General features: G+C 39.1%; 1 protein-coding gene and 1 long non-coding RNA gene across 13 annotated transcripts; one reads left to right on the top strand and one right to left on the bottom strand.

The window, feature by feature from the left end:
* Positions 1 to 15,442: 15,442 nt before the first annotated feature.
* On the top strand, positions 15,443 to 104,360 carry DISP1 (dispatched RND transporter family member 1). Of its 12 annotated transcripts, none has more exons than XM_040551807.1 (11): positions 15,484 to 15,583; positions 19,693 to 19,783; positions 21,244 to 21,403; positions 28,997 to 29,133; positions 69,507 to 70,043; positions 88,807 to 88,836; positions 92,588 to 92,711; positions 94,026 to 94,153; positions 94,504 to 94,601; positions 96,609 to 96,706; positions 100,424 to 104,124. In XM_040551807.1, exons 5-11 carry the CDS (start codon positions 69,538 to 69,540, stop codon positions 104,066 to 104,068), a joined length of 4,629 nt encoding a protein of 1,542 aa, XP_040407741.1. In that variant the 5' UTR covers positions 15,484 to 15,583; positions 19,693 to 19,783; positions 21,244 to 21,403; positions 28,997 to 29,133; positions 69,507 to 69,537; the 3' UTR covers positions 104,069 to 104,124. The 12 variants fall into 12 exon arrangements, with proteins under 12 accessions (XP_040407738.1, XP_040407739.1, XP_040407741.1 ...); XM_040551808.1 differs by lacking the exon at positions 15,484 to 15,583 and adding an exon at positions 15,672 to 16,042; XM_040551809.1 differs by lacking the exon at positions 19,693 to 19,783 and having other exon boundaries at positions 15,491 to 15,583.
* LOC121067384 lies at positions 16,872 to 40,518 on the bottom strand. The gene is made up of 3 exons (XR_005818273.1): positions 40,002 to 40,518; positions 18,098 to 18,329; positions 16,872 to 17,309 (listed from the first exon to the last, which is right to left on the bottom strand). It is a non-coding gene; the product is annotated as an uncharacterized LOC121067384 (long non-coding RNA).
* Positions 104,361 to 130,848: the final 26,488 nt, after the last annotated feature.

Genomic DNA, 130,848 nt, shown 5'->3' with positions numbered 1-130,848 from the left:
AAATGCTTCTTAAACTCCAACAGGCTTGAGGCTGTGACTACTTCCTGGGGGAGCCTGCCCTACTGCCTGGCCGCCTTCTTGGTGCAGAACCATTCCCTAACATCCAGCCTGACCCTCCCGTGTCCCAGCTTCACGCTGTTCCCTGTCGCTTTCCGCAGAGAGAAGAGATCCTGTACCTGTACCAACAAGTTATCATTGAGGTGTTTTAGGAATCTCCTGGATCTGTTTGTGTCATCTGTGTGGAATTTCCAGTTCATGTCTGGCAACTTGAAGCCACCTCTAAGGACAAGGATGGATGATCCCTTGAAATATTTCATCAATGTCATCATCCCGGCTGGATGGCCTATAGCAGGCTCCCATGACAACATCCCCTTTATTTGCTTGTCCCTTAATCCTTACCCAGAGGCTCTCAGCTGTGTCATTGCACACTGCCAGCTCCATGCATTCCAACCCTGCTGAAGAGCCTGTAGCCACCCGTCATGACACCACCCCAGGACTCTTCCCACCAGGTTTCGCTTATGCCAATGGTGTCACAGCTCTGGGACTGAGTCAAGGCTTCGAGCTCCTCTCGCTTGTTCCTGGTGCTGCATGCACTGGTGTTAGAAACATTTTAAATGTGCTTTGTTGCACTTCATGGAGCAGACTGAAGGACCTCACTAGCACACAATCCCTCAGATTTCTGCGTGCTGTCCCATAGCTTATCACTGGTGGGCCTCGCTTTATCCCTTTCCTCCTTTAAAAAAGCTGTACCGATCAGCCTTGCTAACTCCTACGCAGAAATCCTTTTTCCCCTCTGAGAAAGGTGCAACCCATCTGGTACCAGCAGGCCTGGTGTTGTGTAAACCATCCCATGACTGATAACCTGAAATTCGATGGTGGCACCAGCCCTGCAGGCCGCGTGTTTGATCAGCTGGGCTGCTCGTGCCTTTCAAAATTGTTGCCTGCTACCGGGACAGAGGCAAACACTACCTGTGCCTTTAACCAATTGCCCCAAAGCCCTGAAGTCCCTCTTGATTGCCCTTGCTCAAGTCCCTAGACAACCAAAATAAGTAAAAATGTATAAAAAATAGACCAAAAGAAGCATGTTCTTAAACAAATTAATGGTAAGATCTTGTGACACCTGTCATGTGTTTGTCACTCTTTCTCTGCCCTTTTGAAGGGCAGTGAAATTACATTTTCTGAGATTCTGACTTGTCTCTATGATGCAGAATTTGGTCTTTTTGATTTTTTTAGAACGTTCTTATTTTGAAATTCATCTTACTGAATCACCTTCAATGCAAAAAAAAAAAAAAAAAAAAAAAGCTGTCTCTCTCAAGCAATACAGGAGCCCGTAGCTGATGTAGATCATCACAGCTACTCAAAAGCAGCTGTGCTCAAGATTGTTTCTGCCTGTCTAATGCTAGTCTTGAGCTCTTTGAGTCCTCATTTTCAAGACTGTTTTGCCTGGGATGCTGTGTAATTTAGAGGGAAGGTGGCATCGAAAAGAGACCTGTACCTTCAGTATCTACTGTACTAGAACTGCGCTCGTGATGGCTATCTTGATGAGCAGAGGAGGATACTACCTTACAAAAGAATGAGGGGAACAATAAAGGTGGAGACAATTAAGACCTCAAAGAAGCAAAATCTCCAAGGAGGATCATTTATTTTGCAAATGGTGATACCATGGAAGTATACAGCACAGAAGAGGAAGAGGAAGAGGAGGAGCAGCAGCAAGCCTGTTGATACGGTGAGCTCCGGTTATTTTTTCTGGGGCTCCAGCAGGAAAAACAGGAAGAAGGCAATGCAGCTTGGATGAACAGTTTCCAAAGCCTCACCAACTATCTATCTATATCTATGTCTATATCTATATCTATGTCTATGTCTATATCTATATCTATATCTTCAGAACTTTCACATTTTGTCCTAGTCTTGGAAGTGAATCAAGCAGCTTTACTCCCAGAAGTGCCTCCAAGTGATGCACCTCTGAGACACATCTTTCCAAACTCAGACCTCCAGATAACTGTTGCATATCTTGACTATCCTAGCAAAATCTACTGTTCATGGTGGAATTCTGTGAAGCAAATAATTTATTAGCTGAATCTAGCCATGGACAATGGTTAGTGAGGCTTTTTCAAATCAATTAACACATTAACAGGCTTTCTTCTTTCCAAAGTGGCAGATCACTTCATATTAAAAGCTGTGTGGTACAAGACAATGTTTAGTGCAACTTCATGGATGAGCTTGTCTTTAGGTTTAAAATTAAAGATTTCTTCTTGTTTCTGTTCTGTATCCCATGCTCTCCTGGAGGCTGTATCTCCAGTTTTGGGCAGTTCGAATTGCAACTGCTTCATTCTTAGTAAGTTAAAGTTTCTCCTCCCCCCCTCCCCTCCCCTCCCCTCCCTCTTTCTCTTCTCATCACTTTGCTTACATTAATGACGGATTAATTGGAATGCAGTCACTACTCAAATAACAGAGTGAGATTTTGCTGTTTTTTTCTCCTCCTTTTAATATTTATTGGTATTATCTCAAGGGATTATCACCAGGGTTTTAAATGCTTGAAGGCTTTTAAAATTAAGTATTTTGTTCAGTCAGATGATATATACTATCAGCAATGAAATATTCAGACCAGATTGCTTGGTATCAATATATTGGTCTTTTCAGAAGGGCACATTTTACAATAGCTAGAAAGGAGCTGTCCCTGTTTTTGGGTACCTACAGGCAGCCTTAATGCAAGTAAAAGAGCAATTTGAAAATAATGGCAGAAACTGATTATCACACAAATAGGTAAGAACCGAAATACAGTACATTAGTATGCTGTGAATTTTGTGCCAATTAGAACAATGTGGCAGAAAGCACTTGCAGAAGAACCAGAACGGGTTGATTCTAATTAAAGATGGACCATTTTGTCTGGCTCTTGCCCCAAAACAGATGGAGTCATTCTTGACAGGCTTGTCAAATTTATTCTCAGAGACTTCTAGTCATGGTTACTGCATCAGCTTCCTAGGTAATTGATTCTAGTGGTTTTTAAATTATTTCACTAAAATTCTTTCCTTATGCAATGTAGACCATGCCATCTGCATTTCAAGTTTCTCTCTTGTCCTATCAACAAATTATCCTTTTGTCTTTCATGATCTTTTCCCGTATTTGACTGTTACCATGCCTCCTTTTCGATCTGTAGACTAAACAACACCATGCCTTTGCATCTTTCTGCCTTGGTTTTATTTCCTGAGATATTTACTCATTCTTACTCCTGTCCTCTGGACTTTCTCTAATTTGTCCACGTGCTTTTCAAATGTTGTCATGCCCAAAACAGAACAGAAGCCTCCAGCTGGGGCTCACCAAGACGGAGTAGTACATAACTGCTACCTAAGCAGCTGTTTCCCATCTTGTCTGAGTGCAGAACCCTGAAATTATTCCTTACATCCTGTGATGTTTTTTTTCCAGAATATTTTGCAGAGATTCTTTTGAATTGTATTCCTATTTCCACAATGCTTTCAACTGTTTGCAAAAATATATTCATATATTCATAGATATATCTATTGCATCAAGCCATCCACTAATGAATGTACTAAGTATAGTCAGAGCCTGCTGTCTGTCCCCTCTGTGCTGACAGCAAAATATTGGTAATTAATCCCTGTATGCTCTTCACTGCAAAGCAACTTTTCTAAGAAAAATCAGACCCATGGCTGACCCTTTTTATCTGAAGCAACATGAAGCTACTTACTGCCATTCCTTCCTCTAACGTTCAATACACTTTGTGCTATAGTGATTTTTTAAATAAGCACCGCATTGCTAATATAGCATTATGGAAGCTGCTTAGATAAATTATTGTTTATTACTATATAAGACATTAATTATAAATTAAAATGATTACATTACAATTAAACAGCAAAAAGCAGCTTAAGATGGTAAATAAGTTACGCAAAAAAGTATGAATAGCTGTTTGGAATCTGAATTCAGTCCTCTGGCCTTATGCAACGTAACAGGCTTAGTTACAAGATCATGCTCCACTTTTTTTTCCAGAGGACCACTGCCTGAACTTTTGCAGAGGATAGTTACTCACTCAAGAGAGCATGGTCTATTTTAAGTGTCTTTTACACATCTGTGCAGTCCTCTTTTATTTACTGTGTAACATTGAAATGCTGTACAGAATAGGGACCTGTCCATCTTCCCCTTGGGTTCTCAAGGAGCAATGGCACTTAAGTCTCTGAATTCTATGAAAATATAAATTTTTACAATACAAACACAAGAGTCAAAATTGTCTGTAGTCAGCTACCTCAGAGTACCCAGCTACAAATGTCATGGGACAGTTAGTATTTTAACACCGTGGATTATGTTCCTATTGTGTGCTTCTGTAGTGGCTAAGGAAGGGTCAACACTTCTGCCAAAGGACTGCAAGTATGTCAAGCCGGAGCCTGGCAGGCACACATCAAGCAAATTATGAACTGTCAAAAATTCACATGGGGATTAAATGGGAGCTCTGGGACAGAGGCTGCCATAGTGTCTAACTCACTGTGTCACCCGCAAGCTGCCTGCTGTTATAAAAACATCTTTTCTTCCCCCTTGCTCCTCTGTCTTCTGTTTCATTCACGTCTTCTAGGCTCTCCGTGACCAAGGTGGGTTCCTATGGACAGCATCATTACTCACCCACAGTCCTTACCAGCTCCAAAGGCAGATTCTGTTAAGTCCAACTGATAAGGAGGCGTGACTCATGGGGGAAAATGATGCAGACACAGGATATACAGCCCCTTTTCATTAGTCACATAAGTAGGGGATTTAATGAAAAATGCAATGAAAAGAAACTCTGAAACTTGTCCTAAATTTGAACTCTGCCACTCATCTTTCTTTTAACTAAGTTCACTCTAAAGTTGTATTTTCAATAGTTTAAGTATACTGAAAAATAAAAGAAGAAGAAGAAGAAGAAGAAGAAGAAGAAGAAGAAGAAAAGAAAAAAGGAAAAAAAAGAAAAGAAAAAAAGAAAAATAAAAAGGGGAAAAAAGAAAGAAAAAAGAAGAAAAAGAAAAAGAAATTAAAAAAAAAAAAAAGAAAAAGAAAAGGAAAAAGAAAAGTATTTTTGTGGATTGTCCTATGTCCCTTCCACACATGAATCTTCTCTACAGCTTGTGTGTTTGGATCCTGGGCAAACATTCCCAGGGACAGCAAAAGCTGGATCTATGGCCCTCTCTGTTCAGTCTCAAGACTGAAACACTCTAGTTCCTCTGTGGTTTATAGCAGTGAAACAAACAAGAATTGTTTTAACATGGACTATAGAAAAACCATTATTTCTCTCCTACCCATGTTTTCAAACATTTGAAGTCCCTTTCTTCTCCATGTGGCACAAAATACTTCAGCACTAACAACAGATTATCAGCGACTGAAAATAAGTTTCTGATAAATACGTGACATTAATTACCGTATTGCAATCAGTGTGACTTATAGGGTATATTAATTAGGAGGTAGTGAGTCGTTGGGTTTGAGCTAACTCTATTGCCGGTTTACGAAAAGCAGTTGAGCATTTGAGACTGGACTGAGATAACTGGATGGAGAACAGGGTTGCAAATACAAAAAAGGTGTAAGGAGCAGTGAAACAGGAGAAACTGGCCCAGGGCCAGGAACCAAGGACATAAAGAAAAAGAAAATGGTTCATTAAAACAACTGCTGCCAAGAACATTGTCTCAGGAAAGCTGGCACCCAGACAACGCAGCAGTGCTGCCAGAGGTTTATTCCAGGCTGTGTTTGTCAGCTCGCTGCAGGCAGGGCAGCGCTGCGCCTGACAAGGTGGGGCCTGGAAGCAGTTGCAAGGAGTTCATTTTCTTTGGAGATCAGCAGCTTCCAACAATATTAAAGATGTTCAGTTCAATTTTTTATCCCCTCCACAGAGGAAGGCGGATGTATGTAAGGAGGTGGAAGTGGTTAATTGCTCTGAGGTTGTAACAAGGTCCTGTAATGAATTAAACTGAGATGAGTTTAATTGAAACATGGTGTGGAAGAAATTTTTTAGACGGCAAATGGAGTAAGTGAGATATGGCTATCCCAGAAACGCTGGCCAGCCATTTGGAAAAAAAAAACTTTAAGGGCTGGTTTATGAAGGAGATAAGTAAGGAGCAGACTCTCAAGCAAGAAGGGGGTTTTCACTAAGTAAATCAACTGTGCCCTTGTCTGCTGATCCTTTAGGTTCACATGGATGATCACTCTGTATCATTAACTGCCATCAGATAAAATGCCCATTGCCAAAAGCCCTTGAGTATAAAGATGATGTTCCAGTTGTTATTTCTTTTCTGTGTGTTTTCAGCTTATGGTTTCCTTGGATGGGAAGCTTGCCATGCTGTTTGGACTCAATGAACCTAAATACAAATATGCAACAATAGTGGAACACTACAGGGCCAGAAGGAGGTAAATAAGACCTGTACCTCAGGAGCATGGAGAGGATGCACTTTACTTAACTCTACTCCTGTCATTTTTGCCACATGAGATATTAAAAAGTGGTTTCAGCCCTGAACAATTTACTGTTGGAGCAAATTTGGTTTGGTAATACTTTCACTGTTTCACTTAAAGCTATTTGAAAGCTTTAGGAGAGTCTTGAGTATGATCATTAGCTTGTGTCCTATGACATGCACTGATCCTCTTGTATGGTGTGATCTGCAGTTACTGTATTTAAGCTTCATTTGATTGTAAATGATACATGAAATTGAACAAGTAAGAAGTCACACAGCCTTAGGGGTTTTATTCCCCAAATCGATGAGGTGGGGGTGCATGGCAAAGGTGATGCAGGTGTAGTCAGATTGTTCATTTTAGTGTCACTTTCTTGTACCAGAATCGAAAATCAACACTAGTCTGGAAAAATTTTTGGGAAAAATATTGGCCCTATTTTTGTGGCCAGAGTCAGGGTATTGTGTTAATAGTATCTCATGAGGAAAATCTCAAGAAATAGAGAAGCACCTTAGAAAACTTGTCTACGCAGAAAGGTCTCTTGGGAACGTGGGTGATACAAAAACTTTCCCCTAAAAAGTAAATTATAAAATGTTTTTCTTTTGCTGTCACCAACTCACTGAAAGCCTCTGTGAGTGTGATAGCTCTGTTGTAACACTCCAACACTCCTGGTTTGTTAGTGCTGTTGGCTCTTGGGTAATCCAGCTGAATAAAGTACCACAACTCTAATTATCCCTTCACTAATTCTTGCCAGGAACAAAATAACCTGCCCTGCTTCCTTATGCTGAGAGACTGGTTATTGACTGCAGTGATAATGGTAATATTACTGCACATTTAGTTCATCAAAGGCCTGTCCCAGTGTTTCTTAAGGAAACACTGTACAGTTAATCATCCAGGTGAAAATTTTGTCACTAAGGATGGATGAAATCGTGTTGGAGCTGAGTTTTTCCAACAGTAACATTCTATACAAGAGACAGGTTTGTTTTAACATGGGGGAACAGAAGCTTATGGCTTTGTCATTTTAAGTTTGTTTTGCATTGTTGAGGCCTGGATTTTAATTTTGGAAATGAATTAGGCATGAGCTCTTGCACTTTAGGTGCAACACAGCTTCCCCTGAGGCCTGAAATGCCAGCTTGTGCCAGTTTGTTCTTTTAAAATGAATGTCTGTTTGAAAAAGGGAATCTATAAAATAAAAAGGCTATGTGTTTTTCCAAATTTTGGGTGTGATATAACAGAATTTTCAAAGGAGATCTTCAGCTCCACTGATGTTTCCTGTGATCTTCTGCTTGAGTTGGTTCTCATTAATCACTAAGTTCTCTGTGACTGTCCTAAATTTGAATATTTGACACACAAACCTATAAAATTACCTTTTATCAGGCTTGGATAGGGAAGGAAGTAACCTGACAGCAGCAAGGTAACAGAGAAGGCTTTGCAGAAACCTCCAGCCTGAGAGAAACCTGAGCCAGAGGAGAATCCAGGTCTCCATAGGAGACTCCACCTCTGCCACTGATTTCTTGCAATTTTTTGCTGCCAAAGAGAAAAAAAAAAAAAAAAAGGTCCATTTCTAAAACATAATAGCAGATTAGCAGTTGGTGTTTGCATATTGTTGCTTTTCAAGATTTGTTTTAAATATGTTTTGCAGCTTCTGGCATTGCAAATGTCTTGGTGTTACTTCACCATGTGAGCTACAGGCTTAAATCAGCTGTAGTATGTATGTATGTAGTGGAGCCTCTGTTCTCAAAGTAACTGGAAGCACTGCGACAGCTAGCATCAGTCAGTGCTCCAAATATGAGATACCAAAGCTAGTTACCTTTTATCTAATGAATGCTTTATAATTTTATCTTCAGGAACACAGATATGGTGGAGGGACTTGTGAGAGAAACGACACGGACTCCTTGGGTGAAAAAAGCCACCTTGGGGTGCAGGGTGTTGAATATGGGTCAGTTAAGGATACAGTGGATTTTGCTCAAAGTGCTTTTGCAAATGTTGATGAGGTTTCAGAACATGACCTGTGAAGTTTCTTGACTAGGAAGCACTGAATGTTGCCATTCCAACATGTCTCTGATTAAAAAAATTTACAGGCTATTAATGACTAGTTAGCAGGCCATGGCAAAACACATCTCCTCCCTTGACCATTTGCTTCCTATTAACTGATCTTGGACCTGTCATTAGTTGATACTTGTGAATATGGAAAACTTACTGCGTGGGACAGCACAGTGCATTTCAATACTGTGGTACACCTAAATCAGCCTGCAAAGTCCATCCTGCTTGGTTCTGGACCGCTGAAGATTTTTCCCATTCATCAGAGTAACAGAATGCAAAACAAAACAACAAAACCTTTAGCTGACTGAAAACATGTAAAATTTACCTTTTAAAACATTCAGTAAAGGAAGTGGTTAAACAGTGACGATCATGATTTCATGAATTCTTGCTTCTGTATTTTCTCTAGAAACTAAAACCTCAGTCAGTATTCATAAGGAATTGGCTTTATAGACCAACCAACCTAATAAAAGAATATACTTATTCTAGTTGATGTGCTGCTTCACTCAGCTCCTTATGAGATACGGAGTATTGTCCTGAGCTACTTTTTGGTTACTTGCATGTGTTAAGAAAGTGAGAAGCACATCTGGAAGAGTGAATTATGTAAAGCGCTATGCAGGATGAGTTTTCTGGACAATACTTGGAGTAGATTTCTAAATTATGTTTTTCCCTGACATATTCATGGCATTTGAGACAAAGCATGTACAAAGTTTGGTTCTGCATGGGCCTGTGTGGTTTCTGGCTGGCCACACAATAAAAATTCACCAGTTGCTGCGTTGTCAGTTGAAAATGAAAGTCAGTGCTGCTCTGTTGTACCTGCCAACCTTTTAATTATAATTTTTTTTTAAAGGGTTAGACTGAGTGCAATGGTTTACAGCATGAAGGTTTTTACAAGTATAACATTCCCCCCCACGGAAGCTGTTTTCTTTCTGAGCTAGTCAAAACTAAGTTTCGGAAACACAGTCACTGAAAGCAGAGGTTTAATTCATCTGCATGCAAATTGCCATGATAACCATGCTTGAGTCGCACAGGGAAGATTGGAAGTGACACAGCCTCCGAGCAAAACTGAAGAGTTCAGCTTATTTCTGCATAACAAGTGCCACAAGTGACTGAAAGCGATGAATTTTCCATTACTTTCTCACAGGCTGATGAGTATCTCGTTTCCTTGGCATTTCTGTTTCTTTCCAGTCTCAGAATTGGAGAGCTGAATTCTTCACCTTTCAATTCCTGCCGTATAAACCAGTGGCCAGCCTCAATAAACATCTTGGGTAAAATGGCACACTCCACAGGCTTGTCTGTGCAACTGGAGGAAATATTGAAATTTAAACGATTTCCATTACACATCTCTGTTGTTTTGTGATAACTTTACTGCATATCAGATCCCAGGATTTTATATTGTAATATAAAGGTCAAATCAGTAGAATTTATTCCTACCAGTCATTCTCTCATCCATTGTTTTGTTTCTTTGTTTTGTTTTGTTTTTGAGGGGTGGAGGTTTTTGCTTCTAATACAGCAAGCCTTGAAAGTGACAGAGGAACCTGTTCATGAAGGATTTTTTTTCCTTTTTACAAAACTTCAGATATAGCCAATTCTGCTAATGAAGTTAATCTGTTCCCATGGCTTTGCTGAGCCCGATGCAAGAGCAAGGGATATCCCTTCAGTCCTATATCCTGTGCCTTAGCCTTGGACTTGTGGGAATGCCTGACCACAGACCAGGATGGCTGGGAGGGTTCCTGCCCCCAGCTGCAGGTCCACCCTCCTCCGGGTGATCTTGTCCTTGCTGCACAGCGGTTCAGCAACCGAGCTGCAAAAGCTACCCACAAAAGACAGCCAGCCTTATTAAAATATACCAGCATACATCACACCATGAGCTCCAGCAGTCACAAAGCAGCTGAAAAAAACTCTGGTATCAAATGTAGAACTTTTAGAGGGAAGAGTGGGATAAAACACTGCCAGACAAAATCCAGGCAGGCATCTGTAAGTGACTTGTCCCCAGTACTCGTCAGAGCATCTCTGGAAAACAGGTGAAACAAATATGGGAATAACTGAACACAGAAAGAGCTAAAAGGTACCCTCTCTATTTCTGGGGAGAACTGAGGAAGGATTAGGTGGGTTATGAATTTACATTTCCCATTCAGCATCTGCAAAGAGCTTTGTGCCTTAAGTAACTCCTCTATACACCATTTATTTATTTTAATACAAACCATAGAATATCGCTCTGGACCGCAGGCAGGCATTGACAAACTGGTACAGGAGATTCCTCTTAGGTGAATGTCTGCTTCCCTGCACAGCTCTGGGAAGTGTAGTAATGGTTTGGCAACGATTAGAGGCTCTCTCTAGAGGATTTTTGCTTTGTTTTCAGTGCAGATATAGCAAAGCATGACTCCCATATAGAAGATAAAAGGGATAATCTTCAAGGATTTGAGTCAATACTCAGTAAATTGAATTTATACTTGTGTCTCAGTCTAAACTGAATGTATTTAACTTCTTTTCAGAATCATATGCTCACTGGAGAGAAAATATATAGCTCTGCTGTTCCTCGTTCAAGTTCTGAGTTACCTTTTTAAATTAGGCATTCTGATTTTTTTTTTTCTTTTTTTTTTTTTTCTTTCAGCTGGTGCCAATGCCTATAACACTGTCTAGGGGAGACTAGTCCTCTGCCTGTAGCACAATAACCCTTTGGGAAGGAACAGCCATTTCCACCATCAGTTCTGATGTTTCACTGTAAGGCAGAAGATGCCCACACCATACCTTTGCTTGGAGAGCAAAGGCTTTCTCGTGATTTCATGAGTAAGGGAAGCATAACAAAGGAAGCTGTTGCAGTCAGCCATTTCTGCCTGGATAATACACACAGGAGGCTCCATTTCCACCCTTTCTGGCTTTTGGCAGGTTAACTCTTTTTGCTTCTTCTAGTTTGTACCTGATGGTATTTATGTTGGCAACGTGGGCGTAAGGGTGAGAAAGAGGAAACTGGTGGCTGAGATCTGGAGGGAATCTTTAGGAGAGGGGAACACCTGTGAAATTGGGACATCAACTAAATTGGTTTCCACTTGTTGAAAAATAGAGTTGTTTGCTTTACTACTTTTATGAAAGCAATTGAAAGGTGCTTCTTCTTTTGTGGCATCATTTTCTTGTATTTTCTTGGCAATCCGGGAGCAATTATGACTATGGGCAAGTCATACTGCTGATAATTGTAGAATAAAATCACGGGCCCCCAACATAACTACTTGTCTTTGTTGCTCAGGGGTTGAGGTTGAAGTGTAGGCAGCAGATCAATGTTGTTGATGTGTCTGGCGTCTTGTCTGATGTGGTGACAATTCTGTACATGCCTCCAGAAAAGGCAGCAGAGCTATGATGCATCCACCTTGTTCCTATGTTCTAGAAGCTCTAATTGGGGATCAAGTCTTGTTTTGTGAGGTGCTTCACAAATATCAAATAAAAGATAGTTTGCCAGTAGGAACCTACCTATAGCTCACAGGAGATAATAAAAGGTCAGGCCCTGTAAGTGGTGTGGCAGCATTCACGCCTCCAGATGAGCTGGTAAGGACACAGCAGCCATGAAACAGAGAGCTGAGTCTTGTGTACCACACAACTTCCAATGATACCCCATGTTCAAAACCCTAGTGACCTGGCTAGCTTTACACTTAAGCAGTGAGAGATCATTTCTGGCATTCCCCCCCAACATTGCTAAAAGAGTGAGATTTTCTAGTTGCTGACAAAAAATAAAGAAACTCTGGATCCCAGTCTACATCCTTGTTCTTTTGCTAGCCATTTAAAATACCTGTTCATGAAAACAGCTTGCTGCTCTTTCATCTTTCTACAAAGGTGGGTTCCAATGCGATGTTATAAGGAGCCTATGCTAAGTGCTTTGACAAAAAAAAACATGCAGAGTATGAAATGAAATCTTATTTACTGTGGTGTTATTAAAGTGCTAAATAAACAGACAAGCTCAGAAGGGCTGGTAGGATGTAGGCGGGTGAATAAATGAGCTTTGATGCTGATGTCAGCCAATGCTAATTCCTATCCTTTGAAGAAAATGTGATAAACACAGCTGCCAGGAATGTGATCTGAAATTGCTCTAATTAAATTAAATTTTCACTGGAATGAAAGTAGCTAAGCACCTTGCTTTGTTTCCTTTCTAACTAGACTAATTCAGATAATAATTAGTTTTGGATTCTTTGATGAGTAGGTAGGAGAGTAGGGTTTTCTTAAACTCTGCAAGAAACTATTGTATGAAATTCTGTATTCATATTCCTTTTATTGTATTTTCCACCTAGAATTTGTATCTTAATTTAGAATCTTTGATTTTCAAGGGGGAATTATCTGTACTGCCTGATAAACACTTACTTCATTGAAACATGGTCAGACTTTTTAATATCCTCACGTTCTTCTCCTAAGTTTATGCATTTAATAGTAAAGAGGGATCAAGGGTGCTTTCAATGGTTATGAACTATTTAACTACTGATCATGGATGGAGGTTGAAGATAAGAACCAAATGTCAGTATTGAGAAAAATATCAAGGGAGGAATGATAAGAAAATAAAGACAGACGATCTCTGGATAATCCCTCATTTTTTGTCTCCTTGTTTCAAAAAAGCACCTCACTCCCTTTTGCAGATGCATTAAATGATCAGTCAGTCCAAGCTTTGCAATTTTACTTTGTAAGTAAATTTTTTACTGGATTTTGATGGATGGCTACTCCTTTTTGGGTGGGATCTGAAAATGAAGTAGGGTTATCTCAGTTCTCCTTTCTTTTCCTTTCTTCTCTTTTGCAACCGTTGTTTGATGAAGTGATTTAATTAGTTACCAAGAACAGAATAACCAGAAGTAAATAACTGCTATATATATACATATACACGTAGATATGATTCGTGAGTGTTATTGATTTTAAATTATATAAAAGTTGTGTTCGAATGTAATGCTATAAAATAAATACATGAACAGATACATTTATAAAATTGATATATATGTATATGTTATTAATTTATAATGATACTTTCTATCAGAGCCATCTTTCAGCTTCCAAAATATGTTAGTTACGGCAAATTGATCTGACGAGGAGGAATCCCATTAGTCACTTCTTTTCCAAAGTTGAACACTAGATGGCACTGGAAGACAGGAGCTGAGAACTGTAAATTTTATTTTATTTTTTAAATTTCTCGAGGTTCCTGTACTTCAATGGAGGATCACTGCGGCATAAATAATATTCTGTAGATATATTTTGTGAGTAAAAAAAAAAAAAAAGGAAGGTGTCACATGAATTACAGAATTATACCAGATGACTGAGTAGTCACTTGAGCCTAGAGAAGAAATCAGCACAATTAGAGATTAAGTACCAGAATGTAGTATTAAGTGACAAGACCTGGCAGCAGGGTCCCTCTGGAGCAGGAGGGGCTGAGCTCTACTCTTCCACTTGTTCTTGCTGCTTCACAGGAAGATCTCTTCTTAAATTCACTTGCTCTTTCCCATTTACTGTTGCATTCCTGGCATGCTGCTTCAAGCCTGAGTCTTGACAGAGTTAAATATGTCAACTTTCACAGCATTTTTTGTCTGATCAAGCACAAGTTATTGGGCTGATACAGCAGATGTTGCTGGCATTTAGGATGAAATCTGAGCCAGAATGCAGAATTATAATGAGCCTTTAATAAAAACCATGTTGAGTGAAGAGGGAGAGGGAGGGAATCGGTGTCTCTGACTCAGGCTGCCAACCCTGACTCCCAAACCCTGGGTGTTTCACATGCTTCAGAGTGACCTTTAAAGAACCAATTATTCTCACAAAGGGATTAAAACCTAGCAGCCCGTCGTGTGCAAGGGATCACTGCAGGTTTTCTAGTATTTTATTCTGGTCTTAAAAATCATGAATATGTAGTTTTACATAAACTGCAATAGTAAGCCCTCAAAGGTTAGGCAATACCATGTCTGCGAGTAACAATGGAACTGTATTTTGGCCCATTCTGTGTGCTAAATGAGGCAAAGATGCTTTTGGACAAAACGGGGCATGATCATGCAATTAAAAACTAACACACGTGCAAGGCAGCACAATTATGACTGTGGCAAGCTTTTCCTGGGATTTCAGCACTTGATTTGTTTATCCAGATGCTCCTTGCTATGTGTAATTTCATACTAGGTGGTGTTTGTGTGTGTGTTTTTGTTGTTTGTTGGTTTGTTTGTTTGTTTGTTTGTTTTTGTTGTTGTTGCTTTTGAAAGAGTACGTACAGTGTGACACTTCAGGCCCCGTTGTGGTGGGCAGAAAAGGGATTTGTGAAGATGAGTTATATCTGGAAGGAAACAGCCCTGGGATTGTTGGGGATTTGGCTGCTGGATCCATGACCAAGGGTTGCCCAAGCTAACCAAGGGGCCTCATCACAGCTTATTTATTTCTGCTCTTCCCAACATCTCTGACATGTTCCCTGTCTCACCATGGTGTGAAGGTCCCTCTGAGACCAACCCCAGTCTGAGAGACTTGGTCTCATTTCTTTACTTGAAATTCCTCAGGAAAATCTCATGTCTTCAGATGGTAAATTACATTCTTTTCCTCGTGGTAATTTTCTTACTGAAAAAGCATTCTTTTAACCCCTGGTATGACTTTCCATCTGTTTAGATCTCTGCTTAAAACTGTGAATGTTACAGCACACTGAAATACCCTTTCTTGGGAGAATATTAGAAAACAACCATTTACGCGCACCTTGTGGCACACTGTTCCTATTTGGGGCTTTACGCTTGCCGCTCTGACAGGAAAACTCGTGTCAGGCTTTTGCTTCAGAACCATGTTCCTTCATTTTCATAGGTATTGGGTAAGTACTTGAGGGCAGCCCATGAACTGATCGACTCGCGGCCTATTTTTTTTTAATTATTTTTTATTTTTCCTTGCGTCGCCGCGAACCCCAAACTGTCGAGGGCGGCAGCTCCGTGCCCTCAGCGCGCCCCGCGCCGCACTCAAGATGGCGACCGGCAACCGCCGCGCTCAACATGGCTCCCCGCCCCCTGCCCGCCCCGCTGGCGGTGACTTCCGTCCGTCCCATGGTAACTGCGCCACGGCGGAGACGCCGCGGATCCCCCTCGCTTCCTGCCGCGACACCGGGTTCAGGCGGGGCGGCCGCGGCCGCCTCGGGGACCCCGCCGCGGGCAGCCCACAGGTAGGCGCCGCCGCCCTCTCCCCTCAGCGCGGAGGGAGGGGAGCCCGCCGGGGCGGTGCCGGTAACGGCCGCGTCAGCTCAGCCGGCTCCGGGGGCACCGGCGGCTCCTCCCGCCCTCGGTCTGTCCTCGGGCAGCCGGTAAAGCCGATTCTCTTCAGGAGCGGGAGGAAGAGTTAGCTGTAGTTACTTGAGGCGTGTGTCTGTAGGGCGTGCGTGTTTTAAGTGAACAAAGGCTATCTGATCAGAATTTCCAGTAGCCTGTTGAACAGCTGTAGAACTGCCGGCTTTGACAAATGAACAAAAGAGCTCCTGTTACAAACCTGTAAAACAGTAACGAGGCGTTTAGGATCCTAATGCATCCAAATTGTCAATGGGCTTGTTATTAAACGTGCTCGGATTTAAATGTGTCGACTGGTAGAACTGCAGGAGAAGAAGGGGGCAAGCAAAAAGTTGGGACAGGTGAGGACATGGGATCTTTTTGAGAGAGAATTCCTAACTGGCCAAAGGGACAAGAGCCAGAAGCAGCCAGCCTGCAGTTGTGGAAGAGATCAAGTGTGAAACGGCCAAGGGGGATAACTTGTCTTTGCAGTGGGGAAATGTTTATTAGAAAAATATAGATACTTTAAATATTAGCATTTATAGGCTTTTGCTGCGACTACTTAAGTTTGTGGTAACTAAATTGTTGTCTGTAACAAATAATGTTTATAAACGTTTACTCAAAGGAAAATATATAATAAATATAACTTGTGTTACTTTAGTTTTCCAGCAGCTCCTAGCAGCTGCAGCTAGTATTTAGAAGCCGCTGTGCTGATTGCTGAAGGTACATATGAACTGAGATACAAATTAATAAGTTTAACCACCACCACCAAAAAAAAAAAAACAGCTTGATGCTTTAGTTAACATTAAACTGGAAGCTTACCCAACACAGCAGCCTTTGCCCCAAGCATTCTATTTAGGGACAAAAATGTATGCCGTGGCAGTTGTATTTAATATTTTAGAAATTATTAAATAAAAGACAAACCTGAATTGTACAGGAAGATATCCTGCTTTACAGTGAAGTGAGCAATATCCTGTAGTAATATAATAGCCTAATTTGAGAATACTGTTATTTTGAGGCTAAAAGCTTAAACATGTTGCATCAGTTAAAAGCAGGTGGACGTTGAAATTAGGGCCTGATACTGTTGTGGTGCAAAATATGGAAGACCACATTAGGGTCTGAGACTCTATAGCATGAACCAGGAAGCTTTTTTCCCTTTTGGGGCCGTTGTCTGTACGTAGGAAATAAAATGCGGCCGTTGGGGTTTTCTTTTTTTTTAATCTGCTTTTGAAAATCACTAGAGCAGATTTAAGGCTGTTTCTGCATTATAATTTGATAAACCACCAGTGGTTGTTCACCTGCTCTGAGCCTGGAGGAGAGTCGTGCTGGTTTGGGCTTTCCTGCGTGTACACCAGTGACTTTGCCTTTTCTGACTAATTAGTTGATGAGACATGACTTCAGGAGGAAGCTTGCTTGTTCTTAATTTTAAAACATTGCTGAGAAAGTAGTTTTTTTTTTTTTCCTTTAACTGACTTTTCTTTCCCCCTTACCTCTTCTTTCTGAATCTGCTACTGTTACCAATTCCTCATTCTGTTGGAGGAAGCCACTTGAAGCTGTTTTTGACTGATCAGAGCATTACTGTAGCAGGAACAAAAGATGTTGATAGGGGGAGAGCAGTCCCAAAGGGCCCTGAGAAGAAAGAGATGGAATTCAGCTTAGTAGCCTCCAAAAAAATCTTCTCATAGAAGAGGTGAAAAATAAGACTATAAAAGAACAAAGGTAAAAAGAACATGTGAAAACACTTAGTTCTCATAATGTTACCCTTTCCCATGAGGAGACTTTTTGAATGGCTTTCATAGTAATGTTTGTCATATGTTAACCATAGATTTGAGCAGTAAGCTTTACTTTTCCTCTAAGCCTTTAACAGAGATGACTGATTTATTAGCTTTGGTAGAAGTATAGAATTACTTTCAAACTTTGAAATACATAATAAGCACCTCAGATAATTAGCAAGCATGCTGCTATCTCTCTTCAAAGTGATCAATGGAATTAATTTGGTTTTGTAACCATGGCTATTTTCTTGTTCAGTGACCATATGGTATTTCTGAGTTTAGTGTGGCTTCCTGTGAGCAGCTTTTACAGAGTCAGCTGTGCCTTGGTGTGAAGTGCAACAAAAATTAAACACTCTTGGAAGGTGTGAAAATGCTCTTTCTGATTTAAGGAGGGGAAAAAAGGGATTTTTCTTCTGTCCTAAAAAAGCAGGTTGCTTTTACTGCTTGGTGTGAGAGAGTGGACTGTAGCCTCTAAATCATATGCTTGGTGAGACCATAATGCTAAAATAGCCAAAACTTTCAACTCCTGCTTGCCTGACACAGAGGTTTTTAATAAAAATAGCTATTGACGGATTGATGTCTTGTTATAAACAAAATATTTTTTAGCTTTACTGTAAAAATGAAAGCTCTGTTACAGTAACTTACCTTTCTACGGGGATCTCTTTTTAATAAGGTTTAATACACTGATGCTGCTGTTGCATGTCTTGATGCTGGTAGAACAGCAAATGAAATTTCCATCCGAATTTTGAGTATTGCAGTAGTCAAAGGTGTGCATTTATCTATCAAGTAACTTTTGAAACACCAAATTTGACAAATCAAGAGTTTTTGAGAAATGTTCTAGGCATCAAAGAATGCGATCCATCTGACTTGGTGAAAACTGGAATGACAGGGAAGATGCCCTGGTTAGGAAAACACGAGCTATGTGTGAAGAAACTTTATAACAGTAAAAGGTGTGTTTTGTTTTTTTTTAGGGTATCCTCTGCTATCTGTGTGGCTTCTCTTTCTCTGTGAGAGATTCTCTAGTGTGCAATATTAACACAAATCACAGAATCATTAGGGTTGGAAAAGACCTCCAAGATCATCTGGTCCAATCTGGCTGAGAGGTTGTGGGAAGGAGAGCCTGTGTCAGGTGGTGGACTGGGAGGGATAAGATGTAAAAGCAGAAGCAATCAGACTGGATGAGTTGGGCAGAGGAAAGCAAGGAAAGGTGCTGGGAATGGAGGGGGTGGAATCAAAAGAGATTAAAAGTTGCTGCTGGTGATATGGGATAGCATAGACCTCACAGGAATAAAGGTCTATGGGGAGGGAAGGTGGCGTTGACGAGAGAGACAAGGAGTAACCAATTGGCAGCAAAGTTGAAATTAGGTAGAAATAGATCTGAAAGGATCTATGGGGAAGGTGGTGGAGGTGTGAACAGGGGCATGCAGAGTCTGGTGCTGTGAGGAGAAACTGGAGTGCTGAGGTGCAGACCTGGGGGCCTTGTGGCATAGAGACAGCACACAACGTGTGGCCCAGGGTGAGAGGAACTGTGTGGGTACCCTTGGAGCGGGGTGTCCTTGGTGGTGTGGAGCCTGAAGTGGTAGCTGCAGTGTGCTCAGCTTCCAAAAGTTGAGAATTATATGCTTTCTGGCCCCCCTTTTCTTATTCCTCCCTCCACATCTTTCTTTGGTAAAGGTGGAAAAACTTGGGATCTGGTAGACTGGTGGACTCAGCCTACATCTGGAAATTATGTTAGCCTTCTGTTTTCGAGTCTCTGAAGAAAGGTCTTGCTGTGTATCTTAATCTATAGCACCAACTTGTTTTTGTAGAAACAGGCAAACACAGCATGATAAAACCATTCTTGTGCTGTCTCTAGCACAACATAATTCTGGTGCTTTGTAGCACAAATTAATAAAAATGACTGAATTAAGCCATAACTATTAGCAGATGGATACTGTGTTTTATTCTTCTGTAGTCTCTCCTTGTTAATGATCTTGACATGCAGATAAATGGTAATGAGCTGGTCCTTGCTTTAATAGGAGGAAATGTATTCCTTGTCATCTGAAAACATTTACGTTCCAAGATCAAGCGTGCGTTCTAAGCAATAGTGCCTTCTTGTGCAGAGCCACGGCATTCAGGAATTGAACTACTGTTATTTCTGCATTGTTACAGAATTAAAGCTTTAGAGGGCCAGAGATTCTTATCTGTTACCTTTATGTGACTAAGGTTGGTCAAGGGCTGTAAACAGTCATCTGTTCTAGACTTCCTGATATTTCTCTATGTCGCTGCCATCCTTATGAAAGCATAAAGCGTGCCTGTTGGAGCTGTAGCAAGGAGTAAATCTCAAAGGCAGTAAGTCGTATTGCTACAACTAATACTGTGCTTGTTGCTTGCTTTTCAAAATTGTTGTTTGCTATTTTTCTGAGCATTTGAAGAGAATTGATGAGCATGACTTCAAGTTTGAACGTTCAAGTGCAATATAATCATCTTCTGACTTGTACTTGTTTAATCAATTAGTGTTCTTTAAAAATATTTTGGAAATAATGACTAATGTAAGAAATTGATTCTTTCCATGCATATCTCTTTAAGGCTTCTGAACCAGTGTCGTGTTTAACTGTATGTGTAACATACACATTTTTCTACATTTTTAACTTAGGGAAGATGCATTTTCCACTGTTATGTGTTCAAGCTGCCTTTCGTGAAGTGCCTGTCTGTGACTAAATATTTATATACAGGATGGAGCATCAGTAGTGAGATTAGAGAAGATGTATTTTGTAAACATAAAATCTATTCTACCTGGAATGTGAGTGGAATGATGCAGCTCAGATTTCAGTTGTGCTGCAGGGAGTGCTGGAACTGAAGCATTTTTTTGTGGGGCCTCATCTGTGCTCTTCTGAGTTACACACATTGCTGTTAACTGTAAGATATTGTGGGTGCTTGTTGCCTACAGATGGGAATGAAGATAATTTCTCTCTGAAGATAGTGAAGACTTAAAGTGAGCCCAAAAGTCTTAAGATTCTTTTCACATTTCTGTTGTCTGAAAGTAGTTACTTTGCTCAGCGATGTGGCTGATGGGAGCCATTTCTGAAGGTAGAAATAGTTAATATTGAAACACCCACATTGGGCAACAGTTCTTAGACTTGAACAAGAACTTGATGAAGTGCAGTTACCTTTAGGTGGAAGGAAGGAGGGGGATTTTGAGAACTAAGAGTAATTAAAGATTCTAGTGGTTATGATGTTTTGAGCTTAGAAAATTTCATAGTGCTGTGTCACATAGTTTGAATACATAAGTTAAAATATTTTAATATGTATGCTGTTTTAAATAATTATATAAAGCTGAAGGGAGTTTTTCCTCTTGGAATAAACTTTACCCTAGTCTGAAACATGTGTTCTCACTTATTGTCGATAGTTTCTTTAATACCATAAAAAAAACCTCCAGCAGGTATTGCAAGAATTCAGTAACTTAATCTTAACTCTTTGAAGTTAAATCATGTGAAATGTATGTCATGCTGATACCCTTATAAAAACATAATAGAATTAAGAGCAATTAAAACTAGAATTATTAACGTAGGTTTGAAATTACTTTTGTAAAAGTAAAGTCTGAGGCCCTAAAAATTCAAGTTTTGTAGGCCTGAATTAGTCGTCGTGTAAGTTTTTGATAGTGAAAGTTTACAGTGGGGGGGAGAAAAAAGGAGAACTTGCATTAAGAACAATATAGTATTAGCAAATATATCATTGGGTGATGTTTATACATAAGGGCTGGTGAAGAAGGCAGTGTAGTGGCTGGCCAGGCCCTGTAACTCTCTTTCCAGGACATCTGCTGACCGGCTGCATCAGTGAGCTGTCTTTCTATGCTTAATCTTCTGTGAGGCCAAGCCAGTTTAAGATCCCTGTGAACGCAGGACTTTGGCAACTTGTTCTCTGTCTGAAAGTGGTAGAGATGGCATCAGTGGGAAAACAATTACTCGCTTTGTAAGTAGTGCTGTTGAGTTATGACTAAGTATATTGATTTGCCTAGCCAACACAAACTCCAGGCAGATTTTTTTTTTCCGTGGCCTTTCCACAAAAGGTCACATGGCTGTTTGTTATTGCCTTGAATGCTAAGCTGTACAAACCCAAGTGCTTTATGGTGAAACAGAGGGGTTTTAAAACAGTTTTTTGGAAACAGATTTTCATTACCGAAGTGTAAAGAAGGTGGATGGTTGTGGGGACTTGGTCCTCCTTAGCTTTGCAGAAGCTCTACCTTCTGTCTCAGCTTTACTGATGATATATGCATACAGAGATTATTGACTTTCAGAAATAAATTAACTTTTTTCTTTATCTGCGCAGGAGAGGCTAGCTTCTGTTTGCTTGCGCCAAACATGTTTTTTTATTAAATTGGCATCTTTTCCTCTAACACCCAAAGGCTATTTGAATATACTGTTCCAAGTTCCTTGCTGCATTTATAACTTAGGCTGCTAAATCTGTGAAGAACATAACTTGAAGCTGTAATAATGGGCTTATGAGATACTGAGGCTTCTTCCTATTTTTGAGGCCCGCCAAAAATTGAGCTCCAGCTTGTCTACCCTACCTTTCAGTATTGCCCTCTCCCTTTGAGAGAAGCGGTAGGCAGGCAGTCGCTACCTTAGTGTCAGAGGTTCTGAGTTGAAATGTAGCAAATTGGTAATAGTGGGTCTGAATGATAGCCCAAAACGAATATGCTGCTTTGCGCTTCAAGGCTTAATGCAAGCTGTTTCTGTGAATGCTGTTAAGAGAATATTCTGTGGTATCTCCTTTACCTTCACTGGGAATATGTATTCATATTTTTGTTACAAACTTTCTGCGTTGTATTACAGTTCTAACTAATTAGAATGACCAGGGCAGAGTAGAAAACAATTAATAGTAAGCAAAAAGACTGAACAAAGTAAATATTTATGTTGGTAGTTCTTAATAAGTATTCATTTATGTATGAGCTGCTACTGGATAGTCTCTGGCAATTGCCTCTTTAGTGTGATAAAACATGGGCAGAAGGCAGCACCTGTGTCTATTAGAGGGGGCAGGACAGGTTAGGTGGTGGGAACTGATTCAGCCACTTTGTTCCATTGTGTAAGTTCTTCTTTCTCCTTGCTATCTTGTATTTCAGTGAATTTAAGACTTGTATAGACTAGCTTGCTGTGACTCTTATCTATAATTTGAAAGTCAGGTAGTTGTAGATATGGTTGCCATGTGCAACAGCTGTGCTCTTACTGTGGGTGATGCTCTAGGTTGTGATGACAGCGTTTGTCGGGAAGTACAAATCAGAAATTTCTGCCATAGCATGCATCCCAGAAATGTGGTTTTGCTTCCTTCTTTGCAGATTCTTGATGCTGATAGGCTCATGGCCGAAGACCACACAATTTGCTAAGATGGCAAAAAATTACTTGCTTTGGTTATCTTTATGGTTCGCAAGTTGAATGAGCTCTACACGTGGTCCGATGTACACAAGAGCAATCAGTGCAGCTTAACCAGAACAGGAGGCAAAAATATGTCATTTAGCGTTTGCGAACTACTTAGTGACCAGTTAGATCACTTCCATCTGACATACGGCTTTGTTTTCCCAGTTTACCTGACTGGACTATTGATAACTTGAATATAAGATGGTGCTGCATGTTTACTAAATTAAGGTGCAGACAACTAATAGCAGAGCTGAGTGGTGAAAGTATTTGAAGAAATCGTTTGTTTGCAACCTTTTTGGAAAAGGTTAGCTTGGGTGAACTTCTTTTCCTCCAGAAAAATATATTTATTGTGTTCTCATGCTGTAATGGAAGTACAGATTTTTCACTATAAACTTGGTTAAGAGCACATGTTGGCTGAGGTCATAGCTCTGACACAGAGGTAAAGGCATGTTAATTTTAAAATAAAGATTAAAAGGTCAATGTGGTTAAATTACAGAGAAGCATGATACAAAGGCATTGTTCTGTACAACACCTAAAACTAAGCTGTTTACACTAGGGTGTTCCTGTCTTCAGAAAGTGTTCTTCTATGGGCTGTCTGTCTGTTTGCCATATTTGATACTCAGGACATCATCAGTTTACTGCAGTTCAAGGGCACGGGGTAGTGTACTTCTAGAACAGTTTATTTGATGACAAGAGTAATAAGGAAGTGGCCTGCTACAAGCTTACCACGGATAAACTGCAATTATACCTTTCTCCAGAAACAGAAGTATGAACTTTCCTCAGATAAGCAGTTTTGTGTTTTCCATTATTTTTCTTATCTGAACAAGGGGAGAAATTCAGCCAAGGTTATTTTGCTTCATCTGGTTTCTGGCTGCAGAGGTGTATTAGTTTCCATATAAACAGGTGGAATTCCTTCAAGAGGGGTGGGTTTAAAAAAAAAAAAGCAAAGAAAAGAAAGTACCTGCATCTAAGGAGATGGCCCAGAACTACCAGGGAACTGCAGGCTATTTGCGAAAACACAGGAATAAATATGAACTATTTTATAAGTTGTTTTTTTTTTTTGGGGGGGGGGGGGGGGGTGGAGTACAAAGGTGGTAAATGAACATAAATGTGGATTTCCTCAAAACCAAATTGTCAAGCAGTCAAATCTCCTTCCCTAATATGCTATCAGTTCTTGTGGCTTTGGGAGACATTAATGTGTTTTTAGTTTAATGAGGCTATTCTAATGATATTACCTATATGAAAAAGCAGGGAGGTGCTTCCCTAAGTACCATAAAGTTGGTGAAAAACTTTAAATAGTTCCATGGATCAATGTCAGACCAGAAGGTTGTCTAGACTGAATGGTCTCTGCAGGGTTCTCTCACTAATTTTGACTTAAGTGAAAAGTTAAGGCTGTATAGATTTAGCAGCAGATGATACCAAGCTGGGGGTCACTGCCTGTGTATTGGAAAACATTTAGGGTTCAGAATAGTTTGAAGAAGCTTGAAAAGTAGTCTGGGGAAGAATATGCCTTTCAGATTAAACAGAGAACCTTGGATCTTGTCCTTATTGATGATCTCTGTACAACTAGACAGTGGAAGAATGAGTTCTATGCAAAGGGTATGGGGAATATTGCAGTTAAACTGGATGTGCTTCTGTTAACATAAATGTTTCAAGTAAAGCCAGATATACTGAAAAACACAAACAGGATAACTCTATAAATGATGTGACAGTCCTTTACTTAAGGTTTAGGCATTTTACCTCAGGAAAAGCTAGATTACTTCTAGAGTATAGAAGCAAATAAAGAGAAGAGTCTTGAAAAATATTTTTAATTAAAAAAAATTAGAACACTTTTTCTATAACAGAACGGTATAGGGATAAGGAAGAGTTGTGTTCAACTCAGATATCAAAAAAAAGAAAAGGGAAGTACTCACTGTAGTCATTCTAAAGATTGAACCATCAGTAATGGGTTTAAGCTGCAACAAAGATGTATAAATGGATACTAGGAAAAAAAGTGAATCATTGGAACAGATTGGTACAGGAGGCTATGGTATTTCCATTTGTAGAGTGCCTTTTGAGGCATGGATTAACTATGTCTAGACCATGCTTTTCTAATCCAGTTTTGAGAGCATGGATTAGCTGATTTATTGAACTTTTTTCCAACCTTTATTTTATAGCACTAGAAAATCCTGGCTAGCTTCTAGGAAGCTAGGCCATACAAATTAAAAAGGTATCCAAGCAGTTAATAGCATTGGGTCCATATTAATCATTTTCTTATTTTGTGCTAATGCGTCTTGCTATCAAAATAGCACATCTGTACTCCCTCATTTCTACTCCCTACCCTTCAAGGAAAAGTAATATTGCATAATGGGGAAAATACTTTTATGTATCTTCTGGCTCAGTTCCACTTCATGACTGTAAATATTGAATTGATATGCTAAGTGCATATACCAGTGGCTAAAAACTTCCAGAAAAATGTTTTCAACTTCACACAGAATTTTGGGGATAAGGCAGAAATTACACTCATCAAACCCCATGGTAAGTTTGATCCCAAACTCAGATTTCAGACTGCATTACTCAGTTAAAATTGAGCTATAAAACAAAACATTCCCTCATTAGCAGATGCCAGCCTCTATCTTGCATGCACTTCTTCTTGGAACTAGCAATTATGATGCACAAATAAGGGGCAGTGCAGCCTGGCACCAGGAATTGGGGCATAGGAGACAGAACTGTCAGCATCAGCATCTTCATCTTAGATACGGCATTAAATTATGATTTGCTGAAGGGCACGTTTAATTCTTGGCCTTGCTTTCCACGCAAAGAATGTAATGCTCTAAGGATTAATTTTTCTCTGTAACTACAGGTATGAAAATTCTTCAGATACGTATCTCTTTGCATTAAAAGCTTGTATGTAAGCTCAAGGTTTTTTTTCATTCTTGGATTCTTAAGTTGTTTGAATTCATCTGTTATGGTGTCTTCGGGTTAAAGAAGAACTGGTTAAAATTCCAGTAGCTTAAAAATATCCATCACAGTAGAGTTACTGTTCATATTTCCCGTAATCTTTGTATATGGAAAATGCTGCCTGTTTTCTTCTTTTGCTCTGTTCTTCCCCACTACTGCTAAAGATGAGTCCTTCGTCAAAGAGTTCAACTGTATGGCACAGTTGCTTGATTTCATTCAAGATTGATAAGGGTACAGAAAGCTTACAGAATTTAAGTCTTATTGGAATCCAAGTTCTATTATATTGCCTAGCCTTCTTTGGTGAGGAGGTTGTATCTGTATAAACTGATGCAACTTGTAGCAATAAAAACCTTCCTATGGATTTTTTTAAAATTTGAACGCTCTTAAGAGACTTGGGGGCATGCTGGTACGACTTAATGCTACTTAGACAAATCAGTAGTGTTGAAGAATGAGAGGGTGGGTGGGGTCTTTAGGGCAATGAAATAGCTTTTTTAAACTGGTAGCATCAGACTGAAATCCCTGTGGGCTTCTTTCTGCAGGTGTGGATTTTAAGTTAGGTCTCCGCTGACATTTACATTCAAATTTATTATTACAGTGTCACCCTACGGGGTTTATAATTCCTTCGGTGTATTGTGTGTGAAAGAACTGGCATCATTTTTTTAAAAGGTTATGTTGAAGTCTGGTTTCCACAGCACAAGTTGCCATGGATATGTCAGGATCTTAATGTTTGTTTACAGAGGAATGAAGGAGAGAAGGTTCATGCTAGCTGTTCTCAAATTAGTGTTCTGTGTCCAAATGATGCTGTTCTCGTTGGGAGTTAACTGGATGGTGAACGTAAGTTCTGTCTACTTGAAAAATGGATTAAGGGAATGAGTTAATGCAGAGACGTCCACGTGTGTATCTTCATTTTGTACTAGCTTTTTAGTTGTCCAGGTGTGTGTCTAGGTTGCTGCTTTGCTCTGCAGTAAAATAAGTGTAGTTGTGTGCCCTGTGGTACTTTGGAGGCATGTCAATTAGTATTTAAATATATAGACGATATACGTGCAGAGCCCAGGAACCAAGGAATGCAGCATTGCCACTGTAAAACCTGCTGGGTTTTATGCATCTTCATGAAGCAAGGGAAGGTCTAAGTTTTCCTGTGATCTGGGAAAAGGGGGTGGTGACTTCTGCCTGGCTAACAGCTGGCATAACAAGAAAATTAAACCATAAATCTGCTGCATGCGTAGATTAAATGCCTGGGAGAGCCTTCTTGCATAACACAACACTCAAAGTATGTTTCGGGTCTATTCTTTGCTTTTTAAACCATCTGCTTAGCTTCTTCCTAACTCCCACTTTACTTTTCTCCTCTTCCAAAATAAGTATGACAAAGATGAATGTGTTCATGCAAGCACTCAAATCTTGATTCAGAGAATGGTGTGCTGACTTTCAAGCCCATGCAAACTACCTGCACAGCCTGCCAGACCCTGCTATTACGTACCCACTAAGAAAAGTGCACGTTTAACAAAGGAGTCAAATGGTAACTTGCTCATCTCCCAGGTCACGCTGGACGAGACATAAGGAGATATGTTTGAAAGCTGAAGGAATTAAACCTCATCTTTGTTATAGTGAAGATACAAGTAGACTAAATACTGCTGTCTTACTCTAAGCTGTACAGTCCTTAAGGACAAGGCTAACAACTCCTACAGGACACATGGTTAGTTTCCTTGTCAGAAGAAGCTGAAAGAGAAGCCAAAAGTCAAGAGGTAACATAGTGGAAAAGGTGAATGTCCTTATGTGAAAAGTGAAAGAAGAATAAGGAAGAAAAACACATTAAAGAAGCAGCCCCATAAAAGATCGTTGACTATGTTAATGAGGCAAATAATTAACTGCAGTTTTCTTGGTAAAATTGAGCCCTGTGTGCATGTCAAGATAAACATATCATTCTGGAACTCCACTGTTGTGATGGCTTTGTCCCATCCCTCTTCATAGGCAAAGGGAAGTTTCTCTACAGGGAGAAGCTTGGGCATGATCTCTCGTCACAAGTGTAGCACAGTGCTGGGTACCAATTGCTTCCCATGACTAGTACAGTTCCTCTCTTAGCCAAACATCCAGTCACTAGTGCGTGGGGAAAACTTTATTTCACAGAGCAGTGAGGCAAAATGTAGTCCAGTTTGCTTGGACAAAGTTCTACTTCTTTGGGAAGAAAGTGAATATGAATTGGAAGAGCCATTATTACATGTATAGGATTAAATGAAGGTACTAGAGTAATAATTGGAATTACTGAGAAATGCGGCTTCCCAGTTTTGCATTTTCATTCAAATTCATTCAATTCAGCAAGATGTTTTAAAATAGGAGATTTTTCCTTTGTGCAGTCCATGCTTATTTCATGATGCTAAGTTGTAGCTCAGCAATACCAACTATCTGCTGCTAATCATCAGTGACCAAATGCTCTTGGGTTAGCCTGCTTCTTTGGCAGTTCAATTTCAAGCCTCTTTTCCAAGTAGATTTCTAGATAAGTGTCTTTTTATATTTTTTTGGATCATCCCATATGTCTGTCTTCGATACTTGGAAATAGTGCTATAGTGAGAAAAGCCACTTGAGCTAGCGACAGGGGAAGAAAACCCAAAGAGCTACATACGTCTGTTGGATTACCTCATTTTGCATCAGTCCTCTTGGCCAGACCCAACAGCTGGCTAGCTTCCAGAGCTAATGCTACTAGCCATCAAGATCTTTTTCAGCCTTGAGAAGAGAAGACTGAGAGGGGATCTTATTAATGTTTACAAATACCTGAAGTGTGGGAGGCAGAGGGATTTGGCCAACCTCTTTTCAGTGGCTTGTGGGGACAGGACAAGGGGCAATGGCCACAAAATGGAGCACAGGAAGTTCCGCACCAACATGTGAAAGAACTTCTTCACGGTGAGGGTGACGGAGCACTGGAACAGGCTGCCCAGGGAGGTTGTGGAGTCTCCTTCTCTGGAGATATTCAAGACCTGTCTGGACGCCTACCTGGGCAGCCTGCTCTAGGGAACCTGCTTTGGTGGGGGGTTGGACCCGATGATCTCATGAGGTCCCTTCCAACCCCTATGATTCTGTCATTCTGTGATCCTGAATATTCATGGAGCAATGTCTATTAAATGTTTTCAGATTTCCTTTAATGTGTGGTGAGAAGCCTCAGATGCACAGTCGGGAAAAATATGAAATACTAACTCAATGTTCCTTTCTTATTGCAAAGGGATGCCAGCTCCTGTGACGGTGTCGATATGAAGGAAGTTGAGCAGCCACCTTGTTCCTAAGCTGGACTGCTCTTCATATTACCGTTGTGGAGCAGCTCAAGTGGTACGACATACTTTGAACCAACTACTGAAGGAGGTAAAGAGGTAAAATGAGAATGCCAAATCTGTGGAAAGTATTGAGTTCTGCTTCACTTGGGAGGGCTTAATTGTTACCCTTTTTTCCCTTCTCACATAGTGTTTACAAATGATTTTTCATGTGAAAAATAGGCTTTTTCTGTGAGGCATAAAATTCAGTGTTACTATTCTGAATTTGAGACTCAATTCTTCAGTATTGCTGGTGCTCTATAATCTGCCTTTGATGTGATTATTTTACTACAGAAGGGGATGAACGTGGATTGATGTTTAGTAGATTGGTTTTTGAGAAGTTGGTCCCAAAGAATAGGCTAGGATTAAAACTTTGAACTAAAGTTCCCTGTCTGTAGAGACAGGATGTGGCAGCCTTCTGGAAGCTTGGGTAGGGTGCCGGGAGGCAGGTATTCTTTCTAGGGATGTATTGTAATGCCTCATATTTAGCAAGAGACTCTGTCTTACCTCAATTCAGCCTTGCTGTTAAACTTTCATTTCTTTTCCCTGATGTTTTGGGCTTTTTAGCAGCTGTCGCTAATTGTGTGGTTGAATGGTTTGAATGCTAGTTGCAAACCAGTGGCACATCTAAATATCTTGAGATGCTGATGATGGTCGATAGTGTTGTCATTGAAAACTTTTTTCTGCGTTTTCAGACCTTTTGAAAAATACTTGTCAGCGTATGTTGGTTTTGTTTTAACGGAACTCTGATATTGTTTGCTTTGGAGAGAATTATGTACCAAGTATTCTAAAGTGAATTTGCGGCGAAAACGTTGCCGAAGCATCAGTTTGTTATTGGTTGTGAAGCCTGTATTAAAACAACGTAACTTGTTGGCCTGACTATAGAAGGTAGAGATTAAACCAGCAGCAGAATGTCATGACTCATAGGTGAAAGGTTTGTACAAAGCATTTCGTTTTGTATTCTCCATTTCCCACCCAGAATATTCCTGCTTGTTCAATGTGTCATGTATATCAATATACAGATACACTTAGCAAAAGACTTCACTGCATTGAGTTTTACAGGCAAAGACTTTGGGAAAGCTTAAATTTCAGGCAGAATCTGTTATCGTGTACCCAATTTGGACAGATAAATCCATGCAGTTTGCAAGAGCTTATGCTGTAGAGTAACATTAACATTGGGTCTTGAATCTGTTTGCAAATGGAACCTTGTAAACCTGCAGCTAAAATGCACAGTTTGAGATGCACTGTAATTGAAGACTTTAGAGAAGAATCAAATTGAGACAATTAATTGGGTCGTCTTAATTAAATCTGTGGCTGAAACACTTAATTAAATCTTTTAAAAGTATTATCCATATCGCTGTACGATGTTGTGACCAATCTATTCAGTTGGGTAAATGAGGGTTGATTCTCTTGAGCCAAGTCCCTAGACCGTTAAGCTAGCTAAAATAAACGTAGACATTTGGTTTTCATTAGCATTGTAACTGAAACAAAAACATTTTAATGACTGATCCCAGAGTATTTTGAAGTTTATGCAACTTTGCTGGGAAGGTATTTAAACTGTGGTATCAGTTGCAAGTTGGCCATGTGCCAGTTTGTCAAAGCTCTTTCACAGCAAGAGGTTGAATTTCCATAGTGTTATGGAACGGGAAAACTTGGAGAGGGGAGAAAGAGTTACAGTAAAACTTGCCCTGGTGAAATGAAACCATTTACTAAAAGGGGACAGTGACACTATTCATACTGTAATACAGGTTGTTGCTTTGTTAAAAAGGTGTCTCAGTTCTTTGGAATAGATGTATAAATCTAAGCTTTGATACTTTTAATTAATAAAAAACAAAGAGTTTGTGTGCTTTTTGGATGGGTTTTTAGTATCTTAAATGTACAAAATGGGATTCCCTGGTTTTTAAGGGAAATAAGATCTTGTAAGCAGCTTAAGTTCTGTCAAAAATTTTTTTGGGAAGAATATTTGAGTAGGTCTTGGGACAGGATGGCAATAGTCTGATTTAAAAATTAGCATACAGACTTAGTCTTTGACAAGTGAAATATTAATCTGTGGTTTCCCATTCATGGGAGAAGCTGGAGGTGATTGAAAGCATTGTAAGACTGATTATTCTGTGTTGTGTTGTCGATACAATATCCTGTGAAAATCTGTTGGAGTTGTTGATCACCCCCGGTGTTTCAGGAGTCAGTCACGGGTGTCCAGGGACTGCTTCATCAGTTCAGAATGAGATCCCTGTGGTTGGCACAGGGTGCCAGTCGTGGTGTTTGCTGGAGTAATCTCAGGTTTTGTTGCTTGTGTGTTTTTCATTCTATGTTACTTGGGGTTAAGTGGCAATTAGAATAAGACCAGCTGACTTCATGTAGGCCATGAGAAAGTGATAGCTAAGGTAAACTAGTGCTTCTGGTGGCAACAACAAAAATTAATTGGGTGGAATTACTGAGCTGTCTGAACAGATGCACATTCTGATGGGTTCATCTACACAATGTAACCTTAGTGAAATGATTTAGCTGTAACTACGTTTTTCTGACAAAAATCCACCTATCATAAGCAGTGATTTGAGAGTGGCTGAAACTTGGGATTTTCTTCCAGATTTTGCAAATGATGTGTTACTACTTGATTTTTATACATTCACCTCTTAGTTTTAATGTTTCTACGTAGAATGGGTATAGCCAAGCTGAACTTAAATCAGCTTATTGTAGGGTCTCTTGCAACTATTATTGGGTTTCATGTTCTATTTCAACTCAGAGTATTAGAAATACAATACATATATTCAGTACATTGTGTACATGCAGTATACAGAATCCTTAGAAAGCCAGTGTAACTTCTAGTAAGTTTTGAACAGAAGTATAGCATTTTACAACAAACTTCACACAGTAGTAAAGTGGCCCCCTGTTTTAGAGCAGATTGTTGGAAACGTGTCATGGAAGTCGTGAATGCCTGAAGTAAAGATTTTTACAAATGTGAAATGATGCAGAGTTTCTGCTCTTCTGGCAAGAGTCAGATAGTCAGTATGCTCTTTCTTTTCTCCCATATTCTGTCTCTGGGATGCATGTTTGTCTTGTGGCTTTACTATTGGGATGCTCTAGCTGAATTATCTGCTCTGTTAAAGCTTATAAGGAATAGCCGCAATTCTGAAATTAAATTAAATGAATGGCCTGTTTCTTGTATGTGCAGTACTAAAAATATTGTGTACTTCCACCTTCACATTCTGTGCATGGAAACAATGGAACAGATGCAAACGCACGTATATTTAGTACCGTTAGCTACAGGTTAGAAAACCAATAGCATATGCATATTTATTTCAGTTATTTTAGCTAGGCCACGTAGTAATAAAAATCTTGACCTATGTTATGATCTTGTGCTCAGGTTACCTAGTGAGGCTAAATTGCTTTGCCTGGGCAAAAGTAATAGATATAGTAGTACTGCTACTACCTTTTTGGTAGTACTAGTTGTTCAGCACATGAGGAGAATTTCAATACCGAAGGATTAGATAGGTTTTCATAATTCAGGGTGAGGAAAAACTTTACCTTGTGATTATGAAATGCAAGAAAGTTGTATGTGATATGTAACTTTGAAACTGCTTCAGCCAGATTTCACTTTTCATAGCTTCTCCCACTCTAATAGTCATTAGAAGATTTTGAAGAATTATTATTTTTAAGAGATGAAGTTTAGAAGTTAATTTCTTGAGAAGAGTTAGTTGATATTTATCACTGTTTTGGCAGCACCATAATTTTGCTAGTAAAAAATATGGACTAGGTGTCGGTACTAGCATGAAAAGAGACATGAAATCTACTCTAGGATATGAAGAGGTTTATTAATAAAGGGGAGAGGTGTCTCCCTTCGCTATACCACTTTATTCACTTCTTTGTTCTAATGCTGTGGTAGTTTGAGTAGAGTTAGCAGAGGAGTGAGCATTAATAGTGGTAGGTAGGCAGAAAGGAAATTCTGATTTTAGAAAGGCCTGTTGAAATATCAAGTATGTTTAGGAGGAACAATGCTCTTGAAAGCACAGAGGAGCAGAATGAATTGGAAGAGTGCAAAATTGAAAAGCTGAAGAGCGAGCAAGTTTAGGAAGAACAAAGGAAGTATATGGATGTCTGAGGAGAAGCAGAGAGAAAATAAGATATATCCTCAATAGAGAGGCACTTAACAGATACAGAAATGGCTGTGTTGAGTTCAACTTGTCCTGCCTGGCTGTTGCCAGAAGCTTCAGCTGCTGCAGGAGGTTCTGTGCTGGGTGCCTGGGGGAATCTGTTTGCTGGGGCAGTTTCCTCCTAATGGCTTGGGAGGACGTTCATCCTGGATAAATCTAGCTGTTTGAAAGGTTAAGTACGTAGTCAGTGCTAGTCATCCAGGCACCCTTTATAATAAATGGAGGACTTAGACCTTTAAAATGTCCTGTTCAAAGGCTGTGTTAAGACAAATGTTTCAGCAGGCAGTTAAACTCTTACCGTTCTGGGGGCGAAGTAGTACATTGCAGCAAAGTCAATGTATGACAGCCTCATCTCTGCACCAACGCTGGGATGCGTCATATCCACCTTTGATTCAGTTCAATCTTGCCAACCAGGAAGAAATATAACCTAGGACTTACATGTGAAGGGCAAAATCTTTTGTGATCTTTGCCAATAGAAGCAGCTCAATTTGGGGGCAGAAGCCGCTAGGGCTGGTGGAGCAGGAATGAGGTTGGAATCTTATCACTAGGAATCTGATCACTTTAGGAATCTGATCACTTTAGAGAGGGTGAAGTTATTTGTTATGAGTTGAGCCAGAGACATAAAAAGCTTAACATCTTAAACATCAGATTGCCTCTCCTCCGGTAGTCTCTCTGGCATTAACAGTATGAGCAGCTAAATGTTCTTGTGAACCATAAAAATTTGCAGCGCACTAAATCTTGCTGTAGTCCATGTTTATTATTGTGTAGCAGTGAATTCTAAAAGTTGATTGATTTCAAAGGTATCAAGGTGCCAAATATAGATTTTTGAATGTTCTCTTGTTTTTAGCAGACAACTTGCTTTACTTCTGTTATATTTTTCTCCACTGTTAGGCTGCAACTGGGAGCAATATTTTCTATTGACATTTTAGCATGGAGTTCCACTAAGAGCAATGATGTCTGGCTGTAATAAGGTGTTGAACTCTTTCTCCTGCTTTGTGACTTCCACATGCTGAGTGTAGCTTGGTGGCTTCATCTAACTGCCCATAGGATCGTGAGGTATGGGGAAGAAAACAAAGGCCATGTATGCAAACACAGGAGATGCAGGCAACCGAGGGGGGGAAATGATATAAGGTGGGAATATAACATGTGATCTCATGAATGTGTGAGCTTTAATTCTTTGAGACAATGAGTACTGAAATTCCCCACTTTGAGTAGTTTCTTTTTGCACTTGTTCTCATCTAGTTTTTATCGTGGCAAGTTCCATTTCTTTTCACAGTAAATTTTCTGTAGCTTCAGTGTCTTATGATATAGATTTGTTTTTTTCCTCTTGTCTTCTGGGGAAGTATCTTAATCAGAAGGCAAAAGTGTGGTTTTACTAGGGAGGGTTGGGATGGAGGTTAGATGGAAATTCTGTGATTTGGAAGAAGCTTGTTGATTGTCAGAGAATAGTAGAAGCAGAGATTTGGAAAGTGAAGCTGCAACACTGATGAGAACTTTGCTTTGAGATGAAGGAGCTGAGAAATCAGTTAAGAAAGATGAAGAGGTCTCAGGTAGTGGTTACTTTTTTACCAGCACAATTATCGCATCTCTAAGAGCTGTTCAAATGAGACGTTTCAGTATCTGAAGAACTGAGCGTGGAGAAGTTGGTTGAAGCAGATTTAAAAGGCAATTATGTAAATAGTGTTACTTTTTAGGGCTACTGCTTCTTTTATTTCCATTGCTTTTAATTATTGCCATATCTGGTCAGGTAATGACTTAGTTACAAAACAGAACAAATAAAATTTTTGATTATAGTGCATCCTCCTGCAGAGGTGAAAACTCAGTGAATATCATTTTCCCTTGGTGGATGGGATGGAAGTTTAGTGGGAGCTGTGGCCCATGAGGTTCTATAACAGGGCAGGGTGTGCCTTTAAGGTTGCACCAGTGCTTAACTTAAACATTGATCTTGCCCTTGAAAGCAAATTAATATACATGACTTATGGATTTGTTTTCTTTTTTCCCTGTTTGCTTCATTGCCTGTATGTGTAGCAGTTTCCATTTGTGGCTCTCCTGCTGCTTTCATCCCAGCCCAGTGAAAGGACAAGAGGCAACAAGCACAAATTGAAATACAGGAAATTCCATTTAAATGAAAGAGAAAATGTTATTACTGTGCATGTGATTGAACACTGGAACAGGTTGCTCAGAGAGGTCATGTAGTCTTCACCCTAGGAGATGTCACTTCCCTGTCATGTGTTGGCTCTGAGCAGCATGCTCGAGTTGACCCTGCTGGGGTGATTCTGATAGATACTCAGCCAGGGGTCCCTCAACAACTTCATAATTCTGCAGTTCTGTGAAGTGAGTTCTTCCCCTACAGACGGTGGACGTGCACAGCAATGTGGAGCTTCAAAATGGCATGTTTTGCTTGGAAATGTAGGAGGGAAGTATTTCAGGACTGTTATTGAAGTGTTATCCCCTTAATGATGTCTTCTCTTCACTTACACCAATTATTTCTACAAATGTACTTGCTTTATAATGCAGAAATTGCAGTTTTTGGAAGTATGGGGTTATAAGCAGTACGATTTATTTGGACATCAGAAAACTTGGCTGTATGGCTGCGAAGTTGATGTTGCAGAAATAGGGTCTCTGCTATATTGGAGACTAAAATACAAATCAGTCATGGACTCCAAATGTGAAACTTTTCTCAAACAGTCAAAAAAAATAAACCTTGCATCATAGTTAGGTGCTGATGGCTCAAATAACTTAAAAAGGATGGAGAAACAATTTCCCATAGGGAAACTGTCCATCCTGTGGCAGTTGTATGCTTTTCTCTGAAGAACAATCTATTTTGTCATCGCTGAGGATTGCGAGGAAATCCATTATCTTGTGGGCTGATTCAGCACAATCGTTCCTGTATTTCAATCACAAAAAAGGAAATGCCTATGGCTGTACATACAACTGTATATAATACTGTAGTTTCATTGCTTCATGAGCTGCAATAATTTTTATAATCCATGCGAGCAAGCTATACTTTTTATAATTCATAAATAAGTATGCTTTAGTACAATTGCTGATGGTTTCTCATTATTGATAGATGTTGGAGAGAAGTATGTAATCTGTGTACTGATTTGTAATTTCTCTGAATATACATGCGCATGTATAAAACATGCAAAGCTAATCTGTCTCAAATGCTCAAGAAAAAGACTTCTGGCTCATCTTCTGAAGCAAGGAGATTTTTAGTTTTCTGTTTCTTACTGAACGTTCACTTTAAGAGGTCCACTACTGCCATTGATGACATTGGATTCCAGAAACAATTCCTTAACATGATTAACCTGAGACATTAAACAGAGATTAAGCTTAAAACTTCTTAAGCATTCTTGGTTCATGGAAAGTAGAGCAAATCATCAGACTGTGAAATAGCAATTGGTCTGCCTCCTAGTTTTAAACTGGGAGTGGGAGTGTTGGAATGCCAGACTTCATCCCACCCACCCCCCAACTTTTCTGTTGCTTCTTGACGCTTTGTACTGCACTTTTTTCAAAGAAAGGTCATGAGTAGGAACATAGTCTTCTACTGTTCCTGTGTGCTCAGATTAAAGTCCCTCTACAAGGGAAGGGGGGAGAGAGGAGTGATAAACTGCTTTCCCTATTTCCATTACCTCATCCTTCCACCTCCTTGTTCTTTCAATATTAGCCAGTGCTGCAGACGGGACTCTTTTCAACTACTCTTTTAGTGACCTGGTTGGCAAATTGCATTGTTCATTGGTTCCTTGCATGGAACATTTTTTTGTGTGCTGTAAAGCAAAACATGCACTTATAATGTTGCATTATTTCCCAATTATGGGACAAAGTGGTATTTGCATAAATCTTAATTTCTTAAAGTTGGGGGGCAACAAAACATCTCACTACTTGCATTTACTTTCTACCTTGCCTGAGTTTGCTGAAGTCTGTAAGAGAATATCCAGCCTAGAGAACAGAGCAGAGTTTCTCAAATATTTCAGCTCTGTGATATTAGTGGCAGCAGCTGCTTTGCTTCCATCTGTACTTAAGTGCAGGAAGATACTCGATTGAACAGGCAGCATTCTCTTTTTTTGTGGTGTGCATAACGCTAGCATGCGTTCTAAGTTTGGAAGTCTGCAGAGTATGGCATACTTTGTCTGAAGCTCATTGAACAAAATACAACTGAAATGTATTAAGAATAAGCAAAAAAGCCAAATAAACACCTCCCTGAATCTTGTTGATGTATATTGGAGACATGACCTATTTGATCATCCATCAAAGACTTTGTTGTAGAAGATGGGTATATTTTCTGTGTATTTGATCCTACAAATGAAATATTGCCTTATGTCTAGATCTCTCGAGATGGAGCCAGACATTTTGGCTTGTACTTCCAGTTCTGACATTGCACCTAGAATTGTTTTGCAACTGGCTGACATCATCTTAGGCAAAGGCTCAATTCACTGAGCCTTCACACCTCAGTCCCAAAATATATTTTCACGCGAGTCTATAAGAGTGGATGTTGGGATGTAGTTGCTATAAATTCAGAGCTGCACATTAGTTTAAACAAGCAAAAAAAATTCCTTTTTGGGATTAAGATAAGTGAACTTCTGTTTTTCCTTCTAAAATTCCAGACCCTATGTAAACAACTGGAACCCCTGTTTGCCAAAATAGTGGTCAGTTGCCCTACTTCTTAGGTTAGTTAATAGTTCGCAGCATCAGCTAACTTCAGCTTCTCTAATATTGTCATTTCTCTGATACTGCCATTTAAACACTTCTCATTTGTGCTTGCAGATTGAGGACAAACAATGGTGCAAGCCTACCTTCTGCACCAGACAAGCTGGGTAAAATCATCTTGATGGCTTAGCTTTTGTGGAGAGAAGTTGACTTGCAAATCTTTAGTGGGGAGGCAGTGAGCATGAAGGAGGACTTTGTTAGGAATAATCAATGTTCAGGGTAGTATATGTACTGCACAGAAAAGTGTTTTCTCTTGGTTGTCTAAAGAAGCTTGGGGTTTTAGAGTAGAAAATTAGCAAACAAAGAAAGAAGCCAGGATGTTAGCATGCGTGATACATCAACAAAAGTAGTTTGTATGATGTGAGCTGGAGACACTAGACAAATGCTTGTGAATTTGCATGGGACTAGTTCAGGTGTGGTACTACCTAAGGTAACCTAGAGAGAAGACAATCTGAGTTTGCTGTGCCCTGCAGTCTGCACAGAAAAAGATTACGAACCATGGCATAACTAATTTTTAAAACCATTCTAATTATGCTTAGGTATTTGGAGCTAACAGCTAAGTTCTGCTGTCTGTATAAAAATATTTCTACATAGGCATAAATAATGTTAACTGAAAAATGAAAAGCAGGCCTGCTAGAATATTCTGTCAGTGCCTTTTCATGTAGAGTACAGTTTTTTAAAATCATATTTTACTCAAATGCTGTTTGAAGTACTGACTTCCCCTTCTGCAGTACTGCATGTTACAGTGATCGGTGTAGACACATCTCCCTTTGAAGTGGTCTATACTTAATTACCTTGATGAAATTCCAAGCAGAGTTCCACTGAGAAACTCCCTTGGGATTCCTCCCTGCCATTGCGAGGCTAACAAAACGGGCTCTGTTTATTGTCAAGCCAGGTAAAAACTACTGCTCTTCCAAAGTTTTAAGAAAATTGGATTTTATAAGAAAAAAGTTACAACACGTTAGGAGGCATGATACTCTGATACTGCTGATGAGAAGCTTTGTTCCGAATGTCTCTTGTTGCCCTAAGTATCCATTACAGAGACGTGGTCTTGACAAATGCTCACAAACAGTTCATACTAGATTTTCCATCTCAAGAACATATAAACACGAGACATATCCCTGACATAAATTAGTCTTAACCCTATTAGAAATTTGTCATCGGCTTATACACAAATATTTATCTTTTGATTATTTAAATTATAGTTTGGATTACATTTTGGGTGCTGAGTAGGGAACTTTATATTCATGTGATAGGTGAGATGAGTGTGACAGTTGCAGGTTCCTCATACTTCCAATTCGTGTGGCTTTCTATACCCAGTGCAAAATGCATCAAGTGGCTTTGACTGGAGTATGCTTGGGAGCCTTCTCACCTAGGGTTTATCTTCAGAGTATGCTGAAGTAACTTCAGGCTGTCTTGAGAGCAAGTCTACTCCTTTCCCATCACTTCTGAGGTTTTTACGGAGTAAAAGCTTTACTGCGCAAAAGCGAGGTTACTAATCTATAGATAGGTTTCTAACCATATATACAAACACACACACACACATATATATGGTTAACTGCAGTAGAAATGGCCTCCTGGGTGCCTAGAAATTCTTGACCCTTTAAGGTTTGGTATTTAGTGGTTTGGTATCTTGTATATTCTCAATACTTTTTTTCAGGTTAAAAACACATTTAAAATTCTTGTTATCCACAATACTCAGTATTTAAATAACTGCTTGTTGATAATTGCTCTGTTTTGTCAGTATTGTCAAAACTATATAGAGAGTAGATGTCCTTTTTATGTTTTTTTGAGAGATTTGGTGAAATTTTTTTGCTTGAAGATATTGTAGGTGAAATAAAAAATCTGCTAGTTCCCTATTAGAAGGGAGCTGTAATATTACGCCTACTAATCCTGCTATGTAAAAAATTCATCTTAGCCTTAGAGTCTTAACTAAAACATAGTTCTGACAAAGAAGCCATCAACCAAGGGAAGTAGAAGTGAGATTTAAAATGTTTTAGGCAAACTGAAAGAAGAGGTTACTGGTACAGTAATCAGCACAAAAGGAACAGGTCAGTGTTACCTGTTTGGTAGAGGTGTTCGCAGGAAGATTTCAAGGACTTCAAGTTCTTGAGCTTGTAGTAGTTGGACTCTGTGGATAACAGCAGGGTGAAATTACTTGTAGCTATATGGTTCACTTAAAAAATAGCACAAAAAATGCGACTTTGCTGTTGAAATGCTATGGATATAACTGGTTCACTGAAAGTATGAGAAGAGAATGACTACAAGCCAAAACTCTCCTCCTTTCAGAGAGACTCTGCTGTTTCTTGGGGCCAAGGTAGTCACCACTCCTAAACAACTGAAGTCTACAAAAACTATGTAGAAATCTAAAAGATTCCTCCAGATGGTACCAGCCATAAGGCTTCCAGGCAGTAAAAACGTCCCTTCTTGCTGTATGTTTCTGTGATGTCAGTCCCAGTAGCTCCAGGACAGATGCCTGATTTTCATAGTCTAAGAACTTCTTACCTGTTTGTCAGGATTGGCAGATGAGAAAAGTGATGTCATTGCCAGGTGATGGAAATTATCCTCGCATCTTACCACTTGAGGCAACTCTTCTCCGAGCTGGTGGGCTTTGTTTGTAATCTACATGATGTATAATATCCAGTGTATGTATGTCCCATTACTTAGGGGGTTTGGCCAATACTTTGCTGCTCTAAATCGTAAAGCAATACCCGAATACTCTATGTACTGAACAGTTTTTAAAAAAAAAAAAAAAGTATCTATATATAGGGCCAGCTGAAGGTAGTGATGTCTGGCAGCCAAATTGTGCTACTGCCCTCCTGTTTAGATGGCAAGTCAAGTTCACAGTAGGAGGGAGCCAAAAGTTGCTGTTTGGGGTGGACTCAAATAGATGAGCTGATTTCAAGCCAGAAGGAGCAGTTCTACCAGCTGGGTGATGTCGAAGCATGGGAAATAACAGACACCCTTTGTTCTTCCAGTCCTGGGGATGAAACGTGTAGATAACTGGTAGTTATCAAGACTCCATGCAGCCGTGTTTATCTGTTGTCCTGAGAATCAGTTGAATGCTTTGTTCTTCTCATTCCCCCCCCCCCCCCAAAGTACAATGGATTGTGTGTATATGTACATACGAGGGGAAGGGGAGGGAGAATCTGCTGACAAAGGAATTTCTAAAACCCATCTTAAGCTTTTCCTGTGCAAAAAGCACAATCAGTCAGGACTGGGTGAAAGTTCACGCTAATGCAAACAAGATGCTGAGTTTGGATGCAGAATGTTGCACATGACAACGGTCTTCTCAACACATGCAAGCAAACAGTGAATCAGCAGTGCCTAGATAACAAATGGCAGCAGTATCTTGGAAATTCTTAAATCTGCATGTCATGCAGTACGATTTATGACTTAAGATGTCTCTGTGCTTTAAGGCTAGTTCCAGTGTGCACACCCCCCACCACAGTCCGTGTTCAGGCTAAACTTTTCATTTCAGACACTAAATGTATGTGGGTTTGCATCTCTGTGTTTCCTCTCTTGATGTGTTGGCTTTGTTCTGTTCAACTTTTTTCAAGTAAAACAGGCATAGCTGACTGAAAAGCATTTCGTTTTTCTGCTTGCTTGGAATCCATTTTGGATTGTCTGATATGTAGGAAGGAAGAGAAGTCAAATCAAATGTTCCAAAATGTTTTCTCAAGCTGTGACTGTGAATGCCTTATCTTAATGCTCTGCAATGATTATTGCACTGATTGAACAAACAGAAGCCTTCCACAAATACTGTAACTTCTCTTGAGTTAATAACAGCCAACTTCTTACCTGTGATTGACTGCCTTGGTTATGTTTCCCTCTTTTAAGGAGGGAAGAAGGCTTTTTATCACTGTTATTCCCTGGCCCATACCATATCTTGGCCGGATCCTTGTGTTCCAACCTGATGATGATGTTGAGTCTCTCTGCTGTTCTGTAACCTTACTCTGCTTCCTAAGTCAGTTAAGTCTCTTCAAGTCCTTTTGTTCTCTTCTGGGAACTTCTTGTCCAAATGCATAACACTTTCAAATGTGCAACACCTCTGGTAGTGCTGGGTATTTGAGCCCTTCACATTAAGGGCATGGTGAGGTCCTGCTTTGTCATGGGTTTATTACTCTCTACTCTGTTCTGGCTCATTCCTCTCACCTTGAGAAGCTATCCTGTAGTTGGTGACTTTTGGCATACAGATTCTGGTTGTGAGCCCTGCTGACCTCCCATCATGAGTTCGCAGTGGACGTCTGAGCTTCTGGCTGGCAAATCATGTTTTGATACCGAAAGGTGATTCTCAAATCGGTGTCTGTCTTAAGTAGGAATGTGGGGAACCAAGAGCTCATATATGAGGTAAGGTACTTGTGCTTGAATCATGGTGGTGGTTGGGGTAAAACCCTGTAAGTAACTAAACTCAGTGTAGTGAAGACATACCTGTAGTAAACTCTATGGTTCCTTCTTGAGAAGAACGTTTGAACCTTCATCCAGTTCTCATGCTATTTAGGTTTTCTCAGCCTATGTCAAAACAATGATGCTCAATTAAACTATGTAGTTCTTGTTTGCATTGTTTCTATCTGCCTGAGACTTAATTCTTTTTAAAATATTTTTTAGAAAGAAAACTTTCCATGGCACTCTAAAATGGAGCATTGTCTTATATCATGAACAATTATGACAATTTGCTTGTATTATCAATCATATCAATATGCAAGTTTTTATATTTGTGGGGAATATATTTTTATAAAGATACTTCAGAACTATGTACTAAAAGACCAATCTGCTTCATTTTTCTTGCAGACTTTGCTACTGGAAATACAAAATATGTAGATATCCAAGTTGCATTCCAGCACTGTCTACCAGCAGGCAAGAGGATTTCCGCTTCAGTGCTGCAGTTCATTAAGGAGTTATAAACAGAAATACTGCAAAAGTATACTGTGGGTATATGAAGAGATTTCTGATAACCTCAAGGCTGGCTCACAAATGATCTTATTAATTCTGTGAGAAATCCAGGGAAAATCAGTAGGGTTTCTTTGACTTTTGCCCTCCATGGTTGCAGTTTTTACAGCTTGGGGCAGCTATTAGTAACAATAGCTCTTGAAGTGTAATTTAAAAAACCCCAGGAAACGCGTTCCTGTTTTTCTTTCTGATGCAGTTACAACTGACAACTCCTCTTCTTTTAGCCCCTAATTCAGTGTGCCCCTGTTTCTGGAAACCTATTTGAAATGCTATAATGAAGTTTTTCACTTGCCCGAAGTACATCAAATGTAACACGCGAATGTGGTTTCCAGTGGAGACCTCATTATGTGCCCAGTCAGCTGTTTCTCATGAGTCACACTCTTAGCTGGGCAAGGAAGAAGAGGACTGCCTTGTGCAGCCTTTGGGAAGTTCCTGATTCAATTCTTCTGTGTTGGGAAGGCTTCTGTTACAGTTGTCAACTCACTTGTGCTTAAGGTAACTAATCCAGGACCAGAGTGTCATCTTTTTTAGACATTAGGGACAATTATAATATCCATAGAAGTTAGGCTACAGGAAAGCTGAGCATGGTGTTGTGTTGTAGTAATGTGTGGAATAGCAGTGCAGTAAGTATTTGCACCTTTTCTTGTGAACACTTCTTTTATATGTATCTTGAAGCTTGCTTTTTCTATATACCAAATACTGAGAATTTTCAGTATCACCGAAATCTAAACTTAAAGTGTAACACAGCTATTTTAAATAGCTCTTCTGCTGATGCAGCCCCTTTCAGAAGGGCATCAGCCTGCCTAGGACTAGGATACCTCTTTTGAAATGGGACAGGAGAAAAAGCATCTGGAGTCCGTTCTCCGGAGCTGACATCCTTCAGTCCACTTAAGGGAGGGCAGGGTTCCAGAGAATATCAGACATACAAGCCTTTCAAAGCAAATAATGTGGCCTGGTTTTGGGATGTTACTACTTAGAATATATACAGAATTGTTAACTATATCTAAACATCTACCATTTTAAGGCTGATCGTTACTATGCAAATTAACCTTGGCTCTTCTGTGCTGCTCTTGAAAACTGCTTTTCAGTTTAGACAAGGCATATTTGTTTAGCTTGCCGTTCAGTATTAGAAGCATATTTCTTTGTCACATATCCACATAACTGATGCTATTACAGTTTTCCAGTATTGCTAGCTGCCTTAATCTCTGTCTGCATTTAAGTCAGACATGGTTGAAGTATACCCCTTTGCACCAAGTAAATGGGAAAGCACATCATTTATTACAACAAATGTTTTAAAAATTTGTTCTGTATAACCTTTGGTAACTACTGTTTTCATCTTAGTGATTGCTTAGAAAAATCACAATCATTAATGCTATTAAGAAGCGTGATTTTTTTTCCTCTAGATAGTTGAGATAAGAAAGCCTACCTTCTTTAGCTTGTGCATGAATTGAGATAAATGGAGAGGGGATATTTGATTTTTCTAATAGCTTCCCTTCGTTTGTCCGTCATGGTCTTTCAGAGACTGAAAGACAAGTGATTTCTTTATTTCTGGTTTCAAACAAAGGCAAATAGGAGTTGACCAGTGTTTTATGTTTACATCCTAGGACCAAGCTATAGTAAACAAAACTTTTTGTTGTTGCTTAGAGGATGGCTGTTGACAACGTTTAAGCTTGTTCTCCTTTCTGCTTCTGACCTCTTCAAGTTAAAAAGAATACAAGGTCAGCCTCGTTTAAAAAAGATTTCTTAAATACTATTGGGAAACATGTTAATGCACGTGAGAGTTATTTCCAAATTGTACAATTAATGGCATTGCCTAAGCTGAGTAGGAGACCAGGGCATCTGTCATACCAGGAGAGGCTGAGAGGGCCTGTTTAGCTTGGAGAGAAGACTGAGAGGGGATCTTATACATTTGTCTGAATATCTGTGGGGAGTGTGTCAAGAGGATGGGGCCAGGCTCTTTTCAGTGGTGCCCAGCAATAGGACAAGAGGCACCGGGCACAAACTGAAGCCAAGGAGGTTCTGGCTGAATATGAGAGGGCACTCTTTGCTGTGAGGGTGACAGAGCACCGGCACAAGTTGCCCAGAGAGGTTGTGGAGTCTCCTTCTCTGGAGATATTCAAAACCCGCCTGGATGCCATACTGAGCAGTGTGCTCTGGGTGACCCTGCTTGGCAGGGGGGTGTTGGACCAGATGATCTTCTAAGGTCTCTTTCAACCTTAGCCATTCTGTGACTCTGTGAACCACGGTGTGTTGTGAACCAGATTTGTGATGGCTGCAGGGTTGAGATAATTCAAAGAAATGCAAAATATGAAATCTTTCATGATTATCAGACAGTTTGAATTCTGGTACTCACAGTTGGCCATAAATCCTATCACAGATGGGTTGGGTAATTAGGCCTTTACCCCCTCATTAAGCTTAAAGTACAGGACTCTAAACTGTCAAGCTCTGTTTTAAACAGCAGAGAGAATTGTTCCTCTCTTTTTTTTATTCACCTTCCAACACAGATTTAAGTATATAAAAAAGATTTGAGAATTCTACCTACAATTTCACAGTATTCACTGCTATTTTTAAGTTCTTTTTTCACGGGCTTAAAGCTCTAGCACTGGTTTTCCCTATTTTCTTTCAAAAAGATAGGGGCTTCAGTGATGAATCGCAGTGGTCTTTTGACAGTTTAAAGTAGTTGACTGTTCTGATCTGAAGTTGGTGAAGTGTAATTGTATTGTAACCGATTGAATAAGAATAATTTGGAAACAGTTTTCTGGAATATTTTTATGGTGAAGTCAGTCGGGGGGGAGGATGGGAGATTTAATGACTACTTAGAATGTTAGTTTCTCCCTAATCTCACTAACAAAATTCGATTTCATCTTCTAGTTGTTTCACTTAGGAGGATATATAGTTTGGAAATAGCTTTAACCTAAATTGGCAAACTCAAGACATGCCTCAGAAGTGAGCTTTATGGTGCCTGACGTTTCGTTGTTGTGGAAGGTGCAAATGCAATGCAGTTCACTGCGATGATTAGAGGGTGAGACTGGTCACTGGAATCCATAGGACCTGGGTGCACGCAGGATGTTCTTGGTTACAGGTTTAAACTGTCTTGCACATCTAAACTTCTTGCAATGACATACGGTGTTTGTGCAGAGTAAGACTGCCTCCAGGACAGATGCAGAGATTTCTCCTTCCTTATCTAAAGTCTGCTGCTTAGAAGTTAATCTGAGTTTCTGGTACTGCCAAGTTGAAGACTTTGTTCCTTATTTTTCCTAATTACAAAGGGCTTAAACACAAAAATGGCATGTGGAGTTCAGAAAAAACAAAGGAATGTATAAATGAAAGAAATGGTGCCCTACCTGGAGAGTAAGGAGAGAGACTTGCAGGCTGGCAGAGCTGTGTGAAATAGGCTTGGTGGCGGCAACCATCTTTCTGAATTTTGTTGCTGTTTTTACAGAAACTAACTTTTTCCATAATTATTTGGCTCCATTAAACTGAAAAGCAGGTTTTGACAGTCTCTGCTTTCTTTTCTCTTTTCTGAATTGGCCATGCAGACTCCTTCCAGTGCAGAGCACTCAGACACCAGTAATGCTTAGAGTTGGGTAGTAAGGAATGGTATGTCCCCACTCTGCAGAAAACTTCTGTCTGTTTTATTATATCCCCCTGTCAATTACTGCTTCCATTTGTACAGGTCCTTAAGGAATTCTGGGATCTATGGTCATGACCTCATTGATTTTCTTATCCCCCTAGTTTTCTGCAACCTTAAAGGAGGGAAGAAAAATCCAACTTTATTCTGTGGAATAGAGATGCAAAGAAATGTTTCATTGGATAATGAAGAGGCTCAGCGATCAAAGACTTTTCTGGAAGGATTTCTTTTCAGTTGAAGCACAATTTGACAATTACCAATATTTTACAGCATTCTTTATTTTAAAATTGTAGTCAGTTTCAGTTAAGATGTCATGAGCAATGGCTTTAGCAGGCTTTAATTAGTCTTCTGTATGTTCTGTTACATTGCAGCAGGGGGAATAAATGCCTTAGCAACAGACTTCTGTGAAGTAGAAGGTAATTCAGTGCTTACAAAAGAAGAAAAGGAAGACTGACTTTGTTTTTGACTTGTACTGCTCCACAGCATCCTTTGTTTACATCTCCTTTAGATTTTACTGTAGCTTTACTGTTGTTAGGTGCTAGATTTGATTTAATAAATTGGATATGGAGCATTTCTCCTGTAGATAGCTTTGAATGCTTGCGGTGTCAGCAGAGACCTAGCCGTTTTTCCACCTTGGTAGCAGTAGCTAAGCTGCCTCTGCAGATTCCAAAACATTCATTAGCCATGAAACGGGAACTTTCTTCCTCTTTCTTGTTGTTTAATGCTTGCATTTTGTTTCTTATTTTTGTACAGCTTTTACTTCTACTGAATCCTTATTTATAGTAAGTTTAAAGTTTTTGAAGATAAACTGAAATGGCATATATGGTGAAATAACTTTTCACCAGCTTCATGCTAAGTGTTTCCACATACGAATGCAATTGACTCGCATCTACACTTTATGAAAAATGTGACTCTTCAGTTCTCTAAGGAATGTTTATTAATACCTTCAATGTTTGTCATTGTATGTGAGGAAGGAAGGTATACATAATCCCTCTGTGTTAGAAAGAGCCTTCAATTGAAATTTATTAAAGATTAGTTTACCCTGTCATGAACAAAGTGTCCTCTAAATCCAGTTCCCTCCCACAAAAGCGTGAGAATTTCTCCACTACTTGTGGTCTGTGCAAATCATCTGCACTACAAAAGGGCCATGTCTCCTTCCATTTTAGGAATCTGGGAAGGGTAAATATTTAAAGTGCTGGCATAACAATAGCAGAAGTAGAAGGAAATTAAAGTTTGGGATCCAGTGCTGAGACGCATTTGGCTTAAATTGTGGGTGGGAAAAAAAAAGCTTTTCAGTAAATTGGTTAAAGGTTATGATTTTCATTTTTGGATTAAGGAATAAGCAGAACTGTTCTGTGTAGAATAAAGTGCAGTTTCCCAGGCAAGAAGTATGTTTTGAAAGGGAAGCATTTTTAGTTCATCTTTTTTTTTCCTTTTGATTCTGTCAGTGTGGAGCATGTTGTTGTTCAGTTACTCTATGACAAGCCACAGGAGCTGATATTTCATGGAGTTAAGGCCAGTACTGTTAAGTGAACAAGTGTTACGGACAGCTATTGTTGGTATGAGAACTTCTTGGGCATCAGGCTTAGAGGCTGTAGTATGAATGAATAAATGAAGCAGAGTGAAATCAAAACTATGGCATAGAAATTGTAAGAGTTTGTTACAGAAACCTTTTTTTTAAGGTTGCGAAGTCTTTTATACTCTAAAAGATTTCCGAGTCCTAGAGAACTTCCAGCATCTGTTGTTTGCAGCAGCTGTTAGATATTGAGCAGAAAGATTCATCTGTCCTCAGAATATAGAGAAAAATGTTTTCTTTATCTTGATGCATTCAGTTCAGGTTGAGTAACTCTTCAGATATTAAAAACATTTTTCCTGGTATATTTAACTTATCTTTGGGAAACTTCTGGCACTGTGTTCAAATAACTGAACATGCATGTTGTAAAGTCTGAACTCTGTTTCTGCCAAAATTTGCTGTGTGACTTATGAGCCTGTATAAAGACCATTATAGTAACTTAAGTTGATATTTGGCTTGTGTTTATGCAAGACAACTCCAAATAATCCTTTAACTTCATTTTGAACTACGCTTCTTTTTTTTCTTTTCAGAAAAAGACCATAGAGTTGGCTGAAGAAAGGTAACTGCTTTTGCAAAGAATTTAAATGTTTTGAAACTTCATTTTTTAAGGTGTTCTGATTTAGAAGTTAAAATGAAAAAAATGCTGGGTTTCTTTATAGAAAAGAATAGTTCATCTTCAAGGTTCTTGATTGACAACTGTCTGCATCTAGGAGACCCTACTCAGTTAGCCTTCTGATGCCTCAGGGCTCATAGCTCTCACTCATATCACTGTGAGCAGTGTGGGGCATCAGAAGAGGTAGGTTTCTAGTTAATTCTGTTGGAAGGCTGTCAAACTTTACCATTGTGCTCTAATATTTTTTCATTACCCTTAATATAATTTTGATTTTTACAGTTTCCAGATGGTAGGTAATTCAATGCAGCCCCTGACAGAGTTTGTTGAATTTCAGATCACCTAATGTCTTGAAGGCTAGCAGAGATTTAGGTGACAGTTGCTGCAAGGGAAGCTAGACCCACAGAATGCAACTATAGTGAAATATTTGTAACAGAGTAATTTAGACCACCTCAAGGACTTCAATGCCTGAGCTTTCTTATGAGTTTCTCAGTATTTCAGATACCTACTTACATGATTATTTTTTATCTGTAAGTTTGTTTTTTTTGTGGGAGTAACACACTTTGGTATTTAAGTGCCTGTCCCATTTTGCCCGAATATTACTGAATTTACTCTAAATTCTTCATAGTGGAACAACTCATTCTTATTTCAGTAAGGTCGTTTGCTCAATCCAAAGATCTGAAGAGTTAAACGTGGTGCTAGGAGGTAAACTAACAATGTGGTTTTCTTTGCTACAGCAATATGGAAACTGGCACAGCAGAGAAGAGGTTGTTTGCCTGCTTTGTTCAGAAACAAATGTGCCATGCACAAAAGGTGATAGCGAGTCTCGCAGTTCATTAATAAAGCACTTTTCCAGTCTTCTCTTACTGGGTATCTTTAGTTATTGCATGAGATGTATTAATTGTTTAAACAATACTCCTTAAAATATTAAGCAGAAAAAGGGAAATTACAAAAGGGACTGTAAACTGAATTTAGACTTTGAGTTCTGCACCCTGTGCTAGTTCAGTCTTGATTGCAGTTTACTTCACAGACAGGATCTATATGACAACAGTTGAATTTTGGTCGTACTTCCAGAGATCTTGTGACCAAGGTCAGTGGGATTTGCATGTCTTTGCACATTACCTTTTTACTGATAAATAAGAGCACACTTTAGATTTACATAAGGCATGTGGAACTATCAGAACTTCAGTAGGTTCCTGTTCAATAGTAATGAACATGGCACAGTTGAGACAGCAAAGGGGACATTCATTATAAGGTGGGATTTACCATGACCATTTTGGGAGTATTGCATTTCTTCCCCAGTAATTCAGGTACAACACCATTTTACCAGCCAGTCTTATGAACCAGTGGAATTAAGTGGTTATTTTAAAAAATGGGGACTCCAAAATGCTTTTGTCTAGGATAAAACGTCGTCATCTCTAAAGATTCTTGGTTGCATCCAACAAGGTACATCACAATTTAGGAGGGCTAACAGGGGCAAAGGTGCTCATCACGTGGGGGATTTGGGGAGGAGTGGAGAGCTTGTGGTAAGCAAATATAAGACTCAATACCCTTGAAGCATCATCAGCCAGGTATCCTGACGTGTTGTAGAGCAGAGGCTGTGCTTGGTGGTTTTCCTACCACTGCTCCAGTGTCCAAGTCCTGTTGCAACAGAACTGTCTCTGAATGCCTTTTAACACTTTGATATGACTTTATAAACAACTGTAGACACCTCCAAAACAAGGAAGATGTGGATTTTATGCCTAATTCAATCTGAAGGACTTCTAGCTCAGGTTTCTCATGAAGTAGCAGAGACTTGACTATTCAGCTGTTCACTGGATTGGGATCAGGGGTGTCCTTTGTACAATTAGGAGTGCAAAATTTGTAGGACCAGGGTGAGGGAGAGCACAAGCAAGAGAAACAGGACTTTGTAATCCAATTATGAGGTCACTTACCTGTGAGGGAGGAAAGACAGGCTGTACTTTGAGGACTGTGTATGCATTTTACATGAAACAGTACAGAGTTTATTAGCAGTCTTGGAAGCATAAACAGAACTAAGTAAAGCCTGTAAAATGATGGACTGAACAATTCGTCCAAGGTGCTTTGTAAATAATTGTGCAAAGATTTAGAAAGGCACTAATAAATGCAGAATGGAAGTAAGATGTTGTAGATGTTTGTTTTTTTCCCCTCCAAGTTCTTGATATATTTGATTTCGTCATGCAAAATTCTTAGTTATGAAAAAGTAACTTCTGTTTAATCTTACTCTCAATGTACCGATCAAGCTACAGCTGTTCTTGTCAGAAATTATTCTTGATCTGTTTTATGGTTTTGAGAGAAATGAGCATATTGAAAATGAATATGCATTCTATGTCCACATCTGTAGATGTAAAATGTCAAGTTACTAGTGATGCATGCCAACACTCATGTATTTTTCAGTTTGTAACTTTGAAGTGAAGAGAAATGAGAAGTATTTTACTTCAGTGCATGACTAAATTTAGGTGTTAAAACAGGGTCTTTATATTTACTTCTAATTTTGATAGTTTAAAAAACTTATTTGTTGTTGGCTAAATTTACAATGGCAGTTTTAGGTTTTTAGGAAGCTCTAGTGACCTCTAAAGAGGTAATTCAGTGAACCTGTCACTAATAATTTTGTCCTGCAGCTAATAGCAATGGCTTTAATCCAGAAATTATGAGCTGGGCCCCTTTCCCTGAGGGGAGTATTTCTTTCCATCTTTAAATATAAGGGGGTTGAACATAGTAACTTTAACAGGATGTAGCTTTTCTTTTATTTTTGAAGTGTGGGGGGCTTTTTAGGTACTGTACAGAATTCAGTAATACACAGCACACTTCTCTTGTATGACTTCAGATGGAGGTCCTTGTAGTGCTGTGATTTTTACCCATACCATTTGTTTTCATGTTTGTCTTGCAAACTGGCTCATCATGGCTGGTATCTTTTAGATGTGTTCTGTGAACAAGAATCCTGACCATGTTAATCACGCTCTGACTGGTGATCTGAAGCGTACTGATGCTTCTGGTTGGTGTTTATGGTAGCTGTGTCAGGGGATGGTAATGCCACACTTGTGAAGAAAGGCATGTAAGAGAATTGTTATTGAGCTGTTGCAATGTTGAGCTTTGAAAGGGAAAGTGCAATCACTCAACAAGGAAGCAATAAAGTGGGAAATCCTTTCAGTGGCCTTACAAATTGTACCCAACTATTTTTAGTATTGACTTCGACTGTGAACAATTTAGTTCTTCTCCATCTTGTCCTAATGAAAGAAATCCCTGCGCGTAGGGGACTGGAACTTCAGTTTGTTAGCATTTGAAACACAGCCCTTTGGGTTTGGTTTGTTACTCTGAGAATTCAAAGCTAATTCAGCAGTAATTTTATAGAAAATTTTGTGATTCCTGCTTATGTTTATCCTTATCCTTTCTAGTTGCAGTCACACTATAGTTGCGTTTGTTTACTAAAAACTTGCTCAAAAATGCATGTAAAGTTTAAGTGAAAAATATCAACCCTAAAGCTATTGCTCTTACTGTATGCATAATGTACAAGTCGTGTGCACATATACTTCTAAGTGGACCTCAGTCATCAAAGCCACTGAGAGAAGCAGGTGCCACTGAAAAAATAACTCCTCTTGCTGCTCATTCTTGCCTGTTATGGTCACTGTCTTTACACCAGCGAACATCTTACACCAGCAAACCTGCTTGTGCAGGTGTGTGGCGAGTTGAATTTGGGAAACTTACTGGGATTAAAACTAATCTGTGAGGAGGGAAGGGTGGGTGAGTGTCTTAGCATGTTAGCATGATATGCAGGCTCTTGCCTTTCAAATTATCTCCTAGCTTTAAAATTTCTCTAACTTAGCACGAGCATTCATTCTGGTTCCTTTCTCTCCCTCCTTCCCTGTTCCCTACCCTCATGAAAAGCGTGGTTTGCTCGTGCTCCTTGCTTATATGCTAGTAACTGAGGAGTTTCCACTTCCCATACGTATTGCTGCTGGTCCTGCCCTATGTATCACAGCTGTATCGGAAAACCGGGAAGAACACAGGTGGGTATTGCAGTCTCTTCTATTACCAGATCCAAATAATGCCTTTTATTCAAGGTGAGAGAAAGTGTAGTGGATACGCCATACAAGTATGAAGAAACTGTAAGTATGTATGAAACAAGTATGAAGAAACAAGTATGAAGACCAAATCATCCAAAAGTGATTGAGATGCTTTCCTCGAGGTTGTTTTCTATCTTAGTCTCTAAAGCAGACTCCTTGGGACAGATATTTTCTTGCTTTTTGAATAAGAATTTACTCTGCACTTGGATCAACTAGTCCAAACTTTGGTTCGCTTTTCTCAGTTTATAGAAATCCCTGGTAGATTTATACAGAAGTTGTTTTGGAAAGGGCATAGTATGCAATGGTATCTTCTGACAAAGGGGCTGATCTTCCTCTTGCTGCTCGTCAGCTTTCAGTACCTGATTGGGCCCTGAATTCTTGCAGGGAAGGTGAGTACCTGATGTGTACGTTGCTCAGATTAAAATAGGATCTGACTGGTGACTGTTAAATACTGTAGACTAAACAAGACTGTTCTGTTAAATAAGATTTAAAATTGTAAAAAAAAAAAAAAAAAATTCAAGTTTTAATACTTAAACACTGCTATGTAGGTTCAATGGCTGAGTAATAAACAGATTTGTTAGCTTTATTAAAATGAGCAGTGCCCATGCCCTGGAACTGGTACGCAGTCCAATTAAGTGAGCTGAAAGGGAGAGAGTTGCAGAGGGACCAAACCTCTCCTAGCTGCTGAACTGCTTTGCAGCTGTTGCTGCACCACAAGGCTGCCAGCAGTCCTCAGCAGCTGCTGTATGCCTGTCTGTCTGGATTTGGAGGTGGGTTACTGGTGGTGACTTTGTACAGCTGTGGCGTATACCCAGCTGGCATATACCCAGCCATTCTGGCTTGCCAGAGTATAAAAAGCTGTCCACAGTTTTACTCTGTAATGACCAAAAGTTATTAGTCGTCTCTTAGTTCCCATACCCCCCGTTTCCTGTGCAGAAGACCAGGCTCAGCCCTATTGCTTCAGAGTCCTGGAGTATTTCATGTTCCTCAAACCCTAGCTATGGAAAGAAACAATATTCGTAAATACATTTCAGCAACTAATCCTCTTCTGATTCCTTAATTTTTATGTGAAGAGAGTTAATCTGATACGACAACTTTGTCTAAGCAGTAGAGCCAAATACTGTTTTGACAGATCTCCTAGAAACAGAGCATGTATAACGCGTTTTAAATTGGTAGTCTGTAGTAACAGGAAAAAGCGATATATTGTAACTGAATTGGTGACATACATCATAGATGCTGTAGTAGAAGCAATCAAATTGAAGCCTGATCTTGAATTCAATCTCTAAATAGCTATCTAACCATACTCACTTGAATGTAAATCTCAAGAGGTATCATTGGGTTTGAAAAGTCTACAAGCACATCATCGTAGATACCTTGGTCAAAACCGGACATCTTCAATATAAAAATGGAGTTTGTCAAATGGCATCATATGGAGAAATAAGATTTCTTGGTTTGTAATACAATTGGAATGCAATTTTTGTACACCTTGTGCTTTTCCAAAGTGTGTTTTTTGAGTAGAGAGTTGATCTGGAGGGTGTACAATTGCAGTTCTGTACTGACAAGAATGTAGCTCAGGACTGTGTGGCTCCAGGGAATCTGTGTATGCTACAGAAAACACCAAATCAGGTTTTTAAGATACATTCCAACATTCTTCGTTGTAATATTAAGAGGAATAGATAGCATTAGAAAAAGCACGTAGAAAAAAGTTACATGGATGTTTCATAGTTTAGACTTGTCTCAAGGTTTCCAACTTAGAAAAGCAGATTAGAAATGTCTCAAACTTTAGTGAGCAGCTTTGGAACTGATGTGACTTGTGTACGATAGGCAGTAATTGGAGTTTAGTCTAAACAGTGTGAAATTAGAGAGTCCCAGAGAAATCTGACATCTTCTAAAGTTATGAAGGCTGATGCTGTGAAAGTTCTGGTTCTCGATTTATCTGAATGTATGAGAAATTCCCAGGCTCACATCTGTTTGCCAAAAGACAGCAAGAAAAGATTGACTTCACATTGCATGAGCTGTGTTTGGGTAACCTTCTGAAAGGCAAGCGGTCTAGTGAGCAAACATTGAGTTTGTGCTCAAATAACATTTTCTCTTGCCTTGTCTGTCAGGCCTTCATTAGTGTGTCAGAAAAGCTCACATCAAATAAAAATTTCTCTATGGGCTCCAGCAATATTCATTTACTCAAAACACTTGGATCTTTTTTTGTGAAGGAAAAAAACTTCAGTGCTTATTTCACTTTTCTAATGAGGAAAGGTGAAGGTGTGATAGAGGTTGTGTACAAAAGGAGCGGGAGCTTTTTTATGTTGTTTGAAGGTTTAGGCAATTTCTTTTGAAAATCCTTTGGAAAAAATACGTTTGTAGATGTTTTCTCTTACTAAGCAAAGGAATAGCATACTAGGTTGAAATTTCAATAGGTAGGAGAAATATTTCAGAATTGCAATAACCGAATTTGCTCTTAAATTAATAAGTACCTTTCTGTTTTCATTGGCTGAGTAACTTTCTGATATCTCGGTGTTTATGAATTAGCAATACTTTTGCAGTTGCAATAAACACTAATGTTACGCTTTCAGTTTCCGTGAGACAAGTGCAAAACTATGGTCCCTATGTTAAAAGCAATTGATACCTTTTTTTTAAAAAAAATCCTTTTATTTTCAATACCTTGCTGTTCCCTGAACTAAGAACATAAATCTGAAAAAGCAACCTTTCTGTTGTAACTACTGCTGTTTCTATTTTAACTGGAGAAACATTTTATGGCCTACAGCTGTATGGATTCTTTCAAATGACAGGAAAAATGCAGTGCTTCGTTATTTGTTTGATTATAGACAAGTTAATGTAGTAATTACTGTAACAACATTGGCAAAGTGCATTTCTCCTGTCACTTGGGAAAATTTATATTGCAATAGTGACTTTCACTGTAATGCCAGGATGGTGCTTGTAATTTAAATACTGGTGTTGTAAGAGTGATAGAATTAGTACTACTTTTTATGTCGTGTGTATACTTTATGTTCAGATAAAGTATTCTGTTAGTTTTTCCCTCCATGGTCAGTCTGGCCTATTTTACAAGTGACATTCTGCATGTGTGCGCTTACGTAAGGTACACTTCAGTGCAGTTCGTAGTGGAAAAGGTACACCTGTGAGAAAGGAATGTGAATGAGAAAATGTAACTGTAAACATGTTTATGCAGCTGCATTTTAGTGTAACTTATTAGAGCTCTCTTTATGGGATAAAACTGTACAACTGAAGACAAGCTATTAAAAATTTCTCGGAAACATTGTAAGTTTTAGATAAATCTGAAAATATGCCTCTTCAATTCTGCTTCCAGATGTGGTTGTACTTCTTGAACAAGATATCTTCATATTAGTATCTGGAAACTTTCAGATGCTAGTACAATTATCTTGTGAACTTTCCACATTAAAGCATTTTGCAGAGTATTAAATCTGTTTTTCATGATTAATACACAACTCTTATTTTAGTGGTGTAAATTGCTTAAATGTTCAATGTAGGGACTTACAAACTTACTGGCTTTTCAAGATTTTGTGTGATATGGGACTTCAGTTATTTTGGAGACTCAGATATATATTTCAATTCAGAGCAAGTGTTGTGATTTGGAAACATGCAAAGTAAAACTTACCTCTATTAGATCTTCACTGAAAAATCATTTAATTCATGTTAGTATTTCTAGTATGTAAGTAGATGGAACTAGACAGTTTTACATCTCAAAATTCAACTGTAACATGACATGAATAACTTTTTTCATTGAAATACTGCTAGTGAGTCATTTTTTAGTGGGGGGGAAGCCTGGAAAATGTCACCGTTCTACTTTAAGAGCATTTTAAAAAATCAATAAAAATAGTTTAGAATCCCACTTTGTTTACAATATCATATTGGACTGACCTTTTAATTACACAAGGGACTGAGATGATATTGTCCTAGGCACTTTATGGTTTGTCCCCAGAAATTTACTTCTGTCCTTTGACTTTGTGTTATTTGAGATGATGTGACCTGAAGCATCCAGTTTCCAGAATATTGAAAGAATGTGTTGGCATCTCTCATAGATGTAGTCTGTAGAGTTTAAATCTCCCAATTACAAGTCAGAAGTTTTGTTTATCTTGAAAGCTTAAAAACACTCAAGAACCACTCCCCCCACCCCAGCAATAGCGTCTGACATCTCCCCTTGTCCCCTTTGGGTTTAAAGCTTTTCACTGTCTACACTTGCTTCCTCCTCAGCCTTTCTTAAGCATATCAATTATGAAAGAGTGTGATGAACTCAGGATGAGTGGAAACTGGAGAAGGACAGACAATTTACTTCATGTCAACCATTGATCAGACAGTATTTCATCTTTGTGGAATTACCAGTCAGAAAGGAAGGCTCAGTACTTAAAGCTTCAGCTATAGGGATATGATGATACTGAATCCACTTTGCTTATATTGCAACCTATATTTATATCAAAGCTTATCTCCTCTACCCCCTGAGGAAAAATAAAATGTATAGAACGATGCCAGTGTAAGAGGAAGTGAGCTCCTATATTTAGTACTTTGAATTGCATCCCCCTCTATTCTTCATCCTGTATCTCAAAGAAAAACTCACAGATTTAAGTACTTTTTTTTCACTTGTCTGCTTTTTCTCTTTAAAATATTGGATGGGTAGCACAGATTGTGAGTTAGCTGCACTGTCTGTTCACAATGCCGGTTTTGAGTTTCCATCACAGGAATACTGTCTGAACACAGCTATTTCGTTTTTAGGCTCAGTTTAGGTCTAGAAGCAATCACACTTGTCTGAGACTGCAACCCTACATGTCGGTTTCTTTGCCACATTGCTTGACTTAAGAGCATTTGGGAGCACGGTGTAGGCACTCGGATCTCTCTGCAAAATTGTATGGTGTGACAGGGCCAGAGCTGATCTATTAATTTCTGACGGGTCAAGCTGGCTCAGTCTGATTAACTTTCTCAGTACTGTGCTCCTTGGCACGTCCTCCATGTAGTCCTGTAATCTGGAAGTCCCAGTATGTGCCTCTGAATAATTAAAGTAGCTGCTGCCATTTCAGTATTAACTCAAATGTTGTACAAAAATAGACCTTCCTATGAAAAGAATAGGGTTTTGCTATGAAAAGTATAGGGTTGGTTCCATAATGTATTTCCCGATGGGGTTGATTATTTTAAATGCTGTTTGGTAAACTGCTGACTGCAGTGTCAGACTGTAGCAGCTGAGGTGCAATAGCGAATACTTTGCCCAAGAAAAATCACTAGTCAGGAAATTCTGTAAATGGATAAGAATTGTAATAAAAAATCATTGTAGCTGTAATAAAATGCTTGTGGAGTACATGTGCCACATACAGAACTAGTGCTGTCATTTTAACCTCTAATTAGCTCTTCTATTCCATTATTCTCTCCAATTTATTAGCAATTCAGCAGAATTTCTGCAGCACCTGTGGTGCCCCATCTGGCCTTCAAGGATTTCAAAAGCCTCTGAGATTTTTCCCTGAGCACTTGTATAATCCAGCATCAATTTGTCCCCAGAGCACCCAGAAAAAGCCACCGGCTCTCCTGTTAAAGTTTAATATTGTCAAAGCCCTTCAGCCTTTTCTGAATCTCTCTAAAAGAGAGTGCTGTGACAATACGCATCTGTGATTAATGTCACGTTAAGCTCAGAGGCATGTGAAGGTATCCTGCCAAGAGAAGGTGCAGAGAGTAGCTGAGGCTTCAGTGTTGGAAAAGTGGTAGCTCAGTAGCAGCTCTTGCTTGTGGGCAGCCCAAGCCAGCAGAAGGGGATGGTGGCTGTTGGCCTTGCCTGATGTCTTCAGGAAAGAATTGTGATCAAGACTGCCAGCTCTTTGTAGCTTGTTTGAATAGAAGAGTGATCAGACTTCATACCCTGCAACACAGTCTCAGCCGTGCTTTGTAAATACAAATCTAAGGTAGAATTCACTTTAGGCTTATCTTTTCATATATTATACAAACTATAATTCAGTTGAAACTAATATGGTTATCCTCATAACAGTATTTTAATTTTTGAAGGATGTACATAGAATTCTGGGATCTATATTATTATTTTCACTAGTATTTGATTTTATACTGAAGTTAAGCATACAATGAAAAATGTTACTTTAAAATCATTTTTTTAAACTGATCCTTATGGCAAATTATAAGATGATTAGATTGATAAGAGATTGGAATGATAAGGTTATAAGATTATATAATTATAAGACATACCATCTTGAAGATTAATTCAGTCAAACTTTTTGTTCATTTCCTTACTTGTGCATGATAAGGAATTGAGAATTCATTGTATTTGATAGTTGTTGCTTGTAAAATGTCTTGACAGGTACCTAGATAGGTAAGAACTTCCTGGTGGGTTGAGGAGCATTATGTTGACTTAAAGCAAGACCGAATTAGTATTGCAGACATTCTGTAGATTCTATGCATCTATGCATTTCCAGATGGTGGATGGCATAGTGTTACTCATTTATCTTCTCTAGGCCTCCGCAAATCAAATCTGACATCCCTGATCTGTCTTTAATCATTCTAAGTTCTTCCATCCTTTCCACCTCCCCTGTTTTTTTTCCTCTGCCTGTGTTCCACATGGTGCAGAGCTTGGTTTTATTTCCTGATCATTCATTGGCAAATGGTGAAGTAAGCACTTGATGTCACTGGAGATGCAGAGGGATATGCAGCAATATTAAAGCTGGATGTAGCACAGAAGTGGATGATGAAGGGTGTATGATGATGCCAAAAATTGGGAGTGTGCCGGTGGGAGTTAAACAAGGTTCTGGGGGCACAGTGTAGTATATGGGGAAAAGATTTCTTCTTGTAACCACTCACAGTGTTGAGTTTGCCTTTCAGATGCTGTAAAGCCAATAATTGACTAGGTCTGTAACTCAAATATATGATAAAGTATTCAAATCCAATTTGTACAGGAAACATTTTATGAAGCGTAACCTATGAACATACATTATATTTTCACTTCACTATCATCCCGGGGAACAAAGTGCTTGCAGTAAGCTGATGAGCCAAGATATACTAATGCTATTTTGTGTAGTACCTAAATATTTAGAACTTTAATAGATCGTGATCCTTTGGATTTTTGTAGTACTCTTCCTCCCAGATATTGAAGCAGTGAGAAAATGTTAATGAGCCTTTTGTAACTTCTTAAAGGTAGTTAGCAATTATGCATGATACAATATCAGCAGTGAACTGATACAGCAATATTTGCATAATTAAGAACTTAATATAGATTTGAAAAAACTGTAGAAGTTTGTGGCTTTGGACAAGTAGCTTTGTCCAGTAGATTACTCGTGTGATACTTCTAAGCATTTATTATGTATTTCAGATATTCAGAAAGTAAATACCGTACTGCAGTCCTACTTCCAGTTTGTTCTCTGATTTAAAGCTATGTGTCTTTCAGTATTGGTATTTTGTTCAATAAATATGAATTCCTTGTACAAACAGTCCTGGATCGTTAGCATTGAGTGGCTCTACATTGGTGGAAAGTAAGTTTTCTATTGGAGAATCCGTTAATGTCAGAAAAAATGTTCTGTATACAATCCCGATGGGGTGTGGGGGGGTGGAGAAAGGTCAGCTGATGCCAGTAAAATTATTTTTGAAGGTGAGAAAGGCAAGCAACACTGAAGGCAAATTTTTTAAGGGGAAAAAAAAAACCAGTGGGGAAGCAGAGCAGTCTTTCACCACCTGTTTAAGACTGGATCCAATGAGTAGGAGGGACCCGTCTTGTGTCAGAATTGGACCGGAGCTCTGAGGTCACTGTGAGGGAAACTGAGCCCCAGTGTTTCTTTCAGTAAGATTTTTTTTTTTGCTTTAGAGTTTGCATGCTTTACAAAGGTTAAAGATGTTTGTGAATGTGAAATTGCTTTTACTACAACTGTATTCTTTGCTCTACCAGCTCAACCTGACCCTGAAATCAGGGCTTCTGTGTTTAAGTGGAGGGAAAAGAGGGCGCTTCAACAAAGCCAGCCTTGAGTGGATTGGGACCTGCTTCAGAGGGGTGGGGGACTGGATTATAAGATTTGTATCAGGAGGATGCCAGTTTTAAGGTTTGCTTCAGAGATACTCAGAGCTGAGGGAAAAATGGGAGTTGCCTGGCAAAATCTGAGGCTTGTGAGGTTTTGTAGCTAATAGGAACATACCCTGGTAGAGCAGGTTCAAACCTGCCCCTGGCATTTCCTGTAGTACTGTTTTTAAAAGCTCTTGGTAATACAGCTCTGTGCATTCAATGAGCACTGTATTCCCCGCCGTAACACCCACTGAGCTCTTTCCAAATGCCCCATGCTGCTTCGTACTTGTGGGCCTGGAACTGGGGGGTTGGAGCTCCCCAGGCTTGGTGACCTCTGGTTAGTTGTGGTGGTGTTTACATTGTGATCTGCAAGCCAACAGGCTGCATCCTCTGCTCGTGAACACTTCACCCTTTCGCATCTGTAATAATTCTGCAGTTTTTATTTATGAAGTCATCAAAAACCGTATCTGAGGAGGAGGTGAAGGGCCGAGGTAAGCTCAGAAAGCGCTTCAATTAAGTTACAGCGGGCGCAGCTCGGCGTCCCGCTTCCCTCGGCTCCCTCCTGCCTGCTCGGGGCGCGGCTCCGGACACGGCCGGGAAGGGCGGACGCGCGGAGGCCGCGGCTCCCGGCAGGGCCGGCCGGGCCCAACGCCGCCTCACGGGGCGGGCAGGGGGGCGCCGGCGGCTCCCGCCTCGGCCTGGCTGAGAAGGGGAGGCCTTGCCCCGCGGGGGGCCCGGCCCGGCCCCGGCTTCGGCTCCGCCCCGGCCCCGGCCCGGCCCCCCAGCGCCGCGGCGGCCGCCGGCAGCTCGCTGCCCGCCTCGGGCCGCGCTCCGCTCGCCGCTCGGCCGCCTCAGCCTCCCCTGCGGTAAGCGTGGGCGTGGGGGGGGGCCGGGCGGGCTCGGCCGCGCCGCGTCTCGGGCTGCGGGCGGAGGAGCTCGCTCTGGGGGAAAGCGTGAGGGCGCGGGTCGAGCTAACCATTGTGCGCGCCCGGGCGCCGCTTTCTCGTGCGAGTAGCCCCCTTTGCTCGTGGAAGGCTGCAGCCGAGCAGGAGCGCCTTGGGATGGAAACAGCCCTCCCGTGCCAGGCGCTGTCGGAGCACACGCTGTTGGCCAGGCGGTGCCCTCAGTGCAGCTCGGCGAACGGGCGCTGAAGTAAAACCAAGGCACGCGTGGAAAGGGAGCGGTGAAGAACCGTGCTAGCACTCGTAGCTTTCGAAGAAAACCGCTGCTGGGCTGGGTGTGTAAGGCTACCTAGCTGTGTTTTCTGTGGCCCTGCGTTTATCAGCCAGGTGTGCCGCCGGCCCGCGTACCTACTTGGTGGGCCTCGGCTCTCTTGCCGAGCACTTTGCTGGTTTAATACGCGGCGGCTGTGAGCTCCTTGGTGCTTCCGTCAGAAGGTGAGGGGAAGTACTGTTATTAGCAGCAGAGTCCTAACAGATTTTCCAGCATAGCTTTCAAATAGGAGAACAAAAGACCTGTTTCTAAATAGATAGTCAGGAGTTTTCTTAACCTATTACATAACGTCATAGTGCGGTCAGGATGATGACAGAATACAGCTCCAGCTATGCCTGAAGAGCATTCCTTTCTGTCTCCGCTTACAGCTATAGTATTCTAAGTGGTAATCCCATAGCAAGATGAACTAAAAATAAAGGTTTTCAATACAACTAATACCTTTTACATACAGAAAGACACACATTTCTCCCCTCTCTGTGTAAACTGGATTGGAGCTGTTTTGGTTCAGAATATTTGCAGCTACAAAAACTTAAGTATCTTTCACATGGTAACGGCGAGTCAGTAAATTGAGTAAATAAGATTTAGTGTGATGAGAGCCTACCAGTTGTAACCAATGTTTGGGTTTTTTAACACATTTCCATGCTCTTAAACTGTGCTGAGGTATACCTGCTTTCCAGAGCTGTGCGCTCTTTTCTTAAGTAATGTGTTTTGTTCCAAGCATTTCTGTCTGTAGCTGTATCTCTTTCCCTTTCCAAAACTCTGATTATGTATGTGGAGCTTTCTCTTTTTCATTTTCTTAATACATCTTTTTTCATTTTCCCTATGCATATATGTTTAAGAATTTTTAAATGAAACTTAAAGGTTGTACAAAACTTGTGGAGGAGAATTTTCAGGGCTTCTTGTTGTTACTTCTACCGACGGCTGAATTATCTTCATGATGAACTCTGACTTTAGAACGACTTTGTAGTTAAAGCACTGCAATTGATTTTTATTTTTTTTACACAAAGGTTGGCAAATGATTTCTGTAAATATTGTTTTACTGTTTGTGCCAGGAAAAGTAACTTCAGCTTATAAGCAAAGTGTATTTCTGAAGTTCTTGCAAAATCTTTCCCACCCTCGGCAGTCTTTTCCAGCTCCCTCCCCCACAGCTGGTGTGGGGGGGTCATTCTGTGTGCCAGCGCGGCAACACTGATTCACCAGTGCCCATCTGTAGCATGAGCTGTGGTGCTGGCATGGGGACATCTGGAAACTCCCTGTCACGGGAATTGCAATTCCTGAACCAGCCTGCGATGCAGGAAATGAAATCTTGGTGTCTCAGGTTCGAGACAGGACGGCTTCTTAGCAGGTCAAGCTGTTGGGAGGAATGGAAGAATTAACTTTTTTTTTTTTTGAATCAGTGGGTTTCAAAACCTAGTCAAAATGAAAATGGAGGAGGAGAAATTCCCATTCTGCAAATCTCTTCTGCTTCATAACTGTATTCTAACTACTACTGCATGGCAAAAATGCCTAGGTGGCCGAAAATCTGCTTAACAGGGAGACATTGAGAAAATCTATATTTATAGACTGCTCAGCAAATAAACTGACCGTAGTTGCATTTCTCAAAAATAGGAAGTGCATTGTATCGATCCTCAAAGTGAAGTAGTTTTGTTAGTAAGTATATCGCATAAACCTGCGTGATGAGGTTTAGAGATTGTTCCAGAAGATAAAAATACTTACATATGTGTGTATATATAAAATATACTTTAAATTCCTGAGAACGAAGTGGAAAGGACAGAGAGTGCGTGCGTTCTAGTAAGTGTCTGTGTTTTGTGTAGCGACAGCTTTTCAGGAAGACACAGTGGTTAACAGCTGAAATAGAAAAGCAAGAGGCAGGGTATTGAGAGAAACCAAGCACCACATATGAATGCATAGGAGTAAGAGCTAGAGAATTTGAAAAATGTCTAGCTGAGAGCCAAACTGGAGATCAACAACCATAAAACATTAAAAAGCTGTTTGTCTTGCTAAAGAACACTGCAGTGATAGATAACTAGACGTCTCCCATAAAAACCAATATCAAACACCAGGCACCACCTGTTACTTCTGGGAACGTTGAGAAAAAGCAAAGCTGCAAGGAATTCTGGTGATGTGAAGGAGGAGAAAACCCTCCTTAGAGGGGCTGTGCACTGACTGGCACAGCAACCGAGTCTGGAGAGGGTTTACACTGAGACTGCACAACCCATTTGCCACATGAAAAAACATGTAGCCGCTTAAGAGACTGTAAGCCCGTTATAATATTTCATCTGGAAGGAGACTTAATAGGTAGCAATGGGATTGTTAAACGTTGCTTATTTTGAGAACGCACTACTTTTGGAGTTAAACTGCTTCAGATGAACTTTTGGCATGAGAAGACTCCTGCCCCTCAGGCTTCCCTTCAGACATAAGCTCACATCAGAACTGTTGTGCTTTGTAGCTGACGGGTCTGGAAGGGCCAGAAAACCTGGACCAGTTCGGTGGGCTGGGTGGCATGCTGCTGGTTAGAGCTGCAAGGCTTTTGATAAGTTTAAAAAGAGATTTCTGTTGTGTCTTACCTTAAATGAAAAGAAAATAGTCTTATAAAGCACTTTGGTTTTATTTTGGTGCAAGATGCGGAATTTTAGGGTATGTATCTTAAGTGGTTAAAAATACCAAGAATACAACAGTGAACTTTTTTCATCTTCTAACAATCTATAAATTATCTATACTAATATGCTAGGCTATACTAAATTTCCACTACATCATTCCCTCTTGAACTTGCACTTCTGTCATTCTCAATTGCAGGCGTTATGAGTCCAGATGGGATTTGTTGAACCAATGTTTTTTTTAAGTGTTTAAAAAAAAAAAAAGCTTTAAAGTGAAGAAAAATCTTTCAGTTGAAGCCAAAGGAACAGGTGAACTTAATCCAAGTCTCAAATGAACACGCTAGTTAGGGAACACCAAATCCTACATAGTTTCAGTGTGGTACAGCATTACTTTATTTCCTGAAGGGATTGCAATGCAGATGGCAGATGTCTGCTGGGTAAGCTGTGTTTGTTGTTAGCTCTACAAATAATAGAGGGATTACTCCATAAAACTGTCACTGCGTAACATTGCCTCTGCAGACTGTGGTACTTTCCAGATATGACACTCTTCCAAACTTATGGCTGAAGTGCTTTCTTAGCAGTTACTGTTATCAAGCATCCAGTAATAGTGGGTAATTCTGCTTTTCTTTCCCTAGCAGTCCAGCTGGTATAATTTCTAAATACACGTTTGTGTTTAAAATAACATGTGTCCAGCTGGAGAGGTGAAGAGAAGGGTGGATAACCAAGTATAGTACATTAAACATCAAGGTTAACATTTTTTTCTAATTGAATGTATTCTTCTGATAAGTAGGGCTGTGTATATTAAAACCGGTGTTATATCCACAATATATCCACAACCCTCATTCTCAGACTTTTAAAATACTCTTACTCCGTTTTTTTTTCCTTCCTGGAGGCAGAGGTTATTTGTTTTCCCAAGTCTACATGTTAATAAAATCTTATTATGCTTTTACTTGGTGCATTTAACTTCCCTGTTTGTGCATCCTCTAAAGGAGATATTCTGAGTTAACCTTGGGCCATTATGTTTCACAGCAAGTTCCCAGTCATTGCAGTTGTGGTAGCTGAGACAAAACACAGCAGAGAGATGACAACCGCTGGTAAAATTTTGGTGCCAGTGGAGCTGCAGACTTGTATAAAGCGTGACACAGGGACTATCACAGGACATAATTTATAGTACCTTCAAATCACAGAATCACAGAATCGTCTAGGTTGGAAGAGACCTCCAAGATCATCTAGTCCAACCTCTGACCTAACACTAACAAGACCTCCACTAAACCATATCACTAAGCTCTACATCTAAACGTCTTTTAAAGACCTCCAGGGATGGCGACTCAACCACTTCCCTGGGCAGCCCATTCCAATGCCTAACAACCCTTTCGGTAAAGAAGTTCTTCCTAATATCCAACCTAAACCTCCCCTGGCGCAACTTTCGCCCATTCCCCCTCGTCCTGTCACCAGGCACGTGGGAGAATAGACCAACCCCCACCTCTCTACAGCCTCCTTTAAGGTACCTGTAGAGAGTGATGAGGTCTCCCCTGAGCCTCCTCTTCTCCAGGCTAAACAACCCCAGCTCCCTCAGCTGCTCCTCGTAAGACTTGTTCTCCAGACCCCACACCAGCCTCGTTGCCCTTCTCTGGACTCTCTCAAGCACCTCCATGTCCTTCTTGTAGCGAGGGGCCCAAAACCAAACACAGTACTTGAGGTGTGGCCTCACCAGAGCTGAGTACAGGGGGACAATCACCTCCCTAGACCTGCTGGCCACGCTGTTTCTTATACAAGCCAGGATGCTGTTGGCCTTGTTGGCCACCTGAGCACACTGCTGGCTCATATTCAGCCGACTATCAACCAGTACTCCCAGGTCCTTCTCTGCCAGGCAGCTTTCTAACCACTCATCTCCCAGCCTGTAGCTCTGCTTGGGGTTGTTGTGCCCCAGGTGCAGGACCCGGCACTTGGCCTTGTTGAACTTCATACAGTTAAATGGGCAAGATGAATTGAGATAACGCTGGACTTGTCAAGTGACATCAACCATCTTCCATTTCGTTAAAAAAAACGAAGCACACAAAGTTACCAAAGAAAATGAAAACAAGCAGTTCAACCAATTTTTGAGAATTAGTTTGAGCAACAATTCTTCTAAGCTCTGTTGGAATAAAACACCTAATCACGTGGCTGCCTTAAGCGTGCAAAGTAGTTTTGGTGGCTTTAATAGAGCATGGAAAGAGATTCAGGGTGAGCAGATAACTTCCACGTCTTGATCAGACTCGATGAAAATGGGTAGAGCTCAAGTGTTTCTCAATGCTTATGAAGGAAGAATCAGCTTAACCTGTTAATTTTGTTTTTCATAGCTTGAAATAGTTCATGGATGATCTGTTCACCAGGGCAACAAAGGCAGAATTACATTGCTCGTGTTGTTGTACTGCTGATGGTGATCTCTGGCGTTTCTTGGAATTCACTAGTTTCTGTAGTTCTATTTTCTGAAAATTGAGTTTAAACTGAAAAGCATGCAGGTAGATATTACATCCACTGAAAATACGGCATTTTATCTTTCATCATGTTAAATCCAGGCTGTGGTGCTGTCTGAAACAAAAGTCATAATCCCTGTGTTGGTGTTCAGCAGAAGCACAGACACTGCGAATGTCTCTGCACTGAGAGCACCAGCTCCCAAGGGCGTGAGTTGTAACGCTTGCATTTCTGTGCTGCAGGCACGCCTCGTGCATAAATGCCTGTTTTTCTTCATAAAGCAATTCAAAACAGCCACTAAAAATTATGCAGTGTTATCTCAATTGCTGCGTGCACAGATGTCCTGGGTTTAAAGCAAAAAGGATGCGGTCTTTCATCTCGAAGGACTCGGTATCTGCAGGATCTCTATACCTGATTTTCAATTACAATAATAGTCTGCAGAGCTGTAACTTTCATCAGATTACAGCAGTCTCAAGCAATGATATTTAGTCCAACTAACGTAGAAAAAGAAATGCGACAACACCGCCATGCATTGAATCTGTTACATGAGCGAATGAAAACAATCAGGCAGAAATTCCTAAAATGCTGCCAGCCGACTCAATGGGAGCTTTCTCTGCCTCGCTGTCCCTCTGTCTTGCTCTCGTCCACTCCAGCAGCCTTTGAAGCTGCCTACAGTTTGCGACAAAACTTGACTGTTCAAACACAGCAACATTTCACATGACTAATGCATCTCTTCAGGCTGAACCAAACTTTAGCCAACCCCTTGAATTTACTCTCTGTGCTCTGTGAAAAGTCTTCAATGGGCTTGACTTGCCTGGCCCCGGGAGGGGGTATTGGGCAGGAATGTGTGGAATTGGACTCTGGAAAAACCACCTTGTTTAGCAGCATATTCTCCTGCTCTGACTGCTTATCTAAATGAAAGTGGCTTCCCAGGGAATCTGACTCCGCACATGATCTAGAACAAATAGCGCAGGATTATTTTTTGTTTCAGAAGTGAAGGATTTAGTTATGTCTCGGGGAGATCCTGCGCAGGGGGGCTGCTGGGGGCAGCATTCCTCTGTGCAAAGCGCTTTCTGCTCAGAATTAGCATTCAGGCAATTAAATAGCTCAGCTGGCTGGGAAGGCTTAGCTCTGAGCACTCGGCAAAGGTAACAGAGAAGAAAATAAGTTAGAAACTTTCTCGCTTATCTGTCTTAACCTTTGTGTCGTGTCTTTCCGCAAAGTTCAGTGGCTGTAATGCAAGCCTTGCAATTTCAGCTTGGAATGTTGTTGTTTGAATTCAGTACTAGAAAGTTAATGTGACTAGCCAAAGCAGTTATAATGGACTGATTCTAATTTTTAAGCAAATGTTGGGTTGTTAGTGTAAATAGCGTATAATTAGTTTGTCCTTCATTCTTCTTTCTCCTGACTCCTCCTTCCTCCCCCTCCAAAAAAGCCATGTAACTTGGGAAACAAATTCTTACCCTAGATAAGTGTGATGTTTGACCCTTCATGTTATTTATCAAAATCATCTCTAGCTTATTTCCAAATCTTATTAAAATACAACTAGAGTTGGCATGGGGAAATTATCTATTGTAAGTTTTGAGTTTGAGACAAGCTCCTCGCCTACATCTCCAAAATTAATAGTTTTCACTTAGTTATGTTTTCCTCAAAAACAAACAAAAAAACTTTAGAACAAAATTTTTAATATCCTTTATTTTCAGCACAGTGCATTTCTTAATTGCTTATAGAATATGTCACTTGTAAGGATCAGCTTCTCAATCTGCCATAACCGAATGCTAGGATTTTTATTTTTTAAGCTTAGGAAAAACATGTTGTCGTATTATATATCTTTTATTATTCATAACAGTTTGTTTTGAACTTTTGCTAAAGACCTAGTCTACCACCCAGCAATTTTGACAGATGTTTGATTTATTTAAATAAGGATTTTTCAAAGAACATCTTCAAAGACATGAATGCGCCCAGTTTTCAGTAGAAAAGGGAGGATAAGAAGGAAAGCTACCAAAGCCACACATTAGTGGTGATTAAACAGTTTATACTGTGTGGTCCTCTCTCCTGCTGGCTTTCAAAGCACACAGGCAAAACTGCCGTGCAAAGTTGTGGATCGTTAGGCAGTTTATACGGAAGTCTGCTTTCATAAATAGTGGCCATTACTTAGTCTTACACAAAATGATCTTGTTCCCCTGCTTCTCAGCCATTACTTGTTGGCTATGACCCAGAGACTGTCATTTGACTTGCGTTTTGCTTTAATTACTTAATGTAACTTTTTGTTGAACAAGAATGTCCTTCAAAACCTTCCTGGCAATATGTGACCATTGCCCTGTGTTATGAGAGATGAGAAGAGCGTTACTGATTTAAATCTAAAGTTATTTCTGAGTGACTGAAAACACTGCAGCTCTGTAAACTTTTCTTTATTTTTGTTTCTTCAGGAACATCTCCTGTCCATCAGGAACTTGGAGCATGGCAATGAGTGATGTCAGTGAGTCTGTGATTCTGAGCAATGGCAGCATCTTGTCAAATGCTTCTGGCCCAGGCATCATTGCAGCTAATGATGGAGACGTTGCTGTCCAACAGCTCTCTTCCAAGGAAACACCAAGAACAAAACCAAGTCCAAACGGCTGCCTGCAACTCAACGGTACAATCAAACCATCCTTTCTGCCTTTAGACAACCAAAGAACTCAGCAGATGTTGTCGCAATGCTGCCACCCCTGCCCATACCATCACTCTTTAAGTAGCCATAATAACAAGCAAGAATGTCATTCGGTGGTTGGCAGCTCAGCATCATCTCCTATGACTTCGTGCTGCATGCAGCCACATACTGAGTACTCAGCATCTATTTGCCAAAAACACCCACCCATATATCAACCTGCCTGCTGTCTTCAGCCCTCCCCATCCTTCTGCCTTCACCATCAGTGGCCTGACCATTTTCAGCATCAGCCTGTGCAACAACACATAGCCAGGATAAGGTAAGCAGATTGCAGTTTTGTTGTTGTTTTTAGTAGCTCTTTGGGTGGGTAGCTGTTTCCATAAATACTTCATTCTCTTAAAAACAAACAAAACAGAAGATCAGAAAAGGAAGATGAACAAAACTTTTTCTCTGGTGTTTTTACAAGCTAATCTTTAATTTGTTAACAGCATGATTTTTTTCGGAAGTATCCAAGTCAGGAAACTAGTTTTGTTTTGCTACATGAATATTGTTGAAATGAATTAGTTCTTTCTGGAAAAAAAAAAGTCTGTTTTTAATTCTTGGGGATTGTTTGGAAGCCCCTTAACTCTTTTCCAAGACACAATAAACACCTACATTATGTGAAATAAACTAATGTAGAGATAGCTAAGACAGCACTGAAAGAACTGGCATATCTACATTGTCTAAACAAAACCCATATTTCGTTCAAAAGGTGCTTTGGAAACTATTTTCAACATCGCCATTCATAAATGTATTGGCCGTTTTTTTTTCTTTGTCAGATCAGCTTTCTCAGTGAGTTGCCTCCATGTGTTTTCAGCTTATCTGCTAAACTCCAAAGTTGCACTAGGACTGAGAAACTTTGGATTGTTCCACGTTTTGAATCATTTCTGTCCTACACTTCAGAGAAACTTGCCCCTTTATCTGTTAGTTTTGGAGATCCAGTGACAGTAATCCTAGCTACGAGGAGCAACAATCACAAGGAAAATCTGCAACAGCCTGCTGGTTCTGGGGGCGATCACTGTCAGTCCAAGAGGCAGTTTGTAAAAATCAAATTCCCCATTGCAGTAAGACACCTCTAAGTTTTTTATGCAAGGTTATTTTTTTCTGAGTTACACTTAAGCCAGATTGGATGGTTTTTCACTGGAGCAATAAAAGCTACCCTTCTCCCTGTTGTCCGACATCTGCATCCTTGCTCTAAAACTTGGAGCTACAAGTTATTCTCAGACAGTTAAATGCATTTTGTCTCAACGAAATGTATGAACTAATTTTAAACTTCTGAGAATAGTGGGACAGACTGGGACAGATATCCAATGTGGAAAATGTCAAAGTGAATAAAGCTTTTTTCCTTAAGGTAAAAGCAGATGAAAATAAGGATAATACAAAGTGTAAATCAGCTTTCCCCTACCAGTCATTCCTCTTACAAAAGGAAAAAATCTTTATTGTTGGAACTGCTTCAATCAGACTTTTTTTTTCCCATTCCATACGTGTTTAACTGTTAAGAAAAGTTGAAAACTTGCATATCATTCTGTATGCAGAGGTATGGAGGGAAGTTGAACTATTATTGAATCAGTCAGTTGTACTTTTCAGTGTCAAAATGACAGTGCTAATTTTGCTGTTTTTCTCATTCTGGAACAGGTCTGTTAAACTTCATCTGTATTCCATGGTCTTGAGGAAGGGAACAAATTTGATGCATAATCTGGGTTTCTGTTTTTACTCCAGATAAGAGCACTGAAAAGTTATTTAAGATATGGAAAAATAATGATTTCCATAGTATTCCATATAGTATATATGTTTTTGTTCCCAATCTACTCTGATTAGGATCTTGAACCAAGATGCTTTTTTAATCTTGCACTACCTTACCATGACATACATTAGTACATAAATGTACATAAGTTATTTATAATATGATAAATGTTCGTCTTAATGTTAGCAGTCAAACAGTCAAAATAAGGATAGAATCTGGCCTTTAAAGCATCTGTAGTTATTAGCTATCTGCACTGGCATACTCTACATATCCCTATCAAAAGTTTGATTCTTTTCTGGAATTCCTCCTAGAACTGAATCTTGTCAGCAAGAAGATGCTTGCAATATGCAAATTAAATATTTTCATCAATCTTCTAAAAGCCACCCAGCCTATAGTTGATGTCACCTGTTTTTAGCTCTAAACATGGTAAATGGGGCTCAAGTCTCTAGCCATGCTGGGAAAGCTGGACTTTCATATACATTTTACCTCCTTAAACTGGCAGTATCTACACTGATGGAAAATGCATGCATCAGCATGGAACCAAACACTTTTTCTCTCTGAACAGCCTACAAGGTGTGTCTAAATACTGTAGCCTCCTGTTGCATTGTGAATCCAGTTTATCATGCTGTAAGACCAACGTTGATGAAGATATGTTGGTAGATGTTAAAAAAAAAAAAAATGGGTGCAACTGGATGCAACCTTGCAGGGGAATGGCTGTATGCTCAAGAAGCAGCAGTCTTGTTCATCAGTAGTTACTTTGCAGTGCTAAAGAGAAGATCAACACTGGACATGAGATATTTTTAAATGATTTGTTCCACACTCTGATTTTATTATATTTTGAGCCAATAATCTGCAAAACAGCTTCTTCTCTTGATATTTTTTCTAATTTTTCTAGGCTAATTGGAAATCATCCAGTTTTATAATACGTGCATGTTTTAACATGGTTATTTAAAATGCAGGTTCTCATATGATACATTAATTAAATTCAGAATGCAGTCAAACTAGCTTTCATTTTGGTCCTTTATAATTTAAAAATATGCATTCAAGTATTGTTAAAGTTTTAGGTCTGGGGGGTGTGATTTGATAGAGGGGGGTGAATGCTTTCTGCAAACTATATCACTAATGCTTACAGCTCTGGGCAGGTAACCAATTATTTCAGCACGACAGGTTTTGTCAGGTTTTTAAGCCCAAGGCTTAACATTTGGTAGTGACCGAATGTTAAAGGAATGTGGGTCTGGTATATCATTGTGGATTGTAGTATATAAAGAAGACAAATTGAAATAATGCCACGCTTGTCCTGTCCTCTTAAAGGTGACTAGATCTGGAATTTTGTAGTGTTCAGTTTTGAAGTGTAAACTAAATTATGTGGAAATGTCAGGTATACACCATAACTTGAATGTCTAGGCAACTGATAAACTGGTAAAAAAGGCTTGTAACATAAATTAAACAAAACATTTGTAGTGGTTAGTGGTATACTACGTGATGGTGGCAAACAATTCTGTCTGTTATGAAAGCAGGTTAAGTAGGTAACTGTTGGTCATAATGATTCTGGTTTTTAGATATTTTCCTCAGGTTGAAAGATATTGAACAAAGTTTTGTGTTATTTTGTGTACATTTTTAAGATGTTATTCATTTAAACATGTTCATATCTCTTTTCTGGTAGGCAGAATATCCTGACAGCACAAACACGCCCTGTGAAATTCCAGCTGTCTGTTCATATCAGAATATAATGGTCCAGGGGACTCGGTTTGCTTTCTAACAAATGGTTTCTCAACTTACCAGTTTGGAACATGGTATGATTAGTTCTTCTGTTCAGGTACTACTGGAAGACTTTTCCACCATGTCCCTTTAAAAGGCTCATGTTGAAGTAATCTTTTATGTCTGAAAGTGCTTACATATCAACAAATGTGTGGCCCTGGAAAGTGGGTGGTTATTGCCCCTCCTTTGCTTCCATCTGCTTCTGTAATTATCAGCAACCGGGTAGGCAGTAGAAATAAGAAAGAGGATCCAAGCAAGGCTGTTTATCTGTTGTTACCCAGAAGAAGTGGAAAAATCATGAAGACTGATGCCTGACAACTGGAAGGACCGAGTTAGGAGTCACTAGGGAAGAGTAAAACCATGCAGCCCAGTAGCATGTTTATTGGGATGAAAGCAAGATAAAATAAATAATGAACAATTCCACATTCCAGCAGATCTAAACACTGCAGAAAAGAAATGTATAACCAGAAAACTCTTGAGCATTCCTGGTCTTTTTCAAAATCTGTTATTTATATATGAATGTATACATGTAAATAGGGGCAGAAGAGGAAGAATGTGCAGAAGTGCTTCAGTAAGTTGTCGCAGATTTGTGGAAAGCATGCGGTAACAATGCTGTGTATAGCTGTTGTGTCTAGTACCCAATTAAATTGCTTCTTTTCAGATTTGTATGTGCACTTTTTGATGGGAAAACACTAATTAAAAAGTACCCGTATCCTTACTAATCTTGATGATAACTCTTTTGGAATGTGTCTTTTGTGATATAATTTAGAAAACTTCAATCTATGAACTCAGAGACAAAAGGTAAGGGAGAAGAGGTCACGGAGCTGCAAGAAGTGGTGATAAGGAAATGGCTCCAATCTGCCAGGGCATGTACTACTTGCAGTTCTGCAGTATTGGACCCATAAATTCACACAAGTTCTCTTTTCTTAGAGTAGACCTGCTTTATATCATCTACCATTATTTACATTTCAGGACTATAATGTTAATGCTTTTGAATAAAGCAGATAAGTAACGAAAACTGCTCTGTGAAACATCTGAATAATCTCTCTTAAAAAGACCAGGATGAAAGGACACGTGGAATGATCTCTCCATGACCGTATAGTCATATCAAGCTAGAACATGAAAATAAAATCGGTTTAAAGCCTTACAGAATCATTAGCTTCACTAAAATTGAAAACTGGGATATTTGTGAATTGCTCCTCATCCTCCATCAGCCTAGTCTGGGACTTGTAGCTTCCAAAGCTTTTCCCAGCACTCAGAACTGTTACATGCTTTATTTGAGAGAAGTAGAGCTACTCATGTTATCTCCTGTCTTCATAAACTGAAATTCTTTGAGCACCCAAAATCCTGTGAGGTGAACAGAGCAGCACGAGTAACCAGGCTACAATTCACATTTGAATTGCTGGATTCAAAATTTTCACTTGCGAGACCAAGCAAGGCAAAAACATCTTACTTCAGAGTCAGGAAAATGGTAAAGTGTTAGTATCTTAAGATTTCTTGCGCATCTTCCTTTCAGTTAGATTTAAGCCTTCTTTTGAACTGTTTTGACATTGCGGATTTATGTTACGGTTCTGGGATTCTGAGTTCTGCTGTATCTCATAGGGTTGTGTGCCACACACTGTTTAAACATTACTGCAGCTATACTTCAGTACTTTTATTTTGATAATTTAAAAAGGGACGCTATGAAAATGAAAAGACTGTGAAGTGAAGGTAGAATTACCCGTTTTTTTAATTTTGCTTCTAGTTACTTGGCACAAATATTAGAACCAGAAAGAAAAAAAACTTTTTTTTTTCAAAAAGCAAGGGAATGTTTGCCAAATACCGATTGTAATGACAAGACTTTGTTATGAAACAGCTCCCTGCTTGATTCCAGGAAAAGGATAATTGTTATCTAGTACATTCTGCATGGCTTGCAGAGCTGATCATGCGTATACATGCGTATATAATAGTTTTGGATATAGTTTCTCATTTCGGCAACATTAACTGTTCATAAGAACTGCTACATAGAGATTTTGAAACAAAATGTTTTCCACCTATATAAATATTTTCTGTTTTGAAAATTGTTAGCTTCTACTATATTCAACACATTAAAGGATTCTTTTGTTTTCATTTTTATACAAAATGTGCATTAATGTCTTCTGTATAATACATATGCATGTACTGTGTTATAGATTAATTAAAAGCTTAACTTCCTTCCCATAGGAAGATTAAATATGTGTATTAAGACAAAAAATCCTTTAGGTCAGATTTTTGAAGGTTGTTTCTGAACCATTTTATCAACCTTCTTTAGCTGAAAGGCAGAAGCTGCTCCTGTTGTTTCATTCAGAGTTCACGATGTTACAAATATCGTTGTTCATGCTGTAGATCGGGAATACCTGCATGTTAGTAAGTTGCATGGAAGCAATCTAATTCTGACTTCGTTCTCCTTTATTCCATGGTAAAATAGGAATTCTTTATCCCATGGTTTCCCAGAATGAAGAGGATGGAGGCAAATGTGAACCATAAATAAGGTGCTCCCGTTTGTGTCTCAGTATTAACAGCCCAGTGGCGTATGTGGATTTTAATATAGTTGATGAATGGAAAGGGAATGTATAGCAATTTGATGCATCTTTCTGAATCTGAGTCCAACTGCAGGTTCTCTGTTGTGCAAATGTGCAGGAAGAGCTCTCCCTGTGACCAAATAAATGTTCTTTATCTGGATTTTGCTTTCAATTTGAGCTGTGCTTTCTCATTTTGACTTATTTTATTCAATTTTCCTTAGCCTTAAGTTACCGTGTTCACCAATGACTTAAGAGGTTTATGGTGGTTTTATTAATTCATTTACTGTTCCCATGATAATTACTGTTCATTGTCAGCTCTGCAAACATAACATGAAATAACTTTGTTAGTATTGCACAGAGCTGAAAGCAAAGAACAACATGCAGAGAATAAAAAATGTTGTTTATAATCTGCTGGCAGACCAAATTAATAATAACATCTGTAGGAAAAAAAATAAGTGCATTTAAAATCTAATTCATTAGGCAGTTTAAGGGATTCTTGTAGGCTTTTAATAGTATTAATTAAGCATTAGTAATTGTCTACCAAGCATTGCTTTGAATCAAGCATTAATGCAACAGCAAAAAAGGATGCCTAAAGCTTGTGCTATGCCCCGAGCGCAGCTGAGTACCAGCTGGGTGGTATTGTGACCTTTAGTCCCTGTCACTTACCAACTCCAGGTTCTGTGTGCTTGAAAAATGAATTTCCCGTGCCCTGCATCCCTCACCTTTCTTTGAACAATAGGGTAGCTAGTACTTAACTAGCAAGCTGCTGGGCCTTTGAACTGTAGTCTTCAGAAGGTATAATTAGCTGATAATGTGAGAGAAACATACAAAAAAAAATGGGTCCTTTCTTTTGAATTAAATTGACTGGAAAAACAGCATCAGCTGTGTTTCCTCTTGAAAAGGACTAGTCTGTGTGTTGAGACAACTTTTAAAACTGACCATTTATGTACACGTTATATTTAGAAAAAATATAGCCGAAAAGCTAAAACTGTGGCAGTTTATTGAAGTGCTTTACCCATGTGTAGTTGTTCTCATGCACCATTAACTTAATACTAGGTTGCGATAAGGTTCAAATGTGAAACAAGATAATAGTCAATGAAGAGCAGAAGTCTGAACTAAACATAGCCAGTTACCTCATTTTCCACATCATTAAAGAAATGGATTTGAAATATTTGAGTATTCCTGTTTCTTGAAAGTTTTCAGTTTTCCTGAATGGTAGGAAGTGTGCTGCATGAGGAGTGGACTTTTTCAAAGCTTTTTGTAAGCTTCCGTAATTGTCTGTAGCTCATTCCAAAATCACTTGTCCTTCCACTCTGATGATATTTCAACGTGTTCTTCATCTCCTAGGAAGTAATAATTGATGTACATGCTTTTAAGTAATCAGTTGTGCTTGAGCAGTAAAAACAACAAGCAAAAGACAAAAAAACACACGGGGGGGGGGGGGGGGGAGGAGGGTGTGGCAAGAGGGGGAATATACCTGGGCAATTTCACAGTAATTTTGTTACTTTGGTATGAATTTTCTGCCCAGTATTATCTGTTGAATAAACACATCTCCTAAAGCCTTGTACCACTAATAGATCAATGCATGTAGGGGGAGCTACAGGTAGAAATCCTAAGTTATCAGGACTGACCATATTTCAGAAAGCCTCAACCCTCTACTTTGGAAATTAGTTTTTTCTAAAAATCATAAATAGATGAATGTACTGGACCAGAAAAAATTAATTCAGTTAAGTGGATGAACTTAACTGACACTCTGACAGTTTTATATCTTTCTTATATTGTAGAGCCCAAAATTGCACATAGCACTCAAAGTGAGGCTGCACCAGCACAGAGTAGAGCAGGACAATCACTTATTAAATCATTTTCAATCTCTGAATTATGTTGAACTTACACTTGCTTTATATAATTTAAAAATTACAACCTAAGTGACTAAATTCACAAATGTTGGAATGCCATCACAACACTAAAATGTTCGAAGTGAAATACTTTGCTAAAATTAGAACAGAATTACTTAACTGTATTTTCATTTGCTGCAAGGCATTAAATATGTAAAAAGTAGCATTTGCCCCTATAGTCAGTCTAATATTTTTTAAGAAATTGTAAGGGAATGTGTTCTGTCCTGGAAAAAAGCTTTGTTTGAAGGATATCTTCCAAGCTTCTGAGAACAAAAATGAACCCTCTGATGACTTGCAGTCACAAATTCTTCTAGCTGCTCGGGAAGGAAGACTGATGCATGTACCAGTTGAAGCACAGTATACAACAGTCTGAAGTCTCCCTGTTCCAGAGTCAAACTTATATATGCTTAATGTCAGTCATTAATGCCTATAAAAACACGGGTTTCAGCCTTTGTAGAGAAATATCTTTATAAAAATAGGTGCTCTTGTACATCTCTCTCATTGTCTTTGGTATCATCTGATGGAGCCTTTTGTGTATGTATGTTGTGATTTGTCGGGTCACATTAATTTCCCATCTGTCAGAGAAATATAAGATGTGACCATGACCTTGCATTGCTCTGTTCAACTTGGGAGTGTAATAAAAACAGCTTTGAAATAGAATATTTCTTAGGAAGGAAATTTTTGCCAGTTAAACTGCTGAAAACTACTCTAGTCATCAGTTAAATCCCAGAACATATCTATTAATTTCACTGTGATTTCAAAGAAAAGAAAAAAGACTAATGGTTTTAGACTTGTGGAGGATCTTGAAATAATATTAGTCTGCACCAAATTAGCTGCTGGCTTGTTTTCAGATAATGATTCATGGTGGTATTTTACTATGCTTTTTTATTGTCTTGAATAGTTCAGAACTTTTGTTTAACTTGCCAAGCAGTACTATATGGGCCTTTAGTGCTTCAGAAATTAAAGGAATATGTGTTTATGTATATATAGCTTCAAGTAAATGTTTTGAAGAAGAATATACTTTAAATTGTATATAAACAGTGCCATTTAGAATTGGGACAATCCATTTTAAGTATGTTTGGCAATTTTCTTTTTGGTAGTCTGAGAACTCTTTAAAAGTGGCTGCACTCATTGGAGAAGAGTTTGAGGGAAAGAAGAGTATAAGAAAAATTATTTTAGGGTGTATATTATTTAGGTCCCTCATAGACTGTCAGATATTCCTACAGAGAAGATGATTTACTTCCTGGTCAAGACAAGTGAACAAGCTAGACTCTATTAAGGAACAGAGCCAGCTTTCTTAGCAGTTGATAATATTTAGTCAGTTCTTTAAGATGAAAGAGGGAAGGAATCAGAAGTCAGTATTGCAAAAATGAGGTTCTATAGAACCTTTACGCGTAGATTTTCAGTTAACACAGGCTCCTGCAATGTATTCAGTCCCTGCGGAGAGGCAAAAAAAAAAAGGAAAAAAATAGCCAAGAATCCCAAACCTTGGAGATATTTGTAGAAGCGTTTCAATTTTAAGTCATCTCTATGTTAAAAAAATGTATTTTAATTTTAGCATAGAATAAATCATACTGGGATATTTAACTCATTGAAGTAACTTCCAAATTAAAGCACATACAGATAGGATGTTAATATTGCATTGACCTCCCCCATACATTGACTTGATAGAAGCATGTTTTCCCACTAAAGTAATCTGTTGTATGCTGCCATTAGCTGGAAACTTGTGATTGGGAGATGCCAAAACTACCTTTTACTTTTGTAAAGTAGGTTAATAAAGTTTAATAGTGTTTTCAAAGCAGAAAGTGAGCAAAATCCATCTCAGTTATGTACGGTTTTGCCACTGATGTTAAAGGAGTCTGGTTTTGCACAGTGTGCGTGCTCTAGGCCAGCAGAGCATGCATTTTTGTGGTAAATTTAAATCAGTAACTCTACTGTAGGAGGACAAGTCTGTTGGCCTTCTACACTGGGGTTACAGCATTGGTGGATGGGGGAAGAGCAACTGACATCATCTGCCAGGACTTTGTACAAAGCATTTGACATTGCCCTGCATGATATCCTTGTCTCTAAATTGGAGAGACGTGGATCTGGTGGATGGACCACTTGGTGGGTAAGGAATTGGCTGGATGGTCGCACTCGAAGAGTTGTGGTCAACAGCTCAATGTCCAAGTGGAGACCAGTGACGAGTGGTGTTCCTCAGGAGTCAGTATTTGGACCAATGCTGTTTAACATCTTTGTCAGTGACATGGACAGTGGGATCAAGTGCACCCTCAGCAAGTTTGTGGGTGACACCAAGCTGTGTGGTGCGGTCAGCATGGTGGAGGGAAGGGATGCCATCCAGGGGGACCTAGACAGGCTGAAGAGGTAGGCCTGTGTGAACCTCCTGAGATTCCAGAAGGTCCTGCACCTGTGTCGGGGCAATCCCAAGTTTCCAATACTTAAAGGGGGCCTACAAGAAAGCTGAAGAGGGACTCTTTGTCAGGGAGTGAAGTGATAGGACAAGGGGCAATGGCTTTAAACTAAAAGAGGTTAGACTTAGGTTAGATATTAGGAAGAAATTCTTCACTCAGAGAGTGGTGAGGCACTGGAACAGGTTGCCTGGAGAAGTTGCGGAAGCCCCATCCCTGTAGGTGTTCAAGGCCAGGTTGGACGGGGTTTTGAGCAAATTGATCTAGTGGTAGGTGTCCCTGTCCATGGCAGGCGAGTTGGAACTAGATGATCTTTAAGATCCCTTCCAAGCCAAAAGATTCTATGATTCAGTTTAAGATTCTCCAATTTAAGAATCACTTGGACTATGATTTTATTATTGGTAACACCTTCCTTTATAGTTGTTTTCCTTTCAGAAAGGCAAAGTTATTTGCTCATACTTCCTGTAAACATAGAACATATTCTCATTTGGGACTGAAGAGGTAGGCAAGAATACAAGAAGATGAGACAAAAACCTTTACAAAGTTTGATACCTCAATTATAAAAATGTGAATTGACAGCTTATTGATTTTTGGTTTCTTCTACAATGTCTTCCATTTTGCTTAGTTTTATGCGTAAGAATAGTCTTAGCAGAAATAATTGCTAAGTATAAGGTTAAGCAAAGATGCAACACTGGAATTTCACGCTTTTTGATGGGATGAAATAGCAGTTAGTTTCAGATCATCTCTCTCTGATAATCTAGAGATAAAATTAAATCCTTATGGGTTTTTATTGATATTTTATGTGGGAATGAACAAGAACATTCTTTGCATTTTTCTCGCTTTCAATCAAATTTGAAAAACAGTCCATCAAAAAAAAGAGTTCTATCTTAACAGCATCCCTCTGCTGTGGCTTGTCCTATGTTTCCTTTACAGATGTAAATAAGTAAAGATAAGTACATGCAAAGACAATAAATACTACATGTTTAAAGAATATCGATAGAAAGTTCATGATCAAAGTTGGGGAAAACTGCACATCATAGCAAAAAAATTAATTTGGAAGCTTACAGAAAGTTTTTTGGCAACTTAATCAGTTGCATTTGTTGTTTGAGCGGTTGCACTGACTGTTAAAATGATAAAGCAGGTAGGTGTTGTTACCTGACAAAGTGGCAAAAACTAGCTTGATATTTTAGAGCAATTGAAATCGTTCTCGTGGGTCAAGAACATCCTAAAAACACTAGGATTTTCTTCCTCTGTAGGAATTTACTTCGTATCGTATGTTCTAATGGAATGTGTACACTATGATGCATATCTCATTCTATATTGCAGGGATTTAGCTTATTCTTGAGTGTAATAATGACAAAAGGCTGTTTTATCACTTCTTGTAACCAGAGCTACAAACAAAAGGAATAGTGTCCCTGTAGTAAAGCAAAGCATTGAGGTCAAACACCTCATAATTCTTGGCCCCTACGCGAATGATTTGTTTTTGTTGTTGAAAAGTATGTTTTGTTCTTAGATCAAATGCATGAAATCTTCAGTTTCTTCCAGATCAGCCAGGAATGATTTAACTTCAGTAAACTAAAGCTTCTTTAACTTCTCAAGTTACTTGCTAGAAGAAAACTCTAATTTCTCCACTCTATTTTTTTTTCTATTTAACTTAAATTCATTTTTTTTTCCCCACAGATAATTTCTTGATATTATTTTTTTTTCAGTAAGCACAGTTAATTTAACATTTTGGACTCATCATTAAATGAAATGTAAGACAAAATTATTTTTTTTATGATTTTTTTTTGTATCACTGTGTTTAGACACGTGTGGTATACAAGGTGCTCCAAAAAGAAGAGTTTGTGTCCTGTAGAGTACACCATTTCACAAATGTGCTATGTGTTTTTATGGACATGATGTTATTTGTACTGAGAAAAACAATACCTGCCTGTTATGAATAGCTGCATGAGGAAAGCAGAATTAAGACTAAGCAAACATTCAGTATTTGTCCATACTGCCAGAAGATAAGTTCTTACAGATCTACTGCATTTGCTCCGGATCCCATTTTACTAGAGCAGTTGTCATGATTGCCCCTGCGGCTTTGCTCTCTGCAGTACTATTGGGGATCACTTTGCATCCCTGTGACAACTTTTTCAGTTGCTTCTGTGATAAATAGCTGCAAGCTAAGCTTTTATTTTCAAAACTTTGTGGAGCTCAGAGCCAAAATGACAAAGGCTAGCAATCTGACCAGTTAGTCTTCTCATTTAGAAAACTGGGCTTCTCCTAATCTGCCAAGTTTCTGTCAGAGACCATTTGTGTGCTACACTTGGACACATGTTTGAGCCCTGAAATTATGGTCCACTGTTACTGTTCGTAATTTAAAAGCAGCTGAGCATGGATCTCAGATGGATATGCTGTATTTCTCAGCAGTTGGTACTTTTTCATCTGAGACCAGTTTCTACAGGGAAGTAGGAAAAGTGGCTGCAAATACCGGTGTTTATCTTTTTGAGATGCTTATTGCCCATCCATCTGAAAGTCTGCAATAAACTGCTTGATGGCAGGTAACGGGATGAAGAAGAGCAGTGCGTTGTCAAGAAATGCTCGTTCCAGCAGCAACCATCTAAACATCAGGAATCACTTTGCAGTGCAGGTAATGGAGCACTGGCGCAGGTTGCTCTGAGAGACCGTGGAGTCTCCCTCCCTGGAGATAGTCAAATGCCACCTAGACGTGGTCTTGGGCAACCTGCTCTAGGTGTCCCTGCTTGGGCAGGGAGGGTTGGACCTCCAGAGGCTCCTTCCAACCTCAGCTGTTCTACGGTTCTGTGCAACAGCGCCTTTTAGCCAAGGCTGGAAGTTCTGCTTCTCTAACTCACACAGGAAGCACCTGCACTGACAGTTTCAGGTTTATCTATGGTTCTTTTAGTTGTTGCCTTATACCATAGAACAGGGTGCAACAGTCCCAGTCGGTGCCTTTGTGCTGCTTCATATCTGGGGTGGTAGCCCCACATGTATTCACTTCAGCTTAGTCTGACTCATTCGTGGTTCCTCCAAGGAACAAAGGGGAAAAGTCCCTCTACATCTGAGCTTCAGTCTCTATCTGCACACTGTGTAATAGAAATAATTGTGTGTAAGTGTCATGAAATAACTCAGAAGCCAAATATTTAACCAGGGCTTTATCCAGAATTATAATAGGGATTTAATGTGATTTAGGAGTACGCTGTTTAGCTAAGTTAATACAAAAGCGTGTTTTGAAATGTATCGACCCTCTTTAACTGACTTGATAAAACAAGTTACTGTATAAACAAGTTAATACACTTAAAACAAGTAGGCAGGAATGCTTGTGGTCAAAAATTGTATTAGTATCTTTTTCTACCTTTTAATTATTTGATAGCAGCCAATACATTTTTAAATGTTGCTTACTCCACAATAGGTAAAAAGCTCTCATCAAAGTATGCTTCTAAACACAGTCTGTTTTCCTGATGGTCTGTCATAGCTACTTCCTGCAGCTTTTCTTGCATCTACTCGTGAAGCAGCTGGCATTGCTTCTTTTTGGTGTGAGGTGAAAGTGGTTACTTTAATTGATACTTTTTTCACAATAGAGATTTGTTGAGGAAAGACTGCAAAAAGAATGTCCTGGAATATTTAGGTAATTGTATTGTCATCTGTTACATCCAGGTTTGTATTCCTCTGAATGGCAATAGACAAGCAAAACAAATGCGCTACATAAACAATAAGCCATCCACAATTTATTGAGTGTTAAATTCATTTGGAGCAGTTCCATGCTGAAGGAACACGCTCATGAAACATTCGTTTTAGATCATAATGCTTGCCTAATAAGCAGTCTGATATTATAGCAACGCTTTTTAAAAGCACCACTCCTCCTTTTCACCATCTCGCACAGAAGGATGCTAGTCAACCAAATAAGTTTCATGTTGAAGAACTTAGGAGCTTTTTAGCCAATCTGTTTATCTTTTCATTTTGTATTTCCTAATCGTGTGATGCTCGAGCTAAAATAGCCATTAGGAAAGAAAAGCATAAAGCAAAGTGTCTGTTGAGTAGAGATGAGGTTTGCAGTAATGGTAGTAGAATATCGCCCATCCTTTTATTCCCCCTTGGCATAGCTTATACTGGATTTTAATCAGTGAGTGTGATTTATGTAATACCTTTGTTTTGCTAGTTTTGTCATAAACAAATGCAATTGTCACTTTCTGGTATCAAACTTGTGAGAACTAACTACAAGGGTAATTCAGTACAAACATCAACTTGGCTTTTGTCCCAATACAGTTATGGAATTCACCATTTCTTTCTCATGAAAACTGTTTTTTTTGTTGTTGTTGTTCTTGTTTCTTTTTTTTTTTTTTTTTGTCTAGACTTTTTGTAGAGCTTGGGGGTGTTATTTAAACTAAGTGGAAGTATAATACTTCAAAAATTAGACACAGCAGCTTTAATTAAGTGGGAAAGATCTGGTTTTACCATGCATTTCTGTGTTTTAGAGCATAACTAAAGAATTTTTGTGCATAGTTTTCAGGGATAACTTTTCTTATTGACTGATATAATAGAGTCATCACAACAGCTGCAAGGGATTGGTTACACTGCTGGAATTCACTCTAGTACGCACAGGTTTTTTTAATGCACGCTTTTCGAAACAAAACAGTTTGATAGCAGGTGTGACCTTTAACCCTCCCTAACTTTGAAGAACTTAATCATCATCATTTGTTCAGCACTGAATATATTTTGCAGGTGGAGGAAACAGAGGGAAATGTAGTTTGGTTTTGATGGGAAAGAGGGAACATAAGAAACGGTTATGTTGGTATTTTTACTCTTTTTATGTAAACCAAATCAGCCAAAGTTACTTTTGGAAGTCCTATCTAAAACAAATTTTACATTCTGTTGAGAAAATAGGTTTTGCCATATAGTTACAGAGACATAATTGAAATGGGGGATAAAGTTCGATGAAGATTTAAGATGTGCACGTTTTCTAAGATTTTGCATGCAGAAGGGACTGGGAGAGCAGTGGAAAAAAGAGAATACACAAAAAGATACATTGAGAAGATGCCTGCATCATCCTCAGAGCAGTATCAATTACATGTTGGTCCTTCCCAACAAAATTTTATCTCGCCAGCTTTTTTAGGAGCTCAGATGATTCTGTGGCTGCTCTGTACCTCACAGTCTGAGCAAACCCTCAGGTCTGGGGGATTGCATCGTGATGTGGACACAGCTCTCTGGATGAACCAGATAACCCTTTACAGGCTCACGCAGATCACTGTAACAATCATACAGCATAACGTGAGGTGATGTGGAGAGCGGTGCTACAGCCTGTGCAGAGGAAAACATTCCTTCTGTGGGAGTTAATAATCAACTAAAGAACCTGCTGTTTTTTTCAGCCTTGTAGATTAACTTTGTTGGAAAAGCGTCACTAAAATTGACAAAATCCAAGCATACAGAAGGCAATTTTATCTGTCCATATAAACTAGAATTGCCATATACACTTCTATACAGGTCAGTATAGACCTGAATTATGGCCACTAGTGCTGTAGTTGTGGTCCTTGCTTGGTTGTTCTTTGTGCTAAATAATTGCATGGTATTGTTGCTTGTGGTAAACTCCATTACTTCACAGATGAGAAAGAGACTTGCTTTCACAAGTAACTGAGCACATGTGGAAATGCAGATCTTAAAAAATAAAAGGTAGAAATTAATCTTTGGGTCACTGTATTAACAGTAAATGTGTGGATATGTTCCTCTCTGATCTGGAAACCAAAAAGCATATCTTGTAATTACAAAAATCTGTTTTCTGACTGTAGTTTTGTCCCTTTCCATACAGGTGTGGAAGCACAGATTCAGTTAATGTTCTTCACTGGTGCTGAATTTGTCCGTGAAAGGTTTCCCTGTTTAAGCATTTCTCTTCATATAGAGTCCCATTACAACTCCCTTAAGATTCAGGTTTAGTGGTTTCCAACCCCAATACCTACTTTCTTTTTGTCCAGTCTAGCCTGTGTTGAGGAAAGTTTGTTTTGTGGTTAAGGTTTTAGTTAGGATGATGAGAAGCCTCCTGAGCCTGCCACAGCTTCTCTTTCAGCCTCAGGCAACTTACTGTTGCAAGATCATTTCAGAAATCAGTTTCTTCGGGCTTCTGTGAATTTTGGTTTCTGACAAGTATGCTGTTCTTCTCTTGGCACCAGGAGAACCAGAAAGATTTTTGGTATTAGTTGTTAGAATTAGTGTGTTCAGTATCTCTGAAATACAGATTAGTGCATGATGGACTACAAACTAAAGGTTGGTGACATTTCATAAATTTAGCCTTCATTTCTCTGGCTAAATTTAAGAGAAAATTCTTGTCTGTACATTTCCTCAAACTGAGTTACTGTAACTGCAAATTATGTATTCTGCTTTCCTCATCCCTTTCTCCAGCTTCCTTGTGGCTGCGAGGAGCAATTTGTACTACTCTGCTGCCTACATTCATGTTCCGTTTAGCATCTCCACTACTTGGCAGGTTGGAGCAATTCCAGACAGCAGTGGGTTACAACTAATAGAAATCTTTTTTTTTTTTTTTTAATTCTTATCAAAGTTAAATTTTCTTGAGGAAATACATATACATATATATATATATTTATATATATGTAATCATAGAATCATTAGGGTTGGAAAAGACCTTCAAGATCATCTGGTCCAACCATCCCCTACCACCAGCATCACCCACTAAACCATGTCCCTAAGCACCACGTCCAACCTTTCCTTCAACACCCCCAGGGACAGTGACTCCACTACCTCCCTGGGCAACCCATCCCAATGCCTGGCTGCTCTTTCTGAGAAGAAATGTCTCCTCACTTCCAACCTGAACCTCCCCTGGTGCAACTTGAGGCCATTCCCTCTAGTCCTATCACTAGTTACCTGTGAGAAGAGGCCGACCCCCAGCTCCCCACAGCTTCCTTTCCGGTAGTTGCAGAGAGCAATGAGGTCTCCCCTGAGCCTTCTCTTCTCCAGACCAAACAACCCCAGTTCCCTCAGCCGCTCCTCACAGGACTTGTGCTCCAGACCCCTCACCAGCTTCGTAGCCCTTCTCTGGACACGCTCCAGGGCCTCGATGTCCTTCTTGTAGTGAGGGGCCCAAAGCTGAACACAGCAATCGAGGTGCGGCCTCACCAGAGTCAAGTACAGTGGGACAATCACTTCCCTAGACCTGCTGGCCACACTTTCCTTGATACAAGCCAGGATCTTGATGAAATGTTACATCACAGTTGTATTTATGCTATATTGCCTGAGATATACAATGAATGAGGATATAGAATAAAAGAGGGCTTAGCATCAGTGTTAGCTTTGCTAATTTAACTTTTTCTTCCATCGTCTCTGCTGAAGAAAGGGATAACATGAATTGTAGAATTTATATTACTTTGTCAATTATATTTTCATCATATCTTTTGCTATCATGTTATTTTGCAATACTTTGAATGTATGTCTGAAGTGACCTCTTGCTGTGTTACGAGCTCTTTTGCATGATATTATACTTCTTATTTGCTGTAACAGAGTGTAGAGATGGAGGCTCAGTTTTATATGAATTATTTCCCCTTTCCCCTTATAGTTGCTCTGAATTAGATATAGCCTAAGCAGTACTGTCACCTAGGACAGGCATGGTTGCAGCTACCTTAAAGTGCTTATGTCGGAATGTTTATTCCCCTGGACTACAATTTCAGCCCAGTGTGACAAATCTTATTCCTCAAATGACGGCAAATTTTGAGCACTGAATTCAGCTTTAAACTTCTGTGAAAACCTTTGGAGGGTCCAAAGTTTGAGCTGTTAATCCAGTGGTATGAAAATATGCAAATCTTCACTCTTTTGGAGACCACAGCGCAGAAGTACCAAGTGACCTATTTTATGCAAGCAGCTGTTTCTTAAATTGTTCTCTATACTTTTTAAAGAAGTAGTATTAAATATGGCCATGATGGTAAAACAAGTTCATAACTAAATCAGGGCTATAGTATGGTTACATTTTCAGAGTGGTTGTATGTCGTGTTCATAGACAGGAAATTCTTGAAAGGACTTCATGGGAATTTTTTTAAGTGAAATGTATGCTGGACTTGCTGATCAATAGCTAACAAAATGTAGTGTTCACTGAATAGTTGCGAGTATGAATAATTTGCATTTGGGTTTGCGGTCTCCTCATCAAGTTGTTTATATTACATTTTTAATGAAAACCAGAAACTTGAATAGAAAAGTTATTTTATATAGGTACTTTTTGTCATGCTATTCTCTGTATTATGGTAAGACAAAAATTCTGGCCAAAATCATTTTCTGTAATGGAATTACGAAGGACAATTAAGAAGGTTCATGAATTGCAGTGTCAGAACATGGTGTTTTGGTTGTCCTTTCCCATCATATGCAAACTTTCTCATGATTTTTAATGGTACTGAATTTTTATCTTGTTTATTTAGTCTTTTGTTGAAAACTGGAACAGCCTCTTAAATAGTAATCCCAAAAATCAGCTGCATAAAATTCCACTTTTGAAAACGCAGCTGTCTTTGTAGCTATAATTATTCTCTGAATTACATGTTTGCAAAGGCTCAATTGGGTATGATTGTATGCCTTCTAAAATAATTCATATTCTGAAACAGCTGATTTTTATCATTTAGTTGCTTATCCATGTATGGGAAAAATTAACCAAATTGGCATGTGCACATATATTTCATATATTTTCAATTACTCTTTTTTCCCTCTTTTCCAGGCCAGCCAGACCATTCAAGTTACCAAAAAGGTAAGGTATAATACCATCACATGAGACGTTTACAGAATCATAAAGATATAAAGCGATCATAAAGTTGTTATTCCCCATGCAAGAATGAGGTACATTTGAGAAAAATAGTAGGCAATCAAACTAAAAACATTTATATTGAAAGTATTTCTTCACACAGTGGGTAGTGGATTTCTGAAGCATTTAGTAGAACTGATCTTCAGTGGGTCCCTAAATTAACACGGAAAGGTGTAGCCAGGGACGCGCCCCTTGACATCCCTAATCAAACAGCTGTGGATCCTGTGGGAGCAGGAAGAGAATAGACCACAGAAAGTGGCTTAAGTAGTCTTTCCGTAAATAACTTCTTTGGGAGAAGCTTTTAGAGACAAAATACTGGGGCAGAATTTTAAAATTATGCAGACTGCTTTTCTGGCAAATATCTTATTGTAATTTTTACTACGGCCAATGCCATTCTCGTTCTATACATGTACACTGTCAGCAGAAGCTTAAAAACTCTGTGGCTTATTACTGTTCTGATTAAGGGTTATTCTGAGAAGCAGCTTGGTTGTGTCAGCGAGAATGATAACCTGACAGAAAAGTTCAGATAATTTCATCATAATGATCTTCGCTGCTTCCTAAAACAAAAGCAGAAAACCCACATGGTCAAGAATGCTAGGTTTGGACAGCATGTGCTCTGAGGAATGGCAGGATCATAGAAGACAGTAGAGCAACTTAACTAAACTGTTCATGTATCAGTAATAGCAACAAGAAATCATTGCAAGTCAACATACATTAAAAACATAATCCACCTGTAGAATTTATCTTCAGTAAAAAACAGGCTCGTTCACTGACTATCTAGTGTGAGTTGCCTAAATCTGTGGTACTACGAGTGCAGTCACACAAATAGCCATTGCTCGTGTTTACTGTATTGAATTTATATGTGATATGTTTCTGTCTCTTTATGTGAGACTGAGCAGTGGTTTAAACTGAGTATGTCTGCATATAAGTGCTGAACTGAAAAGCTTTACACTGTCCAAGTTTTATTCTTTTGCTTAAAATGGAAGGGAAAGCAAAATGCTCTTTTCTTCCTACTTTTTAAGAAAATGCCTGGAGTCTAGATCACCTTGGGGTAAAATGCTTGAAACCAGCCTTTAGTGGTGCCAAAATGGTGAAATTAGCCTAGATTGAATTACTTATTGAATCTCCTAAGCATTTTTATTTGTTTAAAACATGAAGAAAAAATACTCCTTCATGTGTGTGAAATATCAGGAGGAAAGAAATTAGTGGAAACTGCACATATTTTCAAACTATACCATTCTAACAACTAGATGGAAAGCAGTGAATGAGTGGCCTAAAAAGATTTCAGTCAACGTCATAGACACAAAAAATTCGTCATGTAGTGCTTGAATACTTAGAAGGAGAAAAAAAAGCTAGTGTAGTAACATCACAATATGCCTGGTTCATTGTGCAAGCATAGTTTTAATTAGGCATCAAAAAGCACGAGGCATTATCCCGATACGGAAAAGTGCTAAGGTACATGCTTAGCACTAAGGATGCGCCTTCTGAATGGGAGTGATGCCTTGACTGAGGAAAGATGTGGAAGAGATTTTTCTCTTGGATTTGAAAATTATCAGATGCAGAATCTAATTCATAGCATTGGCTTTTCACAGAGAAAACGTAATTAGACTAATTTTCTGGCTTTTTAATGGGTGAAAAATAAAGGAACTGCCACATGTTTAGCCACTCAGAGGTAGACAACATCTGGGCTGCCTGTAGGCATCTTGGTTGGAACCAGAGCCCTCAGTGGCACCAAATTATGTTGAGACAAAATTAAAACGTAGCATGGTTAGGACTTTTTTAATGTTCCAGCTCAGGTCAGCTTTGTTTATGTGAATTTCAGTGCATGTAGTAAGAAGCAGGACAGTTGTACAAGTGTAAACAAACACTTGCTGTCTTCTGTATATGGCTTATTAACTTTTTAAACAATTCACCTAGGACACATTTTCTTTTGCAGCTAGTGTTTGAAGGGCTGCTCAGGTGACAATGGAAGCATAGAAACAACATGACAAAGGGGTATCTGGCACTAGTGAATAAGAAAATATAACTAATTTAGGTAGAATTTTATGGCTTCAGAGCAAATGTCTGTAATAACTAGTCAATCTAGCACTTGGTGTTTATGAAAACATTTAATCCTATAAATAGGAAAATTCTATTAGGTCATTTACTTCCCTTCTCTTCTACTTTGTACAATTGCTCATTTGGCAAGCTGCCCCCTTGTGATTCACTTTAATAAAAACTAATGCTTCAGATTGCTTTTCAAGCTTTTGCTAATTAACCTCTTGTGTGAGAATGTAAGAATTGTTCCACATTTACCAAACGGGATATTGGGATACACCCAGTGCTTTGGACTCCCTTGCTCCTTAAAGCTGTGCTTAGACCCCTGGAGCATACTGACTTGCATGTGCTACAAAAAGTCAGCAATAAGCTTGCTCGCTGCTGTTGATTTTACAGTTAGAAAAATGGGAACCTTTTGCTGGAGCAAGGAACTGGGCATTACATCCCATCTTAGGAATGGGATGGAAAATTTCTCTAGAGCAGATGATCAAATTGTGATTAGGTAACGGGTTGGCCTAAAACTGAAAAAGAAACAATCTTTTAAGATAGTAATACAATAGTAGTAGATAGTACAATAATCTAGCTCTGCTATAAACTTGCTTTCATGTTACATTGCAGGCAAGTTGAGGAGGAAATGGGGTATAAATCTTCTTGATCAATATTTAGTGTGTACAGAGACAATCAGTGCAGAATGATTCATAGCCTACAATTTTTAAATGTCTTTTAAACTTTGTGGGACTCTCAGTAGTCTTTGATCCCCAGATTAGACAATGTTACCCTTGAAACATAAGCTGTATGAGTTCAACTCTTCACTTGAAGAAAAAATGTTAAGGAATTAAGATTTCTGGGTTTCGTTTTCTTTCCTGATACCTTTTGTCAACTTAACAGAAAAAAAATATCTTCCAAAAATAATGAAAATTAGATTTGGTTGTAAAACTCTTGCACTCTCAAAGTTGAGAACATACCGGGAGTTAAAGTCCAAGGATGTATGTTATTCTAGAAGACTAAAACATTAATGCTGATTAGCTTGTGTCATGTTGCAACTCCCTTTCATCTTTGAATTTAAAACAGATTTTGTGGATAGTTAGAATATAGGTTTTGAGTATATTTTTTAAATGGCAGTTTTAAATATAGAGGAAATGTTTCCTTTTGGGTTCTGCTTAAAAATCTGTTTTTCCTCTGATATCTTTTCTTAAAAAAGCTTAAACTTTCAAAGAAGAAACTGTGATGTTTTCTATCCTGAGTTTTTTAACAAAACATTTATTTTCTAGTGGTCCCAAACAAGGATAATATCCATGCCAGAAATTAAGTGTAATGTTAAGGAAGAAATACTAATCTCAAAAATTTGTATTTAGACTTAGAGTTTTCATTTCACATATGTTTGTTTTTCATTTTTAATATAAAAATGTTACATAAATGATTCCTATGGCAGTTTAAATTCCTAACGGGTACTGAACAACAGAAATATCTATTTCAGTAGCCCGTAATTAATCACCTCTGTAGCAGTATAAATAAAATCTAAGAGAAAGACTGCATTTTTTCCTGTGTCTGATATGAAAAGCTTTTTTATATACGAGTAGAGTGTTTCAGGAGGGAGGAGGTTTGTTTCTGCATGAATTTCTTTTCTGTAACATATTTTTCTCTGCTGCTCTCCATGTAGCTATGCTGCGCTGATAGCTGACTGGCCCGTGGTGGTCCTGGGCATGTGTACTGTGTTAATAGTGGTGTGTGCACTGGTTGGAATATTAGTTCCAGATCTTCCAGATTTCTCAGATCCATTGCTGGTAAGTGAATACTAGTCACTTGTACTGTCCAATAAGTATTTTTGGCTTGATGTTTTTTCAATATTAGCAGTAAACAGTGGATGCAAGTACAGCAACTGGTATATTCCCCTGACGCTTGATGTGCCTGAAAAGATCCTCTGTACTTTGAATCTCTTTGGGAATCAATTTCCATTGAGTTTCCATCAGCAGTAAGCTTGCAAAATCAAGCTTTGTCTAATAGATCCATGAAAGAAATGAAATGTTAAAGAGCCTGGTGATTCCTTTAGCAAAAATGATTTTAAAAGTATCAGATTTTGACATTGGTAACAAAGAGTGATAACAAAGGTGCAGTTGCCATCAGAGTGTGTTATCCATGAGTTTCAATTAGTTCTGCATGTTGTCATTCGAATCTCATGTGCCTCACAACAGAACTGCTGTACATTGAATAATGTAAATTCATCCTAGTTTTAGATGTACAGCACAGTACAACACAGACCATACGTTCTAAATCAAGTTTCAAAGAGTGCGGGCCAGGACCTATTAAAGGAAAGGGTATTCTAAGTGCCTTCTGGGGATGAAATGGTATCCATATTGAAAGACTGAAAGTAATCTATATCAGATTCTGTTAAATACTGTGCTCATTTCTTATTTTTCTTGAGCTATTTTACCCATGAGTAGCTTTATGGAAAAAATACATTTTTTTCCATCCTCAAATATGGATATACTACTCCTGTAATTTATTATTATTTGTATTATAGTAGCATGTATCTGTACATATCCGTATGTAATGGCTGTTTTCTGAAAACAATCAAGTTATTCTAATTATATTTCAAAGTCACTTTTGAAATGGAATACCTGCCTAGTTCTTGGAGAAATATATATATATTTATTCATTTTTTTATTCATAAAGATCAAAAGTTTTTATTCATAAAAAATTTTATAAACTTTATAAAGTTTTTATTCATAAAGATCATTAAAAAAAAAGATCATAAAGATCATAAAAATCAGTAAAGAGTTGTAATTAAGATACAGAAGAGGACATTACAGAATACCCTTACTCTGAAAAGTAAGTTGAACGTTTAGTAGACTAAATAATCACCATTTCTCGGGGAGATAAGTAATATGTGCAAGAATTTGTAATGCCTTGTCAGTTTATATAGTTGGTCATTATTTTGTCAAACTGGCCTGTCATAAAGCATTTTACATTTAGAGCAGATGCCTGGAGTAACTATGCTTCATAGTGAAAACTATACATCACTTTGGTCATGTTTCCACTTTCCTGTTTGAGCTAAAGAATTAAAAGTATTAATGGAATTTCATAATAATCTTTCTTAGGGTTTTGAACCAAGAGGGACAGCAATAGGACAGAGACTGGTTACATGGAACAATATGGTGAAAAACACAGGGTACAAAGCAACACTTGCAAATTATCCTTTTAAATATGCAGATGAGCAAGCTAAAAGGTAAGAATTTGTATTAAAGATTCATTTTATTCTGTTGTGCTTTTTTGTGTGTACATAGCACTTGCTCTAGTACCCACTGAATTTACTGTATATAGTGTCAATGGTTTCAATACATATTGGATCTAGTCATCTACAATTTTCAAGGACCTAGATAATTCCCATCATAAGATTTTTGAAATATTGTGTCAGCCTTTGAAGTCTCTAATAACAAAAAATGCAATGAATGTTTCAGTTCTTGAATAAAGAAGTCACACTGTAATAGAAGAGCTACTGAGATGTGTAACTTGTTTGGATACATCTTTTAACAATTTCTTTGGTAAAGTAAGTGAAAGCCATTTATTCCATTTCAGTCATCAAGATGACAGATGGTCAGATGATCACTACGAAAGAGAAAAGAGGCAAGCAGAATGGAACTTTCACAAGGATACCTTTTTCTGTGATATTCCAAGTAAGTGGAGAAATGATGTAAGGAGAATAAGCTTCTGACAGTTGAATCATTTCTGAGCTCTTCTGTCTATTGTATGCCTGATTAGGAAAATATTTTTGCTTAGTATATTCGTGATAAACACCTTCTTTGTATGTGCAGAAGCCTTTGAAATTATTGGGCTAAAATGTTATATTCTATTGGTTCTTCCTAGGAAGCAATTATGTCCTTAAAGTGGTTCCATTTCCTGTAAAGATATCCTGTTGTTGATAATGCTGTAATCAGTGTAAGGGCAGTGTTTTATGTATGCCTATAGACATAGCACTTAACTCACACTGGGGAAGAAGTTGTGTTTTGTCTGTGCCATCAACTCTAAAAAAAAGAAAACCACCTAAAACAAATTACTTTTGCTCTGGATGTTTATATGAGACTCTTTCCTAAAAGACATCCACAGGTCATATCCTGCCCAGAATTTAGGCTGTTTTTAAAAACAAAACAAAACAAAACCAAAAGATCTCAAAACCAACCAAAAATCCCACAAATTCTTAAAGTAGTAAAAGCTTTTGAAAATGTTTAAACTGGAGGACAAAGAAGTCTTTATTAAACTTTTTGCAAAGCATAAGACAAAACATTGATAAGTTACATTATGGCAGATTACACACATTAGCAGATGTAGATCTCACCTTTATTCAAAGAATGCCGACTTGGGCTCTGTTGCTGCTACTTTTATGTGTGAGGACTGATAACAGAGCACAAAAATGTAATTATGAAATTATTTGTTTATACTATTGACCTGAGAGAGAAAGCAATGAGCAGTAAAAACAGGTGAAAAACAGATTTATTTGTTTTTCAATTACACTGAGGTTTTACATGTAAAGTGAGACAATATGAACAATGTCATCATTGTGAGCAGAACCAAATTAGACTGAAAAGTTATTTCATAAGGAAGAGGAAATGTATTAGAAACACTACTGAGCATTAACTATAGCTTGAAGCAGAATTAACTCCTGCCAGCTATTTCTGTATAGACTCATTCTTTCCATTACTGTTCCTGCATAGTCTCAGTTGTGTCAGTCGTGAAGGAATTGTGCTTCTATGGGAGTTTCCAGTTTGTTATGTAAAGAAATCAGTTGTTTTCCTCTTGACCCGTATTGGTCATTGGTATCCTTCTGTGTCTGCTCTAGGATCAGCAGATTTCAAGTTTCCTTGATCCTAAAACACAGCCAGAGATCATAAGGCACTACCGCTGAGTCTTTTCATTGCAGTTCTGTGAAGGGCAACAGCTCTGCGTATTCTCAGCAGTGGGAAAAAATCTGCCTTTTGTTTTTGGAAATATTATAATTAAAGTGATAATGTTTCTTAACCCAAAGTACCATATATTGTTACTCAGTACCATACATATGTCCATGTATATATGTTTCCCTTGTCAGCTATGCCACTAAGTAATGATTTCTTTTCCTAAAAGCTGTCTTATAATAAATATGATTTAATTTTTAATTTAAGCTGTATGTATCTAAACTGTAGAATTATTTAAAATGGCCTTACGGATATCACAATTTCCACTGCAGTCATTTGCTTCTAAAGCAAAAAGTCTTGTAGAAACATCTTTATAATTATTATTTACATTCCTGAATGTCTTACTAAATCAGCCTTTGATTTCTATTATCTATGCACTGACATTATGCTGTGCCAAGAATGTCATAGTTTGCTGATTAGATCTTCTGTTGTTGGATTTTTTTTTTTATTTGTTTGTCATAGTTCAGAAGATAGCTTGCTTGAATAGAAGTCTGTAGAGCTTCTAAATAGTATGTAATATTTAAGATGCCATATTTACTATAAGCACTTTAAGGAAACTGAAACTTTCATGTGGACTAAGTCTTACAGATAAATATATTATCATCTTGAAAAGGAGGTGGATTCCCATGACCTGAAAAAAAATACATTGGTATCATTGGAATGGTGGGATTTTACATCAGTATTTGATGTCAGACACAACCAAATAGTCCATAAACCGTCCTCCTGTAATTTCAGGTGATCGCTATTCACGAGTGGTGTTTACATCAACAGAAGGAGAGAATTTATGGAATTTGAATGCAATTAAGTCAATGTGCAATGTAGATAACTTGAGGGTAAGTAAAGATGTTGTATTATTATTTAATATGCAGATAGAAAGCATTTATTTGAGCTTCATTTTGCTGCTCATTGTCATCCAACAGTATATGAGAGCATTTGACATTGTTCACATCCTTGTAAAATGGTCAGTCTGTGTACAGAGAAAGCTAACAAACAACAATCTCTACAATTACATTATACAGAGGAATTTGTTTTTGCTACTAATGCCATCCAGAATGGGGTGGAGGAGGATTATATACCGTCCTATATGTAGGACGATACCAATCATTGCAAAACAATGCTGTCTGAATAAAAAATAATATATCTGTGTAAGAAAATAAAGACAGGTAATTACCTCTGAAAAATACTGTTTTTAATGCTCACATTACTTCTGATGACTTTTTCCCTCCCTACACACATACTTTTATAGTAAAATGTTATTTCAAATATGGCTTTACTTTCTGAGGGAAGCATGAAAGTAAAAAACCAAGCACCACACATCTTGACTCCATGAAAATAGCTCATCCTTAAGAGTAAGAACACCTGAGAAAATAAAATGTTGTCTCCTTCAGCCACATCCAGAATGATGTAAATATTCATAAAGAGTATTTGTTGCAGATAATGTTTCTATGGATCTTTGTTGTAATTTACGTATTTACTTGAGAATAATCAGGCACATCAGCTGAGCACAACAGTAGTGCAGCATGATAGTGGCATGGTCTTTTAGCTGGGTAGTTGACAAAATAAACTGATATGGTTAGGTGTTTTAGTTATTGCTGGTCTATATATGTAAATGTGTAATAAAAATAAGACACGGGGTTGAGAAAAGGCTGAAGCTTTTTTCCTTTTTTTTTTAAATGCTTGCTATTTACAAGTAACATTTCTAAACAATTCTAACAATTTCTGAGCATTTCTAACACTTTTTAGAACTCGAATGAAGTGCTGACATTAGTCCCACTTCTAAATGTGAAGTTCAGCTAACAACCAGTCTCTAGAGAGGAGGCTGACTTGCACTGTAGCTATCAGAAGAAATTGACACTTCTGTGGCCTTCCAGTCTTACCGAATCTCCTCTGGCTGTAGTCAGTTTTGTTGTTGAATTCATCACTGTTGAGGGTCAAAATTCTGTTTCTGTTCTAATGAGTGGCAAAACTTTCTGTATTCCAAGAATGGACAGTGTTTTCTGAAAATGTGAACCTTAGTGTTTATGTAATTTTTGAATGACAAGTGGGATTTCAGCACCACGTAGTATTTGCTTTTAATATGAGCTAACAATATATCCCATGTGATAATTGTATTCCCATCTGCTTGTATCTACTTTAACTGTATATTTTACTGACAGTCAGGGGCTTCATTGTACAGCTGCTCAGCATATGGTAGTCCTATAATCTTCATGGAAATATTATATACAAAATAGCTGTAAGAAATGTTGTAACTACTTGAATGAGAAGAGCCCTTTCTTTCAGCTGGTAATTGCAGGATGTTTTCCCTATAAACCATAAACACTTATTTTATAAACTTCAAAGACTGTAAATTATCTTCTCAGACTGCTTCCCCAAAAACATGTATTTATGATTTCTGTCACTTCATATATCCATTTGGGCAGGTCTGCCTACAGACGCAGCATGTGCGCAGGTTGCATTGCTTGGTTTCTTTAGTTGTTCCAAAACAAATGGAAATCTTGCCAGTGGCAGACCAAGTTAGGCAACAGCAAAATGGCCTTTGCCATACCTTTGGATCACTAACAAAGCCCAATGCTACAATGTATTAACATTTTACGTAGTGTTTTAATAAGCTATCCCAAGCTAAATTTTGCATTTTAATTTCTCATTTCCAGCTGCCAGCTCATGTTACTTTATCTTTGGCAGCAGTTACTTTACCGGTGAATGTTTATGGCCTGCAGCAAGTGTTGAAGAACAGCATATAACCCTCATTGTCCTGTTTTGAACTTGAATATGCAGAGAAGACAATACAATCCTTTCCTACCAATTTGCCTGCCTGACCCAAGGGTTTGCCTATTATATCCTCATAAGATAAACCTGGAGGTGTGCCATGAAAAACACAGATAGGCTATTCCAGTGCTTCCTTTTATTTAATAGGTTGTTCGGTTTTTCCTGTGTTTGCATGTGTGAGTGTTTTTATCTGGAAACAATCAAATGTGAATTATCCTGGTTTTTTGGAATGCCAGTTTGTTATTGTTCAGAAATTGGTTGACAAAATTAAGTCCATATTAAAGCTTTTATAACTGTCATGAGAATCCCTAACTGCAAGGTTTTGTCTGCATTATAAATTATTGCTAATAATAAACCCATGCAATTTTGCTAGAAAAGCAAAGTAGTATGTTTTGAATTGAGGTGATCTAAAATATACATGGATAATGATTTCTGGTCCCAATCCTGTAAACTCTTAAGCACATAGCTTTAATGACTTTATTAAAATGTGTCCATTATAGGCAACTTGATTAAGACTGAAGTTTTACATGTATCTAAGTATTTGAAGGATTAATTCTAGTTCAGCACATACAAAAAGCCAGAAAGTTTTGTGTAGCAGCAGACATGAAAATTTTAAGACTTAAATTCCCTCTGCTGCATAAAGAATGAGTTTTACCAACTTGAAAAAATTTCCATGATCTAACATTGTTACTTAGCAGTTTCAATTTTACTTAAAGATGCTTTAATTTTGCCAAAAGTGTGTTATGGCAGTTTAGTTAAGTCCTGCACTTAGTAGTTTCAACTAAATCTGGAATATTCTTAAAGTCAAAGAAGACTTTCCACATACCAGATTAACAGTCATTTAGGTAAGGAGATTCCGTAACCAAAATGTTAAAATTGTTGTCATTTTCATAAAGCTCTGATAGAAGTTCCACGGCTTGGGGCATTGACTTGAGCTGACAACAGAGGTTCCCCTCACTGTGACCTAGCTCTGTGCCTTGTCTGCATTTGCCACTGATGCCTGGTTGTCCCTGTAACTTCTCTGGCCTTCTTGCTGCATCTTTCTCTGTTCCTTCACTCTTGTGCTGACCCATGGGACTTCTTCCCATGGTGGGTGCAATGTTCAGAGGCACGACTGCCATCTCTGTGTAACAGCGTTTATTTTATGGGGCCTTATGCCACAGATGAATTATGTTGTGACTTGGAAATCCCGTCATGACTTGGACAAGCAATGCCTAGGCAGCAGCATGATGACCTGTTCGGGAGAAATATTTGTCAGCTATATGAGAGCAAGAAAAAACTCAAAGTGAGGGTTGTAGAAGATAGGTCAGATGATGGTAGTCATTGTAAAAGCTGTCATGTCCTTTCTTCTGGATGGTAAATCCCTGCTTCTCCTAGGAACATCAGTATGTGATTGAAAGCAGAATGAAACTTTGTTAAGGTATAGCTGATGGTCTCTTTTCAGGACTATAGTATGAGATAATAGAAGAGAATTAACCATCCTCAGTCTGGAAAAAAACTCAGTGCATCTTCAAACAATAGAAATACAGTATTCTTAACTCTTCTGCCAAATTTACACTGCGTTGACAAGTCAGAACACTGAGTTACTGCTGGTTCAGTCTGGTGTATATAAGAGGACGCTGATCAAAACCAATGCATGCAGAAATAGGAATTTAAAATGTTAACACAAAAGGACTGTAAACTGAATTTTTATCACTTAAGGATTTTTTTGTGTGTCTGAATGTTTCTAAAAATTCAGGTGGTTGCTTTAAAATGAATTTTTGGCTCTGCCTGTTTTTACACAGATCAGATCCCATTCCCAGTTTGGCGATCTCTGCCAGAGAGCCACTGCTGCTTCGTGCTGTCCCAGCTGGACTCTGGGCAATTATATTGCCATTCTAAACAACAGGTCATCGTGTCAAAAAATTGTAGAACGAGATGTCTCTCACACCCTAAAGCTGCTTCGCACATGTGCCAAATACTACTACAATGGGACCCTGGGGCCGGACTGCTGGGATATGAATGCCAAAAGGAAGGACCAACTCAAGTGTACAAACGTGCCTCGCAAATGTACCAAGTACAACGCTGTTTACCAGATCCTTCACTATCTAGTGGACAAGGATTTCCTAAGCCCAAAGACAGCTGACTATGTCTTACCAGCTTTAAAATATAGCATGCTCTTCTCTCCAACTGAGAAAGGAGAAAGCATGATGAGTATTTACCTAGACAACTTTGAGAACTGGAACTCTTCTGATGGTGTAACAACTGTCACGGGGATTGAGTTTGGAATAAAACATAGTTTGTTTCAAGATTACCTACTGATGGATACTGTGTATCCTGCCATAGCCATTGTAATTGTTTTATTAGTTATGTGTGTATACACGAAGTCCATGTTTATCACGCTGATGACTATGTTTGCAATAATTAGTTCCTTGATTGTTTCTTATTTTCTCTATCGGGTAGTATTTAATTTTGAGTTCTTTCCATTCATGAATCTCACAGCATTAATTATTCTTGTTGGGATTGGAGCAGATGATGCTTTTGTATTATGTGATGTTTGGAACTACACAAAATTTGATAAACCTCATGCTGGAACTTCTGAGACAGTGAGCATCACATTGCAGCACGCTGCTCTTTCCATGTTTGTCACCAGTTTTACTACCGCTGCTGCCTTCTATGCTAATTATGTCAGCAATATCACAGCAATCAGATGTTTTGGTGTTTATGCCGGCACGGCCATATTGGTAAATTATGTTTTGATGGTTACCTGGCTACCTGCTGTAGTTGTATTACATGAACGGTATCTTCTCAATATTTTCAGTTGCTTTAAAAAACCTCAGCAGAGGGTATACAACAACAAAAACTGCTGGACAGTGTTGTGCCAAACCTTCCACAAGATTATTTTTGCAGTCTCAGAAGCATCCAGGATATTTTTTGAAAAAGTTTTGCCATGCATTGTTATCAAATTCCGTTATATTTGGCTTTTCTGGTTCCTTGCCTTAACAATCGGTGGAGCATATATTGTGTGTGTTAATCCAAAGATGAAATTGCCGTCATTGGAGCTCTCTGAGTTTCAGGTATTTAGGTCTTCTCACCCATTTGAACGATATGATGCAGAATACAAAAAACTTTTTATGTTTGAACGTGTCCACCACGGAGAGGAGCTCCACATGCCTATTACAGTAATCTGGGGTGTCACTCCTGAAGATAACGGTGACCCTTTAAATCCTAAAAGTAAAGGAAAGCTGCAACTAGATAGCAGTTTTAATATTGCTAGCCCCGCTTCACAGGTTTGGATTTTGCGCTTCTGTCAGAAGTTAAGAAATCAAACATTCTTTTATCAGACTGAAGAACAAGACTTCACAAGCTGTTTTATTGAAACATTTAAGCAGTGGATGGAAAATCAGGACTGTGATGAGCCGTCTCTTTACCCCTGCTGCAGCCACTGGAGCTTTCCGTACAAACAAGAAGTTTTTGAGTTATGCATCAAGAGAGCTATAATGGAGCTAGAAAGAAGCACAGGGTACCATTTAGATAGCAAAACCCCAGGGCCTCGCTTCGACCTTAATGACACCATCAGGGCAGTGGTGCTGGAGTTCCAAAGCACCTACCTCTTCACACTGGCTTATGAGAAAATGCATCAGTTCTACAAAGAGGTTGACTCATGGATTTCAAATGAGCTTAGTTCTGCTCCTGAAGGCCTTAGCAATGGTTGGTTTGTAAGCAATTTAGAATTTTATGATCTTCAGGACAGTCTTTCTGATGGTACTCTTATTGCCATGGGTCTTTCGGTTGCTGTTGCATTTAGTGTAATGCTTCTTACAACTTGGAATATAATTATAAGCCTTTACGCAATAGTTTCAATAGCTGGAACTATTTTTGTCACTGTAGGTTCTCTGGTTCTTCTTGGATGGGAGCTGAATGTACTAGAATCTGTCACTATTTCTGTGGCTGTTGGCTTATCAGTAGACTTTGCTGTTCATTATGGAGTGGCTTATCGCCTTGCTCCTGACTCTGACCGAGAGGGAAAGGTGATTTTTTCTTTAAGCCGTATGGGTTCTGCTATTGCAATGGCTGCATTGACAACATTTGTAGCTGGAGCAATGATGATGCCCTCTACAGTGTTGGCATACACACAGCTTGGCACTTTCATGATGCTTATAATGTGCATTAGTTGGGCTTTTGCAACGTTCTTCTTTCAGTGCATGTGCCGATGCCTTGGACCTCAGGGCACTTGTGGCCAAATCCCGCTACCAAAAAAATTGCGGTGTAATGCCTTCTCTCAGACCCTTTCAGGAGCCCAAGGAGGCAGAGGTCAAAATAAATCACATCCCATTAGCAAGTATCAGCTGGACTCCAGAAGTCAAAAACCAGAAATGGAGCATGAGCACTATGAGCTTGAGCCGCTGGCATCACAAGCTGGTGTCTGTAACCCTGCAGAGAAAGTGACGTATGAGGAAACTCATATTTGCTCAGAACTCTTCAGTAGCAGGTCCCAAAACACCTGTATGCCTATGCATTCGGTATATAATAGTGAAGTGAGCAAAAGCATAAAAAACGTTGCTGGTTCAGCTGTGTTACAGTCTATCGACCAACATGCTCTATGCCCAATCTTCTCTCAAAACAGGCAGTGCAGCTGTCCAGATCCATATAAACAAGTAGCAGTCAAGTGGAGTCCACACTCCTGTCAACAGCTAAGCAATCCCTTCTGTTACCAGTGCTCTCCTTCACCTGGAACTGTACAGATCCCAAACCCTGTGGGTCCCATAAATGCTTTACAGCAAGCTGCTGAAGGTTATGTGCACCCAGTCCAGCATGTCCTCCACTGCAGTTGCCTCCAAGGAAGGCTCAAAAGAACGATGACGCAGAACTCGCTGCCTAAAAATTTTTTCCTCCAGTCAGTGCAACAGTTTCAGACCCATCAGAGAATAAACAGGACAGATTCACACGCTCACCAAAACCCAGAGGAAAACATGAGAACAGTTCCAAAGGTAATGAGTTCCTCGCAATTTCTCTGCCGCAGTGTAGGTCCTCTCATTGTTCATTGCTCCGAATGTGAGAACAGTGTATCCAACAACCACAAGGGATTCTGCCAGAAGATGGACAAGTGTGATGAAAAGGGTGGCACAGAAGCAAACGGGGTTGAAAGCAAGAAAGCCTCTATGTCAAAGCAGAAAAAGAAAGCTGAGAGCAAGATGATAGATCAGCGTTCTTTGCAGAACGACCAGGTTTTGAATGCTGACCAAAATGATGAAAACCACCTGCTGAATAGGTCAGTGGGAGAGGCTCACTGTGAAGGTTGCCATGAAAATTCACACTGTTGTAGCAAGGCTGTGACAGTGAAGTGCAATTCTGTTGATTGTCAAATGCCAAACATCGAAGCCAATGTGCCTCCTATGTTAATGCGCCCAGAACTTTCCAGTGAAAGTTTGTTAATAAAAACACTATAATAAATCTTTAATTTGGCCACTGTGTGTCTTTCTTATAGAAGTAAGTTTTAAACATTAAACAAGAAAGTCTTGAGTAAATATGAATTAAAATTTGCATTTTGGAATGAAAAAATATATATTTTATAGAAGAGTAGCCTTTATATATTTCATAAAGCCATTACATGTAGTAAAGCATGATGTTGTCTAGATTTTTTTCTGTAACTGTAAATTGGATTATGCTTAATTTAGTTTTTGCCCCAGGGCATTAGACTTTGAATTCTCCATATAAACCATCTCAAAAATATAAAGCATTCAAAAAAACTCTCCCTTTGCTGAAGCCAGGACTTGAGAGATAATAATATTTGGGATGAAGCATGGTTGTGGCTTTTTCTGAGTGCATTTCCCTTATTCCACTGCTGTCTTACAGGCTTCTGTTCAGACCATTGTGCACCCCTTGAACAACGGCAGGGCTGTAACTGTTCATTCAGGATTGGAAGACCAGGCAGTGGAGCGTGTTTGGGGAATATTTTTAACTATTAATCCTAACCAAATCCTAACAAAAATAAACTCTTGTGGAGGTCAGCTGTGCTCTCACTGCCATTATTATGAATCTATGTATATAGTGCAGTAAAACATTTTAAACTGCCCTTTCTGCCAGTTACTCTCTAGACCTACTACTAAATACTAGAGAATACGGGTGAAAACAATAGTAAGTGAATATTATTTACTTCTCAATGATGACAAGAGATGTATAATTCATGTATATGGCGTAGCATCAGGAGTTATTAAAATGGGCATAAAGTGCCTTGTAATACTGTGCTTATTCCCACAAAGCATATAAATGAGAAGTAATACTGCAGAGAAAGGCACAGTTAAAGCATGTGTTTTCTAGGCTTACTGTCAGTAGTATCAAAGTCAATTTAGAAGGCTCAAATGCATAAAGTAAAATATCATGCTCTGAGTTTTTCTTACCCAGAGAAATTCCAAGATGTAGTTAGAAATATTGATCTAAACCCTGTGACTGAGAAAATAGATTTCAGACACTCTGTGTAACTACATTGTTTACTCAAATGACAAATACCATTTGGTCATGGAGATGCTAGCTGGTCTACATCATCATTCAGAGAAACTGAATTTGAGAGGTGGAACTGCATAGTATGTCATAATTGGTATGTACCCTCGTGCCGAATCTGTGTAATGGTTTGGTTATGCTCATTGTGTTAATTTATTTGACATAGATATCAGAAGATAGATTTCATAGACTGTTGTGATATCATATACTTGGTGTGTTATGAATCACTGGAGGAAAAGCCTGTTTTTTTCTGTTCTAATGTTCATAGTGAAGGGACATAGAAGATGACAAGCAAACCACTTTGGTTTGTCTGAGGGTAGTGATGTTAGTGCTTATATATCTCAGTGACTGGAAGAGGGTAAAAGCTTCAACTCTACAGAAAAAGCTAAAGTGATTTTACATGGTTTAAGTAGAGTAGCGTTCTTTCCTAGGTATATAATAAAATATTTTTTAGGTCTTTTAAAACTCCTAACTAAATTTAGAGCCAGATTCCTTCTAAATGCTTGTAACGACAGCAATTCGAGGATTTTCTGTGCACTATAGAGGCCTTTAATTATAAAGAGCTAAGACTTGCAGTGCTAGTAATCTAAAGAAAATAAAAAGGTTAAGAAATAAACTGTGCTGTTGCCGTGCATTATTATCCAGCTTCCTCCTTAATCATTGCACCTGACTGAGTGCAATTGCTGTGAGGGGTGTATGTAACATGCTAGGCAATAAATCCGGTAGACAACAGAAAGCCTCAAAGAAACCAATGTTTTGATAGTTTAATTGACATTCAGTCAGACCTTTCCAAAGCAGTGTGTAACATTCACGTAGTGCCTGTCAAATCAGCTGTTACTCACAGCTGTGCCTTTGAGACATGGGCCTTAGGGAGGTCCTAGTTAATACCTCTACAGAACATGGGACGTTTTGAGCTAGGGAGCTCAAAATTGAGATTTATTCTGAGTGAGCTTTCCATAACTGCGTTCTGCATAAGGAGACCCCTTCCGATGGCTTATGTTAATAAATGCTTTTACAATGGTGAGGTAAGCAGTGAAGATTAATGTTGTGTTTTCATTATAATTTATAGGTTCTTAAAAGTTGATACAGTTAAAAAATAACAGGGACAGATAAAGAGTTGTGATGTAATGTACTCTTAGAAGAGATTAAAATGAGCTAGTGTACTTGGCTAACGAACAGTATCACTGTTGTATTTGTCTTTTGTGACTTTGCCGTTGCCTCCCTACTAACCTCTTTATTCTTTCTAAATCACATAGCTGGACAAGAAGCAATCATTGACATAGAACAAGTTTAACAGTTGTTTGTGTGTGTCTGTGTGCACATCGTCTCTGTCAATTCATGCACAGACTCAAAATTCAAGCCAGCACAAGACTCGGAGAATGGAAGAGAAGAGCTGGTTCCAGTGAAGGCTAGTGATGTTATGCATTACCCTATACCCGGAAACTCATGAGAGAAAAAAAATAATTGAGTTTTTATAGGTTTTACAAGCAAGCAAGGATAGGTGGGATCCTGTTCCACTGCACACAATCTTAGCAAAGAGCACTATATCCTGCTAAGACATACCTTTTTAAGAGTTGCCGAAGATTACCATGTCCCAAGTGAAGCTGCTGAGCTTTGGGTACTCTGATTTCCAGGATTTGATTTGCTGTTGCTGTGATTTCACAGTGCATCTGGATGTGCATGCGGTGGGCTGCCCAAGTGTGGTAGTGCTTCTTTTGCAGCCTGCTCACTTGGGGAAAGGGTGCTGCCAGGTCACTACCTAGCATTTCCTCCATGAAGTGACCAAGTTACTGGCTTTAGATGTGTAGATTTATTTCTGTGGCTAATCCGTGCTGGGGAGTTTATGGAATTGGGCAGGGTATTTGGTAGTTGTTCTGGCTGGGATGATCCCTATAGCCTGGGACATGAAGACAACTGAAAAAACTGAACACAGGAAGACTTTACTGTAACTTGTACATGCAAGGCTCTAAAGTAACATCTCTGATTATCCAAAGGAGTAAAGAAAGACCCTATGTAGGAAGACAGGGTTCTGTTTGTGTCTCTGAAGTTGCTAGTGCATTTTCTTCAGGAACAATCTGCCCAAACCAGAATCTTCCTTAGACTGGGGCTTCCATCTGGGAAAATAAAAAAAAGCTATTTAACATGTTAGACAGCTTAGTTGTCTGTGTTGGCCTTAGTCTCTGTGTTTCAGGTTACAATAACATTTATAGTATGGGTAATAGACTGATTAGTTTAACAACAACAACAAAAAAGACATGGTAATTTAAAGTAAGCCCTTTAAAATATTACACCATACTCAAAATCACTCTGAACGCAGCAACTTCATACAAAGTGTTTGTAGATGGGTCAGTAGGTAGCATACTAACATAAAGGATTTTTAGAATTATTATATTATTATTCCATCATGTTTTTTAAGAAAAATAAAATCCATCAATTTACAATCATCTGCAATCGCTTTAATTTGTTCTTTATTAACTAATGTGTTAGTATTCCTTTAAAATGCTTTGGATTAGGAACACTTCTAATTTTGCCATATGGCGCCCTGGCAGTCAGTCCAAGAGAGGTCTAAAAATACAAGTTGACAAATGACAAAATTTTAGCACTGTAAGAAATGTCAAACGTGATCAGAATTGAGTTTCTTTATGCAGGCAATGTTATAGTACTTAATATAGGTAGCAGATGGCTGATTCAAGCCAAATTCACACTGACTTCATTGAGTCAGACCTTAATTTTTTTCCACATGCTGGCAAACTATATTAAATTTTACTTCTGCCAGTAATATCTGAAGTGCCTGTACATCGAGCAGTTGATTTACAGTGGTCATCTGAGACGCTGTACCTCTTTAAGTTTTGAGTATTCCCGGAGTGTTAAATCATGCTTGCATGTACAAAAAAAAGATCAGTCTAAATAAGTAAGAGAGACTGCAAGAAAGACAATAGCTTTTCTGAGTGCATAATATATCTCCTCAGACTCCTGAATTTGGATCCAGTGTCACTATCACAAAACCACCCTCGCGTTCATGTCATTATCCTTTGGCTGCTTACTCCATAGGTAGTATCAGCCTGGCATCAGTCATTCCACTCTCCTCCTATATCTCACCTTCTCACTTACGTTATCAGAATAAGGTCTCGGAAGTCTGGAGAGCCCATAAAATAAATGATGCAGAGCTCAGACAGGCCCTGGTGTTGACTGCAGTTTTTAGGTACCACTGTGTGACACCTACTGAGTACCAAGTAGTCTCACACACTGAGGACTCTGCTGTCACCCTTTATTTGGCAGCTTGTGTTCTGAGGGTTTTTTTTCTAAGGTCTTCACTTTAGAAAGTTTCATAGACTCAAGTACTTCCTGAAGACATGTCATTTTCATCTGATTCCTGAAGTATATTACAGATAATATGCCCAACTTGTATTTGGATTGATTTTTTTAGGTTTTGATAGCTGTCAATTTACCTGCAAATAGGTAAACACATTTCAGAGCAGCAGCTGGTGGTTGCTTTTATTGAAATTGTGCTGTTTAATAATGTGTGTTGATTCTAGTTCCCAAACCTTTACTGTTAATTAAAACTTGTGCTGATTTGTATTAAAAGCAACAGGGATAGCACTTGTTCTCTTGCTGTGGGCTGGCCACAATGATTGTAGTGTTACAAGTTGAACTCTTCCAGCAATGGGTCTTTAGAGCAGATAGATGGTTTTTCTTTGGGGGTTAAACAAACTTTCTTAAACCCTTGTAAACACTTAACTAGGAATTGTTCCTACATTCATCTTAGTATCATTTCTAGCATGTTTCTCTATGGCTTAGGAAAGGAGCAAATCATTAATTCCTGACTCTTAACTATAATAATACTATTTTACAGTGCCCTGCTCCTCAAAACACATTATGTTTTAAGCAAAATCGTAAGCAATGTTTTCTGCATATGATTATGCTGAGGTTTTGACTCTCATAAAACTTCCTAGTACACTTTAATGTTTGGGCCTAAACCCACTTTCTGAGGGAGATGTTTTTGTGCTATGCAAAAATGAACAGAAGTTGTCAAACAGAGTCGTCACGTTAATTCAGAGCTGAAAAGATTCACGATATGGGAAGAATGGGCTTAGCAGTGCTTTCAGTGGAGAGTTCTGTCAGTGCCATCCTGCAATATATTAGATACTCTCCTTCACTTTTTCTTACAGGAATAATCTATGCTCATATACATATTTTATTTATGTTTCAAATGCTTGTTTCAAATATCTATTTTATAATATATTCTAGCTTTGCCCCAAATCTTTTCCAAGTGATCTGATATGGCACGGCTGAATATCAAACCATTTCCTACTATATGTTCCTTTCAATCTGACAGAAATTAAATTCGTGGCTGTCATAGAAGCAAGGCTGTCCGATGTCCTTATTCACCCTTTCTTCTATTCTGTGTTTTTACTCATAGATCTGTCTCATCTGACTAAAATTTTTGCCTTTTCTTACATGCACTAGTAGCTTGGTTTCTTTCTTGAATCTGTTAGGTGACAAATGTCGTTCATTTTGACATTAATATACACTGATCACAACTAATTTTTCTCTGTATTTCTTGTATTGATAAAACTGCATGTAGCAGGCCTTCCTCTCCTTTTGTTGATTCTCATTTTTTCTGAAGTTCTTGAAGTTTGTGTATCATAATCTCCTTTTTCACTAGAGAAACTTATTTACATTTGGGGAGTACAAAATTTCAGCTTTTTTAACAGTTCATAGCAGTATTTCACCACTAAATTGGGCAGAAATAAAGAGTGCAGTGTTACATTGACACTAGTTTGAATACTTACAGCAGTCATAGTTACATGATTAGGAGGTGTTTTATTTGGCATAGCACTGAAATAGTATAATCTTCAAAAAGACAGAGATGAGTCCCTGTTCTAAAGCATTATGAATTGTAACATAAATGACAGATAATGACTTACTCTCATCTACTTTTCTGTAACCTTATTTTCACACACAGAACCTTAAAAAAAAAAAAAAGTAATTCAAGAAGTATTAAACAAAACATCATAAAATTGAAAACTGCTAGGATTACAGCGGCTTGCCGGGAGATAAGCTCTGCTACTTTCTCCATTCTGTAAGGACCTTGCTTAATATGTCCCAGGTAAGCAGCATACTGCTGTAGAAGGAGAATTCAGGAAATTCTCCTCTGACATCTCTTGATGCTATCGCTTTCCAGAGAAGTTTGACAATGTGAAATAATTTTAACATCACTGGAGAAAGATACCTTACCAAAAGGTGTCTTAATGAAGACTATCATTCAACTGTAGCTGTCTGGCATTTCCCTCTTTTGCAGCTCAAAAACAATATGGGACTTGAACTAATATATTTTAACTGCAGGGTGCTCAAGCCCGTACACAAGAATCTGAGACAGCTCCGTAGGTGCACTGAATAACTTAGATTTATAGCCTTCGATTAGTCTAGCTAAGATGGAGTGGGAGATGGAGAGAGAGGTACCCCAAATCTTTGTTTGCATTGAAATGATCTTGTACATAATACAGAAGGACTAAATAACTTGAAAATGTGTATAAGCCATAATATTTAGGACTACAAGAACTCTCATGATCTCAGAGTAATAAGCATTAAACACAGTAGCTAATAATAGCATGTAAAAAGTGATTGATGTAAATTGTAAATTTCTATGCATTTAACATAGTGGTGTTTGAAAAGGATGCGTTTTATGAACCTGCAATAAATGTTGGTGCTCATTCAAGATGACCAGTAACTCAATACCTCCAAACAGTTTTTAGTGCTATAACTTTGATGTACTTCACTTGGCATCTATCATAAAGGTTCACGGGCCAGTCAGTGTAGTGAATTCAGACATTGCCAGTCAAGACTTTGCATGGAGACTGAACTGCCTTCTAAATGAGCTGCTCAAAACTGAGACCATCTGTAAAAGCAGAATGTGTGTGCGACTGTCTGTCTTTTGCCAAATGATAACTTACTATGGGCAGTATAAGAGGGCAGTTGAAATCTGTGTTTGTGTGTATCCCCTGAAGAAAGAAGCTGATAACTTTGACTAGCACAGATGTTTCAAAAGTCGAAAGGCCTCGTGATGCTGTGTAGATATAGCTTGGATATTTTGGTGGTCCAAATACGCACTTGGATTTTCATAGCTAAGTTCGTGCCTTTCAAACAGATTGTCCAATTTTTTCACTTCACCCAGGTTACACATAAAAAGTGTCCTGGTCTGTTTCTGTTTTGGTGTGCTCAAAGAAATACTATGCTCTTATGTTTAAATTCATATTTACTTTGAATATATAAAATCTAGAATAATATTCCCCAGTCTTAAACTCCTATTATTATAAACTGATGTTTAAAGTTATCATTACTTCAGTATTTTTATATATAGTCCAGCACTGCAGAGACGTATAAACTCTGTTTTCATTTACCATTTTTAGTGCTTCATGATTTTATTTCATGATGCCTTTAAAATAAAAAAGTGTAAATGCCAGGTCTGCACACATAGATGATTCAAAGTGTCTACAGTTAGATTTAAAACTCCCTGAAACAACTGGCAGAAAAAATAACAACTCGACCCATAACAGTAAAACAAAAGCACGATATACTTCATTGCTAGTGAGTGTCTACACACGTGCCTCATGTCTAACTTGCCCTTTTCACAGCCCTCCCGTCAGGACTACCTCCACCTTTGTTCTCCTCCCCGGCTCAGCTCTGCTTTCCTCGCAGTGCCTGACCACGCAGCCTAAAGGCCACGAGCTGGTTATCACACCACGAGGGGCCAACTCGTTTGGAGGGGCTGCAATTATGCCTTTGTGTGCCTGGTTTTTAAATATACGTTCCCAGACACAGACCTTGAATACGACACTATTATCTCTCTTCTGGTTCTCTGACCATGAGAGAGTGATTGATCTCAAGCAGCAGAGCAGGTGTGATAAGCCTATGCAATGGGGGCTGTGTGTGTGGGGAGGGAGGGCACTGTGTCCCCTTGAGGATTAGTCTCCGGTCCTGAGAACTCTCAGCAATTTATCTTTCTGATATTAGGCCTAAATTTGCCTTTTGTCCACTGTCATTGTGCTGCTCTGTGTGTTACTCCCCCTCCTTCGGGCATCCAAGAGCAGCTCCCTCCTGGTGCTTGTGTTCCTCAAATCATTGCGGTCGTGCTGCATGCAAAAAGGCCTTCCTGCAGGAGAAGCCTCCCCCTCTACTTGTGTACAGCCTTGTTGGAGCCCCTTGTCAGTGGAGGAGAGCTGGCAGGACTCATTTATTTAAGTGTCCTTGCCCCAGTGATGGCTATTGTTTGTATTGTAACCTCCTCTGCCACCTGGGGACTGGGAATGGAGCAGGGGCAGCACAAGCTTCTGGGAGAGACTGTAAATCTAAAAGGCTGCAGATTTAAATCTCTTTTGCCTTCTCACTATGCAAGAGCTCAGAAATCGTCCTGACATCTAACATTTGTTGTCTCATTCCCGTTTTTTGATACACTTTAGCCTGAAAAGCCTGACTGATGTGAAACCCTGCTGGAGTCTTCAGCTTTCAAACTTGCTCTTGTTTCACATTTTTGTATTTTAAGATAAGGAGAGCAAAGATCCATGTCAGATGTCACCGCTAGTGTCTTCCCCCTTCCTTCCACCCAAGTTCATGCTATCTGGAAACGGGTCCACCCTTCCTTAGGAAACCCAGACAGCAAGGAAGCCACAGCCTCTTTGTGTTTTTACATTTAGATGTGCCTAACTGAATTTGGATTTCCTTAAAGCTATCACAACTCTCAGAATGCTGTTTTCTTTTTCCTTTCTTATTTTTCCTTTTTTTTTCTTTTTTCTTTAGAAGGTCTGAAGTCTTATTTCCAGAGTATCCAACTAGACAAACCTCATTTGTAACCTCTCCTACAGTTGAGGGGAAATGGGGAACACAAACTGAAACTGTGCCAAAACACTCTTGGTCTCAGCTTCTGATATTCCTTTTCTATAGGAGAGCTGCTGATCTGTAATAGGTGATTAGAACTCAGATCTTGCTCCCTGCTAGGAATTTTTGCCATATGCTGGAATAGTTCAGTAAAATGAAATAAGACATACAGACAAAAAGAATGCCAGCACCTAGATCTGATTGCTGCCACTATGTGGGTGTGCGTCCTGGGCTGTGATGTCCTGCCTGAAATCCCTCTGTTCTCACTGTAGAAAACACACACATTAAAGGTGGAACAGAAGCTACTATGTAATAACAATCTGAGATGTACTCGCACTGTCTTCTTCAGACATCCAGTCCAGGTGCAACCTTCTGGAAACACTTGTGTCTCTTCCCAGAGACTATCCAGGGAGCCCAGAATCCTAATTTAGGAGCAGTGAATTGTACCTCATACAGAACATCTCCCTTGGAAGGTTTCCAGAAGCTTGCTGTGTCTTTCTGACTAATAGTGCAACATAGTCTTTTTCCGTCCTGTTAAGTGATGTATCAGTGGGTTGAACCTGCGTTTGGAATAACATGGGAAAGTTGAACAAACAGAAGACAGGTGAATTATTTCCTTTCCTCTGTGAGGCACCAAGCTTGGAAAAGGGGCTACTTCATTTCCGTGAATCTTTTTATTTGACCAGGCAATGGAAAGGGTTGACATTCTCACTTGGGATACTAACCCTGTCCCTCTTGTCACCCACCACAAGACAGAAAAGGAATTGAGCTGAGATAACACAAACTCTGAGCTGGCTCATTTATCGTGTCTTCAGTACTCACATGTCTCTGTATGCTATGCTGTGGTCTGTAACAAGAAATTAACTGATAAGTCAATGATGTTTTCTGTTGGAGACCATCTTATATTATATTCTTTAGTATTTGCCTTTTGGAGATAGAGGATCCCCTTTTCTGGTTAACAGGTAACTTATTTCATGATAAGGTAGAATCAATGCTAATGGTAGTCCCTGGGCCCAGTGCTTTGAGCCCAGCTCTTGTCTCATCTTCCCTGTCCTGATACTTTAAAACCATTACATCTTGCTAAATGTCAACCATCAGCAAGTGTGCTGGTTTGGGACAATTCTGTTGGCTAATCTATTGTTCCAATTTGTTTGTTTGTGTAGGTTTTAAAAGGAAAAGGTGTGGAGTTTAGTCTACGGCAGCAGACAGCACTAACACAAGACACCTAGAATCATAGAAGCAAGCATACCATCAGTTAGGTTGGAAAAGACCTCTAGGATCATCAAGGCCAAACATTATCTTAGTAGTGCCAAGTCTACCACTAAACCAGGTCCCTAAGCATCACATGTACATGTCTTTTGAATACTTCCAGGGATGGTGACTCAACTGCTTCCCTGGGCAGCCTGTTCCAATGCTTCACAGCCCTTTCAGTGAAGAAATTTTTCCTAATATCCAACCTAAACCTCCCCTGGTGCAACTTGAGGCAATTTACTCTTGTTGTTGTTGCTTGGGAGAAGAGATTGACTCCCACCCCAACAGAATCAAATAGAACCTGGTAATACTTCTTTGTGCACAGTATTCATATTAATCAAGTTTAAGATCTTCCGTGCTTTTTTCTAAAATACTGTATTTCCAGTTCAGAGTCTTCCAGTATGTAAATACAGATAGCTTTCTTGCACACCTCTGTACTTACATGTAGGAAGCATCATTTAAATTAGGTTTTGAACAAACCTTCTCTGAGTACAGAATTTACAGCCATCTATTCTTGTAACAAAGGATGAAGAAAAGTGAGCAATTTCCAGTGAAAAACAGTTCTTCTTGGAAAGTTCTACCATCATATATGTAGGTGTAAATGTCTGTATAAAAATAGAAAATAAATAAGCAGGCATAAACTCAGCTTGTTTTAAAGGTTAGATATGGTCTTTATGAAGCTGTTAAAAAAGAAATCCTGTTCTTATGGTGTTTACTTAGAGTGCTTATGCAGATCAAGCTTTGAAACACATCAGCATACTTTCCTTGAGGAGGCTCAGGTTTACATCAGTTTCTAAAATGTCATCTTTCACTTCAAGCTTTATAAGAAAGTTTGGCCTTTCTTCTCTTATGCAGATCTGGCCACAGTATGTCAATTCATTCATTATCTCCGGTTTGTGCTACTCTAATTTGTTTTATCTGAATCTGAATTTGAGGACAATGCACAGATTTCAGTGGAGAAAGCATATGCTTGCCTGTCCCTCTTCTCTAGGCTTCAGGTCACAGTGGACACCTAAAGCCTGCTCTTGGTCTCTTCCCATTTAGTTTCAATACCAATATAAGGTATTGGTCTAGTTTTTAAATCAATAAATGGTTCAAGCTTCAGCAACATTAGAAGTTGAATGTTAATCTATTTTTGAGCACAGTAGCTGCTGTACTCTTCTAGGATCACACCAAGCACACAGCCCAGGTGTATACATTGTCTTGATGATTGATGAGGAAAAACCTCTCAGAAGATATCAGATGAATCCAGAATCAGAACTCCTTGAGGATATGTTTCAGAGCTTCCTTAGAAAGCTTTTTCATAGTTGGGTACTTAAACTGTGAACTTCTTGCTAGTATTTCTAAATCTCCAACCTGCCTTTCCTCTACTAAAATGTTCACCCCAAGCACAGAAGAATGCTGTCCCTCAAGAGGGAAGACTGCAAGGCACTAAATGGTATTTGCTTGATTTCTGCATTATTATGGTTAGGACAACAATAAAAAGAGTGCCAAAATAAGGCAGGTAGTTTGGTTGTCTAGCATTTTTGGTTCTGCATTGCTTCTATGGCTCTTTGTGGTAGTTCCAGACTTTAAACATAAATATAAGATCAACTCTGGAAGGCACGGATATTACCAGAGAGGCATAAATACAAGCAGTAAGGAGAGCCAGGTAAATAATATACATATTTACTACTCCTGTTTCAGAATTTACATGGCTCCAAGAGAAGGCTTGGAGTTAAGTTACATCTTAACTGTGATTGCATGACTACTCTTATTAAAAATTATGTAAGAAATGAAAAGACAAGCCTAATTTTCAGATGATGGGTTAAATCTGCAGCACTGGCAGAGAGGTGAATCTTTCTTCTGCCCAGTAAATAAAGTAGAGACAGAACTAGCTGCTCAGAGGAGCGCTTAATTGAACAGGAATAAAATGAGTGTATGCAGAGGCAGATGAGCTGAGCCTGAGTTGTGCATTTGCCTTTGGGAGTGTCTATTACTACCTTGTTGAGTAGTGGGCTTCAGTGCTTTAGAGTTGAGTTAGGAAGCCAGACTTCACAAAGGTGCCTTGCAAGACCTGCAGTTAGACCAATTAGAATTAAACAGTGTGTGCAGAAAATTACTGGAACTGCATTATGGGTTCTTGGTGGATAAGCAGACAATATGCTGGGAATTACCTGTAGTTCATTAACAATCACTCATGAATGTGTTGACATGAATTACAGCAAACCACCACATGTGGCTCATCTGCCAGCATTTAAAGAGGAAAGAGAAAATTCCTTCTTTTACCTTAATCTTCTTTACCTTAGTTGCCACCACCTCTACTCTTTGTACTGCTATAAGAATTTTCAAGGCAAAGGAGAAAATGTTTTCCGTTCCAGTGCTTCCAGTTGTGACTACCTCAGAAAAGGTTTAAATTCTCATTGCATTCCCGTTGTAATTGCATTGAAGTGTTGTGTGGGTGAGGGTGGGGAAGCTATTTTTTCTTTACCTCAGCTGGCGATCAGTTTATCCCCTTGAAGCATGACAGCTGCTATCTTTGGTCATTTTTCATTAGCTAGTATAATATTAGATACTATTCTTATTCATACAAATGTCTAACCCAGCTTTTGTTCTCTGAGCTGGTTCTGCCAGAGGATATCCGAGCTGGAGAGAAATGAAGAACAAGGAAGACAGTGTACTGATGCGATGTGACTGATGTTATGGGCAATGTGTAACAGCTCTTGCAGGTTTTTCCTGCCCTGGTTTCCTCTTCCTTTCGGTACTGAAGTTAATGAGGATTTGAAATAATTAGTCATTACTGTGTTTGTATAATAATTATTGATATTATGAACAATGAAGGTTTTAAACACGCAAGATACTGACATTCCATCAGGAAATCTAAAGTGCTGTCATAGTGGGAGGTTGCACAAAATACAGTGCAAGCAATATTTGCTAGAGCGACACAGGAAGTCAAAACCTTCCCTGTGCTTTTATAGCTTAAGAGATTGTTCTAAATTTTGCCAAGCAAGCCACTTGTCTAATAAAGCAGTTTCTGGAGTAAATCAAAATCCTTGCTGCCCTTAGGGCCTCACTGAGATGTTCTCAGATACCAGCTGCATGAGAGATGAAAATAAGTGTGTCTTTCTGACTGACTGCTGTTCTACCTTGTCCTTCCATCAGCCTGCAGAGAATTAGCAGAGTCAAAGTTCTGGAATGTGCTTGGAGTTGTCAGAAATCTCAATATCTGGGAGGTCTGAGCTTTAAGTGAAAACCCCAGCACAATGGCTGAAGTGGAAAACTCTTAAGGAAAGCACAAATAAAAGAAATTTTGACACTGCAATTTTGACTACAGAGAAATTAACTCTGTATATCAGCCCTAGAAATTACTGGCTATAACCAGCCACGGATTGGCAGTAGCAAGTGCTAGTTTTAGTCTGGTTGCCATTCAGCATGGGATACTGGGCACTAATAAGAAATACAATAAGCCCTGTGCTCCTGTAAATGTTGCCTTTAAAAAGAGAAGCTGGAGAGAGAATAAGAAATAAAAGTCTTGTTACTCACTTGGTTCTCAAACTGATGCTGAGTGATACTCAAATTCAGATACTTGGATCTCCAGAATTAATATTTAAGCTGTTATTACCATGATTTTGTTCAAATACAGCTTGGAAAATCTTGAAATGCTCTGTAAAACTCAGAGTGTTATTTTAGTGCTTATGAAGTGGGAAAGTAATGATAAGTGAAAAATGGTTTTAAAAAAATGTTTTAATTTTCAAGGCCTTTGTGTATAGCACAAGCATCTTAATAATTCAAAATATCTCACCAACATTTTCACAGAAAATACCCAGGTTTCTATGTGGCTGTGTGTCATTTTCTCTTTTTGTCTCTTTTCTTGAATCTTCCATTTTGCCTCAGAAAAAGTGAAAGAAAGGAAAAGTGATTAAGAAAACACAACTGAACAAAAAAGGACTATAAGGCTGAAACGTGTAGTTTTATAGGAAGATGATTATAATGATCAGATTCTTGCTGTAGAAGGTAATATTTTACACATTTTCTGAAATGAATAAAACCTTCAATCTGATAAGGTTAGCTTGTTCTGTCTGAGAACTTTGATCTCTTTTCTGCCCCTGGCCTTTGTGCAGCTTTGTTTCCCCTTTGTGTAAATCACAGCCTGGTCTTTTCACTCCAATTTGAGAAGAATGTCAGGTATGCCTGTGTCAAATTGTCCACGTAACCTTCACAGCTTTAAGGCACACACTGGCACTAAGTTGCCTCTGTGTCACAAAGCATAAGGAATCTGGTTTAGCTCTGTCTCTTCTAAACGTAAAGTCACCTTCTGAGCTGATTTTTTTCAGCTAACTTGATTAAAATCAGTATCTGCCCAGACTACTCTGCTCTGCCGTGTGTGTGGCAACACAAGTCCCCACAAACCGAGACCACAGGTGAAATACAGCTCTGGTGAGGTCTGAATTCGTGTCAATTTTAGCACTGTAGGATTTGAAGAAAAATATCTTTCTTTCTCCCGTACTGTTGAACTTTGTACGTGGAGATGACTGAATCTCCAGAATCCTTTACCTTCTTTTCTTCTTCTTTTTTTTTTTTTTTTTTTTTTTTTCCCCCCCCCAGGAAAAGTTGCATCTTCTTTTAGGTTATGGCATCCCCACAGCCTATCAGTGCTTAAAAAATCAGAGATCACTATGCAGTTTCAGTGAGGTTATTTGGGCATTTTTTATTCTCATCAAGATGTTCAGAACATAGTGCCAATTTCCCTTGCCATATACCTGCATTTTTATTTGGAATTACCATCTTTTCTAATCTAAAATTAGACTATCCCAGTGGTAGCAGTAGTTCTGCTTCTTTGCTAATTTCCATTTTTCACACAAAAATTGGTTATGATATTTTGCTTAGCAAAAGCACTTTGAAATTTGAGACATTATAAGAATAACTGCAGTGCAATTGCTTTTTTTTTTTTTTTTTTTCCTCTAAACAAAGCCTCCTTCCCTGTGAAGCAAAAGCTTTTAGAACTTGAGAAGAGACAGGTCATGAAGACCATACAGTGAAACTGCTATCAGAGAAAATTATATTCCCCACTGATGTGTTTGGTGTGTCCACCCAGTCCTTGGCAAAAGCTGAGTTCAATGACTAAGTGATGCAAAAATTAAGTTATTGGATTATTCTTTGAAATTCTTTTTGTTTGGCTGGTCCAAGAGGTGGTTAAAGCAAGAAACAGAAGGCCTGTGATTCTGGCCTGGACCCTGGCTTCTCCAGAGATTTCCACTATTTAATTTCTCTGTGCCTTACCTCACAAGTTTGAGTAGTGGGAAGGACAATGTTGACAATTCAGAGAACTGAAGAAAGTTTAAAAAGTACTCTGAAACTGTAGGTTGTTACATAGCACAAATCATCGATAGTTTCATCCAAAAATCATCCAGACACTCCCTAGTTACTGAAGGCAACCTACCAAAAATCTCAGGTGAAAAGTTCCAAAATCGTATCACACAAATGGAATGATGTGGCCATGATGGAATGGAGAAGAAATGTGTAGAGATGTGAGCAGAATTTCGTCTTGTCATTGCATGGTTTTGATTCCAGAGCCATCAGGACTAAGCTTGGTTTTGACTGCATCTTTGGATTTGTCTTCCACTGGAGCATTCAAACCAAAATCATGGTTGAAGAGGTTTGTCCTTTTTTTCCTTCCCTTCCCTTCCCTTCCCTTCCCTTCCCTTCCCTTCCCTTCCCTTCCCTTCCCTTCCCTTCCCTTCCCTTCCCTTCCCTTCCCTTCCCTTCCCTTCCCTTCCCTTCCCTTCCCTTCCCTTCCCTTCCCTTCCCTTCCCTTCCCTTCCCTTCCCTTCCCTTCCCTTCCCTTCCCTTCCCTTCCCTTCTCTTCCCTTCCCTTCCCTTCCCTTCCCTTCCCTTCCCTTCCCTTCCCTTCCCTTCCCTTCCCTTCCCTTCCCTTCCCTTCCCTTCCCTTCCCTTCCCTTCCCTTCCCTTCCCTTCCCTTCCCTTCCCTTCCCTTCCCTTCCCTTCTCTTCTCTTCTCTTCTCTTCTCTTCTCTTCTCTTCTCTTCTCTTCTCTTCTCTTCTCTTCTCTTCTCTTCTCTTCTCTTCCCTCTCCTCTCCTCTCCTCTCCTCTCCTCTCCTCTCCTCTCCCACTCCCACTCCCACTCCCACTCCCACTCCCACTCCCACTCCCTCTTTTCTTTCCTGTATGGATTCTTTAATTATTCCCCAAAATTCTGTAGTTAATTCCATTTCACACATTGTACCTTGCAACTCCTCAAAGTTCTTAAAGAGCTCTATCCAGTGTTGTCATACTTGGAGATATGTGTTATCTTAGGTTCATCCCATATGTCAGATAATGCTTGGAAACAAGACAGAAATCACTGGGCTGGAGTCTGACTTCTACATGATACTAATGCTATATAAAAAGAAATTATAGGTGCTGAAACACTTCCAGGACCTAACTGTTCTCTCCAGGTACTGGCACTTAACTATCGTATGAATCCACCTTGTCCTAGACCTGTCTATGTGTTTAGCTGTTAGAAACAGTTTTGTAGTATGTGCAAATGGAGTCACAGAAGCTATTCATGTATAATCCAAGGCCAAATATGGTACTCAAAACTCAAAGAATTTTGCCTTTAAAGTGTCCTTGATCGATTACCTGATTCTTCCTGCTCCAATAATAGCTTCTCTGATTCTTTCTCTGAAAAATGAAGTCATATTATGAAACTACATCAGTGTGCATTGAGAGAGTACCAGTTATCTGATCTGATATTTTATATATTGATTGAAACTCTGAGAGGCAAGAAATTCATGATTTATAGCAGGACAGTGGAAAACCGAGAAACAGATGAGGTAAGGCCACAAAATGTGAACAGTGAATGGGAGCTCAGCATGCTCAGCTCCTGCGAAGCACAGGCCTGACAGGGCTGCTCTGTGATCGTATGGTGTGTGGTAAGGAAGGATATGAGTTCTTGTTCCACAAATCAAGTCTAGTTTGCATAGCTGTTTTATTTTTCTGTGTCGTCTTACCAGCATATAAGGAGCGAAAACTACCAATAGTAAGAATATATAATAATACCTCATCCAGAATTTCTTATTTATAGGTCTCAAAAGTACTTCAAAAAGATAAATCAACAGAGAAGTCCCAACATAACCAACCTAGCAGGTCTGCAGGGGAGCTGGGACAGCCTGCAGCACCCATGAGCTCCACTCCAGAGGTCAGTCCTTTGGGCTGAATGGTACCTAGCCATGAGAGCAAGGAAGGTTGATGTCACAACTGAGTTGTTGCCCACAGTCGGAGATAGCTGGTCAGGTTGCATATAACTTAAACTGTTTTGTGTGTCATGTTTGGTTTTGTCAGCCTGCCAACTTCAGCCACTGGGGAAGACCACAGGGTATCTTCTAGGGGAGTTTTTTTTTGTTGTTGTTTTAATTTTTGTTTTAATTGCTATTTGCACGTTCTTCCCTTTGCCCTTTTTCAGCTGCAGGGAGATCTTGTACTATTTTAAAAGCTAGGGCAGGAACTTGAGGCTAGAGACTGCAGCCAAATCAAACAGGAATCTCACCAACCTAATAGAGGGTTGGCTGATAATAAAGGCTATCTTCCCAAGACTTTAAAGCTCTGTTCTTCCAAAGACACTCCCTTATCTGAAGCCTCTGGCTTCCCATGAGAGGGTATAAACATCTCCCTATGCAGCAGGGTACCCTTTGACATTAAGAGGAAAGTACAACTCAAGATAAGTTGAAGAGGCTTTTATGTCTAATCTCAGTAAGCATTTAGAGTCTGTGAATGTCTTTTTACCCTGAGTTGTTGGGGTTTGGTTTTTTTGTTTTGTTTTGTTTTGTTTTTGATTGGGAACACATTTTGCTTGGAGTTTTATTACATCCCTCATGGCTTTTTTTTTTTTAGCTGAGCTGTCAGTGCAGTACTTGTTTGGTCAGGACTTGTGTGTTTACTTGGCGTCTTCAGAATATAAAACTAGTGCTGTTCACATGGCTTCCATGTAGCCAGTTCTGCTAATATTTTAAGGTTCTGACTAATGCAGCTTGAGAATAAATGTTTTCTGACTTTAACATTGTACCTTGCAGGAACAAGTTTTGATGTTTGTTTGTTTGTTTCCTTGGCAGAAGTCTCAATTTTGTCAGTTCACTGCTATTCCTCATTAAGATGTTTTTAAATAAGTGGCAATGTTTTTAATCTTTTTTTCATAGGTGTTAGGATCCTGTTAATGAACAGTTTATAGAAAGCCCAGCTCGGTTTCATACAAATGCATTAGCATATTCATGTGATTGCTGAACCTCCTCACTTCTGCTGTAATAACAATCTCCTCTTCCAGGAGTGCTGGGCACCAATGTGCTTTCCAGGACGTGTTCAGACAACCCTGCTTCATATCCCTCCTCAGTCCTTGCATCCCAAACACCTTTCTCCGGGCTAATTCAGAGCAAATGGGATCTCATTCTCAGCCTGGCATAAGCAGCCCCGCTGTTGTCCTTAAGGACTGGTGCTGAACAATGTGAAGCACTTGGTGTCAGCCCAGGGCTGTACACTTTGCTCCTGCTGCACTCTTGACTGTCTGGCTGGGAAGATACTGGCAATGAGATTTTCCATCCCAGAAGCAGTGCCAGAGCTAGCTGGGAGCCAATTTGAGAGAAAACAAAGACATTTTAGCATAACATTTACCCCTGTGACTTAGCAGCAGTGGTATCAGTGGAAGCTTTATCCAAACACTGCCTTGAACCTTTTCCTTCTGCTACATGAATGAAGAGTGGGAGTCCCTCCTGTCTTCTCAGTACCCAGACCCTTTCACGCCAGGTGTTCCCTCATGTTCCAGCCATTCATCAGCTACGTTCATTTACTTTGAAAGGAAAACTTCCCCTGAGGCTCATGATGCGAACCTGTTTTTAGATAAAGCACATATATTCAGCCACCATAATTAACCTTCCATTCTAAAATCTCAGTTTTCAGATCTGCTCCCTACAGACTAATTTTTCTGTTTGCAGGAATGCATGAGTGATGCACAGATGCTCTGTCGGGATACTTTACCTATTCATTAAGTTTGATTAGATAGCATTTACACTTTGCCATATACCAATGTGCCACTTTCTAACATAATTAGTCTTCCTCCAATTAGAATAAATGGCTGTTTCATTACTTTTAAGTGGGTCATTAAAGTGCCATTCCTGCCTCATCCCTCTGTAGCTGACAAGGGTACCTGCACACTCCTTTTTGCAAAGTCAAGTCTAATTTCAAAAGGCTAATGGAGAAGGTAGTGTACAAGGGCAGATGTTGCTCATGAGTCCTGCTGAGAGCAGTTCCTGGGTAGTCAATTTTCCTGTGTGCTTGATACTCTGATTTACTGACAAACAGAGCTATTTGCTAAGGCGCCTTTTGAAGAAGTTCTTGGAGGCATACAAAAAAAAAATTAAAATACATATGGATAATCTTCTGTGATCATATGAATTCCTGTTGTGGATGTGGAAGTGTGTGGTTGCTACAGGGAAAACACAGAGACAGTGGCTTATCAAGAGCAATCCTTGGATCCTTGTTTTCTCATCCACACACTCATTGACAAAGATGTTCTCTCTCCAGGGGTCATGATATTTGCTTGTAAACTGGGTGTAGCAGCAATTTGTCTTTCTCAAAGAGTCCTTGTAATTCCTGAATCATAGTGCAATGCTATAAACACCGTTTTCTGAGAATTGGAGGGCAGGTTTCTGGCCCACATCAGAAAAATTGTGATTCATATTTTGGGAAGGCACAGAGACATCTTTTTTGCAAGGGAGATTTGAGAGCAGTGAGTCACCATGGTGGTTTCTTTCTGGTAAATTCTTCTTTTTAGATATGGAATCCATAGACAGATGCATATTTTAAAAATGCTTAAAGCCACATTGGCAGGAGAGTCATCCTTATCATTTTGGATATTGTAAATCAGAAGCTGGTCTAGGGCTGCGATTATCTGATTCTCAGGGCTGAGATTTTGGAAAATAAAGTTTATACTACTTCATGGCTTGCTGTGGGATTAATCTACTTAAGATGTAGTAAAAATGCCTTTTTCTAAAACTAAAAGATTTATGGAACTCCTGGGTTATTTTTCAGTTAGTGAAACTGGGTCAGATCTTGGATCACTAAAAAAATAAAATAAAAAAAATTCTCTGCATTTTTTTCTCAAGTTTTCTCTGATTGTCAAGCGCTTTTTCTTTTTTTTCTTTTTCTTTTCTTTTTCTTTTCTTTTTCTTTTTTTCTTTTTCTTTTTCTTTTTCTTTTTCTTTTTCTTTTTCTTTTTCTTTTTCTTTTTCTTTTTCTTTTTTTCTTTTTCTTTTTCTTTTTCTTTTTTTCTTTCTCTTTCTCTTTCTCTTTATCTTTCTCTTTCTCTTTCTCTTTCTCTTTCTCTTTTTCTCCATCTTTCTCTTTCTCTTTTTCTCCATCTTTCTCTTTTTCTGCTTTGTGGTCCCTGATTCTTATTTTACCAGCACAAAATTGTATAAGACTTCTCCTATTCAGTTCATCCAGGTTACATCCATCAAGATTTTTCTCTGGATCTCATCACAGGTGACTCATCAAAGCCAAAGCACCCATTAATCAGTCACCATGTTGATTACGTTTGTTTCTGGTATGTGTATTAGTACTGAAGAAAAGTTGTTTGAAGATGCCCTTCCCATCCTCCAAATCAGTAGATATAGTGGAGGTGGGCTGCAACCATTATCCCCTGCAGCCACTACTCAGTGGGTAGTTCAAAACAAAGGGAGTAGTGAGAAAAGACAAGTGGGGTCTCTTTTTTGATATATATACACACACGCATACATGTATATATTTAATTTCTGAATAAGTGAAGTTAATACGTGAATAGATTGAATATGGAAATACTTGCTACTGCACAACATTTATCAGCCTCACAAAAATCTATGCAACTGCTGGGTTTCTGTGGGAGGCAAGCCTAAGTCTCACCATGTGTGACAAAAGTTTACATTGATCCCAGATCCTACTTTGAAAACTGATGTCTAAAATGCCTGCTCTTTTTGCTGTGGATTGTGTTTGGGTGGTGTAGCAGCATTCAGTGAAGATTCTGGCTTCAGATACCTGGCTTAAGAGAACAGAATGATATTTTATGATAGCTCATCAAGCATTATCAATGGGTGTATCCCGGAGCCCTGCAAATGAGGGTCTGGCCAAAGGTTCAGAGGTTCAGGCAGGATATGCTGTTTTGTCATGCCAATGAAATATAGTCAACAGGATATGGAAAATACTCCAACCTGAGTGTAAGGGCTACGAAAGGGTCACTGGAAATTTCTTCTATACATGAAGTATAGATTGTATCCCTCCAGAGGGGCTCCTCCTCAGCTTCTTCCTTGAATCTTAGGCAAAGGGGTAAAGCCAAGGTCAAAGAGCAGTGTGTTATTAAGTTAAGAAATTCAGTGTTCTGTGGTCATTTGAAGCAACAGAGCCTGTAAAATGGCAGAAGGAAGGGTGAGGCTTTGTCCAGAAGAATTACTGCTGTGTTTCTGCAAAATGTAGGGCTTTTTTTTGTGGATTTCATCACTTGTTTTACCTCATGCATGTGAAGTATGGGCCATGTTTTTGATAAATGGTCCACTCCCAGGGTGGAGAACAGACATATGAGAAATACCCCCTTCCTCTGGAAAACGAGAAGGGAGAACAACCGAGCCAGTGTGGTTAGATGCAACTATCTACTTTCTAAAATATTTTTTCTGCAGCTATTCCTGATATATCCCTAAGTTTTAGTGCCAAGTCACTTTCATAAGCTTGCAAATAACGAGTACATGGAAACCTGAGGTGAGTCCTGGGATCTTTCCTAAACTTTGGACTCTGCAAGGAGCCTGTGGAGGGTAACTGAGCGGCAGGAATTGCTGTTTCCTAAGGACAGTATCCCTGGTGCTACATGAAGTCAGCCAGCAGTGTCTGAGCAAGTGTCATGCTGAGTGAGAAGGATAAAGCTGGTAGAGTGGCCACTCTCACCTCCTAGTTATGTTGTTTAAAATTCTGTTTTAAGTAGCTTCTTAAGTCTAGCAACTACAGTATCAGCAGGAAAAGCTGACCCTGGCACTCTCTGCTAAAAAGTTGCCTTTGGCAGCTACCAGTAAGCATGCTGGAGCTGTGTAAAGAACTGCAGCATCTTATATGTTTTTCTTCCTCAGGTTTCTTGTGACTGGGCAGCCCTTTTATCTTCTGATAATTTTAGGACTGTATCACATGTGCTGGCATAGTGGAGTCATGCAGAGGAAGTGTCAGACAGGCTTTGTATCTATGTACTGTATAAAGCTGTAATGTGAACGCTAACCCTTTCTGTATATGTGGGCCCTTCCTCCACAAGACACAGTACAGGCAGTGTGCACCTTGTGGTCAGCCAGCTGCAGCCTGGCCTGCCTCTCTCTGCAGGGACAAGCTAGCGGATGACTGGATCAGTCTTCCCGAAATGATTTACTACAGCTGCTCTCAAGCATTTTATAGGCCTTCCTCTTTATCTCTTAGTTGCAGGTAGCTTATTCCTCTCCCACAAAGTGTATGGTACATATTCTGACTGCACACATGTCCTAGTGTGGAAACTGCCAAATCCTCTAAATATTGTAAAATTCCAAGACCCAGTCCAGGACTCTTAAAATAGCACACGTCTGAGCAAACTTCCTGTTTTTTTTTTTGTTGTTGTTTTGTTTTTAAACAGCCTTCTGATGTGTGTGTTGGGGTATGAATGGAACTGCGGATTGCTCAAGTGTCAAGGGGGCGAATGTGTATATACCCAAATGAGAATATTATGAATGAGTCTCTTCAGAGAAGAACACTGATGAAAAGGACACTGTTGGCGAGAACGACCACAGAAGTATGAGCAAATACTCGAAAGGAAGAACACCCAGGGGGAGCGGGTTCCCACTTTCTAGTAAACTACATTATTTTATTTTCACAAGTCATTCTAAATAGGAAAGATTTTCCAGTTTTAGCAAAAACCCAAACCAAACCAAAACAAAAAAAAACTTACCTGAAATAAAGCCTGCCCTCAGTTAAAGTTCTTCTGGGTGTGAAGATAAGTACCACAGAAATGTAATTCCATGACAGCAGGACAAGCAGAACTCTTAACGGGGGAATGAATTTTAAAAAGTTAAGCTTTTATCTGTCATCTTTGTTTACATTGCTCTATCATTATGATACTTAAAAGCCTCACAATTTATTTACCACTACAGCACCCTCAGGATAGATGGATGTGCTAGTTATGCCATGAAAAAGATGGGCAATAAAGATGGTGACTTGCCCAAGATGCATTCAAAGTTGAATTTGTCACCTGCGTTTCAGGTTATTGGCTTCTCATACTATTCTCTACCTTCCATTTAGTCCTTGCATCTACAGTATGAAAGGATAGTGAGTTGCTAGGGACTGTGCCCTCTGTAGTAATGCAGCTCCCCCCCTTCTTCACACTGGAAATTTCCACTAGCTTCAGATACGGTTTTCTTGCTTGCTTTTCCTTATCTTGGTTCTTCAGCTCTCAGATCAGACTGCAGATCTTTTGCAAACTGTCTTTCCTTTCATTAAGTGATTTGTTTCCCTCTTCAGCCAGGACTTAGGCTAGGAGAACTGCATAAAAATGGGGAACAGGGCAGAAATCTTACTGGGCTTTTCTAAAGCCTGCCTCCAGATTTAGGAGCAAAAAAGAAGAAATTCCTTCATTATTTAAACTCTGTCATTCCCAGCTAGAGTCTGCTCTCCATCAAGTCAGATTCCAAACTACTCCTGACAAAGAACTGTATAAACGTAAGTGAGTGAAATTCAGCTAGCTTTATACGGATCTACCACCGACTCCCTGCTCTTGCTGGATATGTCCTCGTAGAATACAGAGGGATCTTGGTAAAGGTATCATTTTGGATTTCTCTTTATTCATAGGATCTTGTATTTTTTCCTCATGGCAGGAGTTCTGCCAGGGGCAACACTGGCTGCTACAGTTGAAGGTTGTGCTGACACCTTCTTAAAAATCAGGCCTCTGGCAGGAAAGACATAGTCCAGACTTCAGAAACTTCCTAGCTGAGACATGAGGAAGGGCTATGATGAATCCATGAGCTTTCTCAGAAATCTGGGTAATTAGTGTGGTAGACATACCCAGGTAAATGGCTTGTAGATCTTTCCTAGCTCATAATCACTATACACATGTTCCTGCCATGCAGCATAAGTGGCTCGCAGAACAGGATAGTCCTGTGTTGGGTGGGTGCAAATCCATTTGCAATAAAAGATGGTCCACAGTATGGAACTAGAAAGGTGACAAAAAGGAGTTGCAGAGCAGTTAAAGTTTGAAATTAAAGAAGCCGACACTGAGAATTGCAAGATGTTTTCATCGTGAGTTGGAATGTGCTCTCTTTGCAGTTTGTTGTGTTATATGAGGATTCTCTGTTTGCTCCACTGCTTTCCATGCAGGCTTGACACAGCCTGATAATGCTGTTCTTATACTCGGGAAGCCTGCAAAAATCAAAAATACAGGTGATCCACCCAGTGCAATGACTGCTCATTGCTCTTGTGCTTTGCAAGAAGCTGGTGAATTGGTAAAGATTAAGATACTCTAAACAGCATTGTAGCATTTGAGACACACTAAATAGAGTGAAACCTCTTTTGGTACTTACTGATATTTACATACCATGTAATTATTATTATCATTGAATATCCTAATTTCCTTTCTTTGAACATCATGTCTAAACAGGAAAAACTAACCTTCCTGTTTGGAGAATTGTTAGTTTCAAAAGGAATACATTTTTCTCTCTTACTTGCAGCTTTCAAAGATTTTATTTTTAATACAAATGGAAAAGACAAACAATAGGCTATCTTAAAGGAAGGAAAACCGCATGTCTGAAACAAACATAGTCTGCTATGAATAGACAGTTGATAGTCTTTGCGTTACAAAATAATTCATGTCACACCTATATACTGACTCTTGCATATCAGGAAAGGAAATGTAGACTTATTTTTGGCATCTGTATGTACACAATTCAGAAAACAAAGGCAAGGTTAGAAAGGGAAGAGAATCCTCCTGTCAATCTCTGTGCAAACAGCAAGAGAGAATCAGTGAGGAGTTGTATTGGCCCAACAGTAATGCCTACAGATACGATACATGGTTGACTAACAAGACGAAATTTAATGTTTCTGGTACTTGCTTGGCATTGAGTGTTCTCTGCGGTTCATGTGTGTGCTCACAGTGGCCTTCTGGGTAAATCTCAGCTCCTAAACTTTGCTTTTGCAACTTCGTTTTGTTGAAAGAGATACTGGTTGAACAGCGTCTGCAGTTCTGCTCCTCTGTGGAATCCAGATGGCTGCCAGGAGCAGCACAGTGAAACTAAAGACCAAGATGCTCAGCTTATCTTTACAAGGGACAAAACAGAAAACAGGTAACTAAAAGATGCATGTGCAAAAGTGCTTGTACCCAAAAGCAGAACAAGCTGTTTGTCATCCCACAGCTACCTTCTTGGAGACTGACAAGCAGCCTAATGGAATAGCCACCATCAGAGGCCTTGTAAGAACTACTGATGTAAGTTTGTCTCTGTGGGAAGCCTTCATATTGTCACTTTTTCAGGTTTTTTAATTGCAGTCAAGGCCATAGTTTTGCTGATCCTATTTATCAGCAACAACTACAAAAATCTTGCAAAACTAAAGGACATATGTGATTCAGACCACCACCCAGAGAGAGCTGGAAAGCCCAGCCTGTGTCATCTTCACCACCTTCCTTAAGCTGTTCATTACTCAAGGTCTGATTAATTTTCTCATGCTTCCCGTTTAAGTGGAGGTCCTGAAGTACCTGAGTAATTTCTTAAAGCATTAGTTCTTGTATTCATGACTACATGAATTTCCACCTCATGATCATAGAAAAAGTGTTAAAATGTGGTCTTGTAGGGTCAAATACCAGACATTTATAATTGTTTTCTAACTTGTGGTGTTTTGTTTTCTTTTGTTTTGTTTTGAATACCAGGCTTCTTATTTTGGAAGCCTTATTTCACAGTACTGCATGCTTGCTGTTGGCAGTAATATATAGTGCAAAGAAACCTTTTGCTAGTGCTAGTTCTATTTCAATTTAATCTGCTCGATATATGAGAATTCTGGTTAATCAGGTTTGCTTTCTCAGACCCTGAAGATGAATCTTATCATAGAATCATAGAATGGTTTGGTTAGAAGAGACCTTAAAGATCTCACCTAGTTCCAAACCCCCCTGCCATGGGCAAGGGACACCTTTCACTAGACGAGGTTGCCCGAAGTCCCATCCAACCTGGCCTTGAACTCTTCCATGGATGGGGCACAAACAGCTTCTCTGGGCAAACTGTTCCAGTGCCTCACCACCCTCTGAATAAATAATTTCTTCCTAATGTCTAATTTAAAATCTACCCTCTTTTAGTTTAAAACCATTATACCTTGTTCTATCAATACAGTCCCTGATACAGAGTTCCCTGATAAAGAGATTTTGTTCCTTGTCTTGTCTTTGCTTGCTTCAAGTTTCCACTTTTCATGGAATGGAAGTACCTTTTTAATGACAAGATGCTTAGACTTCCATATGTGTCTTTCCTAACTTTGGTGATCTCCCAGATTCACATGTGCTGCTTCTGCTCCATTTGCAGTGTTTTCTCCTCTCACTCCTGCCACTCGTGTATTGCTCTTCATCTGTAAGTAT

The sequence above is a fragment of the Cygnus olor genome, chromosome 3, assembly GCF_009769625.2.
Source record: "Cygnus olor isolate bCygOlo1 chromosome 3, bCygOlo1.pri.v2, whole genome shotgun sequence".
In the NCBI taxonomy this organism is placed as follows: domain Eukaryota; kingdom Metazoa; phylum Chordata; class Aves; order Anseriformes; family Anatidae; genus Cygnus; species Cygnus olor.
The sequence above is the reverse complement of the archived record's forward strand: the minus strand, read 5'-3'. Positions and strand labels throughout refer to the sequence as shown.

What these genes read in the sequence shown, in the direction of transcription:
- DISP1 (XM_040551815.1), top strand. Translation starts at nt 69,538, where the DNA reads ATGGCAATGAGTGATGTCAGTGAGTCTGTGATTCTGAGCAATGGCAGC. An exon ending in CCATTCAAGTTACCAAAAAG is followed by an intron (nt 88,837 to 92,587) that starts GTAAGGTATAAT and finishes CTCTCCATGTAG; the next exon opens with CTATGCTGCGCTGATAGCTG. An exon ending in ATTTCTCAGATCCATTGCTG is followed by an intron (nt 92,712 to 94,025) that starts GTAAGTGAATAC and finishes AATCTTTCTTAG; the next exon opens with GGTTTTGAACCAAGAGGGAC.